This window comes from Oncorhynchus mykiss, chromosome 25 (assembly GCF_057628025.1).
Source record: "Oncorhynchus mykiss isolate SJ-2025 chromosome 25, ASM5762802v1, whole genome shotgun sequence".
In the NCBI taxonomy this organism is placed as follows: domain Eukaryota; kingdom Metazoa; phylum Chordata; class Actinopteri; order Salmoniformes; family Salmonidae; genus Oncorhynchus; species Oncorhynchus mykiss.
The window spans coordinates 16,937,025-17,079,220 of record NC_143046.1 but is presented as its reverse complement, the minus strand read 5'-3'; the positions used below and the strand labels follow the sequence as shown (position 1 = coordinate 17,079,220).

The following is a 142,196-nucleotide window of genomic DNA, read 5'->3' as shown; positions in this document are numbered from 1 at the left end:
TGAGAGAGAGAGAGAGAGAGAGAAAGAGGTGTGTGAGAGAGAGAGAGAAAGGTGAGAGAGAGAGAGAGAGAGAGAGAGAAGGTGTGTGAGAGAGAGAGAGAGAGAGAGAGAGAGAGAGAGAGAGAGAGAGAAAGAGGTGAGAGAGAGAGAAAGAGGTGTGAGAGAGAGAGAAAGGTGAGAGAGAGAGAAAGAAAGAGAGAGAAAGAAAGAGAGAGAGAAAGAAAGAGGTGAGAGAGAGAGAGAAAGGAAGAGGTGAGAGAGAGAGAGAAAGGAAGAGGTGAGAGAAAGAGAAAGAAAGAGGTGAGAGAGAGAGAAAGAAAGAGGTGAGAGAGAGAGAGAGGTGAGAGAGAGAGAGAGAGAGGTGAGAGAGAGGTGAGAGAGAGAGAGAGAGAGAGAAAAAGGTGAGAGAGAGAGAAAGAAAGAGGTGAGAGAGAGAGACAAACATCCAATTGAAGGCCTACATGCAGAATTCTGTCGGAAAATTCTACAAGTCCAGAGAAATACACCAACTAATGCATGTAGGGCAGAATTGGGCCGTTTTCCAGTAATAATGAAAATACAGAAAAGATCATTAAAATGTTGGCTACATCTAAATCCAAATTCGAGTCTGCAATTTAAAGCACTTCAAGCCCAAGAGCTGAGCGCAGAAACGAGCCCTCTCAGTCAGCTGGTGTTGGACCTCACCAACCAAGCTGACGCCAGCACTGCTTCAAAAGAAATAATTCCAATAAGCAAAATCATGAACCAATCAAAGGAATCATATTTACAATACTGGAAAAACGAAACAAAATCCCAAAGCCGACTAAATTGCTATCTGACCCTAAACAGAGAATATGAATTGGCTGATTATCTCTACTCTGTCAGAGATACGAAGCAGAGACAGATCCTTACCAAGTACAGGCTGAGTGACCACCGATTGGCAATAGAAACCGGCAGACATAAAAAGACATGGCTACCCAAAGAGGAGCGTGTATGTGGTCACTGCATGACAGGGGAGGTAGAGACAGAGATGCACTTTCTCCTTTACTGTGATAAATATTCCTCACAAAGAGATTCATTATTCACAGAAATGACTACATATATTCCAAATTTTTACAAATTGAACCCAGAGGAAAAACTAAGAATACTCATGGGCGAAAGAGCAATGGCTCCTCTTGCAGCCAAATATGTATTTTCCTGCCATAGCCTGAGGGACACTGAATAATAAAATCTGCATAGTAAACAGTAACTTACTTATTATTATTATTACTACTATTACTATAATTATTAATGTTTATCATCCCAAATATGGGTGGTAATGGTAGTGATAACAGTTTAGTGATGGTAGTAGTAGTCGTAGTAATGATGATTGTAGTTGTAGTACTGATATAAAGAAGAAGATGACCGTTATTTAGTTATAAGTTAGTTATAGTTTCATTTTCCATAATTTGATTTTATATTTATTACATTTCTACTATTGACTGTTACCATTTTATTGTATTTATTTTTGTATTTAATTTTGTATTATTATTTACTACCATTTTATATTATTATTTGCTATCATTTATAATTTTGTTACAATGTATATTGTATACATTGTTGCTTTGGCAATATTGACACAATGTTTTTCATGCCAATAAAACAGCTTGAATTTGAATTTGAGAGACAGAGTGAAAGAAACCCAGAGACAGAGAGAAAGACAGAGGGATAAAGGATAAGTAAATATTGACAGTTAAAATCCAAAGTGCCCCCAGTAAATCCTTGTCCAGCCCTTCACTTTGTGTGTCCCACTCACTACCACTCACCTCAGCACGTGTTTTCTTGGACAGCACCCGCAGCCAGTTCCCGATCATGGTGAGTATGGAGGCAAAGTAAGCCAGGCCAAACACTATCCAGAGCCACACCAGGGGCTTAAACAGATCTCCATCCCGCCGGTTAGCACCTACGCACAGGGACATTTACGCATTGATGCATGCACGTGCACACACAAACAAAGGACCTTCGATAGGTACCCATGAAATGATTTGTATCTTTCATAGCGTGTATCCTGAAAGGGATGTGTAGAGTATGTACTCTCCAGATTCTATACTGATTCTATAGTGTGTACAGTTCACTTCACACCTGCTACGTAGTCTCCAAAGCCGACCGTGGTGAGGGTGATGACCACAAAGTAGAGCGCCTCCAGAAAGGACCAGTCCTCCACTTCCTTAAACACCAGCGTTGGCACGGCGAGGAAGATCAGACAGCCAATCAGGATGGACAGAACAGCAGACATGATCCTTACATAGGTGGGACTGACCCGCCGCTTCTGAGAGAGGGGCAGAGAGAGAGAGGGACACAAAATAAGGGAAAGAGTGAGGTGGATGGAGAGGGTAAGATCTTCCTCAAGACTCTAATAATGTGCCTTTTCTTTGATAAACAGTAATAAAACATGTTTTATCTGACTTAATGTCAGATTCTATTCTACTTGTGTGTAAACATGTTTCAAGTGCTAGAGTCCAAGACGACGGCCTCTTCTGTTTACAGCACAGTGACATCACTTAAGCAGCCCCTGAGATAGGCAAGTACAATGAGATGACATCCTAAAAATGAAGCAGCCCCGAGACAAGAGTCTCACCAGGAAGATCGTCTCCATCTTCCACACGGCCTTCCTCAGCCCCGTCCCCATGTGGTCCCCGACACCAGCCAGCAGGAAACCAAACATGGGAATCCCTACCAGGGCATAACACACGCAGAACAGCTGGCCCCATTTGGTCCTGGGAGAAAGGTTACCAAACCCTGAGGACAAAGGGAAACCATACACATTCACCTATTTGTTACTCTATATCATTTAAAAAAAAAATCTATTTCACCAGCAACCCACTGGGCACAGACGTCAATTCAACGTCTATTCTATGTTGGCTCAACGTAATTTCATTGAAACAACGTTGATTCAACCAGCGTGTGCTCTTGAGGTTTACTGTATTTTCCAAGATGGGATTATTTATTTTCTGTCAAATTCCAAATGCACATCTGTCTGATTAGGTTGCAAGGGTTTGCAGGAGGGAAAAAATGAACAAAGGCTCACCAATGGTGGTGATGATGGTACCACAGAAGAAGAAGGCGCTGGCCAGGTCCCACCTGCTAGTGAAGTTGGTGGAGCTGTGTTTTACGTCCAGGCCTGCCTCCACCGCCTTCACCACACTCTGACAGTACAGAGACAGAACAGAGGTTGGCTTTATCTACACCTGCTCATTACCAGTCTTAGACTGGGTCTACACCTGCTCATTACCAGTCTTAGGCTGGTTCCATCTACACCTGCTCATTACCGGTCTTAGACTGGGTCTACACCTGCTCATTACCAGTCTTAGGCTGGGTCCACACCTGCTCATTACCAGTCTTAGGCTGGGTCCATCTACATCCGCTCATTACCCGTCTTAGGCTGGGTCTACACCTGCTCATTACCTGTCTTAGGCTGGGTCCACACCTGCTCATTACCCATCTTAGGCTGGGTCCACACCTGCTCATTACCCGTCTTAGGCTGGGTCCATCTACACCTGCTCATTACCCGTCTTAGGCTGGGTCCATCTACACCTGCTCATTACCCGTCTTAGGCTGGGTCCATCTACACCCGCTCATTACCCGTCTTAGGCTGGGTCTACACCTGCTCATTACCCGTCTTAGGCTGGGTCCACACCTGCTCATTACCCGTCTTAGGCTGGGTCCATCTACACCTGCTCATTTCCCATCTTAGGCTGGGTCCATCTACACCTGCTCATTACCCGTCTTAGGCTGGGTCTACACCTGCTCATTACCCGTCTTAGGCTGGGTCCACACCTGCTCATTACCCGTCTTAGGCTGGGTCCACACCTGCTCATTACCCGTCTTAGGCTGGGTCCACACCTGCTCATTACCCGTCTTAGGCTGGGTCCATACCTGCTCATTACCCGTCTTAGGCTGGGTCGATCTACACCCGCTCATTACCCGTCTTAGGCTGGGTCTACACCTGCTCATTACCCGTCTTAGGCTGGGTCCATCTACACCTGCTCATTACCCGTCTTAGGCTGGGTCTACACCTGGGGTGTGTTCTTTTTAGGATTTTAGTTTTTGATCAAAAAAGACTAAAATCACCAGGAAGTCTGCTAAGTATTCAACAAAATAATAACTGACGTGATCGTGTAATGTAATTTTCAAATCCCTTTTGGTGCTTAGTTGTCGTTAATTTACAAATTACCATCCGCGTCGACAAAAGTTGTCCTGCTGCTGAATCTAGTTGCCTACCCCTGGCTACACTTTCTCAGGTGGGGCTCTACACCGATCTTAGTCTGTTTAGATTCTTCTGAATCTAGTTGCCTACCCCTGGCTACACTTTCTCAGGTGGGGCTCTACACCGATCTTAGTCTGTTTAGATTCTTCTCAGATGTGTTTAAACTCATCTTCCCGGTCTGTGAAATGTGTGTGTGCTATGGTGTGGGTATACCTTTATGAGGTCGCTGAGGTTCTGTGCAGTGACACATGAGTGGTTTCCGAGGAAGTCACGTGTGGTGCAGAGCAGCTTCTCATGCTCCTGGCTCTCCTTGGGGCTTTCCATGTTCCGGAACACCAACGCCCCCATCACCAGGTACAGCATGACCCCCGCAAGCAGGGCCAGCAGGGTGGGGCAGCGCATTGCCCCGAACTCACCCCCCACACCACAGGGGTCAAGGGTTAGGGTTCGCCAGAATCTGCTCTACGACCTCTTCCACGATACACACGGTGGCACAGCTAGACACACAGGCACCATTCTTAGAACTGTATGTGTGTATGGGGCTTTTGCTATCAAGGATAGTAAAACAAGGAACATTCAGACGAGTGGGGACATTTCGCCAGTCCCCACAAGGAAATAGGCTATTTTAGGGGTTAGGATTATGGTTAGAATTAGGGTTACGTTTAGGTAAAATAGGATTTTGAATGTGTGTTAGTGCTGAGCGATTAACCGAAATTACCAACATCCGTTCAATTATTTGAATTCCATTTCATCATTTTTTCCCCCTGCAAGCTCGCTCGATATGCAGTTTCTGAAGAGATAAATCAGATCAAGCCTGAACTGTGTAATGTACACTGAACAAAAATATAAACGCAACATGTAGTGTTGGTCACATGTTTCATGAACTGAAATAAAAGATACCAGAAATGTTCCATGTGCACAAAAATGTTATTTATCTCAGATTATGTTCACATTCCTGTTAGTGAGCATTTCTCCTTTGCCAAGATAATCCATTCACTTGACAGGCATATCAAGAAGCTGATTAAACAGCATGACCTTGTACTGGGGACAATAAAAAGGCCACTCAAATGTGCAGTTTTTTTCCCACAACACAATGCCAGAGAAGTCTCAAGTTGAGGGAGCGTGCAATTGGCATACTGACTGCAGGAATGTCCAACAGAGCCGTTGCCAGATAATTTAATGTTAATTTCTCTACCATAAACCGCCTCCAATGTCGTTTTAGAGAATTGGGCAGTACATCCAACCGGTCACACAACCACAGGCCACGTATAACCATGTCAGCCCAGGACCAACACATCCGACTTCTTCACCTGTGGGATCGTCCGAGACCAGCCAACTGGACAGCTGATGAAACTGTGGGTTTGCACAACAAAGAATTTCTGCATACACTGTCAGAAACAGTCTCAGGGAAGGTCATCTGTGTGCTCGTTGTCCTCAGGTCTTGGCCTGACTGCAGTTCGACGTCGGAACCGATTTCAGTGGGAAAATGCTCACCTTCGATGGCCACTGGCATGCTGGGGAAGTGTTTTCTTCACGGAGGAATCCCAGTTTCAACTATACCGGACAGATAGAGTGTATGGTGTTGTGTTGGCGAGTGGTGTGCTGATGTCAACGTTGTGAACAGTGCCCCATGGTGGCGATGGGGTTATGGTATGGGCAGTCATAATCTACGGACAATGAACAATTGCATTTTATCGATGGCAATTTGAATGCACAGAGATACCATGACGACATCGTGAGGCCTGTTGTTGTGCCATTCATCCGCTGTCATTACCTCATGTTTCAGCACGATAATGCACGGCCCCATGTCGCAAGGATCTGTACACAATTCCTGGAAGCTGAAAATGTCCCAGTTCTTCCATGGCCTGCAAACTCTGCATACTCACCAGACACGTCACCCATTGGAACATGTTTGGGATGCTCTGGATCAATGTGTAGCACAGTGTGTTCCAGCCAATAGTCATCAACTTCGCACCGAAATTGAAGAGGAGTGGAACAACATTCCACAGGCCACAATCAACAGCTTAATCAACTCTATGCGACGGAGATGTGTCGTGCTGCATGAGTCAAATGGTGGTCACACCAGATAGTGACTGGTTTTCTGATCCACGCTCCAATCACTACCATCATTGGGCTTGTATTTCTTATTTTATTCAGCGTTATTACAGCATTCAACCCACATTAATGGGTTAGTGCATTGATTGTAAAAACATTTTTTTACAAAACCATGATTCTTTTATTAATAATTTAACCAAAACCGAACAGACCTCAAAAAGCACTAATTGCTCAGCACTAACGTGTGTGTGTATATTCAATGATGATGATCCCTTTATGGAAATTAGATCGCAGCAACAACGTTGATAATGGGGATTATTTACATCAAGGAAACAGCACAGAGCTGGGTCGTTCTCTGGTCATTTTTTGACAGCATCCCTTTTGATTTAATCAACACGTTCCATACGTTTGTCCATGGAAGAAGAGGGCAGAACGGGACTTTTTGGACTGGAATTCACAAACATTCAAGAGATAAAGGTGCTCAAAGTTGACCCATTTTGCATACCCTGCAACAAGTCTTCATTACTGAGAAAGATAAGCAGTTGAGTTTGATATCATTTAAACGCTTACTAACAGGGTTGTCAAACTACTTGATAATTTCTTGGGGGGAAAAAGTTGCATAAAAACAGTTTTTTTCTTCATATTCGCATATGGTGTAGCTCAGACCCTACTCTATATTTGAGATTTTTGTGTCTGCCATCGGTTGAGCAGCAGCCAGCCAGCCAGAGGTTGAGATATAACATGGTGAGTGTCATAGAAATTCATAGAATGGACCTTTCCCTTCAGACCACTGCAAATTAGCTGGTACACCATTGACATTGTTTATTGTATTGACATTTTAACTTCTAATTATTGTAGATTTCAAAAGATACTGCACACAAAACCATGAAAATGAATAAGAGGCCAATATGCAAAACAAATAATGTACTTAATGTAATTCATGCTCAAAAGAACACAAAAAGTGAAAAGACAGCCCATACGTTTCGGCCTTGTCTTCATCAGTACTGTACAAACAAATTAGGAAGACACGTACTTTAAGAGCCAATTTATGCTTGATCTGAAAATGTGATCGGAGACGCCGTATGCATGGTGTGACGCAATTGCGAAGCCTCTGGAGGCACACAGCCAAATTGAGCTCTGTACTACATCGCCATGCGCCTCAGGTTTTGTAACAATGTGGAGGACTCCGTATATCCCCGCATTGACATAATTGGTTAACGGTAGGTGAGGACGGGAGGTCCTGTATAAACAAACTCACTTCCTCGAAAACTCCTTCACAACAGCTCTGCGCTGCTCGGCCATGTATGAATGGCCCGACTTCTGCAGAGGCGATATCACAGTAAATGCTGCACGGCCAATGCAGACATCAGATTGACCATAAAGCGCCTTTGTTAAACATCTGCTGTGCTTAACAGGCGCAAGCAGCTAGTTGATCAGACTGGTGAATAGGGAGTCAATGCATATTATCAAGAAATATGTAGATTTTTTTATTTTTTTATTTGAAATTCAAATGTCGCATTTAATTGAAAATTGAAAACGATCTAGGCTGCGACAGATAGCCTTGCGGTTAGAGCGTTGGGCCAGTAACCGAAAGGTAGCAAGTTCGAATCCCCGAACTGACAAGGTATTAACCCCCTGTTTCTAGGCCGTCATTGTAAATAAGTTGTTCTTAACTGACTTGCCTAGTTAAATAAAGGTTAAAAAATATATAGCAATATCAGAAGCAATAGATATGAAATACATATATGCTAATATGATGAGGATACAATGAGGATGAAGCAGCTGTGCTTAACAAGGGACTTTCCTTTTTCCGACACCGAGACCCAACCCCTTCCAAACCAAGGGAGAACGTTTTTTCATTCAGGAACTAGTCTACCTCAGGTGTGTGGTGCCAATGAGGATAATCGTCGAGGATTCAGATCTAAGAGCATTCTGCCCCCTTGTAAATAACGCAGCGATTGACACTCTTTTGCAAGCTTGTGGCGAGAGATGTTGATAATTTGTTTGTTGGTAATGACAAGAAAATAGCTTCCAATTCTTGCAAAGACACAAAGAGACATGTTTTATTCCATCTAAAAAAAATCAAAACCTTATCTTCAAGACCTGTGATAAGGGAGGTGGATTGGCATGCATGAATATATCTGTCTATGATTTAAATCCATAGACAATTGTCTGACAGACTCCTACTGCAAACTCAAAGGTAACCCTACCTGTGTATAAAACTGAAACGTACTTTTCTCAGCTGAGGCAGTTTACCTGACTGACAAGGAGCGGGGCTACCTCCTCAACAAGCAGCCTACCACAGCCTGTTATGTATATTTTCACCAAAAACGCACAATGATTACCAGAAGTTTCCCCTTGTTTCGACTGGGACAAGTAATGACTAACCGAGTCTTTGTCTAATTTCCATATCAGACCTCTTTACTAAACTACCATCCTAATGAAGAGACACAGGCGACTTCAATTATCTGAACTATGATAGGCCTACCTTTCTTGTAACTATGGACAACTAGTTTGTACACCAACATTCCCCACAACATTGGACTGGAGGCTTTACGTTGCTCTTTAGACTCCAGAGGGGCTCTACTCCTCCAACCCAAATGGCTGAGTTGGTACAAAGAACTGTGTTTTGTTTGGAGAGGATTATCTGTAATCCCGAGGCACTTCGATGGGCCCCTGAGAATGCCAACACGTACGGGCCTCATGATAAATTCCAATTCTAATCATCCTTTTTCTGATAACACTGTTCTACAAAACGCTATATTTATGTTTTTATCACACGAACATGCACCAAAAACGGAACTGGACTCGTTCCATTAGTATACATTTTATAGACAAATGATTTGACAATTCCTTCTACCGTCTGTCAAACCGAAAGCCTTCTTCACGCATCAAGTTAACATCTGACTCTGAGTAGGGGCTTGCCGTACAGCCAATTCTGATTCATCAGACGCTCACTCGCTGCACTAGAAATTTGGATTTTATTATTTAATCAAATTGTACTCAAATTTCCGTCAGGTTACTTCACAGAAAGTTTGGACTCTGCTCTCAATAAAGGCTATGGACAAACGTGACACATTACAAGGCAAACACAACAACAATAAAAAATATTTTTCTGTGGTGTGCTGTACCACACACTCATTACGGACCTGACATTAAAAATATTATTAGCACTGGCATGTATTGCAAACTGTGGGCTCAGATGCGTTTCATGATGTTCCCCTGTTCACTCACTCCACGTCCCGCTGCCTGGGACATGCTGGTTCGCGCAGACACTTGACTGGATGAAGCGGATGATTTCTTCCCCTGCCGCAATTGTGCAGGTATTCTAAAGCGCAACCGTTTAAAATCTTTCGTTACAAATAAAGAATACACCAATATATTCCTTAACTGTGGATCTAGCAATGTAGTGTATCTATGCTCTTGCCCATGTGGCTTGCAATACACTGGCATTACGCGAAGAGAACTACGGTTACGCATCAACGAGCACCGCAGTGCCATCCAAAGAAATGACCCGAAATCACCAGTGGCTAGATATTTCCTGAGGCTAATCATGCTGTGACTGATCTTAAGTTCTGTGCCGTCTCTCTCCCACGGCACTCTGAGCTTTTTAGCATACTTGAGTATTTCATATATATTGCTTCTGATAGTTATGTAGCCTAGACGTTTTATTTTGTCAATTGTGACGTTTTAATTGTTATTGTTTTATATACTTCTACATATTCCTTGCTAATAGGCATGGACTGCATATTCGCCAGTAGGCTATCTAATCAACTATTTGCTTGCGCCTGTTATGGACAGCAGGTGTCTCCTTAAATACGTATCTTCCTAATTTGTTTGTACTGCACTGATGAAGACGAGGCCGAAACATATGCTCCGTTTTATAGCATCTTTCCCTTTTTGTATTATTTTGAGCTTGTATTAAATTAAGTACATTATTTTTAATCTCTGTATCCTTGGCGTATTATTTTTCATGGTTATGAGTGCGAATACCTTTCGAACTCTACATACTTAATAATTATTATGGTAACACACAGCCCAGTCTCATAGACATAACATAATAAATAAATCCGAGACTCAAATTAGCAAGAGGGTGCTTGGTCGGTGAATGGGTGGGCATATAATGAGGATGTCTAGCAACCCAAAGGTTGTGTGTTTGAATCTCATCATGGACAACTGTAGCTAGTTAGCAACTTTTCATCTACATTTTTGCTACTTTAACTTCTTAGCACGTTACCTAACCCTTTTTGCTAACCCTAGCTCCGAACCTTAACCCTTAGCCTAGCTAACATTATAACAAGTTGGAATTCGTAACATACATTTAGCAAATTCACAAACACATTGTACGTTTCACAAATTCATAACATGTCCATCCGTTTCGTATGATATCCACAAATTAATACATACCATACGAAACGTAACATATCATACTAAATGGAGAGTATCAGATTTACAGTGGGGCAAAAACGTATTTAGTCAGCCACCAATTGTGCAAGTTCTCCCACTTAAAAAGATGAGAGAGGCCTGTAATTTTCATCATAGGTACACTTCAACTATGACAGACAAAATGACAGAAAAAAAATCCAGAAAATCACATTGTAGGATTTTTAATGAATTTATTTGCAAATTATGGTGGAAAATAAGTATTTGGTCAATAACAAAAGTTTCTCAATACTTTGTTATATACCCTTTGTTGGCAATGACAGAGGTCAAACGTTTTCTGTAAGTCTTCACAAGGTTTTCACACACTGTTGCTGGTATTTTGGCCCATTCCTCCATGCAGATCTCCTCTAGAGCAGTGATGTTTTGGGGCTGTTGCTGGGCAAAACAGACTTTTTAACTCCCTCCAAAGATTTTCTATGGGGTTGAGATCTGGAGACTGGCTAGGCCACTCCAGGACCTTGAAATGCTTCTTACGAAGCCACTCCTTCGTTGCCCGGGCGGTGTGTTTGGGATCATTGTCATGCTGAAAGACCCAGCCACGTTTCATCTTCAATGCCCTTGCTGATGGAAGGAGGTTTTCACTCAAAATCTCACGATACATGGCCCCATTCATTCTTTCCTTTACACGGATCAGTCGTCCTGGTCCCTTTGCAGAAAAACAGCCCCAAAGCATGATGTTTCCACCCCCATGCTTCACAGTAGGTATGGTGTTCTTTGGATGCAACTCAGCATTCTTTGTCCTCCAAACACGACGAGTTGAGTTTTTACTAAAAAGTTATATTTTGGTTTCATCTGACCATAGGACATTCTCCCAATCTTCTGGATCATCCAAATGCTCTCTAGCAAACTTCAGACGGGCCTGGACATGTACTGGCTTAAGCAGAGGGACACGTCTGGCACTGCAGGATTTGAGTCCCTGGCGGCGTAGTGTGTTACTGATGGTAGGCTTTGTTACTTTGGTCCCAGCTCCCTGCAGGTCATTCACTAGGTCCCCCCATGTGGTTCTGGGATTTTTGCTCACCGTTCTTGTGATCATTTTGACTCCATGGGGTGAGATCTTGCGTGGAGCCCCAGATCGAGGGAGATTATCAGTGGTCTTGTATGTCTTCCATTTCCTAATAATTGCTCCCACAGTTGATTTCTTCAAACCAAGCTGCTTACCTATTGCAGATTCAGTCTTCCCAGCCTGTTGCTGGTCTACAATTGTGTTTCTGGTGTCCTTTGACAGCTCTTTGGTCTTGGCCATAGTGGAGTTTGGAGTGTGACTGAGGTTGTGGACAGGTGTCTTTTATAGTGATAACAAGTTCAAACAGGTGCCATTAATACAGGTAACGAGTGGAGGACAGAGGAGCCTCTTAAAGAAGAAGTTACAGGTCTGTGAGAGCCAGAAATCTTGCTTGTTTGTAGGTGACCAAATACTTATTTTCCACCATAATTTGCAAATCAAATCATTAAAAATCCTACAATGTGATTTTCTGGATTTTTTTCCCTCATTTGGTCTGTCATAGTTGAAGTGTACCTATGATGAAAATTACAGGCCTCTCATCTTTTTAAGTGGGAGAACATGCACAATTGGTGGCTGACTAAATACTTTTTTGCCCCACTGTATGTACAGGATAATATGAAACGGTCAGACTAGGAGTACCATCTCTTGAATGTTTCGGCATTCAGGTCCAAAAAGTCATTTTCGGAGCACTTCTATAGTAGGCAAATATGTATGGAAGGATTTATTCAAATCAAAAGGGCTGCAGTCAAAAAGTGAATTCAAATAGATATACCCATAGAGGAACGTATGACCTTACTACCGTTAAGACATTGTGCTCTAAGCCACCTCACTTGTCCACGTTTTATTCATCCTGAAGATCTGGTGATGGAGAGATCTCTCCTCGATCTCTCTCTCTCCTCTCTACCAGGCCCAGGGCTAAAAGGGGGAATAGTAGGAGGGTTCAGACCAGCGTCCACGTTAGGGCCCGTCATAATAACACATGGAGACACACACCAGACTACCCTGGATATCAGCTGGCTAAAGTTTAAACGATTAACCTCTGCCAACCTGCTAAACATACGTCTCGCTGTTAATCTAAGTATGTTTAGGGTGCTTATCTTTATTTAGTGTAAACGGTTTTCTTTAATTAAATGATATTCACCTCCCATCTACACAGGTACTGTGTCATGAGAGTGCCGGTTCAAAGGCAGCCAATTGGGGAAGAGAACCAGAAGATGGCCATGGTGTTCCAAAGAACTTGTGTCAACGTTCTGATATTTCCCAGAGTTCTCTGTTAGCATTCTGATCTAATGGACTGCATTGGTTTGTATGGACGTTCTCGCCCTCTGCCTTGGCTGAAAATGTATTATTTGTTATCGTTGTCTAAACCGATCTTGACATATTTTGATATTTTTGTAAGACATGACTGACCTAACCCCAAAAAAGCAAACGTGTGTTTGATGTGTTGTGAAATATCCCAGCTCAAACAGTCTGACATATGTTGTAATAAATCATCATGTTTACAAAATATTGCAATTAAAAACAAAAAGGAGTACCGAACTGCCAAGGAGAGACTTGGCTTTGGAACAAGTCTCCACCTAGCTCATAAGAATACTGCAGATATGGCCAAGTTTATATTTGTCTAACAATTCATTTTAAGATACATTTGTCATTAAATAAAATGTGATGTTATGAGTAATTTATACTGAGGTATTAAAGTTAAATCAAAGAATGTTTCCAACATTTCCCTCAGCATTTGATATTGCCCAAATCAATGACTGAAAGCTATGAATCAGTATTTGAGGAGAAAAACACAATCGAGCACGCAGTCAAGCAAGTAAGTAAATAATTCAATGAAACAATAATTCACAAAAACAGATACGGATGACCCCACCAGAACCAACACTTGAGAACAGAAAAACATTTTATCCATACAACGATGCTGGTTAGTTGTCCCTTGCAATCAACACAAACAAGTATATAAATATATTCAGACAGTACTGTATATGACTAAATGGTAAACAAACATCTGAACAAAGTATTTCCAAAGCAAGTAACTTTAAGTCCTACCTGATTTCAGGAGAAACTGAAGTACCGGTATGCGCTTCGCGGTGTCAAGGCTCTTCTCACCATCAAACGCTCTGTGAGTAGGAGTGTGTATGTCCACATGCTCAAAGAGTAGAAGAGTGTGTGTGTCGACTGAGTAAGAGTGTGTGTCCAGTGGTGGGAAGGTGTTTCCCCATGCTCAGGACTCTACAGCACTGTGATGGAGGAGAGGGGGGATTCTAGGAGGAGTGTGTGTGTGCATGTGTATCTTAGGGCCGGGAGTTTTGGGGCACTTTTTAAGCACTGTGGTCTGACACCAGCCTCTCCAAAGCTCGCTGTGGAGTCAGCCAAGCAAGCAGCACTGTGCTTTTACCAGTATTTCCAGCATTGTCCATTAGTTGCTACAGGTAGGAAATTCTAGGAAATATTCTGTAATTGACACAAGCTGTCTCCAATCAATCAATCAATGTCTGGTTGTGCGTGTGTTTAGCAGAGGGAATTGCCTAATCCAGGGGAGGCGTAGCTCTGCGAATCTTAATCGCACAAAACCTATTATTTGGCAAGGAATACTACTTGTAGATTAGTGACTCTACACCTCCATTTGCTCAAGCCTTTCCAACAGACTCAGAAGTTGTAGCTAAAAATAGGTCATACAGTGGCAAGAAAAAGTATGTGAACCCTTTGGAATGACCTGGATTTCTGCATATATTAGTCATAACATTTGATCTGATGTTCATCTAAGTCACAACAATAGACAGACACAGTGTGCTTTAACTAATAACACACACATTATTGTGTTTTCTTCTCTATGTTGAATACATCATTTAAACATTCACAGTTTAGGTTGGGAAAGTATGTGAACCCCTAGGCTAATGACTTCTCCAAAAGCTAATTGGAGTCAGGAGTCAGCTAACCCGGAGTCCAATCAATGAGATGAGATTGGAGATGTTGGTTAGAGCTGCCTTGCCCTATAAGAAACACTCACACATTTTAAGTTTGCTATTCACAAGAAGCATTGCCTCAAACATAAAGAGATCTCAGAAGATCTAAGACTTTTTGACTTGCATAAAGCTGGAAAGGGTTACAAAAGTATCTCTAAAAGCCTTGATGTTCATCGGTCGACGGTAAGACAAATTGTCTATAAATGGAGAAAGTTCAGCACTGTTGCTACTCTCCCTAGGAGTGGCCGTACTGCAAAGATGACTGCAAGAGCACAGCGCAGAATGCTCAATGAGGTTAAGAAGAATCCTAGAGTGTCAGCTAAAGACTTACAGAAATGTCTGGAAGATGCTAACATCTCTGCTGATGAGCCTACAATATGTAAAACACGAAACAATCATGGTGTTCATGGGAGAACACCATGGAAGAAGCCACTGCTGTCCATAAAAACCCATTGCTGCATGTCTGAAGTTCACAAAAGAGCACTTGGATATTCCACAGCACTACTGGCAAAATATTCTGTGGACAGATGAAACTAAAGGTGTGTTGTTTGGAAGGAAAACACAACACTATGTGTGGAGGAAAAAAGGCACAGCACACCAACATCAAAACCTCATCCCAACTGTAAAATATGGTGGAGGGAGCATCATGGTTTGGGGCTGCTTTGCGCCTCAGGGCCTGGACAGCTTGCTATCATCGACGGAAAAATGAATTCCCAAGTTTATCAAGACATTTTGCAGGAGAATGTAAGGCTGTCCGCCAATTGAAACTCAACAGAAGTTAGGTGAGATGCAACAGGACACCAACCCATTAGACAGAAGTAAATCAACAGAATGGCTTGAACAGAAGACAATACACCTTCTGGAGTGGCCCAGTCAGTCCTGATCACCACCTGATTGAGATGCTGTGGCATGACCTCAAGAGAGCGAGTCACATCAGACACCAATAATATTGTGGAACTGACAGTTTTGTAAAGAGGAATGGTCCAACATTCCTCCTGACCGTTGTGCAGGTCTGATCCACAACTACAGAAAACATTTGTTTGAGGTTATTGCTGCCAAAGGAGGGTAAACCTGTTATTAAATCCAAGGGTTCACGTACTTATTTCAACCTGTACTGTGAATGTTTACACTGTGTTCAATAAAGACATGAAACAATTGTTTGTTATTAGTTTAACCAGACTGTCTATTGTGGTGACAGATGAAGATCAGAGAAAATTGTATGATCAACTTACGCAGAAATCCAGGTAATTTTAAAAGTTTCACATACTTTTCCTTCCCACTGTAGGCCTGGACCTCTTGGCGTAATGGTTAAGGTGTTCGCTTGACAGTTGTTGGACCTGGGTTTGAGTCCCAGGTGGGGCTACCCCCAAATTCTTTACAATATACTTCAATGGATGGTTTCATTGACACTGCCCCTAATTAGCCTATTTTTAATTACAACTTCCTAGTCTGAGGATCATCTTGACTTGTAAAATCACTGTTAATTGCAATGTATTCCAGGTGACTACCTCATGAAGCTGGTTGAGAGAATGCCAAATGTGTGCAAAACGAAGGGTGGCTACTTTGAAGAATCTAACATTTATTTAGATTTGTTTAATACTTTTTTGGTTACATGATTCCATGTGTTATTTCATAATTTTGATGTCTTCACTATTATTCTACAATGTAGAAAATAGTAAAAATAAAAACCCTTGAGTAGGTGTGTTTGTGTATATATATTCCGGACTCTGACATTGCTCGTACTGATTTAACTTTTTGTATTGTTAGGTATTACTACACTGTTGGCGCTAGAAACAAGCATTTCAGTGTGACATCTGCAAATCTGTGTACGCGACCAATATCAAATCAACGTTTATTTGGCTTAGGCAATCTCCCCCCCAAATGATTGATTGGACACAGCTTGCATCAATAATAGAACACGTCCTACCTGCAGCAACACTAGTGGATAATGCTGGAAATACAGGTAGAAGCACAGTGCCCCAAAATTCCTGGCCCTATACCGTAGTCATTACTGTGAGCATGAGAAAGCTATGGGCTGGATTAAGAGCATAGCCCCTGTTTGTTTCCTGATGTCCATTTAGAGGGGCTTAGATTTTTAAACCCATACATTCCTAACTACAGTGAGTTTGAATGAGAATACAGACAGAGGGGTCTTGAGCAATGTTAAGTTATCACAATGTAATCCACTCATATTTATCCAGTCATCAAACTCAAGTCTCTCAAGGTGACTGGAAGGTAGACTGTGGTGTAGCAGAAACAGGAGATCTAACTACTACGCTAGGATGAGTACCTGAGACATTGAATTCACTTTCCCAGTCCTTTCATGTTACCCTGTATACCCGTCTGTATGTGCCATCATGCCACTCATTGTCATGCCAACCATGTCTGGCTTGACAATGAGCAAGCGAATTGGCAAGAGCACAAAGAGATCTGGGACCAGGCTACTTTCAAGTAAGCGGTGAATGGAAAAAATTATTTCAGTTGGACTCTGATGTCAGGACTGATGTCTTGCCAGTTACCTTACTGGGTACCCCATTAGTGACCTCTAGACTAGAGGGTACTATTTGGAATGCAACTCCAACCTAGAGAGAGAATAAAGAGAGAGATGGAAAGAAATACAGCTATGTTCCTCTTATAAAATATTAGCTCAAAAGTATTGTGGAGCTCCAAAATATAAACAGTACCAGCAACCAAAATGAATACCAGCACCTATTACATTCTGAGTTAAGCACTGATGGTACTGTAACAGCCCATAGAGTTATGTGTGTTCTAGAACACACGCCAGGCTTCTAGAATCTAAAGACATGGCTGTTGAAAGAGGCTACATGTATTATGTCTGTAGTGACAGAAAGCACGTGTAGCTAACTATGTACAGTGCATTCGGAACGTATTCAGACCCCTCTTGACTTTTTCCACATTTTGTTACGTTACATCCTTATTCTAAAATAGATTAAATATTTTTTTTCCTCATCAATCGACACACAATACCCCATAATGACAAAGCGAAAACAGGTTACATTTCTACTTAACTATTCAGACACTTTGCTATGAGACTCGAAAATTGAGCTCAGGTGCATCCTGTTTCCATTGATTATCCTTGAGATGTTTCTACAACTTGATTGGAGTCCACCTGTGGTAAATTAAATTGATTGGACATGATTTGGAAAGGTACACACCTGTCTATATAAGGTCCCAAAGTTGGCAGTGATTGACAGAGCAAAAACCAAGCCATGAGGTCGAAGGAATTGTCTGTAGAGCTCCGAGACAGGATTGTGTCGAGGCACAGATCTGGGGAAGGGTACCAAAAAATGTCTGCAGCATTCTTAAAATGGAAGAAGTTTGGAACCATCAAGACTCTTCCTGGAGCTAACCGGTCGGCCAAACCGAGCAATAGGGGGAGAAGGGCAACTGTCAGGGAGGTGACCAAGAACCCGACAGAGCTCCAGAGTCCCTCTGTGGAGATGGGAGAACCTTCCAGAACAAAATGTGGAAAAATTAAAGGGGTCTGAATACTTTCCAAATGCAGTGTACATCAAGTTCAAAATGTGAGAGAAATTAAAATAATTCCACAACTAATGAATCTACTTCTATCAGCTCCAATGCCTGTTAATTTATTTAGCTGTGTTAAAAACAAATAGGAGTGGTTTTGAGATTTTTAGATCACAACAAAAACAAATGATCTAAGTAACATTGTAATAAACCTCAGCTCTGAAAGGTGGTTGGAGTATAGTGGATTTGTAATGGAGGAAGGTTTCATTCACACTAAACACTCACATATACAAGTACACACTTGTACATCGAGGGTGGCAGAACCAGAAATACATTTAAGATGTTATAAATTGTTCTGATATACAATCTCTTAACTGAATATTGTTTCAAACCAGGGCAGTTTGTTCCAACTGAAAATCTAGAAGCCTAAGGCACAATAATTAACGTGTGCAAAAATATCTATCAAAAAGTTAAAATATAAAAACATTTTTCTTTTTAAAGACTAAAACTGCACAATTGAAATAAAGCGTATCAACAAAAGAAAATAGCCCTCATAAGTGTCTGGCACTTGCGTAAATGTAAGAACACGGTGTGAGGGTGCGAGTTTTAAAACGTTTCTAAGTGGAAGGAAAGAAAAGGGGAGGAAGAAAGGGAGGGGAAGGGAGGAAGGGGAAGAGAGGGAGCGCTCCCAGTGGATTGCCATACAAGGAGAGGAAACAAGCTCAGGTTAGGTTGAGTCATACACAGGCACACGCTAACATTGAGAAAACATAACGACCCACACATCATCCTACACATGCAGTACGTACTCAGCCTTGTACACACAGTTTTGTACAAACCAACACACACACTCCCTAAAAATGTACACCAACTGCTTATAAAAGCCGATATGAACACACACACTGACACATTCAACAGACTATAAATAAGGCAAATCAAACAAAAATTCATGTTTTTAGTTTTTACCACTGACCATGGCCTAACCCATGAGATAAATCATAACCTTGGCGTCAAGCACTATTTCTAATTAACAGCACATCAAGGAAATCTTTATCAGTAGATTTGTTAAGAACAGTACTGTGGTAGGTGCTGAGAAACCAATGACCCGTGGTTAAACAGATTTGTTAAGAACAGTACTGTGGTAGGTGCTGAGAAACCAATGACCCGTGGTTAAACAGATTTGTTAAGAACAGTACTGTGGTAGGTGCTGAGAAACCAATGACCCGTGGTTAAACAGATTTGTTAAGAACAGTACTTTAATGGGTGTTGAGAAACCAATGAGCTGTGGTTAAACTCAATAAAAGGCCTCTTCTGAAACGTCAGTAGGTGAAAGTTGGTGTCCCTCTTCAGGTCTAGGTGTTTCAGTAGACAGAGATGAAAGGAGTTCTGTTTGATCTCTATGTTCCAGTACCACGGGTCAGTACATCAGGTCAGGAGGTGGTATGCTGTAGGTCCAGTGAAATGGACTCTCTCTGACGGTCTCCCTGTGGATCTGTACAAACACACACACACAACGAATATTAAGAAGAGTGTAAGGTGGAGAGCCATTGTGGACCCCTACGCTCGCAAGGAGGCCAAGAGGATAAAATCAAGTCCTAAAGACGACACAGTCCTTTTGTTCTCCTGAATTGGAACAGAATTTGTATCCACTATCACGTTCAGTAGCTACATAAGTTTACATTATGACTATACAGACTCTGTGATAGACGTGAATGTAATGATGACGCAGCGGTCATGTGTGTGATGACGCAGAGGTCATGTGTGTGATGACGCAGAGGTCATGTGTGTGATGCTGCAGAGGTCATGTGTGTGATGATGCAGAGGTCATGTGTGTGATGATGCAGGGGTCATGTGGGTGATGATGCAGAGATCATGTGTGTGATGATGCAGAGGTCATGTGTGTGATGATGCAGCGGTCATGTGTGTGATGATGCAGCGGTCATGTGTGTAATGATGCAGAGGTCATGTGTGTGATGATGCAGCGGTCATGTGTGTGATGATGCAGGGGTCATGTGTGTGATGATGCAGCGGTCATGTGTGTGATGACGCAGAGGTCATGTGGGTGATGATGCAGCGGTCATGTGTGTGATGATGCAGCGGTCATGTGTGTGATGATGCAGCGGTCATGTGTGTAATGATGCAGAGGTCATGTGTGTGATGATGCAGCGGTCATGTGTGTGATGATGCAGCGGTCATGTGTGTGATGATGCAGAGGTCATGTGTGTGATGATGCAGCGGTCATGTGTGTGATGATGCAGCGGTCATGTGTGTGATGATGCAGAGGTCATGTGTGTGATGACGCAGAGGTCATGTGTGTGATGATGCAGAGGTCATGTGTGTGATGATGCAGAGGTCATGTGTGTGATGATGCAGCGGTTATGTGTGTGATGATGCATTAGAAGACGTCCTAAATGCCTCCCAGTCTTCAGATGTCAACTAAACAGCTAGGCCTAACTTGCACTGGATATGTTAAAATGTCAGTTTCCATTTAACCCATCTAAGCAGTAGGCTACAGTTCAACTGACATGCCATCGGCCTATTTGAAGTCCCGTCTTATGACTGTCAAATTTGTATAGCGCCTCACAATCATCACACCTAAAATAACCGCCACCATTTTCTTTTACCACTTCACCAAATCTTTTCCAAAAATGACTTTTCTTTATCTTCAACTCTCCTTTCGCAGCTTTTGTCATATTGAATTGAACTTTGACAATGTCTGTTTTGCCTCCGTGAATTGACATCAACTTTTTCTGCCCGTTCCTAAAAGCATTATTTGGCGATTCGCTGTGTAGGCTATTTGGCGCTCATACAGTTAAGCCAGAAGCTTAAGCTTATGTGTAATACCAGATAGTCTAAACATAATGAAAGAAAAACCTCAATGTAGCCTTTATAAATGGCCTTTTTTTTAAAGATGTTGCTTCCCTTTATTCAACCCGCCCTTCATCCACACAAACCCGTTATGAGTCAACCCGCGCATCACTAGTGTAGATGTTATGTTCTAAGGGGATAAATGCTTCCTTCACCTGTTGGGGGTTAATCAGGGTCTTCCTGCCCCCCCTCCCTCTGGCCAGGGACCTCTCCAAGGGAGGGGCATAGCATCAGTACCCAGGAGCCCCCTCCTCACGATGTACGGACAGGCTGTACCACTGGAGATGTCAGCAAAACCTGAAGATGGGTGGGGGGGGAAGAAGCTATGTAAACATGTATTACTGTCCATACAGAGCCTACAGAAAGTATTCACACCCCTCAACTTTTTCCACATTTTGTTGAGTTACAGTCTGAATTTAAAATAGATTGAGATGTGTCACTGGCCTACACAAAATACCCCATAATGTCAAAGCAGAATTATGAATTACTAATTAATGAAAAATGAAAAGCTGAAATGTCTTGAGTCAATAAGAATTCAACCCCTTTGCTATGGCAAGCTTAAATAAGTTTAGGAGTAAATAGTTGCTTAACAAGTCCCATAATAAGTTGTATGGACAATAACAGTTTTTAACATTCTTTTTTGAATGTACCCACACATAAGTTCCCTCAGTCGAGCAGTGAATTTCAAACACAGATTCAACTACAAAGACCAGGTAGGTTTTCCAATGCCTCGCAAAGAAGGGCACTTATTGTTAGATGGGTAAAAATAAAAAGCAGACAGTGAAAATCCCTTTGAGCATGGTGAAGTTATTAATTACACTTTGGATGGCGTATCAATACACTTTTTTACACGTTCGATGGTGTATCACCCAGTCACTACAAAGGGACCTTCCTAACTCAGTTTCCGAGAGGAAGAAAACCGCTCAGAGATTTCACCATGAGGCCAATGGTGACTTTAAAACAGTTAGAGTGTAATGGCTGTGATGGGAGAAAACTGAAGATGGATCAACATTGTAGTTACTCCATAATACTAACCTACAGTTGAAGTCGGAAGTTTACATACACCTTAGCCAAATACAGTAGGGTAAAAAAGTATTTAGTCAGCCACCAATTGTGCAAGTTCTCCCACTTAAAAATATGAGAGAGGCCTGTAATTTTCATCATAGGTACACTTCAACTATGGACAGACAAAATTAGGAAAAAAAATCCAGAAAATCACATCGTTGGATTTTTAATGAATTTATTTGCAAATTATGGTGGAAAATAAGTATTTGGTCAATAACAAAAGTGAATACTTTGTTATATACCCTTTGTTGGCAATGACAGAGGTCAAACGTTTTCTGTAAGTCTTCACAAGGTTTTCACACACTGTTGCTGGTATTTTGGCCCATTCCTCCATGCAGATCTCCTCTAGAGCAGTGATGTTTTGGGGCTGTTGCTGGGCAACACGGACTTTCAACACCATCCAAAGATTTTCTATGGGGTTGAGATCTGGAGACTGGCTAGGCCACTCCAGGACCTTGAAATGCTTCTTACGAAGCCACTCCTTCGTTGCCCAGGCGGTGTGTTTGGGATCATTGTCATGCTGAAAGACCCAGCCACGTTTCATCTTCAATGCCCTTGCTGATGGAAGGAGGTTTTCACTCAAAATCTCACGATACATGGCCCCATTTATTCTTTCCTTTACACGTATCAATCGTCCTGGTCCCTTTGCAGAAAAACAGCCCCAAAACATGATGTTTCCACCCCCATGCTTCACAGTAGGTATGGTGTTTTTTGGATGCAACTCAGCATTCTTTGTCCTCCAAACACGACGAGTTGAGTTTTTACCAAAAAGTTATATTTTGGTTTCATCTGACCATATGACATTCTATCAATCTTCTTCTCTAGCAAACTTCAGACAGGCCTGGACATGTACTGGCTTAAGCAGGGGGACACATCTGGCTCTGCAGGATTTGAGTCCCTGGCGGCGCAATGTGTTACTGATGGTAGGCTTTGTTACTTTGGTCCCAGTTCTCTGCAGGTTATTTACTAGGTCCCCCCCGTGTGGTTCTGGGATTTTTGCTCACCGTTCTTGTGATCATTTTGACCCCACGGGGTGAGATCTTGCGTGGAGCCCCAGATCGAGGGAGATTATCAGTGGTCTTGTATGTCTTCCATTTCCTAATAATTGCTCCCACAGTTGATTATTTCAAACCAAGCTGCTTACCTATTGCAGATTCAGTCTTCCCAGCCTGGTGCTGGTCTACAATTTTGTTTCAACAATATGTTGGGTAAATTTTGGCCCTTTCCTCCTGACAGAGCTGGTGTAACGGAGTAAAGGTTTGTAAAGGTTTGTAGGCCTCCTTGCTCGCACACGCTTTTTCAGTTCTGCCAACAAATTGTCTATGGGGTTGAGGTCAGGGCTTTGTGATGGCCACTCCAATACCTTGACTTTGTTGTCCTTAAGCCATTTTGACAACTTTGGAAGTATGCTTGGGGTCATTGTCCATTTGGAAGACCCATTTGCGACCAAGCTTTAACTTCCTGACTGATGTCTTGAGATGTTGCTTCAATATTACCACATCATTTTACTACCTCATGATTCCATCTATTTTGTGAAGTGCACCAGTCCCTCCTGCAGCAAAGCACCCCCACAACATGATGCTGCCACCTGTGCTTCACGTTTGGGATGGTGTTCTTCGGCTTGCAAGCCTCCCCTTTTTTTCCTCCAAACATAACGATGGTCATTATAGCCAAACAGTTCTATTTTTGTTTCATCAGACCAGAGGACATTTCTCCAAAAAGTATGATCTTTGTTCCCATGTGCAGTTGCAAACCATAGTCTGGCTTTTTTATGGCAGTTTTGGAGCAGTGGCTTCTTCCACTCTGAGCGGCCTTTCAGGTTATGTCGACATAGGACTTTTACTGTGGATATAAATACTTTGTACCTGTTTCCTCCAGCATCTTCACAAGGTCCTTTGCTTTTGTTCTGGGTTTGATTTGCACTTTTCGCACCAAAGTATGTTCATCTCTAGGAGACAGAACGCGTCTCCTTCCTGAGCGGTATGACGGCTGCGTGGTCCCATGGTGTTTATACTTGCATACTATTCTTTGTGCAGATGAATGTGGTACCTTGAGGCATTTGATAACTGCTCCCAAGGATGAACTAGACTTGTGGATTTCTAAAAAAAAAATTCTGAGGTCAGAAGCCTCTAAATCCATACAGAACAATACATTTTCAAACATTTCTAAAATCATGTTTCCACTGTTATTCTGGGGTATCGTGTGTAGATGGGTGTGATAATATGTTTTTGAAATACTTTTTGAACTCAGGCTGTAAGAACAAAATGTGGAGTAAGTCAAAGGGTATGGTTACTTTCTGAAGGCACTGTACAATGCTAGTGGGGAGGTGGTATGTTTAATAGTGGTGGTAGGTGGAAGACCTAGGTTGTTACCATCCCGCAGGTTAAGCTCAGATCTGTTATGTCTGTTTTGGTGTCTGTAGGATCTGATGGAGATTTGGTTTGGTTAGAGAGGTTGATGCTTTGAGCGTCTATCATAGCAAGTTTGGGAGTTATTCAAATGGGGTATTAGATCGGTGGTCACTCACCAGCATTTCGACCAGAAATTAGAATTCCCTGAATTGGATCCTTTGTTTGAACTTCACAGGGCAATTCCATTAATCCCGGGGCTGCTCTATGTCACCGTCCCCGTGGAAGAGGAACAAGGAGTGGGCTGTTAGACTCCGGAGGCGTGCATGCCATCCACCGCTTCCAAGAACTTGCGAACTTTGAGTCCCTGGACAATAAAGTAGACAGGCTCAGGGCAGGATCTCCTTCCAAAAAGACATAGGGGCTGTGTAACATACTCTGTTTTACGGGATCATGGTTCTCCGGATATACTGTTGCCGTCCACTCAGCCAGCAGGGTTCTCTGTCCATGGCTTGGACAGGTAGAAGGTGTATGTTTCGTGATTAACTACTCATGGTGTAACTGTGGTAACGTACAGGAACTCAAGTCCTTTTGTTCTCCTGATTTGGAATACCTCATCAAATGCTGACCGCATTACCTCCCGAGATAATTTTCTTCGGTCATTGTCATGGCTGTGTTCACCCCAAGCCAACATCGCAATGGCTTTCAAGGAACTACACTGGACTTGGTGCAAACTGGAAACCGCATATCCTGAGGACACATTTATTGTAGCTCGGGACTTCACTAAAGAAAATCTTAGGAAAACTCAACTGAAGTTTTATCAACACATCTCCTGTGGTACTCGCTCATCGAGCACTCCTGACCATTGCTACTCCCCCTTCTGGGACAGCTACAAGGCCCTCCCCTGCCCTCCCTTCGGCAAATCAGATCACGTCTCTATTTTGTTCCTCCCCCATAAGCAGAAATGTAAATCAGGACACACCCGTGGTAAGGACTGTTCAACGTTGGTCTGACCAATCGGAATCTATGCTTCAAGATTGTTTTGATCAATCACACACACACTGAAATGTTCCGGGCTGCCTCTGAGAATAGTATTGACATATACACTGGCCGTGTCCGAATACACATACTAGTGTACTACATACATAAACACATTTTGCCGTTTGATCGAGTAGAATTCACTCGTCTTCACCGACTCACGTGTTTGACAGCTGATAACAGCATGACAACAGCTGTACCAAAACGAATGGCGGAAGTTAACGCAATCGCGCATTAGATGAGTACTATTTTTGAAACTTCACATACTATAAAACTTTGTTTTTCACATACTGTTTAGTACGCTAGTATGGGTATTCGGCCATTGACTCTGTGACTGAGTTAATCAGTGCATAGAGGATGTTGTTCCCACTGACTATTAGAACCAAAAACCATCTATAGATTGTCGGCATTCACTGACGCCTTGCTCTCGGACAAGCTAAACAACTTCACCCACTGAGGAAAACACAGAGCTGCCAACGTGGGCCACCTCCGCACAAAGACCATGAGCTCTCGTTCTCCATGGCCGACCTGAGTAAGAAATGTAAGGTAAGCATGTTAACACTCACAGGGCTGCTGGCCCAGACGCTATCCCAAGCCGCATCCTCAGAGCATGTGCAGACCAGCTGGACGACACAGCCTACAAGGAGGTGGTCAGGCCCCTGGCTACTGTAAGTCGCTCTGGATAAGAACATCTGCTAAATTACAAAATTCTACAAATAAATAAAACTGAAATGGTCAATCCACACAGACAGTGTAGTGAAGGAGGCGCAACAGCATCTCTTCAACCTCAAAAGGTTAAAGTAATTTGGCTTGGCCCCTAAGACCCTCACCTTCTACAGATGCACCATTGAGAGCATCCTGTCGGGCTGTACCACCGCCTGGTACAGCATTTGCACCGTCCGCAACCACAGAGCTCTACAGAGGGCGGTGCGGTCAGTCAAACGCAACACCGAGGGAACACTGCCTGTCCTCCAAGACATCTACAGCATCTGGTGTCACAGAAAGGCCATGACAATCATCAAGGATTTCAGCCACCTGAGCCACAGCCTCTTCACCCCACTTCCATCTAGAAGGCGGAGACATAACAGGTGCATCAAAACTGCAACTGAAAGACTGAAAAACAGCTTCCATCTCTAGGCCGTCAGACTGTTAAATAGTCAACACTAGCCGGCCTCCGCCAAGTACCCTGCCCTGAACCTTAGTCACAGTTACTAGCCGGCTAACACCCGGTACTCTACCCTGCAACTTAGAGACTGCTGCCCCATGTAAATAGTAATTGAACACCGGTCACTTTAATTATATTTACGTACAGTTTTAACCTCTTCATATGTATATACTGTTTTCTAGTCAAGGCTCATCATATACTGTCCATACACACCATAATATACAGTGCATTAGGAAAGCATTCAGACCCCTTGACTTTTTCCACATTTTGTTCAATTACAGTCTTATTCTAAAATGGATTAAATGAATCTACACACAATACCCCATAATGACAAAGCAAAAACAGTTTGACATTTTGGCAAATTGATAACATTTGATCACATTTGAAATACAGTACCAGTGAAAGGTTTGGACACACCTACTCATTCAAGGGTTTTTCTTTCTATTTTAGATTCTTCAAAGTAGCCACCTTTTGCCTTGACATTTTTGCACACTCTTGGAAGTCTTACAACCAGCTTCACCTAGAATGCTTTTCCAACAGTCTTGAAGGAGCTCCCATATATACTGAGCACTTGTTGGCTGCTTTTCCTTCACTCTGCGGTCCAACTCATCCAAAACCATCTCAATTGGGTTGAGGTCGGGTGATTGCGAAGGCCAGGTCATCTGATACAGCCCTCCATCACTCTCCTTTTTGGTCAAATAGGCCTTACACAGCCTGGAGGTGTGCTTGTTCATTGTCCTGTTGAAAAACAAATGAGTCCCACTAAGCGCAAACTAGATGGGATGGCATATCGCTGCATAATGCTGTGGTAGCCATGCTGGTTAAGTGTGCCTTTGTAACAGTATAAGTTTAAACCGTCCCCTCGCCCATACCCGGGCGCGAACCAGGGACCTTCTGCACACATCAACAACTGACACCTACGAAGCGTCGTTACCCATCGCTCCACAAAAGCCGCGGCCCTTGCAGAGCAAGGGGAACTACTACTTCAAGGTCTCAGAGCAAGTGACGTCACTGATTGAAACGCTATTTAGCGCCCACGCTAACTAAGCTAGCCGTTTCACATCCGTTACACTCACCCCCCTTTTGACCTTCCTCCTTTTTCCGCAGCAACCAGTAATCCGGGTCAACAGCATCAATGTAACAGTACAAGTTTAAACCGTCCCCTCGCCCATCCCCGACACCTTGAATTCTAAATAAATCCCTGACAGTGTCACCAGCAAAGCACCCCCACGCCATTACACCTCCTCCATGCTTCACGGTGGGAACCACACATGCAGAGATCATCCATTCCCCTACTCTGCGTCTCACAAAGACACAAAAATCGCAAGTTTGGACTCATCAGAACAAAGAACAGATTTCTACTGGTCTAATATCCATTGCTCGTGTTTCTTGGCCCAAGAAAGTCTCTTCTTCTTATTGGTGTCCTTTAGTAGTGGTTTCTTTGCAGGAATTTGTCCATGAAGACCTGGTTCATGCAGTCTCCTCTGAACAGTTGATGTTGAAATGTGTCTGTTACTTGAACTTTGTGAAGCACTTATTTGAGCTGCAATCTGAGGTGCAGTTAACTCTAATGAACTTGTCCTCTGCAGCAGAGGTAACTCGGTCTTCCTTTCCTGTGGCAGTTCTCATGAGAGCCAGTTTCATCATTGTGCTTGATGGTTTTTGCGACTGCACTTGAAGAAACTTTCAAAGGTCCTGAAATTTTCCGGACTGACTGACCATCATATCTTAAAGTAATGATGGACTGTTGTTTCTCTTTGCTTATTTGAGCTGTTCTTGCCATAATATGGACTTGGTCTTTTACCAAATGGGGCTATCTTCTGTGTACCACCCCTACCTTGTCACAACACAACTGATGATTGGCTCAAACACATTAAGAAAACAAAATCCGCACATTTACTTTTAACAAGGGACACCTGTTCATTGAAATGCATTCCAGGAAGTAAGGTGTTCCAAGACGATGGCGCAGAGTACATAAATGCCCTTTTACCAAATTCTGTTCGGACATTTGGAACAGTTAGCAGGATAAAGTCCAGCGAACTAAGAGAGTACCCACCATATTTCTGAACAATAAAAATGGCCAAATAAAAAGGTAGTAAACCCAAAATGGCTTTGTAAATAAAAGTATAACAGTGACTGATTCTACAAGTGACTAAAGAAGGCCAGCCAACCCTGGTATACAAAGTACAGTGGTGCGAAAGGGTTTTGCAGTTTAAAATAAATCTCAAAGTGCCATGGTAAAGAGTGTCAATTGAGCTCAAACATTGAGTGGAAGCATTCATATATAAAATATCCCCATAGTCTAGTAAAGGCATAAATGTAGCTGATACTAGCCTCATTCTGACTTCAAAAGAAAAATAGGCCTTATTCCTAAAATAAAATCCCAATTTCAGCTTCAATTTTTTTGTAAGTTGTTGAATATGCAATTTTAAAGAGAGGCCGTCATCAATTAAAATTCCAAGATATTTATATGAGGTTACAACCTCAATCTCCTTGCCCTGACAGGTAGTAATAGGTGAAAGGTTCAGAGGTCTATTTCTTGCATTAGAAAACACCATTAGTTTAGTTTCCTCAGTATTGAGGATAAGCTTCAATTGACACAAGGTATGTTGAACAGTATAAAAAGCAGTTTGCATGTTCTGGAAAGCTTTTGTAAGAGTAAATAACAGTATCATCAGCATAAAAATGAAGTTCTGCATTTTGGACATTTTTGTCTAAATCATTTATATAAATAGTGAATAATAGAGGACCAAGTCCAGAGCCTTGGGGCACACCATTCAAGACAGACAATTTAACAGACATAAGCCATTCAAATTGAGTGCACTGAGTTCTATCAGACAGATAGTTAGCAAACCATGCAACTGCATGCTCCGAAAGACCTACACTCAACAATCTCTGCCTTAGTATAGCATGATCAACCGTATCAAAAGCCTTGGAGAGATCAATAAAAAGTGAGACACAGTGCTGTTTTTTGTCAATGGCTTGAGTGATATCATTTAAAACCTTCATGGCTGCTGTAATTGTGCTTTGCTTCTACCTGAAGCCCGATTGGTACATTGATAAAATGGATTTAGCTGTGACATTCAAATATAGCATCAGTCTACTGTGCCTTATTGTTTAAACACAACATCCCCTCTCTCCTCACCTTTCATGAACACCTCAGGCAGGCCATAGGGTTCGTACTCCGTGTCGTCGTACGCTGCATCTGACACCGGTTACGACGGAAACGCTCCGCAAGGCGGGCCGGGTCGGCTGGGATCGGGAATGAATCGGAAAACAACATCCTGTCCCCCTCTGCCTTCGACATCCAGACTGGTGACACAGGGGGAGATTCTGTGGGTACTTCATCCTCCTCAGTCTGTGTGTATACCTGGTGTGTTTCTGGTGGAGTGGCTGGAGTAGGAGGATGTGTCGGTGTCCAGACTCCAGTTGCTCCCCCCTCTGTCTGAGAGCTGGTGCTCCTAACCTCTAACCCTTGGTCTCCACTATCGTTACCCCCTCGCCACTCTGATGTAGTGGTTGTGGTGGTGACTTTTCTACAGAACGAGCAGTGATTTTTATTTTCAATCCCAGTGGAGATTGGTTGCTCTTGATGGTGACTGGGATGGTTGGTTTCAGAGGACTGTGCTTCGGTGGATTGAGGCTCAGCGAGAGATGGAGTGGGGATCTCTCTGAGGTCATTTAGTTCTATGATGTCTAGATGGTGCCTTGAGATGATTTCTTTGGTCTGGGTCTCATCTGTTGCTCTGGATGTATGGATGGATCTGGTGTATGGATTGGTCTTGTTTTCTGGATCATCTTGGTTAGCGTGCTCTGTTGCCTTGTTCTGGAGCTCTGAGGTTTGGTAAACATCGTTGGTGATGTCTGCTTCTTCATCTCTAAGTTCATTGGTCGGTTTTTCTGTCTCTTGGTGATATGTCGATTTGTTCTTTCTGGGTGAGTTTTGGATACTCTTTGGTTCAAGAGAATTGCAGTGCTGCAGTCTGGACCCCCCCAAAAATGTAAAGAAGTAAATTTTACATTTCAAGATACCAACACATTGTAGATAAGATAAGTACAAACACCCCATTCAGATTGATAGAAATACAGTGCATTCAGAACGTATTCAGACCCTTTTTCCACATTTTCTTACATTACAGCCTTATTCTAAAATTGATTCAATTGTTTTCCCCCCACAATACCCCATAATGACAAAGCAAAATACATTTTTGCAAATGTATTAAAAATAAAAAATGAAAATATTACAAAATATTACATTTACATGCTCTGAAAGCATGTAACTGTATCAGTATTTTACATTAGGCATTCAGTACTTTGTTGAAAAGGGGGATACCTAGTCAGACAATTTAACAGACATAAGCCATTCAAATTGAGTGCACTGAGTTCTATCAGACAGATAGTTAACAAACCATGCAACTGCATGCTCCGAAAGACCTACACTCAACAATCTCTGCCTTAGTATAGCATGATCAACTGTATCAAAAGCCTTAGAGAGACCAATAAAAAGTGAGACACAGTGCAACAATGTATTCAACTGAAATTAACCCAACCCCTCTGAATCAGAGAGGTGCAGGGTGCTGCCTTAATCCACATCCAAGTCTTCGAGGCCCGGTGAATAGTGGGTTAACTGCCTTGCTCAGGGGCAGATCGACAGATTTTTACCTTGTCAGCTCAGGGATTCAATCCAGAAACCTTCCGGTTACTGGCCCAACGCTCTAACCACTAGGCCACCTAGTGGTGACTAGCATCACCACCCTGGATGGTTCCGACCTTGAATATGTGGACATCTATAAGTACCTAGGTGTCTGGCTAGACTGTAAACTCTCCTTCCAGACTCATATCAAACATCTCCAATCGAAAATCAAATCTAGAGTCGGCGTTCTATTCCACAACAAAGCCTCCTTCACTCACGCGGCCAAACTTACCCTAGTAAAACTGACTATCCTACCGATCCTCGACTTTGGCGATGTCATCTACAAAATTGCTTCCAACACTCTACTCAGCAAACTGGATGCAGTTTATCACAGTGCCATCCGTTTTGTCACTAAAGCACCTTATACCACCCACCACTGCGACCTGTATGCTCTAGTCGGCTGGCCCTCGCTACATATTCGTCGCCAGACCCACTGGCTCCAGGTCATCTACAAGTCCATGCTAGGTAAAGCTCCGCCTTATCTCAGCACTGGTCACGATGGCAACACGCCGGTGGTAACACGCGCTCCAGCAGGTGTATCTCACTGATCATCCCTAAAGCCAACACCTCATTTGGCCACCTTTCGTTCCAGTTCTCTGCTGCCTGTGACTGGAACGAATTGCAAAAATCGCTGAAGTTGGAGACTTTTATCTCCCTCACCAACTTCAAACATCTGCTATCTGAGCAGCTAACCGATTGCTGCAGCTGTACATAGTCTATCGATAAATAGCCCACCCATTTTTACCTACCTCATCCCCATACTGTTTTAATTATTTCATTTTCTGCTCTTTTGCACACCATTATCTCTACCTGCACATGACCATCTGATCATTTATCACTCCAGTGTTAATCTGCAAAATTGTAATTATTCGCCTACCTCCTCATGCCTTTTGCACACAATGTATATAGACTCTCCTTTTTTTCTACTGTGTTATTGACTTGTTAATTGTTTACTCCATGTGTAACTCTGTGTTGTCTGTTCACACTGCTATGCTTTATCTTGGCCAGGTCGCAGTTGCAAATGAGAACTTGTTCTCAACTAGCCTACCTGGTTAAATAAAGGTGTTCTCAACTAGCCTACCTGGTTAAATAAAGGTGTTCTCAACTAGCCTACCTGGTTAAATAAAGGTGTTCTCAACTAGCCTACCTGGTTAAATAAAGGTGAAATGAAAAAATAAAAATAAAAAACCTGACGGCAGCAATTACAGCCAAGTCTTCTTGGGTATGACGCTACAGGAAGAGTCTTGGTGGTTCCAAACTTCTTCCATTTAAGAATGATGGAGGCCACTGTGTTCTTGGGGACCTTCAATGCTGCAGAAAATAATTGGTACCCTTCCCCAGATCTGTGCCTCGACACAATCCTGTCTCTATGGACAATTCCTTCGACCTCATGGCTTGGTTTCTGCTCTGACATGCACTATCATCTGTGGGACCTTGTACAGACAGGTATGTGCCTTTCCAAATCATGTCCAATCAATTGAGTTTACCACAGGTGGACTCCAATCAAGTTGTAGAAACATATTAAGGATGATCAATGGAAACAGGATGTACTTGAACTCAATTTCGAGTCTCATAAAGGGTCTGAATACTTATGTAAATAAGACATCGGTTTTTCATTTTTAATACAGTTGCAAAAATGTATAAAAACCTGTTGACTTTGTTATTATGGGGTATTGTGTGTAGATTAATGAGGACCTTTTTATTGAACACATAACAAAATGTGGAAAAAGTGAAGGGGTCTGAATACTTTCCGAATGCACTGTTTATATTTTATATATAAGCACTATATGAAAAGCATTATTGTCACCACATGTTTCCTACAAGTGCTAAATGTACCATTACCTTGAGGCCAGGGTCCTCCCATAGAGTTTATAGGAGGTGCAGGAGAGAAGCAGCTCATCCTCCCTGATCACAGTCACAGTGTTGTGTCCAGGCCTGAGGGGAGCAGTGTTGTGTCCAGGCCTGCAGTGTTGTGTCCAGGCCTGAGGGGAGCAGTGTTGTGTCCAGGCCTGAGGGGAGCAGTGTTGTGTCCAGGCCTGCAGTGTTGTGTCCAGGCCTGAGGGGAGCAGTGTTGTGTCCAGGCCTGAGGGGAGCAGTGTTGTGTCCAGGCCTGAGGGGAGCAGTGTTGTGTCCAGGCCTGAGGGGAGCAGTGTTGTGTCCAGGCCTGAGGGGAGCAGTGTTGTGTCCAGGCCTGAGGGGAGCAGTGTTGTGTCCAGGGCTGAGGGGAGCAGTGTTGTGTCCAGGGCTGAGGGGAGCAGTGTTGTGTCCAGGCCTGAGGGGAGCAGTGTTGTGTCCAGGCCTGAGGGGAGCATTGTTGTGTCCAGGGCTGAGGGGAGCAGTGTTGTGTCCAGGCCAGAGGAGAGCAGTGTTCTGTCCAGGCCTGAGGGGAGCAGTGTTGTGTCCAGGCCTGAGGGGAGCAGTGTTGTGTCCAGGCCTGAGGAGAGCAGTGTTCTGTCCAGGCCTGAGGGGAGCAGTGTTGTGTCCAGGCCTGAGGGGAGCAGTGTTGTGTCCAGGCCTGAGGGGAGCAGTGTTGTGTCCAGACCTGAGGAGAGCAGTGTTGTGTACCGGGCTGAGGAGAGCAGTGTTGTGTCCAGGGCTGAGGGGAGCAGTGTTGTGTCCAGGCCTGAGGGGAGCAGGGCTGAGGGGAGCAGCGATGGGGTCCTCTGGCTCCAGACAGGGGGTCTGGGCCGTCAGCCTCCACACTGCCAGCTCCTCAGCCCGTCTCTGATTCTCCTCAGAGAGAGACTGCAGTTCAGCCTGCAGCGCCACCACCTGGACAGGAGGAGAGAGAGAGCGAGAGAGACAAAATAACATTCAGGATTTATTCAAAATACATTTATTCAAAATAGCTAGCTCGAATAAAGCCTTCTGTAGTAGGGTTTTTGGACAACCACATGCTTAAGATATGGGGGGAAATTGTTCAAGTATGTATGGTAACTTTGATAACTACGTTCACAGTAAGATTTAGAGTATAGAAACCTACCTGCTTCTCTAGGCAGGTGATCTGGAGTGGAGCCAGTGGAGTAGTGTCTAATAGAGTCTCATATCCAGCTCCTCTCTCCCTCTCTACTCCCACGCTCCCATCACCCCTAGCTCCTCTCTCCCCCTCTCCTTCCCCTCTCCTCTCATCCCTAGCTCCTCTCTCCCCCTCTCCTTCCCCTCTCCCCTCATCCCTAGCTCCTCTCTCCCCCTCTCCTTCCCCTCTCCCCTCATCCCTAGCTCCTCTCTTTCCTTCAGACTCTACTTCCCCTCTCTCCTCGTCTTTTGGTTTCCCTCCATCCTGCAGTGTGGCCTCCAGTCCTGAGGTGATGATGTCACTGATTTGCTCTAGCTCTCCAGAGGTGGAGATAACTTCCTGTCCTCCTCTCTGGGTTTTTCTTTTCCTTCTCTTTCCTTTTCTTTCAGCCTGGTCTTCACAGGTGGCTGGTAGTGTTGTGTTACTGACAAAACTAATTTCTCTGTCTGTGGTTGCAACATCTTGAAGTTTGAGTTCCAGTTGTTCGTTCTTCTGTTTTAGAGACCGCAGCTCTTCAGCCAGACTCTCTTCTCGACCCTGTCCACTGGTGTACTGTTGTTTGTTGGTAGGACCGGAAGCTTTCTCCAGCTCTACAGTAAGATGTGTGTTCTCAGTCCTGGTTAGACTCAGGTCTCTCTGGGATAGCTGGAACTCTTCAGTAGCTCTCCTGAAGGCAGGGCTGTACATGGTGTGTCCGTCACTACGGACGTGTTGCTGTTGGAGCCCAGAAACCTCAGGATGTTCCAGCTGCTCCTCAGAACGTGTGACAGTTAAATGGTCAGATTTGAATTTCTCTGTTTTCAACTCTCTCTTCACTCCTGCTTGGCTGAGCAGAAGCCTTAGAATCCACCATCTTCGCTGCCTCATTTTCAACAGAGTGGTAGTGCTGTCGATTACATAATATAATTCTGTGACACAATTTTTCTGTGGAGTGGGCAGCTGACCTCCCTCATCGCAAAGTGCAGAGGAAGCCTGGGTAGTGTTCAGTGGTTTTATTGTTATGTCTGTACTCTCTTCTATCCCAGAGGCAGACTCATTCTGAGTGTTATGGGGGATCTGATGTACATCTGTGTAATGGTCAACCTGCTGAGGGGTTATTGTGACCCTACTTTCCTTGAGCTCCTCCTTCTGTCTCTCTTCCTCCAGTCTCTCCTTCTCCTCTCTGAGCGTGGCCAGTTCTTCTCTACAGTGCTGCAGTTCCTGTCCCTGCCTGACGCCACTGCCCTCCTTCTCCTGCAGCTCTGCCAGCAGCTCCTGGATGTGCCTGCTCTGGTGGTCGAAGGCCAGGGTCAGCTGCTGGGTCTGCCTGGTTACCTGGCTCTGTCGAACCACCAGCTTGGCCTGGGTCTGTCTGGCTCGCCCAGCCTCCTTGGCGCTCTCCCCACCCAGATGCTCCACCTCCTGGGCTAGCTCTGAGGCAGAGAGGCCTCTACTCTGGAGCTCCATGGTGGTTTCAGCCTGGTCTGAGGGAGACACACCCCTCTGGGCCTCCACAATGGTCTCTCCCTCACCAATAGGTCTGGAGAGATCTGGAGCTTTGGTCAGAGTTCCATATTCCTGGATCAGATCAGCTGTTGTTGCTGTTGCCTGGGAGACAACAGTGTTCTGTGGGTTGGGATTCTCACACAGGAGATGGTGCTGGTCTGGAGATGGTAGTAGCTTGTAGTCAGGGACAACGGTGTTGTTGTTGGAGTTAGAGGTGATGTCATGGTGCAGGGTGAGATATGTCAGAGAGGTGTTTTTATCTACCATGTTCTTCACAAGACCTCCACGGTTCTTCAGTTCCTTTAACTCTGCCTGGAGCTCTTCCAGCTTCACAGTAAGTTCAATCATTCCTTCGATCCCTTTGTTTTTCAATCTCTTCCTCTCCTCCTCCTTTTCACTTTATCTCTCCTCCCGTTCTATCAAGAGCTTTGTCTTCAACTCAGCCAGCTTCTTTTTTAGCGGGAGGTTCAGCAGCATGCTTTCAGACTCCCCGTCCTCTCTCTCTCCCTCTCTTTCCTTTCCTCCTTCTCTCTCTCTCTCTCCCCTCTCCCTGTCCACTCCCCCCTCTCCCTGTCCTCTCTCCCCTCTCCCTGTCCTCTCTCCCCTCTCCCTGTCCACTCCCCCCTCTCCCTGTCCTCTCTCTCCCTCTCCTCCTTCTCTCTCTCCCCCCTCTCCCTGTCCTCTCCCCCTCTCCCTGTCCTCTCTCCCCTCTCCCTGTCCTCTCTCCCCTCTCCCTGTCCTCTCCCCCCTGTCCCTGTCCTCTCCCCCCTCTCCCTGTCCTCTCCCCCCTCTCCCTGTCCTCTCTCTCCCTCTCTTTCCTTGCCTCTTTTTCTCTCTCCCTCTCTTTCCTCCTTCTGTCTCTCCCCCGTCTCCCTGTCCTCTCCATGACCTCTCCATGACCTCCTGACCTTTATCTCAAGTTCAGCCAGTGCCTCCTTCAACCTCCCCGTCTCTGCTCTCTCCTCTAACTCCCCCCTCTTCTCCTTCTCTCTGGAGGTCTCAGCCTGGGAGGCGTGTTTGCGGCTGAGCTGCTTGAGCCTGGTCCTGGCCTCGGCCTCCGCTCTGCGCTGGGTCTCCAGATCCTCCAGTCTCCTTTGTAACTCATCCTTAACATCCTGCAACTCTGAACACAGCTCTCTGTTCTCCCTCTGTAGGTCTCCCTCAGCCCTAGTGGTCTGGGCTCAGGGTTTGGAGTGGCTGGACAGGGTCTCGCTCTTGTAGTCTGTGTCTGAGCCAGCGGAGCTGGTGAGGTGGGGACTGTGGTGTGTGTCAGAAAGAGAGCTCTGTGTGCTGAGTGAGTTTTTGTCCTTGGTGGAAGCATCCTTTCCAGGGATGCAGCCATCTACTACCGACTCTACCTCTTCTTGTCTCTCATTCTCTCGTTTCCTCTCCTCCCCTTTCCCCCTTTCTCCTGCCCTCTTTGTTTTGTCAGAGTCTGTGGATCCAAACGGAGTGATGTGCTCCGAGTCAATGCCCTCGCCAGGCTCTCGCTCTGTGGGGTACTTTGCTCTCTGTCCCTCGTTCCCTCTCTCCTCTCGCTCCTCCCTCGCTTGTTCCCCTCTAGCAGGTCTGTTGGTCTGAGCCGAGGGTGTGCGTGGGGTGGTGTGGCCATGTCGTGGTTGTGAGACCGGGGCAAAGCTCTGTCCGGCAGGGCTAAATGGGACTGGAGCCATTGGAGCAGCAGTGGGTTGGACCGTCTTCTGGTCTGGAAAGAGGAATAGGGAAACAAACAAGAGAAAGAAGAAATGATCAACAAAATGACTTATTATCATTCAAACTGCCATGTTAATTCAACAAAATGTTAATCATTTGGATAATCAACCAAATAGCCGGGTGTAATACCGCTGAAAGTCAACAGGTGGCAGCAGTAACAAGAATAACAGCTTGTGCAGCTCAAAGGAAATGAGTGACAACAGTTTGGTGTAGGAATGATGTCACTCTTTTGTTAAGTCAAACACGTCCTGTTCAAATTTCCTAACATTGAACAGACAACAGCACTGTCTATCGTCTCTAGTCATAAAGGATAAACAACCCATTATCAACAACAGTCCCCTTTCCTCCCGCCTCCTCACCTTCTAGTTCTTTGATGCATCTGAGGGCCTCTGCCAGCTCCTCAGCCAGCTTCTTCACCTCCTCCTCCAGTCCTGTCTCTCTCCTCCTGTTCTGCTCCAGTGTTACATTCAGCCCCTGCCTCTCACACAGTGACTCCTATAGGACAGCAACAGGAGAGAAACAGCACATATTCACATGCATGAAGTCAACAACAACAGATAAAATCCCCTACAAATTGATCAACCAATTTGAGGTTAATCAATTTGTGTAATGTCATTGTTGTCGCATGCACTGGTCTTAAAGCAACTATTCCCTGTTAATCTCCATGCTGTGAACACAAAGCCCTGAAGTCACAGACCTTCCAGCTTGGTACGTTTAACTCTCAAAGTGGCCACTTTAAAAGCAACGTGAAAGCATGTTAAAAAGCTTATCAGTAATTAAACATGATGTCAATCTGATTTGAGGCAGCTAGCGAAACCATATGTACTGTAGCTCTATTGTGTTCAGTGTCTATTGGAGAGAAAGGAAGAGAATGGACGCTTCCCAAATGGCATCCTATTCCCCGTCTATGGGTCCTGGTCAAAAATAGTGCACTATAAGGGGAATAGGGTGCCATTTGGGATTAAACCAATGAATGCCTTATCATATTGAACTAGATTAGATACAGTTCATTTGGAAAGTATTCAGACCCCTTCACTTTTCCCACGTTTTTTTTTTTAACTTTACAGCCTTATTCTAAAATGGATTATATATATTTTTTCCCATCATCAATCTACACACAATACCCAAAAATGACACCTCAAAAAATAAAATAAAAATAAAAAGTTATTACATTGGAGCAAATTCATTAAAGAGAAAAAAATGAAATACCACATTTACATAAGCATTCAGACCCTTTACTCAGTACTTTGTTGAAGCACCTTTGGCTGCTTCGAGTCTTGTTGGGTATGACACAACAAGTTTGGCACACCTGTATTTGGAGAGTTTCTCCCATCCTTCTATGCAGATCCTCTCAAGCTCTGTCAGGTTGGTTGGGGAGCGTCGCTGCACAGCTATTTTCAGGTCTCTCCAGAGATGGTCATTCAGAGACTTGTCCCGAAGCCACTCCTGCATTGCCTTGGCTGTGTGCTTAGGGTCGTTGTCTTGTTGGAAGGTGAACCTTCGCCCCAGCAGGTTTTCATCAAGGATCTCTCTATACTTTGCTCCGTTCATCTTTCCCTCAATCCTAACTAGTCTCCCAGTCCCTGCTGCTGAAAAACATGCCCACAGCATGATGCTGCCACCACTACGCTTCAGCGTAGGGATGGTGTCAGGTTTCCTCCAGACATGACACTTGGCATTCATGCCAAATGGTTGAATCTTGGTTTCATCAGACCAGAGAATCTTGTTTCTCATGGTCTGAAGGTCTTTAGATGCCTTTTGGCAAACTCCAAGCTGGCTGTCATGTACCTTTTACTGAGGAATGGCTTCTGTCTGGCCATTCTACCATAAAGGCCTGATTGGTGGAGTGCTGCAGATATGGTTGTCCTTCTGGAAGGTTCTTCCATCTCCACAGAGGAACTCTGGAGCTCTGTCAGAGTGACCACGGGTTCTTGGTCACCTCCCTGACCAAGGCGCTTCTCTCCTGATTGCTCAGTTTGGCTGGGCGGCCAGCTCTAGGAAGAGTCTTGGTGGTTCCAAACTTCTTCCATTTAAGAATGATGGAGGACACTGTGTTCTTGGCGATCTTCAATGCTGCAGAAATGTTTTGGAACTGTGCCTCGACACCATCCTGTCTCGGAGCTCTATAGACAATTCCTTTGACCTCATGGCTTGGTTTTGCTCTGACATGCACTGTCAACTGTGGGACCTTACATAGACAGGTGTGTGCCTTTCCAAATCATGTTCAACCAATTTAATTTACTACAGGTGGAATCCAATCAAGTTGTAGAAACATCTCAAGGATGATCAATGAAAACAGGATGTATCCGATCTCAATTTCAATTCTCATAGCAAAGGGTCTGAATACTTAAGCATTTCTGTTTTTTATTGTTAATACATTTGCTAAACTGTCTAAAAACCTGTTTTTGCTTTGTCATTATGGGGTATTGTGTGTAGATTGATGAGGGAAAACATTTAGAATAAGGCTGTAACATAAAAAAAAAGTGGGAAAGGGGAATAGGTCTGAATACTCTGAATGCACTGTCTTTATTGAAAATATTTGTCTTACTTTTTAAACTCTGCATTGTTGGGAACAGGCTTGTAAGTGCGCATGTAAACAATGTTTTCATTTTACTTGATTTTACACTAGACTTTTTACAGATCACCTTACACACCATCACACCTGGGTGTGTAGCTACATGGGGATATGAGACACCCCCCCCCCCCCCACCCACACCCTTTGGTTGTCCTTCTCCAGATCATCTAACGCACAGTGGAAGGGTGCATGCAACCCTCAGACACACCCACCCCCTCCTCACCCTCTGGTGTTGCTTGTCCAGGTCTCTGGTGCGTTGCTGGTGCTGCAGGCGGCTGCTCTCAGTGTTCTGTCTCTGACACTTCAGTTCCTCCTGCAGCTGCTTCACACGCTGCTCCAACGACTGGGCCTGGAGAGGAGACACACAGTATAACTGAATGTGTGATAGATGTGGCTGTGTCCCTCTGCCTTGCTGTCACACTCGTGTCTGTGTTTGGCAGTCACTCCCGCTGTGTGTTTCATACAGTGTGTGTGCATCCATACCCGATTGCTCCCCTGTGAGATGCGCGTGTGAGCGAGGCTCAGTTCGTCCTTGGCCCTCTGTAGACTCTGTTCTCTGGTGGTCAGGTCTCTCCTGGCGTTGGCTAGAGCATCCTGGGACTGTCTGAACCGCTCACACTCATCTCCTCTTGTAGGCCACGCATACGCCCCTGCAGCTCGGCTACACACCCGGACACTGGGAGAGATGGGGAGAGAGAGAGAGAGAGAGAGAGAGAGAGAGACAGACATACATGTTTAATATCATATTGAGAGAGGGGAGCAGAGATAGGAGAGAACATGTTCCCTGTTTGCTTTGGTAAGTTCTTTCTAAAAGGGTCTTGAATTTAATGACATGTATTTGAGCGAGAGTGTTAATGATTCATGGTAGATACGTTGTGGATGTTGTTATATGTTGAGAATCTAAACAGGGAAGTGACTGATTTATCAGATAGCTTTCAGATTGATTGTCAGAACAACTAACACATTGATTAGCACTGTAGCTGTCTGGTCTATCCAAAATCACAACCAACTGATTACAGCATTACCGCAAAAATGGAGGAGGCAAGTGGAAGAAGATAAAGAACTTGTTTGTCTGTCCTTTATTAAACACCAACATTGTCAACAAAAAAACATTCATCTCAATAAAAAAAATATTTCAGTTTTACTTGAGGGCCAAAATGTTGACCACTGCGCCATACAGGTTGCAAAATAGTTGGGAAGAGATTTGAGATGTGCCGATTCCGTGGCACATGGTTTATGAAATGATACGCAAAACAACGCTTGAATCAAAACTTTTTTTCAATTTAAACCGGGGGCTCCAGTTCGAATCCAGGCAGCAACACATCTGGTCCTGATTGGGAGTCCCATAGGGTGGCGCACAATTGGCCCAGCGTCGTCTGGGTTTGGCCTTCATTGTAAATAAGAATTTGTTCTTAACTGACTTGCCTAGTTAAATAAATAAAAAACTATTGTACAAAAATTCTTGCCACAAACATAATGTTATGTATATGGGGCATATTCAGTACCTTGCAAAAATATTGAAATATTCAAACCCCTTGGTAATGGACATACACAAAATAGTCAAAATTGGTCAAGTGAAATGGAAAAATGTATTTGTTTAAAAAAAATATAAAAAATTAAAAACAGAAAAGTGGTGTGTGCATATGTATGTCACCCTCTTTGCTATGAAGCCCCTAAATAGATCTGGTGCAACCAATTACCTTCAGAAGTCACATAATTAGTTAAATAAAGTCCACCTGTGTGCAATCTAAGTGTCACATGTTCTCAGTAAATATACACCTGTTCTGAAAGGCCGCAGAGTCTGCAACACCACTAATCAAGGGGCACCACCAAGAAAGCGGCACTATGAAGACCAAGGAGCTCTCCAACAGATCAGGGTTGGGTTATAAAACAATAAGGAAATTTGAACATCCGACAGAGTACCATTAAATCCATTTTTTTTTTTTTTAATTGAAAGAATATGGCACCACAACAAACCTGTCAAGAGAGAGCCGCCCACCAAAATTAATGGACCAGTGTCGTGGCATTTTTCTGCTTTACCAAATGAGAGTTACAAACTACACACCAGTCAGAGTTACACTTAAACTACATATTTTTTTAATAAGAGCTTTGCAATAGCCTTTTTGACTTTCAATGATGTGTCATCTCTAATGAACCATTGAAAAGTACCAACAGAAAAGTATAAAGATCTTTAATAGCCAAGATACACCCCTCTCAACTTACACTGACGAACCACAGATCTTAGGAACAGTTCACAAAGGTTACGATTTGTATGAAAGATATCTATAAAACACAGCAGACAGTTAGTGCTGTGTCAACAGCTCTCATTGTAAAGACCAGTGTCTGGCCCCCTCACTTCAAAAGCAAACCGTCTCTCCCTGGTACGGCATAGAACAGAACCATTAGCTCATGTTATCTGGAATGCTCTTTAGGCTTTATTACCCAAAGACAACGTAAATCTCATCTGTCAGTGCTATCTCATAGAGGCCCATCCTCAGTGGAACACACACACATAATAATCTATTATGTCGAATGTAACAACTATTATAATGTAATACAAGGATTAAACATAATCTTGCAATTTTCCACGACACCAGGCAAGGAGGGCATTAATCAGAAAGACAACAAAGAGACCAAAGATAATACTGAAGGAGCTGCAAGGCTTCAGAGCGGAGATTGGAGCATCTGTCCATAGGACCACCTTAAGCCGTATACTCCACAGAGCTGGGCTTTACGGAAGAGTGGCCAGAAAAAAATAAGCAAACATGTTTGGTGTTCGCCAAAAGGCATGTGGGAGACTCCCCAAACATACGGAAGAAGGTACTCTGGTCAGATGAGACTAAAATTGAGCTTTTTGCCCATCAAGGAAAACCCCGTCTGGTGCAAACCCAACACCTCTCATGAACCCGAGAACATCATCTCACAGTGAACACAGTGAAGCATGGTGGTGGCAGCATCATGCTGTGGGGATGTTTTTCATCAGCAGGGACTGGGAAACTGGTCAGAATTGAAGGAACGATGGATGGCGCTAAATACAGGGAAATTCTTAAGGGAAACCTATTTCAGTCTTCCAGAGATTTGAGACTGGGACGGAGGTTCACCTTCCAGCAGGACAATGACCCTAAGCATACTGCTAAAGCAACACTCAAATGGTTTAAGGGGAAACATTTAAATGTCTTGGAATGGCCTAGTCAAAGCCCAGACCTCAATCCAGTTGAGAATCTGTGGTATGACTTACAGATTGCTGTACACCAGCGGAACCCATCCTACTTGAAGGAGCTGGAGCAGTTTTGCCTTGAAGAATGGGCAAAAATCCATGTGGCTAGATGTGCCAAGCTTATAGAGACATACCCCAAGAAACTTGCAGCTGTAATTGCTGCAAAAGGTGGCTCTACAAAGTATTGACTTTGTGGGGGTGAATAGTTATGTATGCTCAAGTTAGTTTTTTTGTCTTATTTCTTGTTTGTTTCACAATCAAAAATATTTTCCATCTTCAAAGTGGTTGGCATGTTGTGTAAATCAAATTATACAAACCCCCCAAAAAATCCATATGAATTCCAGGTTGTAAGGCAACAAAATAGGAAAAATGCCAAGGGGGGTGAATACTTTCACCATCCACTGTAACTATCTCAGCTCTGCAGATGTTCTACCATAGAGACAGCATCAATAGATGACTTATTCTGGTATTGCCCCATGTAGCTTGTTTCTGGTCACAGGTTCAAGAAAAGCAACAAACAAAAAAAACATTTACTTAAAATGAACCCTACAAATAGCAATAGTCAATTGATCAACAATATAATAATACTATTAGTACAAATATTTATCTTTAACTTACAAATTGTAGATACTATGCGATTAGACAAACGGGTTCAGAATTTATGTGAAACAGCACAGTTGGAAAAAAATATGTCCCACGGAAATCAGAAGAGGGCAGGTTTACGGAGATAGGTGGGATGGACAGAGTAGCTGAGGGGTGGGTTTACGGAGATAGGTGGGATGGACTGAGTAGCTGAGGGGTGCATTTACGGAGATAGGTGGGATGGACAGAGTAGCTGAGGGGTGGGTTATGGAGATAGGTGGGATGGACAGAGTAGCTGAGGGGTGGGTTTACGGAGATAGGTGGGATGGACTGAGTAGCTGAGGGGTGCATTTACGGAGATAGGTGGGATGGACAGAGTAGCTGAGGGGTGGGTTATGGAGATAGGTGGGATGGACTGAGTAGCTGAGGGGTGGGTTTACGGAGATAGGTGGGATGGACAGAGTAGCTGAGGGGTGGGTTATGGAGATAGGTGGGATGGACAGAGTAGCTGAGGGGTGGGTTTACGGAGATAGGTGGGATGGACAGAGTAGCTGAGGGGTGGGTTATGGAGATAGGTGGGATGGACAGAGTAGCTGAGGGGTGGGTTATGGAGATAGGTGGGATGGACAGAGTAGCTGAGGGGTGGGTTTACGGAGATAGGTGGGATGGACAGAGTAGCTGAGGGGTGGGTTTACGGAGATAGGTGGGATGGACAGAGTAGCTGAGGGGTGGGTTTACGGAGATAGGTGGGATGGACTGAGTAGCTGAGGGGTGCATTTACGGAGATAGGTGGGATGGACAGAGTAGCTGAGGGGTGGGTTATGGAGATAGGTGGGATGGACAGAGTAGCTGAGGGGTGGGTTTACGGAGATAGGTGGGATGGACAGAGTAGCTGAGGGGTGGGTTATGGAGATAGGTGGGATGGACAGAGTAGCTGAGGGGTGGGTTATGGAGATAGGTGGGATGGACAGAGTAGCTGAGGGGTGGGTTATGGAGATTATTGGAATGGACAGAGTAGCTGAGGGGTGGGTTATGGAGATAGGTGGGATGGACTGAGTAGCTGAGGGGTGCATTTACGGAGATAGGTGGGATGGACTGAGTAGCTGAGGGGTGCGTTTACGGAGATAGGTGGGATGGACAGAGTAGCTGAGGGGTGGGTTATGGAGATAGGTGGGATGGACAGAGTAGCTGAGGGGTGGGTTATGGAGATTATTGGAATGGACAGAGTAGCTGAGGGGTGGGTTATGGAGATAGGTGGGATGGACTGAGTAGCTGAGGGGTGCATTTACGGAGATAGGTGGGATGGACTGAGTAGCTGAGGGGTGCGTTTACGGAGATAGGTGGGATGGACAGAGTAGCTGAGGGGTGGGTTATGGAGATAGATGGGATGGACAGAGTAGCTGAGGGGATGCTTTAAAAGCTCATGTTCTACAATAGTTATGACTGAAAACATAATGTATATCAAAATGTCAAATTACTTTATTCTTGCTGTGTAACTACTGTAAAAAAAAATATATACAAATGAAAGGGCCATGTACATAAAATGTGTGTAGACTGTACATGTAACAACAAAAGAATAAGCTGTAAAAACAATGTTTATTTTGTTCTCTGAACAGTGGTGGTGGATGGGCCAAAAACAACAACACCACTGTAGCTACTGTTGGTGATTGTGAAAGTAAGACAATCCATACAGATGTCCTAAGGGGAGTCAGTCAACTGTCAATGCACTATCAGCTCTGTTTCTCAAATTACTTTGGGGTTTCACAATTCCAATGGATTCCAAGTCATGTGAAATCCATTTTGAGCTAATTTCACAGTACATTTGAGCAGTCTTGTCTCCTCTGTTGAAGAGCGCAGTGTCTGTACTGAAAGGCCAGTAATTCAATGTGTCTGGAGACATACAGGATGACACAAAGCCCATCACTGCAGCCAGCTGTCAGCCGACCAGCAGGGAAGACAAGGCCATCAAGGCTATCTCAAGGCCATCAGGCTAAACACACTCTCTATGACTTTCACCTAAAGCAAACATTGGACTGTGTATCCCTCTGCCCTCCTGCTGTCAAAAGGAAGCTAGCTGTCTTTACTGGTTGAACTTTAACTGCATCCTTCCTGCTCCAAACCAGCCCTCAAAAAACAAATACAACCCATATATTATTGCCCTACTAATGGAAACAAATACAACCCATATATTATTGCCCCACTAATGGAAACAAATACAACCCATATATTATTGCCCTACGAAGGGAAACAAATACGACCCATATTATTGCCCCACTAAGGGAAACAAATACAACCCATATTATTGCCCTACTAATGGAAACAAATACAACCCATATATTATTGCCCTACTAATGGAAACAAATACAACCCATATATTATTGCCCTACTAATGGAAACAAATACAACCCATATATTATTGCCCCACTAATGGAAACAAATACAACCCATATATTATTGCCCCACTAATGGAAACAAATACAACCCATATATTATTGCCCTACTAAGGGAAACAAATACAACCCATATATTATTGCCCTACTAATGGAAACAAATACAACCCATATATTATTGCCCTACTAATGGAAACAAATACAACCCATATATTATTGCCCCACTAATGGAAACAAATACAACCCATATATTATTGCCCCACTAATGGAAACAAATACGACCCATATTATTGCCCCACTAAGGGAAACAAATACAACCCATATTATTGCCCTACTAATGGAAACAAATACAACCCATATATTATTGCCCCACTAATGGAAACAAATACAACCCATATTATTGCCCTACTAATGGAAACAAATACAACCCATATATTATTGCCCCACTAATGGAAACAAATACAACCCATATTATTGCCCTACTAATGGAAACAAATACAACCCATATATTATTGCCCTACTAATGGAAACAAATACAACCCATATATTATTGCCCTACTAATGGAAACAAATACAACCCATATATTATTGCCCTACTAATGGAAACAAATACAACCCATATATTATTGCCCTACTAATGGAAACAAATACAACCCATATTATTGCCCTACTAATGGAAACAAATACAACCCATATATTATTGCCCCACTAAGGGAAACAAATACAACCCATATATTATTGCCCCACTAATGGAAACAAATACAACCCATATTATTGCCCTACTAATGGAAAAAAATACGACCCATATTATTGCCCCACTAAGGGAAACAAATACAACCCATATTATTGCCCTACTAATGGAAACAAATACAACCCATATATTATTGCCCTACTAATGGAAACAAATACAACCCATATATTATTGCCCCACTAATGGAAACAAATACAACCCATATATTATTGCCCCACTAATGGAAACAAATACGACCCATATTATTGCCCTACTAAGGGAAACAAATACGACCCATATTATTGCCCCACTAAGGGAAACAAATACAACCCATATTATTGCCCTACTAATGGAAACAAATACAACCCATATATTATTGCCCTACTAATGGAAACAAATACAACCCATATATTATTGCCCTACTAATGGAAACAAATACAACCCATATATTATTGCCCCACTAATGGAAACAAATACAACCCATATATTATTGCCCCACTAATGGAAACAAATACAACCCATATATTATTGCCCTACTAAGGGAAACAAATACAACCCATATATTATTGCCCTACTAATGGAAACAAATACAACCCATATATTATTGCCCTACTAATGGAAACAAATACAACCCATATATTATTGCCCCACTAATGGAAACAAATACAACCCATATATTATTGCCCCACTAATGGAAACAAATACGACCCATATTATTGCCCCACTAAGGGAAACAAATACAACCCATATTATTGCCCTACTAATGGAAACAAATACAACCCATATATTATTGCCCCACTAATGGAAACAAATACAACCCATATTATTGCCCTACTAATGGAAACAAATACAACCCATATATTATTGCCCCACTAATGGAAACAAATACAACCCATATTATTGCCCTACTAATGGAAACAAATACAACCCATATATTATTGCCCTACTAATGGAAACAAATACAACCCATATATTATTGCCCTACTAATGGAAACAAATACAACCCATATATTATTGCCCTACTAATGGAAACAAATACAACCCATATATTATTGCCCTACTAATGGAAACAAATACAACCCATATTATTGCCCTACTAATGGAAACAAATACAACCCATATATTATTGCCCCACTAAGGGAAACAAATACAACCCATATATTATTGCCCCACTAATGGAAACAAATACAACCCATATTATTGCCCTACTAATGGAAACAAATACAACCCATATATTATTGCCCTACTAAGGGAAACAAATACAACCCATATATTATTGCCCCACTAATGGAAACAAATACAACCCATATATTATTGCCCCACTAAGGGAAACAAATACAACCCATATATTATTGCCCTACTAATGGAAACAAATACAACCCATTTATTATTGCCCTACTAATGGAAACAAATACAACCCATATATTATTGCCCCACTAATGGAAACAAATCCTCAGATCATTGGAAATACTAGAGAGAGATTTGAAGCCAGACATCAGAATGTATCAAATATATGATGTTGGGACATACAGTATATGATGAACCAAGGTGCTTGGAGTGGAGTCTGACATCAGAACACATGAACTGCGTTGCCACTGAACTGGCAATAAGTGATAACAAAGGTGACAAACTGACATGTACTGTCTGTCTCTCTCCCGAGGTCCTCCACCATCCCACAACCCCCAGCATCCTGTCCTCGTCTGATGACATTGCTGGAGGGGAGAGGGGGAGATGGAGGAGGAGCGAGTCGTCCCCTGGTGGAAGGCTTTTGGTCATCCCGTTCCCACGGAAACACAGCCGCGGGAGTGGAGGAGTCTGATTGGTGGGACGGACACCGGTGGGGCGTGCCCTTGGCCTGTTGTTGTGGGAACATGGGCACGGGCGAGACGCCAGGGTCTGAGAACTTGAGCTGTTGCTGAAGGTGGGATGAAAAAGGTGGGATGAGAAAAGAGGAATACAAACAAGTGCAGCTACAACACTGAGTTATAGAACTGGGAACACATATGGTAGGATGACAGAGAATACAGTGTGGTCAGAACATGTGTGGCTGGTTGTACTGAGAAGGCCTCAGTTTAAGGTATTGAATTCACTCTGACGTGTAGTGCTTTATTGTCCCCCTCGCCTTTGTATCCCTCCCTCCCACCTACAGTTATTCTAACATGTTCAAAGTGCATTTCAGAATTCGGTAAAAAGGACAATAATCATTGCATCCTCGACTTGCATGTTCTGTTAACATGAATTACCATATTATAAACCTTATTTCTGTCATTCAGAGCACCGTGGGTGGAAGCCCTAATCAGGTTACTGGACCCAATGCATATGGGTCCAGTAAATTAAAATGTTGCATGTCAAATGTCCAGTAAATTAAAATGTTGCATGTCAAATGTCCAGTAAATTAAAATGTTGCATGTCAAATGTCCAGTAAATTAAAATGTTGCATGTCAAATGTCCAGTAAATTAAAATGTTGCATGTCAAATGCCCAGTAAATTAAAATGTTGCATGTCAAATGTCCAGTAAATTAAAATGCTGCATGTCAAATGTCCAGTAAATTAATAAAATGTTGCATGTCAAATGTCCAGTAAATTAAAATGTTGCATGTCAAATGCCCAGTAAATTAAAATGTTGCATGTCAAATGCCCAGTAAATTAAAATGTTGCATGTAAAATGTCCAGTAAATTAAAATGCTGCATGTCAAATGTCCAGTAAATTAAAATGTTGCATGTCAAATGTCCAGTAAATTAATAAAATGTTGCATGTCAAATGTCCAGTAAATTAAAATGCTGCATGTCAAATGTCCAGTAAATTAAAATGCTGCATGTCAAATGTCCAGTAAATTAAAATGTTGCATGTCAAATGTCCAGTAAATTAATAAAATGTTGCATGTCAAATGTCCAGTAAATTAAAATGCTGCATGTCAAATGTCCAGTAAATTAAAATGCTGCATGTCAAATGTCCAGTAAATTAATAAAATGTTGCATGTCAAATGTCCAGTAAATTAAAATGCTGCATGTCAAATGTCCAGTAAATTAAAATGCTGCATGTCAAATGTCCAGTAAATTAATAAAATGTTGCATGTCAAATGTCCAGTAAATTAAAATGTTGCATGTCAAATGTCCAGTAAATTAAAATGCTGCATGTCAAATGTCCAGTAAATTAAAATGTTGCATGTCAAATGTCCAGTAAATTAATAAAATGTTGCATGTCAAATGTCCAGTAAATTAAAATGCTGCATGTCAAATGTCCAGTAAATTAAAATGTTGCATGTCAAATGTCCAGTAAATTAAAATGTTGCATGTCAAATGTCCAGTAAATTAAAATGTTGCATGTCAAATGTCCAGTAAATTAAAATGTTGCATGTCAAATGTCCAGTAAATTAAAATGTTGCATGTCAAATGTCCAGTAAATTAATAAAATGTTGCATGTCAAATGTCCAGTAAATTAATAAAATGTTGCATGTCAAATGTCCAGTAAATTAAAATGCTGCATGTCAAATGTCCAGTAAATTAAAATGTTGCATGTCAAATGTCCAGTAAATTAAAATGCTGTATGTCAAATGTCCAGTAAATTAAAATGTTGCATGTCAAATGTCCAGTAAATTAATAAAATGTTGCATGTCAAATGTCCAGTAAATTAAAATGCTGCATGTCAAATGTCCAGTAAATCAATAAAATGTTGCATGTCAAATGTCCAGTAAATTAAAATGCTGCATGTCAAATGTCCAGTAAATTAAAATGTTGCATGTCAAATGTCCAGTAAATTAATAAAATGTTGCATGTCAAATGTCCAGTAAATTAAAATGCTGCATGTCAAATGTCCAGTAAATTAAAATGTTGCATGTCAAATGTCCAGTAAATTAATAAAATGTTGCATGTCAAATGTCCAGTAAATTAAAATGCTGCATGTCAAATGTCCAGTAAATTAATAAAATGTTGCATGTCAAATGTCCAGTAAATTAATAAAATGTTGCATGTCAAATGTCCAGTAAATTAAAATGCTGCATGTCAAATGTCCAGTAAATTAAAATGCTGCATGTCAAATGTCCAGTAAATTAAAATGCTGCATGTCAAATGTCCAGTAAATTAAAATGTTGCATGTCAAATGTCCAGTAAATTAATAAAATGTTGCATGTCAAATGTCCAGTAAATTAAAATGCTGCATGTCAAATGTCCAGTAAATTAAAATGTTGCATGTCAAATGTCCAGTAAATTAATAAAATGTTGCATGTCAAATGTCCAGTAAATTAAAATGTTGCATGTCAAATGTCCAGTAAATTAATAAAATGCTGCATGTCAAATGTCCAGTAAATTAAAATGTTGCATGTCAAATGTCCAGTAAATTAATAAAATGTTGCATGTCAAATGTCCAGTAAATTAAAATGCTGCATGTCAAATGTCCAGTAAATTAAAATGTTGCATGTCAAATGTCCAGTAAATTAAAATGTTGCATGTCAAATGTCCAGTAAATTAAAATGCTGCATGTCAAATGTCCAGTAAATTAAAATGCTGCATGTCAAATGTCCAGTAAATTAAAATGCTGCATGTCAAATGTCCAGTAAATTAAAATGTTGCATGTCAAATGTCCAGTAAATTAAAATGCTGCATGTCAAATGTCCAGTAAATTAAAATGCTGCATGTCAAATGTCCAGTAAATTAATAAAATGTTGCATGTCAAATGTCCAGTAAATTAAAATGCTGCATGTCAAATGTCCAGTAAATTAAAATGTTGCATGTCAAATGTCCAGTAAATTAAAATGTTGCATGTCAAATGTCCAGTAAATTAAAATGCTGCATGTCAAATGTCCAGTAAATTAAAATGCTGCATGTCAAATGTCCAGTAAATTAAAATGCTGCATGTCAAATGTCCAGTAAATTAAAATGTTGCATGTCAAATGTCCAGTAAATTAAAATGTTGCATGTCAAATGTCCAGTAAATTAAAATGCTGCATGTCAAATGTCCAGTAAATTAAAATGTTGCATGTGTAACAGTACAAATTTAGACCGTCCCTCGCCCATACCCGGGCGCGAACCAGGGACCTTCTGCACACATCAACAGTCACCCTCGAAGCATCGTTACCCATCGCTCCACAAAAGCCGCGGCCCTTGCAGAGCAAGGGGAACTACTACTTCAAGGTCTCAGAGCAAGTGACGTCACTGATTGAAACGCTATTTAGCGCCCACGCTAACTAAGCTAGCCGTTTCACATCCGTTACACATGTCAAATGTCCAGTAAATTAATAAAATGTTGCATGTCAAATGTCCAGTAAATTAAAATGTTGCATGTCAAATGTCCATAGCTGCTGCTACTCACCTTTTCACCTCCTTTTCGAGGGTGTGTGTGAGGGTGTGAGTCCCTCCAGTGATCACACCTGGGCCTGTTTCACTTGGAGATCCTGAGAGAGACGGTCCCGCACACAGACACCTGGCTGCACCTCCTCACGAGCCCCCTGTAACCCCCTCTGTACACACTGCAGCTCCCTGCGCACCTCCTCATACTGAAGAAGAGAGGAGAGGTAGAGAGCAGATGGGCAGACAGAAGAGGGGAGAGAAGAGGAGAGAGGAGAGGTAAAGGAGACGGGCAGACGGAGAGAGGAGGAGAAAGGAAAGGAGAGATGGAGAGGAGAGAGAGAGGTAAAGGAGACGGGCAGACGGAGAGAGGAGGAGAAAGGAAAGGAGAGATGGAGAGGAGAGAGAGAGGTAAAGGAGACGGGCAGACGGAGAGAGGAGGAGAAAGGAAAGGAGAGATGGAGAGGAGAGAGAGAGGTAAAGGAGTGTGGCAGACGGAGAGAGGAGGAGAAAGGAAAGGAGAGATGGAGAGGAGAGAGAGAGGTAAAGGAGTGTGGCAGACGGAGAGAAGAGGCAAGGGAGAAGAGCAAACAGAGAGAGGGTAGATATCAGCTCAATAATGTCAGGAAACCAGGAAGTAACCATTTAAAGAATACACCAGAAAAACACCACTTCCTGACATAGTAGTAGTACACACTAGTCTAGGTGACAGTCTGTTCTTGCTTTAACCAACTTGGCATGACAACAACATAGCATTTGGCTAAAAGCAACAACAGACAGGTGTTTAGGCTACAGCATGAGAGGAAAAGCATGTTAAGAGTATTAAACCAGCTGAGCAAAGCACTGCATTGTTGTTGTTTTACAGCTCAATATCCTTTCTCTACAGTAATCATCACCTAACTCAGATCACAACTTTGTCTGCCTCGTGAACTGAACACAATACCTTAACTTAACATAGGCCTCGTACCTTGACAGTCTGTTTGTTGAGGGAGGTCTGCGTGCTGTCCAGCTGCAGCTGTTTCTGCTGTCTCTCTCTGTTCAGCCTCTCATGCTGGACCTGCAGCTCCTTGACCTTCTGCAAGGCCCGGCCAGGCAGGCCCACCGTCCAGTCCTCCTCTGCCCAGCTCATCCCCTCCCGATCAGGGTAGATCTCTCAGACACCAGGGTTGGTACACTGGAGAACCAGCCTGGTAAGACCAATATGCCCCAGGAAGTTAAGGCTGGAATAGAAAGAGACAGTGATGTTGAATAAAGTAGAAAAAACAGGACAAAGAAACATCTGAACATGTTTCAATCTATCTCACATCTTGCCTTAGTTTGAACCGCGTAACCAAGCTTGTCAGTTTCCACCAGCACATTAGCACAACACAGACAGCCTTCTTCAGGGACAAGCCACTTTTCAGGAGGCATGCTGGATTCAAATCCAACTTAAATGAGTGTTTAGTCTTATGTTTATTCTTCTACACAACACCGTGTGCATGTTTTCACTTTTGGAGGAGCCTCAGGTTGAGACAGCTCCTCTGGCTTATGTATAGCTGGCATTGCAAAAACTATTGTTTCAGTCTTTCTCTAGTGTGACAACAATCACATTGTGGTTCGAATGAAAGGTATGCCAAGTAACATGCTGCTTTGAAACCTTCCTTCATTCTAGGTAGAGGCCATAGTGCAATTCACAGCTCAAAGATCAAAACTGTTTACAGTATTTAGCTACAACTCATCATAGCAACAAAGTTACTTGGAAATACTGCTTGACAATAAATAATAACGTGTTTAGGAGACAGCAGCGGCAACGTCCCTCAGACGAACAAGACAGGAAAATATTCAGAATCGGTCTAGCCAGGATTGTCACGCTCGTCTTCAACCACCACTTGGATGAAATCAGGACTGTGGAGTAAGACAATATTGTTGTCTGTTTGATTCACTGAAACACACCATGTAACACTCAATGGCATTGTTTTGAATATTCAAATAGTAAGTCAGCTAGCTAGTATCAATGTATCTTTACTTTAGCTAGATATGTAATGACAGTAGAAAGAAAGGAAAAAACGTTAGCCACCTAGACAGTATTGACAATTCTACACTGGGTTATCTTGCCAGCCAGCTAGTTAAAATTAGCCAATCCAGACTAACCATTAGACAGGTAGACATGAGTTACCATTTACAGTGGGGCAAAAAAGTATTTAGTCAGCCATCAATTGTGCAAGTTCTCCCACTTAAAAAGATGAGAGAGGCCTGTAATTTTCATCATAGATACACGTCAACTATGACAGACAAAATGAGAAAAAAAATCCAGAAAATCACATTTGCAAATTATGGTGGAAAATAAGTATTTGGTCACCTACAAACAAGCAAGATTTCTGGCTCTCACAGACCTGTAACTTCTTCTTTAAGAGGCTACTCTGTCCTCCACTCGTTACCTGTATTAATGGCACCTGTTTGAACTTGTTATCACTATAAAAGACACCTGTCCACAACCTCAAACAGTCACACTACAAACTTCACTATGGCCAAGACCAAAGAACTGTCAAAGGACACCAGAAACAAAATTGTAGACCTGCACCAGGCTGGGAAGACTGAATCTGCAATAGGTAGGCAGCTTGGTTTGAAGAAATCAACTGTGGGTGCAATTATTAGGAAATGGAAGACATACAAGACCACTGATAATCTCCCTCGATCTGGGGCTCCACGCAAGATCTCACCCCGTGGGGTCAAAATGATCACAAGAACAGTGAGCAAAAATCTCAGGACCACACGGGGGGACCTAGTGAATGACCTGCAGAGAGCTAGGACCAAAGTAACAAAGCCTACCATCAGTAACACACTACGCCGCCAGGGACTCAAATCCTGCAGTGCCAGACGTGTCCCCCTGCTTAAGCCAGTACATGTCCAGGGCCGTCTGAAGTTTGCTAGAGAGCATTTGGATGATCCAGAAGAAGATTGGGAGAATGTCATATGGTCAGATGAAACCAAAATATAACTTTTTGGTAAAAACTCAACTCGTCGTGTTTGGAGGACAAAGAATGCTGACTTGCATCCAAAGAACACCATACCTACTGTGAAGCATGGAAACATCATGCTTTGGGGCTGTTTTTCTGGAAAGGGACCAGGACGTCTGATCCGTGTAAAGGAAAGAATGAATGGGGCCATGTATCATGAGATTTTGAGTGAAAACCTCCTTCCATCAGCAAGGGCATTGAAGATGAAACGTGGCTGGGTCTTTCAGCATGACAATGATCCCAAACACAATGAAGCAGTGGCTTCGTAAGAAGCATTTCAAGGTCCTGGAGTGGCCTTGCCAGTCTCCAGATCTCAACCCCATAGAAAATCTTTGGAGGGAGTTGAAAGTCCGTGTTGCCCAGCAACAGCCCCAAAACATCACTGCTCTAGAGGAGATCTGCATGGAGGAATGGGCCAAAATACCAGCAACAGTGTGTGAAAACCTTGTGAAGACTTACAGAAAACGTTTGACCTCTGTCATTGCCAATAAAGGGTATATAACAAAGTATTGAGATAAACTTTTGTTATTGACCAAATATTTATTTTCCACCATAATTTGCAAATAAATTCATAAAAAATCCTACAATGTGATTTTGGGGATTTTTTTTCTTCTCATTTTGTCTGTCATCGTTGAAGTGTACCTATGATGAAAATTACAGGCCTCTTTCATCTTTTTAAGTGGGAGAACTTGCACAATTGGTGGCTGACTAAATACTTTTTTGCCCCACTGTATGTCCAGATCCAGTTTATACTGATGTAAAATCCAAATGCTCCATCGCGACTTCAGATCCACTCATATTTGTTCCTTCACAGGTGGCAGCAGAATATAGGTTTAATGGAAGTATTTCTGCAGCAGCGTGACTGGTGATGGCTTCAAAATCTGCTAGCGTTTCAACTCAACTCAAAAAAACGCGAGTCTCGTGCAGCCCAAGCCAACAAAAAACGATTTGACACGAGGCGGCGGTCAGTGACGTGTGGTCAGAATGGAGGAGGAAATTAAAGACCTCTTGGATGACACCTAGCGATGAACGATTGTACTGTATGATGAAACTATAAATAGAGAGAAAGATTTTCAAGAGTGGGTTTTAAGCTTTTCCTTAGTCTTCGACCACAAGTTATTATATTATCAATCATTTCAGACATTATAATCATTGCAGAAAATATTAAGAGATCCTTCATTATCTCTGGATACAGATTCTGTCCATGTTATGTCATATTGTAATATTAGGCCCACTGACTAGTTTGTGAAACAGATACATATTGATAAATTGCCAAGGTCAAGGACAACACATTTTTGAACATTTGATATGAAGACACGAGCATCTGAAAGAAATGTTCAGACTATAACAATCATGTCCCGATTACATAACATGACTGTGTCATCCAGTATATGCAATCTGAGTGATGCTCCCCCCTACCCCCATCCACCCACCAATCCAACTCAGTCTCACTCATTAGTAGGCTACAGCAATCTCATCCACCAGCCGTCACTCTCTCTTCCTCTCTCTGTCCCCCCCTTTTCTCTCTCTCTCTCTCACTCTCCCTCCTTTTCTGCTTCGGTCTCTCTCATATATATATATATATATACAGTGCCTTGCGAAAGTATTCGGCCCCCTTGAACTTTTCGACCTTTTGCCACATTTCAGGCTTCAAACATAAAGATATAAAACTGTATTTTTTGTGAAGAATCAACAACAAGTGAGACACAATCATGAAGTGGAACGACATTTATTGGATATTTCAAACTTTTTTAACAAATCAAAAACTGAAAAATTGGGCGTGCAAAATTATTCAGCCCCCTTAAGTTAATACTTTGTAGCACCACCTTTTGCTGCGATTACAGCTGTAAGTCGCTTGGGGTATGTCTCTATCAGTTTTGCACATTGAGAGACTGAAATTTTTTCCCATTCCTCCTTGCAAAACAGCTCGAACTCAGGGAGGTTGGATGGAGAGCATTTGTGAACAGCAGTTTTCAGTTCTTTCCACAGATTCTCGATTGGATTCAGGTCTGGACTTTGACTTGGCCATTCTAACACCTGGATATGTTTATTTTTGAACCATTCCATTGTAGATTTTGCTTTATGTTTTGGATCATTGTCTTGTTGGAAGACAAATCTCCGTCCCAGTCTCAGGTCTTTTGCAGACTCCATCAGGTTTTCTTCCAGAATGGTCCTGTATTTGGCTCCATCCATCTTCCCATCAATTTTAACCATCTTCCCTGTCCCTGCTGAAGAAAAGCAGGCCCAAACCATGATGCTGCCACCACCATGTTTGACAGTGGGGATGGTGGGGTCAGGGTGATGAGCTGTGTTGCTTTTACGCCAAACATAACGTTTTGCATTGTTGCCAAAAAGTTCAATTTTGGTTTCATCTGACCAGAGCACCTTCTTCCACATGTTTGGTGTGTCTCCCAGGTGGCTTGTGGCAAACTTTAAACTACACTTTTTATGGATATCTTTAAGAAATGGCTTTCTTCTTGCCACTCTTCCATAAAGGCCAGATTTGTGCAATATACGACTGATTGTTGTCCTATGGACAGAGTCTCCCACCTCAGCTGTAGATCTCTGCAGTTCATCCAGAGTGATCATGGGCCTCTTGGCTGCATCTCTGATCAGTCTTCTCCTTGTATGAGCTGAAAGTTTAGAGGGACGGCCAGGTCTTGGTAAATTTGCAGTTGTCTGATACTCCTTCCATTTCAATATTATCGCTTGCATAGTGCTCCTTGGGATGTTTTAAGCTTGGGAAATCTTTTTGTATCCAAATCCGGCTTTAAACTTTTTCACAACAGTATCTCGGACCTGCCTGGTGTGTTCCTTGTTCTTCATGATGCTCTCTGCGCTTTTGACGGACCTCTGAGACTATCACAGTGCAGGTGCATTTATACGGAGCCTTGATTACACACAGGTGGATTGTATTTATCATCATTAGTCATTTAGGTCAACATTGGATCATTCAGAGATCCTCACTGAACTTCTGGAGAGAGTTTGCTGCACTGAAAGTAAAGGGGCTGAATCATTTTGCACGCCCAATTTTTCAGTTTTTGATTTGTTAAAAAAGTTTGAAATATCCAATAAATGTCGTTCCACTTCATGATTGTGTCCCACTTGTTGTTGATTCTTCACAAAAAAATACAGTTTTATATCTTTATGTTTGAAGCCTGAAATGTGGCAAAAGGTCGCAAAGTTCAAGGGGGCCGAATACTTTCGCAAGGCACTGTATATATATATATATATGGGGATGGGGATGTGGATGTGGTTACTTCTCTAACCCCCCTTGGTTTCCACACCACTCAGCATTGAGGCGGCTTTACCTCATGCGCAGACCTAATCTCAGATTACGCTCAAATCCAGACGACGATACCTGGAACTGCATCGGAGTTATTAGGACGATGATCATGATCTAAATATAATAGTTTTTGATGTTACTATTTTGTCACTAATGAGGTAGTTTTCCTATATGTGCCTAGGTCTTCCAGGAAGAGTAGAAATACCTTGCCAATGTCACACTCAGCTCACTGTTGGTCTAGGGGTTCTATAAACATTTATCTGAGGTTTATCATTTCAATGTAATCAAATGCAAGTATCATTGACAAAACCCACACCATTCCTTTACCAACCAGCATCTAAGTAGAGTCATTAATCAGGATTCCTCACTGAAGATATTGCTTGTGTTTTACTGTATATTTAAGGTCTAGTGTCTCTGTTTTGATTCACAGATGACATAACAAAACTGCTGGTACCCCCTGCTGCTATGCTGCTCTAGTTGGCTGACTGGATATGTACAGACTGACACGTCTAGCAACACCTCCATGTGTGCTTATGAGGTTAGTCCTGTTGTGAGGTAAAATACCTGTCAATCACTCTGTATTTTAATACAGGATTACATTCATTGTCAATCCCGAACAAACACACATACCTATCTGCCACGGACCTTCGAGGTAGCAAGGTGGTCAGTTAGCAGTGTGAAAGAGTTTTGATTTTTAGATTTTCTTTTTAACAGTACATTTTTTCCAGTTGCATACCAAAGACAACAGAAACATATTTTTTTATACTGTGAAATTGTGTCATTCTGCATATTGATAAGAAGAGGATTTGTAACAAAGAGACTATTCAATAATTGACTCAGAGAATTTTGTAAAGGTAAGCTATCAAACTTCTGTTTGACTACAGGTAAATGTACTTTTACATGGTGTCTTGAACAGGGCAGGACATCTTAAGACAAAAATACAATGTTGCAGTGATTCTAATTACCTGTAGTTGCAGTTCTCTCAATCAAGTATCCCCAGGTATGTTTCTTTACCGAATGAAGCACTTATCTGATTAAGATTTAAGAACAAATTTAAACAATTAACATGCATAAAACATTTACTTCAAAAATGTTTTGTATTAATATCCTGTATCGTATAGCATGAATTTGCAGCATGAAAACAGTTTCAAGAACTTGTATTGGTCCCATCCCTAGATGTTCCCCTGGTCAGCAGTGTTTTCTCTGGAGCCGAAGGTGCCTGGACAGCGTACGGCAGAAGAACTAGTCACCAACACTCTGATGCTGGAGCTGGGTGCCATGGTGAAGCGCACCGAACGTATCCGCCTGGAGAGGGTGACACAAGAGGGCCGGCGCCGACGCAGCTCCTCCTCTGCTGACTATAGATGGCTGGCCACTGCCCCCACCCACCAACCCTATGAGCTGACCCCCCGAGATCTGATAGAACTGCAGGACCTGTGTGCCAGGGTGCCACCATCTCAGTGTGGCCCTGTCATTGTCAGGTGGGACTTTGTACCTTATTAGTGTCAGAGAGGTATATGTACACTACACATCAAATCAAATTGTATTTGTCACATGCCCCAAATACAACAGTGAAACGCTTACTTACAAGCCCTAAACCAACAATGCAGTTAAGAAAAATAAGTGTTAAGAAAGTATTTAAAATAAACTGAAGTAAAAAAGAAAGAAAGAAAAGAAAGAAAGAAAAATAGAAAATAGCAAATAATTAAGGAGCAACAATAAAATAACAGTAGCGAGGCTATATACAGGTGGTACCGGTACAGAGTCAATGTGCGGGGGGGCATCGGTTAGTCGAGGTAATATGTACATGTAGGTAGAAGTATGAAGAAGTAACTATGCATAGATAATAGAGAGTAGCAGCAGCATAAAAATGGGGGTGGGGGGGTTCAATGCAAATAGTCTGGGTAGCCATTTGATTAGCTGTTCAGGAGTATTATCGCTTGGGGGTAGAAGCTGTTTAGAAGCCTTTTGGACCTAGACTTGGTGCTCCGGTACCACTTGCCGTGCGGCAGCAGAGAGAACCGTCTATTTTTAGGGCCTTCCTCTGACACCGCCTGGTATAGAGGTTCTGGATGGCAGGAAGCTTGGCCCCAGTGATGTACTGGGCTGTACGCACTACCCTATGTACTGCCTTGTGGTCGGAGGCCGAGCAGTTGCCATACCAGGCAGTGATACAACCAGTCTGGATGCATCTGTAGAACTTTTTGAGGATCTGAGGACCAATGCCAAATCTTTTCAGTCTTCTGAGGGGCAATTGGCGTTGTTGTGCCCTCTTCACGACTGTCTTGGTGTGTTAGTTTGTTAGTTTGTTGGTGATGTGGACACCAAGGAACTTGAAGCTCTCAACCTGCTCCACTACAGCCCCATTGATGAGAATGGGGACTTGCTCTGTCCTCCCTTTCCTGTAGTCCACAATCATCTCCATTGTCTTGATCACATTGAAGGAGAGGTGGTTAACCTGGTATCACACTGCCAGGTCTGACCTCCTCCCTATAGGCTGTCTCATCGTTGTCGGTGATCAGGCCTACCACTGTTGCGTCGTCTGCAAACTTGATGGTGTTGGAGTCGTGCTTGGCCATGCAGTCATGGGTGAACATGGAGTTCAGGAGGGGACTGAGCACGCACCCCTGAGGGGCCCCCGTGTTGAGGATCAGCGTGGCGGATGCGTTGTTACCTACCCTTACCACCTGGGGGCGGCCCGTCAGGAAGTCCAGAATCCAGTTGCAGAGGGAGGTGTTTAGTCCGAGGGTCCTTAGCTTAGTGATGAGCTTTGAGGTCACTATGGTGTTGAACACTGAGCTGTAGTCAATGAATAGCATTCTCACATAGGTGTTCCTTTTGTACAGGTGAGAAAGGGCAGTGTGGAGTGCAATAGAGATTGCATCATCTGTGGATCTATTGGGACAGTATGCAAAATGGAGTGGGTCTAGGGTTTCTGGGATAATGGTGTTGATGTGAGCCATGACCAGCCTTTCAAAGCACTTCATGTCTACAGACGTGAGTGCTACTGGTTGGTAGTCATTTAGGCAGGTTACCTTGGTGTTCTTGGGCACAGGGACTATGGTGGTCTGCTTGAAACATGTTGGTATTACAGACTCGGTCAGGAACAGGTTGAAAATGTCAGTGAAGACACTCCAGTTGGTACACGTCCTGGTAATCCGTCTGGCCCTGCGGCCTTGTGAATGTTGACCTGTTTAAAGGTCTTACTAACATCGGCTACGGAGAGCGTGATCACACAGTTGTCCGGAAAAGCTGATGCTCTCATGCATGCTTCAGTGTTGCTTGCCTCGAAGCGAGTATATAAGTTATTTAGCTCATCTGGTAGGCTTGTATCACTGGGCAGCTCATGGCTGTGCTTCCCTTTGTAGTTCGTAATTGTTTGCAAGCCCTGCCACATCCGACGAACATCGGAGTCGGTGTAGTACGATTCAATCTTAGTCCTGTAGACGCTTTGCCTGTTTGATGATTCATCGGAGGGCATAGCGGGATCAATGCCATACTTCTCAATGCCATGGGAAGAATTCCGGAACATATTCCAGTCTGTGCTAGAAAAACAGTCCTGTAGTTTAGCATCTGCGTCATTTGTCCACTTATCCTGAATGTCTCAGGTAGATAATGGAGATGGATTATTCATCATTCTCAACAGGTCCACCTTTATCTCTCTATCAACATCAAACAAACTCCTTTTTTACCTTTGTCCTCTACCCAGGTTCAGGAATCTGGTGACAAAGACCGAGACAGAAGTTTACGAGGTGGCTCGTCTGTTCCGCACTGTTCTACGTGACTGTGTGGAGGGAGAAGAGGAGGACGAGGAGATGAGGATGAGGTCAGCCGGCTGGGACAAACAACGCAGCAAGAGCCTCTCCTTTGTAACCTTCCGCTCCAAGTTCCGCCCCGCACCCTTCAGGGGCGGGGGCCTGGGCGGGTCGCGCGGCAACCTGCAGGAGGAGTCAAGCTGGTACGAGGAAGAGGAGCAGGAGGGAGCAGCGAATGTGGCGAGAGCGGCCAGGAAGGGGAGGAGCATGAGCATGCCTGATATCACCCCCATCGAACAGAGTGCACTTGGCTGAGAGGGAGGGACAACTGCTGATGTAAAAAGGGCTTTATAAAATACATCTGATTGATTGAGGAAGGGAGGAATGGGACAAAGAAAGGAATGTCGAGAAGTCAAATATGTCTCAAGATGAGACATGCAACATTGACAGCTCACACCTCAGCAGATTTCCACTTACTCTTTAGACAAAAAGATGCAGCTGTATCAAACATATACTAGAGTGGAAATGCAAGCTTAGCCAGCAGATGTATGCCATAATATTTCAAACATTGTTTTTATTGTGAATGACATTTTCTGAACGTGTTAAACACTTGAAATGCAAAATTAACTCGACTTTGAATGCATAAAATAAAACCTTAATTTTCAACAGATCCTTGATAATGAGTTATGATTGTTGTGATTGTTACTCTATAAGTTAATTCTATTAACCTTCTATAATACTCTTACTCAGTAAAGAATTGGAGTCCTTTGTACTTCCCCATAGTTATTTTTTAATATGCACTTATTTCCAATATATTAGCACTTTATACACTGTAGAAGTCAAGGCATTTGGCAAAAAAGGGAAGAAATAGGAGTGTTTTCTTATTAACAAAGTTCTGGTCGTTAAATAATGGCCTGTACATAACCGTCTGTCCTCAGAGATAGAGAGGAAGAGGACAGTCTCCAATAAAGCAGTAAGGTCCAAACTGACCAGCTGCAGAGAGGATTGATTGAGAAAGTCACTTCACTAGTGTACATTCAGCCCTTCATACCGAGTCAGAACCATCAACATGTCACCTATTAATAACAGCTGTTATAACCTGTTAATAAGGGTTTCTCTCAAGTGACAATACAAAGTAATGACATATGGTGCCATTTGAGACTCTTCCGATTCCCTATTTAGTGCACTACTTTTGTCCAGGGCCCATAAAGCTCTGATCAAAGTAGTGCACTGTATAGGAAGTGGCATTTGGGACACACAACAGGTAACAGTATTCAAAGTGACCCCAGCTGACTTGCTGGCAGGTAAAGCAGATCATCTAAACTGTTCATTCTGCAATAACAGTGTTATGTAACTTGTTAGAAAGTGTTTGGGTCGGACTCATCACATTGTGTTTATGATTGGATCTATGAAGGGAATGTCCTCTTCAGTTTAAACCACCTTTAACCCTCCTGTACTTCATAAAACAACAGCTCATACCACAGGTGTCTTGTCACATTTCTTTGAAATTGAAAGTACCCATTTGGCAAATAAGGAAGCTTGAAAGCTTGTAAGTCCCCCAACAAAACAAAAAATGTTTTCACTCATGCGTGGTGTGAATGATAGAGCGAGAAGTGCTTAAAGTCCCTCTCTTTAATAAGAGGATAATAATGAGGAACAAAAACTAGCATACATAATTACAATATGAGAAAGAAAACTCCAGTATTTTGTGTGCTCACAGACAGGAAGTTAATGAGTAAGCCCTTCCTGTCTTACCACCAATCAACACTACGAGGCATAAAATAAAATTAACCAAAAACCAAAACTAGTTTGCAGAATCAAACCATTAAATAGCAATTTTTGATTAAATGTTTTATGATGATTTAGTCTCTAAAGTAACAAAGAACAGAATGACAAGAATTCTGGTCATACTGTAAAGTGTTTCGATACCATATCCTTTTCATTACAGGTATTTCCTTAATCTCTGTGGGGGGAGAACTACTATAATTTGTTGGTCTGCTGGACCTCAAGTCCCAAACCATCCAATAACACTCCATTCCCACTGCCCCGGTGCTGTGGCAACCCCTCATCTCAGTCCAAGCTTTCCCATTGTCTTATTTCAGACAGCATGACCCCGCCTGAACTATTGCTCGACTACTGTTTTATAGGAGTGACACAACCTATCAGAAGAGACACTAGGAGTGGCACAACCTCAGACTTTCCCCCCTTCCTTCTCTTCTTCATGATTCCCTTCTTTCTCTGTCGTTTCTCCCTGCTCAGGCGAGGAAAACCACAAAGACGATGAAGAAGACGATGAGGACGAGGAAAATCTTGACCATAAGCCAGCGGTTGGAGGACACAGACTGGAAGTACTTTAGGATCTCTGTGTGAGCCATGTCCACGTTGAGCTGAGTGTCCTCCACGTTAGCATCAATCCTACAGGGGAGGACAGGAACAAACACATAGGGCTTTAGATAAAGATCTGGCAGTGCTCAAGCATCTCAAAGTTCCTCCTCTGTTCCCCCCCACGTCTCTCTCCCTCCCTCACCTCTGTACCGTCTCCTCCTGCTCCTTCACCATGTGCGCCAGCTGCTGGAAGATAGAACCCAGCTCTACGATGGTGCTCTCAATGTTCTGCATGGTGTCTGCACGGCTCTGGATGTATGAGTCCTGCACCACAGAGAAACAGCATTATAGTAACACTGACAGATACAATACAGGTGATAATAAAGTGTTTGTACCTGCTCATCAATGAGCTGGAGCTGTAGAGGGTTAGACTGGTTATCCATGTTGATGGCCACCTCACCCCCCATACTCCTGGACTCATCCTGCATCAACACTGAACTCTCTGGCAGAGGAGATGGTCAGTTGATAGAAAATAAAAGTTTGGTGATTGAAATTCCAAGAGACATTTGTGAAGTTATCTGGTGTAGGAATGAGAGGCTGAAGGTGAGATAAACATGGTGTTCTATCTTACTGAAGTTGTTGGCGAGGAGAGGAGAAGAAGAGGAGACAGGAGGCTGAGAGAACTGTTCTCTCCTGCTCTTCTGCTGCTTCAGGTTCTAGAGACAGCAAGGGTCAGAGTGTCATGTTTACTGTACATTTTTATTGTTTATTATCTACTTCACTTGCTTTGGCAATGTTAACATGTGTTTCCCACGCTAATAAATCCCTTCAATTAAATTGAAAAAGAACGAGAGAGAAAGAACGATAAACTCAACCTAGCATTATTAGAATTATTCAGGTTCAGTGGCAGAAAGTTCCAGGGGCTGGAAGTTCCAGTGAATCTTACCTCTGTTCTTACTTCTAGAACCGACTTGAAGTCATTGGACATGGATGCCAGTTTGGACTGCAACAAAACAAAAACCTGGTTATTAAAGCCTCAGGTTTCATATGGCTACATCCTTTTACTCATCCACATCAGTTACATAATGCAGTAGAGAGGCACTGGCAGTCAGACCTGCAGGGAGACGACGATGGTGTTGGAATGGGTCTGGATGTGTCTGCCGCTGGGAGCTCCACGTGAACGGATCAGATCCTGCAGCTGGGCTATCTGCTTGTTCAGGCTGTTAATGTCCTGAGAGGGGAATAGTGGGAGACATACAGAAGAGAGTCAAACGGGGCACAGAACGGTTACACATAGACTGCGCCCACTAAAACAGACATGTTTGCCTCTTGACTAGAGATTCCACCTGACTGACTGGTCATCATGTTTGCCATTTATAGTTAATGACGAGAGACAGCCGACTGTTTTTATGGTATCTGTGTCGACGCAAAAACAAAACAAAAAAATCTCACCTGCTTGATGATATAGGTTAACTCTTCAATCTCCACTGCCTTGTCATCAAATAGAGATTTTCTTTTAGCCACTAAAAAGGTCAAAACAGTCATATATCCAGAACTTTGACAAAACAAGTTACTCAAAATTGTTATTCATGAGAAATGTTAAAACATAAATATTGCTATATACTTACATATAGTTAGTTTCTCTAGTTTAGCAAACGTATTACTCAAGTCTTTTCCTATTCTCCTGGAGAGATTCAAAACAACAGGAGATTGGCATCAGTCATAGGCCAAAACATGAAAACAGTGAAAGGAATCTGCTAACGCATGTACATAGCTGCATGAAGGTGCAGGTACTTTACCCTGCACCTTAGAGACTTCTGCCCTATGTACATTGTCATGGAACACATACTGTTTTACCCACTTCATATGCATATACTGTATTCTAGTCAAGGCTCATCCGTCCATACACACCATTGTATGCATAAATATATATTTATATTCCGGAATCTGACCTTGGTCGTTCTGATATTTCTTCTTTTTGAGATTTGTGTGTTTTGTATTGTTAGGTATTACTGCACTGTTGGAGCTAGAAACATAAGCATTTCACGGGACCTGCCATAACATCTGCTAAATATGTGTATGCAACCAATACAATTTGATTTGTAAGATAACAGAAAAGAACAGCATTCCAAAGAGATCACACTGAGCTACAAAGTGATCAAAACACCATGGAGAAACTAACAGCAACAACTGGCTATATACTAAACTTCAAACCAGACACACAAGTGTCAGCGACACCTCTGAGAAAATGGGTTGTGCACTGTAAATGAGTTGGCTGGCTCTTTGGGTGATATTGGTGGCAGTGGCACTGGCAGTTGGACTCACTTGGCCATGAGGGTGAAGTCACTGCGTTGCTTGAGAGCACTGAGGGCAGGCTTGGTGGGCTGAACACCATTCTGCAGAACGAGAGAGAAGCATGAAAATAGTGATCATTGTTCCAGATTACATGAGGGAAAATGCATAAGAAACTATCATTTAGCTACTTCAACATCACTGCCCTTGGGTCTCCCATACCTACATACCTGTCTGGTCTGTAGGGATTTGCAAGCGGACTGAAACTCATTGGTGCGATCCCTGCACGTCATCCTGGTGCAGGTATATCACCAGGAAGGGTCTGAATGATCTTGGTAGTGTCCTGGAGACGGTCCGTGCTCCGTGGAAAGTCGCTACACCTCCTGACCTCAACTCCTAACAGCGAGGCGTCGATCCGTGTCCATTGATGTTCACATATACATAATCAATGTACACACATCTGTACTGATAGGAGGAACAGAAACTAATTAAAGTAAAGTGACATTTTGCTAGGTGGTCACCGATGCCCCGCGCTGCCTAAATAACTTAATTATCTAGTTAGATATTTACCAATACTACGTCTCGGTTTTATTTAGCAATTCAGCTTGCCCCCCCACATAATAGCTAGCTAGTAGCAAGTTAGCTAATGTTAGCATAGCCAACATTACCACTGAAACAGAAACAAATGTTACCAGACACTAGCATGACAGTAATACAATATCAAATTATTGCTAAGATTAGCTAGAAAAAAAACTGTTGTCATTTACATGTTCTTAGGCATTGAGCTATTTCGTTACTCCAAGCTAACGTTATTTAAAGAGTCGACTCCATCACAGCTGATGATGTTTTGCTAACCCTAGCGACGTGGCTTGAATGTTTTCTTTGAAGAACGAAAACTTCATCTCATAACCACTCAAATCAAACGAATATATCTAGTTTTACTCGATAAACGTTATAAAATTCAACTTACTATTCGCGAACTTCCACAAGACTTCACAGATATGTCGATGTTTTTAGCAAGCCGAGTCTGATGGAATGAAAGTTTGAATCCGGGTCATTTCCGGATGCTGACGTCATTGCCACGTCCACCACTGCTTGAGCCCCAGCCAAAATACACCACCAGATGTCGCCATATGTTATGTTTTGTAAACAGATATGTCAACTAATGCAGTATTCAAGCCAACTTGCTGTTTGTTATTGTTTCTTCTAGGTTTAAAGGCGGTTGACATACAATACATGTTGCGTTACTGCCACCGACTAGACTGGGGTATAAAATCCCTTATACCTGGCTTGGAAAAGGAAAATAAATAAATCATAAACAAATACCTTACCATCTAACCCACCCAATTCCACTACTTAAACCTATCTACTCCTACCTCAGGCCAAGGGCCTGGAAGAACGGGAAACCACAACTCTACACCCTGTAACTCTTCTGATATGAAATCTCGCACACCCAAATACTTCTCTGCAGGTGCCTCTACAACCTTTATTTTCTGTGACTTACATTTCATCCAATCTTACTGATGCGGCAGGTAGCCTAGTGTTTAGAGCGTTGGGCCAGTAACGAATGGTTGCTGGATCAAATCCCGAGCTGACAAGGTAAAAATCTGTTGTTCTGCCCCTGAACAAGGCAGTTAAAACTTCTTTAGGATCGGTGGGTCCCCCACCGGACGGTTGAGCTAACGCAGGCTAATGCGATTAGCATGAGGTTGTAAGTGTAACAGTAAAGCTTCCATCCCTCTCCTCACCCCAACCTGGGCTCGAACCAGAGACCCTCTCCCTCATGCTAATCCCATATGGGGAGAGGGTCTCTGGTTCGAGCCCAGGTAGGGGCGAGGAGAGGGATGGAAGCTATACTGTTACACTTACAACCTCATGCTAATCGCACGGCCTCCCACGAAGCATCGTTACCCATCGCTCCACAAAAGCCACGGCCCTTGCAGAGCAAGAGGAACAACTACTTCAATGTCTCAGAGCGAGTAACGTCACCGATTGAAATGCTATTAGCACTAGCTAACTAGCTAGCCATTTCACATCGGTTACATAAGTAATAATACAATTTCCCAGGACAGACATATCTGATATTGGCAGAAAGCTTAAATTCTTGTTCATCTAACTGCACAGTCAGATTTGGGTATGTCATTTTAGGTGAAAATTTGAGGGGCAGATCCTCCCCGGTAGGCAGTCATTGTAAATAATACTTTGCTCTTAACTAACTTGCCTAATTAAATAAGATTCCATTTTTTGTTGTTGTTAAATACATCACTAATTTCCCTATCCCTCTACTGGCATAGATCTACTACTCACACAACTCCTCTCAGGATCCCTCCCCTTTGACCCATCTTCCTCTACTTTCTTCAGGGTAGCCTAGTGGTTAGAGCGTTGGACTAGTAACCAGAAGTTTGCAAGTTCAGACCCCCGAGCTGACAAGGTACAAATCTGTCGTTCTGCCCCTGAACAGGCAGTTAACCCACTGTTCCTAGGCCGTCATTGAAAATAAGAATTTGTTCTTAACTCTCTTGCCTGGTTAAATAAAGGTAAAATAAAATAAAAAAAACACAACAAAAAAACTGCCTCAGCATACACTTCTGATCCCCAGCCCCATGGGCACCCCTACAATTAACACATACAGCTTCTTTCCCCAATAGAACACATTCCTTAGTCTCATGCCCTTCTACACACTTCTCACACCTAGGAACCTCCCCCCTACACACTAATGCCACATGCCCAGAAGCTTGACACTTGAAACAACATAGTGGATTCGGTACAAAAGCTCAGAGGATAACTGAAATATCCTAACATCACTTTGTGGGGCAAACACAAACAATTATCACAAGACCTCTTCGGGTTACCTTCACCAATTCCACAGCACCCAACTCCATTTTCACCCGCCTTGTAACCACATACAGTGCATTTGGAAAGTATTCAGACCCCTTGACTTCTTCCACATTTTGTTACGTTACAGCATTATTCTAAAATGTATTACATTATTTATTTTTCCTCACCAATCAACACACGGACAACGCAAGAACAGGTTTTTAGATTTTTTTACAAATGCATTAAATATTAAAAACCAAAATACATTATTTACGTAACTATTCAGACCCTTGCTATGAGACTCAAAATTGAGCTAAGGTACATCCTGTTTCCATTGATCATCCTTGAGATATTTCTACAACTTTGAGTCAGTCTGTGGTAAATTCAATTGATTGGACATGATTTGGAAAGGCACACACCTGTCTATATAAAGGTCCCACAGTTGACAGTGCATGTCAGAGCAAAAACAAAGCCAAAGAGCTCCCAGACAGGATTGTGTTGAGGCACAGAACTGGGAAAGGGTACCAAAAACTGTCTGCAGCATTGAAGGTCCTCAAGAACACAGTGGCCTCCATCATTCTTAAATGGAAGAAGTTTGGAACCACCAAAACACTTCCTAGAGCTGGCTGCCTGGCCAAACTGATCAATCGGGGGAGAAGGGCCATGGTCATGGAGGTGACCAAGAACCCGATTATCAGTCTGTGGAGATGGGAGAACCTTCCAGAAGGACAACCATCTCTGTAGCATTCCACCAATTAGGCCTTTATGATAGAGAGGCCAGACAGAAGCCACTCCTCAGTAAAAGGCATGACAGCCCACTTTGAGTTTGCCAAAAGGCATCTAAAGGAGAAACAAGATTCTCTGGTCTGATGAAACCAAGATTGAACTCCTTGGCCTGAATACCAAGCATCACATCTGGAGGAAACCTGACACCATCCCTACGGTAAAGCATGGTGTTGGCAGCATCATGCTGTGGAGATGTTTTTCAGAGGGTGGGACTGGGAGACCAGTCAGGATCGAGGAAAAGATGAATGGAGCAATGTACAGGGAGATCCTTGATGAAAACCTGCTGAAGATTGCCAACGACCTCAGACTGGGGCGAATGTTCACCTTCCAACATGACAACAACCCTAGGCACACAGCCAAGACAATGCAGGAGTGGCTTCAAGACAAGTCTCTGAATGTCCTTGAGTGGCCGAGCCAGAACCCGGACTTGAACCCATTCGAACATCTCTGGAGAGACCTGACAATAGCTGTGCAGTGACGCTCCCCATCCAACCTGACAGAGCTTTAGAGGATCTGCAGAGGAGAATGGGAGAAACTCCCCAAACACAGGTGTGCCAAGCTTGTAGTGTCATACCCATGAGGACTCAAGGCTGTAATCACTGCCAAAGGTGCTTCAACAAAGTACTGAGTAAAAGGGTCTGAAAACTTATGTAAATGTGATACCATTTTTAATTTTTTATAAATTAGCAAACATTTCTAAAAACCTGTTTTTGCTTTGTCATTATGGGTTATTGTGTGTAGATTGAGGGAAAACAACTATTTAATCCATTTTTGAATAAGCCTGTAACGAAACAAAATGTGGAATAAGTCAAGGGGTCTGAATACATACCAAATGTGCTGTATGGATCAGCCAAAAGGCAGGGATCCACTTTCTCAAACTCTCACTCCTACCATCACAGACTCATCTTTATCCTGACCATCTGTGCAAGCCTCGGACTTCGGGAACTTCAACACTCCTACCATCACAGACTCATCTTTATCCTGACCATCTGTGCAAGCCTCGGGCTTCGGGAACTTCAACACTCCTACCATCACAGACTCATCTTTATCCTGACCATCTGTGCAAGCCTCGGGCTTCGGGAACTTCAACACTCCTACCATCACAGACTCATCTTTATCCTGACCATCTGTGCAAGCCTCGGGCTTCGGGAACTTCAACACTCCTACCATCAGAGACTCATCTTTATCCTGACCATCTGTGCAAGCCTCGGGCTTCGGGAACTTCAACACTCCTACCATCACAGACTTATCTTTATCCTGACCATCTGTGCAAGCCTCGGGCTTCGGGAACTTCAACACTCCTACCATCACAGACTCATCTTTATCCTGACCATCTGTGCAAGCCTCGGGCTTCGGGAACTTCAACACTCCTACCATCACAGACTCATCTTTATCCTGACCATCTGTGCAAGCCTCGGGCTTTGGGAACTTCCACACACCTGCCATCTTGGATAATTCACTTCGAGAACTTCAGTACACCTGCCATCTTGGATAATTCACTTCGAGAACTTCAGTACACCTGCCACCTTGGATAATTCACCCTCATTCACTTCTGTTTCTCCTCCAGATGTAGATCCGGCGTATGGCTTGCTCTGCTTACACTTTCCTCCATTCTTCTTCGACAAACCATCTCCCTTTTCCCACCATCTTCAACCAACTCAAGCTCACCTTCTACCTCCCTCACTCTCTCCCTCTTTGACTCTTTTTCCCCTCCATTCCTCCTCCGTTTTCCAAGTATGTCTCTTTATGATAATATTGCACTTTTACTAACATATCTCCTTCTTGCCCTCAAGGGACTAGGCTGTATTCATTTGAAACCTGCTTCATACAGGAAAACATTTCAGTAATTGAAAATGAAATGTTATGAACAAGTTAAATGTAACACTAAGGTGAAAGGAAAGATATGAAGATAGTGTGGCCCTTACAGAGTATAGTGAAGATAACAGTGAATACCAAACTCCAGAATGTGAGAGGGGAAGGGAGGGAGACAAACAGAGGGAAGGCGATATAGCTACACAGATGAATACAGGTAGGGAGATAACATACAGGACTTGCTCAGATCTCATTCTATACCTACTGGCTCCCACATCTTTACCTCAACAAGAACTGGCATGTTCAGACCACAACTATGTCCTCACCTATCTTCTCCCCTGCACCTCTCCTATACCCTCTCCTCTCCTCTCTTTCCCTATAACCTAGACTCTCCGCACACCTCAACCCTTTCTGTGATAAAAGCCTATGTTCTCTGATAATGTAGGGGAAAAAACAAAACAATATCTGTGCATTTGAGTACATTAATATTGTAAATACATTTTACAATATCACCCTACTAGAATCTGTAATTCATCTTCTATTGGCTTCTATTGGCTTTTATGTTCTCTAAAATGATTTTTTTTTTTAAATGAGTCAAAGCAGCACAGCGATGCATGTTTCCGTAACAGATAACACTGATTGTATTTTCTTTTGTTCACCAAAGTCACAGGGGTCTTAAAACATCATTCATCTTCCTGTCAGAGAGACATGGTTGGCCATAGTCAACACACAGAACATACACACATTGTAGGCCTACAATGACATGCACTCTCTCTCCCTCTCCCACACACAGATACCATCTAACAACACACACAGTTCAGATACCGTCAACTACCTGCTTCAACACAGCTGCTGCTACAAAAGCAGAGGAAAACAAGCCTGAAGTTTATCATTAGAAAAATATAGCACTACTCCACACAGAGAAAATGGGAAAAATACAGGAAACCACTTTCACAGAGAGAGACAAAGAAAGAGACAAAGAGAGAGGGGGGTGAAATAGGGAGTGAAGGATAGAGAGAGAGAGAGAGAGAAAGAGAAAGAGAGAGAGAGAGGAGAGAGAGTGAGAGAAGACAGAGAGAGAGGGGGGTAGTGAAGGATAGAGAGAGAGAGCAAAAGTAATGTCTTCTCATTATTTGTTGATTTCAAAAAAGCTTTTGACTCAATTTGGTATGAGAGTCTGCTATACAAATTGATGGAAAGCGGTGTTGAGGGAGAAATATACAACATTATACATCACATACATTTCTTTCCACAGGGCCATGGGGTGAGACAGGGATGCAGCTTAAGCCCCACCCTCTTCAACATATATATCAACAAATTGGCGAGAGCACTAAAACAGTCTGCAGCACCCAGCCTCACCCTACTAGAATCTGAAGTCAAATGACTACTGTTTGCTGATGATCTGGTGCTTCTGTCCCCAACCGAGAGCCTACAGCAGCACCTAGATCTTTTGCACAGATTCTGTCAGACCTGGGCCCTGACAGCAAACCTCAGTAAGACAAAAATAATGGTGTTCCAAAAATGGTCCAGTTACCAGGACCACAAATAAAAATTCCATCTAGACACCATTGCCCTAGAGAACAAAAAACACTATACATATCTGGGCCTAAACAGGTAACTTCCAAAAAGCTCTGAACGATCTGATAGACAAGGCGAGAAAAGTCCCCTAAGCAAGCCCCACAGAGCCCCAGGACAGCAACAAAATTAGACCCAACCAAATCATGAGAAAAAGAAAATGACTTAACACTGTCATGACGTTGCCCTCTTTGGGTACAGCAAGCCCCATCCTCCTCTCCCTGCCTCCCCCTTTCCTCCTTCAACTAGGCTGCTGTGGTCAGAGAGAGGTCGTAAATTCCTGAGGATCTCCTCATGGCCACACACTATGGAGATAGAGTAAAGTTTCATAGAGAACAAAGGAATTTCTTTCACCTCACAGATCTTGAGGTCCGAACAACATTTACGTTCCGGAGAAGGTATAAATTATCGGTGAAGAATCCAGCTATGAACTGGTCCGTTTGTTACAACTTGGGGAAGCTCATGGGAGACGGTGTGGCCACATTACCATAACGCTGTTTATATAATAGCCTCAGATATGAGGTTTACATCTAATTGTTGTATAAGATGAATGAGTGAGTATGATACTGTTTGTACAATTGTGTAATATGATTTTGGACTGTTTAATGAAGGAAACTCCAATTCCCTTTTGAGTTGAACTAAATCAGAGGACCGCCCATGAGCCCAGTTAGGGTCAGGCATCCTGGGACAGCCCCTTTTCTGCAATTCCGAATAAAAACCCAATCTTGAGAATTCCTCAACCAGACCATGTTTCTCTCAATCAAGGGAGTACAAAGGTTGCAGACCATTGCTGAATCTTTTAACCATACCACATGGTTGAACTCTTAGACTATCGATACCGACAGAATAAGAACAAGTCTTTGATATTAATTACTAGTCTGCAGCTAGGAATTCGGTATCATTGAACGCGAAGAACGACAACCGCTGAAACATCCATTCTATAACGAAACTAATTCATGTTACTCTGAACGATCTAGCCTAAGCACGGAGAGAGAGAGAGAGGACAAAAACTGTCCAACAGAAACAAACTTTTCAACAGCGATCAAGACGACACACTGAGTGTAAATATATATATTGATTGCAATTGTTCCCGAATGAGTGAGCGTTCATGTGCAAAGGATTAGCATTTCAATTGTTATAATTATCACTCTGTAGTGACTTTAGTCAACCCCCACTTCCCCTTTTGTCTAACAAGCCGCCATGCCGGTTTAGCCCACTAGGGCACATTCCCCTATCATTTCTTGTAACCATATTTACTTTGTTGTTTTGTTTATGCAATTCTGTGAATTACTTAGTTAGTAATAAATAAGTGATTTAAGACAATTGATGTATGGATGACTCATAATGAAGACTGGGTTTGTGCAGATAACCAACAATTTAGGACGTTTGGAATGAGACTAACGTGAGGTAAAGTAAATAATTCATTAATCAGAAGACTCTGGATCAGATATGAAAATATTTATTTTAGGAAATGCTAACTTCGTAATCTGAATATTTTCCTTGGTGCCCCGACTTCCTAGTTAATTACAGTTACATGATTAATCAGTAATACTAATTACAGAGAATCTTTGATAAAACTAAGTCTTCAATTTAATGATAGTAAAGACACGACAACACACTGGTAGGAACTTACAAAAAAACAGAACAAACTGGAATGCTATTTGGCCCTAAACAGAGAGTACACAGTGGCAGAATACCTGACCACTGTGACTGACCCAAAGTTAAGGAAAGCTTTGACTATGTACAAACTCAGTGAGCATAGCCTTGCTATTGAGAAAGTCCGCCATAGGCAGACCTGGCTCTCAAGTAAGTCAGGCTTTGTGCACACTGCCCACAAAATGAGGTGAAAACTGAGCTGCACTTCATTACCTCCTACCAAATGTATGACCATATTAAAGACACATATTTCCCTCAGATTATACAGACCCAACAAATCCAATTTGGATAAACTATCTATTGGGTGAAATACAACAGTGTGCCATAACAGCAGCAAGATGTGTGACCTGTTGCCACAAGAAAAGGGCAACCAGTGAAGAACAAACACCCTTGTAAATACAACCCATATTTATGTTTATTTTCCCTTTTGTAACTTAACTATTTGTACATTGTTACAACACTGTATATAGTCATAATTAGACATTTGAAATGTCTCTATTGCTTTGGAAACATATGTCCCATGCCAATAAAGCCATTTGAATTGAATTGAAAGAGAGAAAGAGAGGGGAGCGAGCAAGAATGAAAGATAGGGAGTGAAGGAGGGAGTGAAGGAGGGAGTGAAGGAGAGAGAGAGAGAGAGAGAGAGAGAGAGAGAGAGAGATAGAGAGGAGGATGAGGAGTTTCAGGGACACATCACAACAAGTCATTGGTTATCAGGGGCATCACCATCGTAGCAGACACAGTAAGTTCCAATATTACTCTTCACCAACATGGCAAGGTTCTGGGGCATTTTCAGAGAGTAGACGTTATTACAAAAAAAAAGAGATGAATCCTTGTCTCCTGATGGATGAGTCACTCTCTCTTCCTCTGTTCCCCTAATCTTGTGCAGGCGTCTATATTTAGTCACTGGCAGGATGCCCTTCGAGACAGGTAGGCCAGGCAGCATCGGCCTTGAGCTCACTCTCACTGGAGCCCACTCTGTCTTTCTCTCAGTGTGGGCCCCAAAAGATGAACTGCATCACTGAGAGAGATAGAAGATGAAAGAGAGAGAGAGCGAGAGAGAGAGAGACAGACAGAAAGAGCTGCCTATCTCAGGGTGTGGAGGACCCCAAAAGATGAACTGCATCACTGAGAGAGATAGAAGAGGAAGAGAGAGAGAGAGAGAGAGAGAGAGAGAGAGAGAGAGAGAGAGAGAGAGAGAGAGAGAGAGAGAGAGAGAGAGAGATCATCTGCTAATGGAAATTGCACTGTCACTGCCTCACAACCTCTGACATGAAAAGTCCATATGAGGACGATTGAGTATATTCCCATAAAATCACATTATCATCACTCGTTTGAAGATTAAAATAATTTCCACTCAGCAGTACACACACAGACAGTGACGTAGACCCCCCACTCCCCCCCCCCCACACACACGTGTGGCTGATTCAGCACAGTTCATGTGAGGAGGAGAGGCAATATTATTTCTCATATCACGTCACTCACACACTCTATATCCCTCCGTCCTTCACTCCCAGGGTGTCACTCTAATCCTCAGCCTGTTTATCTTTCATTATTGTTCAGGGAGATGAAAGGGAAGAGAGGAATGAAGAAAAGGGAGGAGGGAGGATGGCAAAAGAGGGATGACGTCAAAGTGTTTACGGGAAGGACATTGGAGAGACTACCAATAACAATACCTTTTACGAAAAATAAGACGTTTCATTTAATCATATCTGGAACATTGTATCATGGTTGTTTTGAACATTTCCTGGTAGTATTAACATCTTCAATAGGACAGTATGCTTTGTTTACATAGACATCGAGTTGATTAGTCAGACATAATATAGGCCTACTCTGCATGGTACAGACAGTTGCACACTTACATCAGATTGGGCACAAAAGGTGTAGCAGCATAAATAGTATCAGTGATATACACATCACAACGCATTTGTACAGTCTAACATGGGAGTATAGTCGGAATGAATTACAAGACATTCTAAAGTATGCTCTACATCATACACAAGATGGTGGTTGGATATAAGACATAAGATAGTATTATGTATGTTTAGTCAGGGTCTGCCTGCTATAGCTGAGTATAAGATCATGGGGGCTAGAATAGGTCTACCTGGACAGTCTACAGTAGATAGGGTATCTGCCAGACTCGCGTTGTCCAACTCGTGGGTCTACAACAAGGTGGTTGAGGGAAGACTAGGTGCGTGCAGACAAGAGGAGCAACCAGCACATTCATTTAGACTATGTCATGGACATGGGTAGTATACTACTGCTTGAATAGAGCATTTAGTCCCTTCTAGAAGTGTCTTTCTGTAACTGGCAAGTTTCCTGTGGACCAACACACAGCTAGACAATGATGCTTTGCGAAATATACCTCGGGGGTTTTGGGTTGGCATTCATTGGCCACCATTCAGAGGAGATGAGCTCACAGATGCTTCCAGCTATAGGGAGGGGAGGCACAGTCTGGTCTGACTGCCCTCACAGGACCAACCTCAGAGCCTGAATTCAAACACACGTCACATACAGCTCACAAATCCCTCAGCTATATATCTGTTAACAGGCAGAGTTCAGAGGAATAGCTGATATGTTGTCAGAGTTTTATCTCATATTTTGGAGAGGAATCTGCTACAACTTCAGCTAAAATACTCATATGATCATCTCAGTCTCTGAATCAGAGACCATACTTATTGCTTAGTGAAAAGAGACTTTTCAGACTGAGTTTGAAATAAAAGGACAATATAAAAAGGAATGTCAGTGGAATAACATTTGGAATGTGACACAGGCTCAGGAATTACATTAGTGGGGTTCCAGCACTGCTAAGAAGAGGAACAGATTGGAAGCTTGAACAATGTTAAGTAGAAATGAACTATTTTCAGTGTTGAATGGGGTTCTAACCAATATTGTAGCTGTATCCTAACCCCACAGCTCTACATATCCCACACAGACAGAGAACTAAATGGTGTATTTTCACTGCAGTGGGAATGTGTATTTGCTAGACATCATTTTTCTGGTCATTATTTTAGTTACCCATTAGAATGTATATTGTGTCCTATTTTGTGGCCATTGAGAACTCTCTCAATATGTTTAAATGCCTGACGTCTACCTAGTGGTCTTTGTCGGCCACCCAGAGGGACTCTTTATGTACACGGATTATGGACAAATAAAAACGAAACAAAGAAACATTCCACAATATACAACATCTAATAAGTCAACTGGACAAAATTATGCCAAAATATAACAAATTCTACAAAGAAAATTAAACAGAAACAAACATTTGGACTTATTTAGACTCTTATATTGCATTCATTTCTAATCAGAAGTGTGTGTGTGAACCCTTGGACCATAGCCAAGCCTCATCATTGTCATTCCCCTCACTGCCCTGTCGGCGTGAACAGCTCATTCACTCCAGAGCGGAGAGATGGAGACAAAAACCAAATCAAACAGATGACAGAACACCCCTCAATGATACAGCCTGTAAAACCCCTCAGTGATCCAGCCTGTAAAACCCCTCAATGATCCAGCCTGTAAAACCCCTCAGTGATCCAGCCTGTAAAACCCCTCAATGATCCAGCCTGTAAAACCCCTCAGTGATCCAGCCTGTAAAACCCCTCAATGATACAGCCTGTAAAACCCCTCAATGATACAGCCTGTAAAACCCCTCAATGATACAGCCTGTAAAACCCCTCAGTGATCCAGCCTGTAAAACCCCTCAGTGATCCAGCCTGTAAAACCCCTCAATGATACAGCCTGTAAAACCCCTCAATGATACAGCCTGTAAAACCCCTCAATGATCCAGCCTGTAAAACCCCTCAATGATCCAGCCTGTAAAACCCCTCAATGATCCAGCCTGTAAAACCCCTCAGTGATACAGCCTGTAAAACCCCTCAATGATCCAGCCTGTAAAACCCCTCAGTGATCCAGCCTGTAAAACCCCTCAGTGATCCAGCCTGTGAAACCCCTCAGTGATCCAGCCTGTAAAACCCCTCAGTGATACAGCCTGTAAAACCCCTCAATGATCCAGCCTGTAAAACCCCTCAGTGATCCAGCCTGTAAAACCCCTCAATGATCCAGCCTGTAAAACCCCTCAGTGATCCAGCCTGTAAAACCCCTCAATGATCCAGCCTGTAAAACCCCTCAGTGATCCAGCCTGTGAAACCCCTCAGTGATCCAGCCTGCAAAACCCCTCAATGATACAGCCTGTAAAACCCCTCAATGATACAGCCTGTAAAACCCCTCAATGATACAGCCTGTAAAACCCCTCAATGATACAGCCTGTAAAACCCCTCAGTGATCCAGCCTGTAAAACCCCTCAGTGATCCAGCCTGTAAAACCCCTCAGTGATCCAGCCTGTAAAACCCCTCAGTGATCCAGCCTGTAAAACCCCTCAGTGATACAGCCTGTAAAACCCCTCAATGATCCAGCCTGTAAAACCCCTCAGTGATACAGCCTGTAAAACCCCTCAATGATCCAGCCTGTAAAACCCCTCAATGATCCAGCCTGTAAAACCCCTCAATGATCCAGCCTGTAAAACCCCACAATGATCCAGCCTGTAAAACCCCTCAATGATCCAGCCTGTAAAACCCCTCAATGATCCAGCCTGTAAAACCCCTCAGTGATCCAGCCTGTAAAACCCCTCAGTGATCCAGCCTGTGAAACCCCTCAGTGATCCAGCCTGCAAAACCCCTCAATGATACAGCCTGTAAAACCCCTCAATGATCCAGCCTGTAAAACCCCTCAGTGATCCAGCCTGTAAAACCCCTCAGTGATCCAGCCTGTAAAACCCCTCAGTGATCCAGCCTGTAAAACCCCTCAGTGATCCAGCCTGTAAAACCCCTCAGTGATCCAGCCTGTAAAACCCCTCAGTGATCCAGCCTGTGAAACCCCTCAGTGATCCAGCCTGTAAAACCCCTCAATGATACAGCCTGTAAAACCCCTCAATGATCCAGCCTGTAAAACCCCTCAGTGATCCAGCCTGTAAAACCCCTCAGTGATCCAGCCTGTAAAACCCCTCAGTGATCCAGCCTGTAAAACCCCTCAGTGATCCAGCCTGTAAAACCCCTCAGTGATCCAGCCTGTAAAACCCCTCAGTGATCCAGCCTGTAAAACCCCTCAGTGATCCAGCCTGTGACCATATGCTGTGAATGAGAGAGACTAACTGTGGCATGTTAACCCATCTGTGCCATTCAGTGTGTAGACCACACAGATACAGTCTTTGCAGCTATTCAACTCACTTAGCTATAGGTCCATGGGGTATCCCTGACGGCTTTATACACACAACAAATAGCTGGTACGTGTGTGCATGTGTGTGTGTGTACATGTGTGCATGTATGTTCATTCACTATTCTATATCCTTACTGCACTTTAATGACTTGACCCTCCTATTGGGGGTCTCCCTGTACACAAAATATAACACACGTATCAATATCAGGATCATTATGTCTGTTGCCATTGTCTTTCTGCAAAACAGTCCAATAGCAGTTCATGGGCAAAACTGACCCATGGTGTCTATGAAGACAACAAAACTCAACATGAACACGTCTGTTAAATCTGATCTGTGATCAGTCTTTAAATCCTCTTCATGTCCAAAGTTCCAATGTCCCATACAGCATTGGAGGTGTGAGTGTTGAATTCTGTCTGGTCCACAACTTACGTCCTGGCGACTCACTACCTCACATCGCCCTCATGTTACCAGACATCTAAACTCTTTACATTTGGTCCCATCATTTACTCTTGTGAAGGAGAGTGTTACATACATGTTGACTGGACGATAGCAGCTAAGCGCCTGAAGAAGCTGTGTGATGAGACTGACTACACATATACAGCTCTACACACAGGTACATATATTTATGTTGTAATACTGCACTGACTTGGTGGTTCTGGAGGGCAAGGAAGAGGAGAGTTAGGGGTACATCCTCCATTCCTCTTTGTTGCCCAGACTTCTGCTTAGCATGGATGAGAGTGGATGAGCATGGATGAGAGTGAGTCTGGAACCATCGGAGAGAAAGAGCATCACCGCCTCCTGGCCTCACATCTAAAACAAAAAATGAAACAAGAGAGAGAGTTTAGATCAGATTGATTAAATACGTAATGTTGGGATGTTGTTTAGCCAGGTTTGAATGTGGTTGATGCATGGTCACAGTTGATACTACATCTCTGTTAATGGTTCAAGCTCTCCTTCTATGGCTCTGGTTTTGAAGGTGGTTTGCTGTCACTGGACACTGACCTGCAGAGGTGCTGGTTGAGCCTCCTCCCTTTCTGACTGCAGCTCTCTGTGGTCACGTTGCAGCGACACCGACACAAATGCAAATCGAGTGTCCACTTCCTCCCAGGACAGGGGGTACATCGAGGGCCTGGCAAGGGAGACGGGGTGGTCGGGGGAGGAGAGGGCGTAGTGGGGGGAGAGGAGGGTCTGTGGCGGTAAGAAGAATAGAACAAATACTGCAACTTTAAAACAGACACCAGTGGCTTTCAAACCTGATGTTCCACATAGGATTCAAGAGGAATAAAGCTGTCCCTGTGCCCATTGCAGTAGACATCCTCTTGTCTGAGAGACCCTTTAATGTGCCATTGGCTGGGATTCCCATTAGGGAGTTAACCTCAGTCTGTCTAAGTGAGTCCATCCATGACTGAGTTAACTCACCCTGGCCTGTCTGGGAGGCTAATGGACTTCTTCAATGAAGTGATTTAATTAATGAAGCAGCTACAGAGAGGCCATCTTTGTGTGGGCCTGGCTGAGTGGTCATGGCTGGGTTGCCACAGAGAGAGCAGGAGGAGGTGGTGGCTGTGCTGCCACAGAGAGAGAGGGAGGACATGGTGGCTGGGTTGCCACAGAGAGAGAGGGAGGAGGTGGTGGCTGTGCTGCCATAGAGAGAGAGGGAGGAGGTGGTGGCTGGGTTGCCACAGAGAGAGAGGGAGGAGGAGGTGGAGGCTGGGTTGCCACAGAGAGAGAGGGAGGGAGGGAGGGAGGAGGTGGAGGCTGGGCTGGCACAGAGAGAGAGGAGGTGGTGGCTGGGTTGCCACAGAGAGAGCGGGAGGAGGTGGTGGCTGTGCTGCCACAGAGAGAGAGGGAGAATGTGGTGGCTGGGTTGCCACAGAGAGAGAGGGAGGATGTGGTGGCTGGGCTGCCACAGAGAGAGAGGAGGTGGTGGCTGGGTTGCCACAGAGAGAGAGGGAGGATGTGGTGGCTGGGTTGCCACAGAGAGAGCGGGAGGATCTGGTGGCTGGGTTGCCACAGAGAGAGCGGGAGGTGGTGGTGGCTGGTTTGCTACAGAGAGGGGGAGGAGGTGGTGTCTGGGCTGGCACCGAGAGGAGGGAGGAGGTGGTGGCTGGGCTGGGCTGCCACAGAGAGAGAGGGAGGAGGTGGTGGCTGGGTTGCTACAGAGAGAGAGAGGAGGTGGTGGTGGCTGGTTTGTCAGAGAGGGAGGGAGGAGGTGGTGGCTGAGTTGCCACAGAGAGGAAGGGAGGAGGTGGTGGCTGGGTTGCCACAGAGAGGGAGGGAGGAGGTGGTGGCTGGGCTGGCACAGAGAGAGAGGGAGGGAGGGAGGAGGTGGAGGCTGGGCTGGCACAGAGAGAGAGGGAGGAGGTGGTGGCTGGGCTGGCACAGAGAGGGAGGGAGGAGGTGGTGGCTGGGTTGCCACAGAGAGAGAGGGAGGAGGTGGAGGCTGGGTTGCCACAGAGAGAGAGGGAGGGAGGGAGGAGGTGGAGGCTGGGCTGGCACAGAGAGAGGGAGGAGGTGGTGGCTGGGCTGGCCCCGAGAGGGAGGGAGGTTGTGGCTGGGTTGCCACAGAGAGAGAGGGAGGAGGTGGAGGCTGGGTTGCCACAGAGAGAGAGGGAGGGAGGGAGGAGGTGGAGGCTGGGCTGGCACAGAGAAAGGGAGGAGGTGGTGGCTGGGCTGGCCCCGAGAGGGAGGGAGGTTGTGGCTGGGTTGCCACAGAGAAAATGAGTCACCAAATTAGGCAGATTACACACCTGCCAGTAACTCAATGGGATCTGATCTGAGTGATGGATGGGCCTGAGAGACACTGAGTGAACTCTGACCCCTATAAGAGGACATAGCTGACAGCAGCATGATGGGTGGAGAATTGAAGAAGAAAGGCTGAATTCACTTTCTGCTGTGTGTGGAGTGATATTCTTGGAATTACTTGTGCGTACCCACAGAGAAACAGATAGTTGCTTAGGCTTGTTCATAAATAAAGAAGCAACAACTCAGGAGTTAATTTAGCATGTTTAGTTGAACTTACATAGTTCCACTTTTCTTTCGTTTGGATTTTCCTCTCTCCCTTTTCCTGCCTTTCCTCAGAGGCTTCGCAGGCCTATTAGTCAGAGACATACATCTGTGTCAAACAACAATACATCACAATAGCAGATCAAAATCTAAATAGATACATTATAGACTGAGTTAAATGCCTCTAATTCCATTTTTTGTGGGATACCCTTAAAGTCCAACAGCTTTATTAGAAAAGAAAATGTCTGCCTCAGTCTCCCTTTCAAGCTTTCACTCTTGGGCCAGTAACTGAAAGGTTGCTAGATCGAATCCCCGAGCTGACATGGTAAAATTCTGTCATTCTGCCCCTGAACAAGGCAGTTAACCCACTGTTCCTAGGCTGTCATTGTAAAATAAGAATGTGTTCTTAACTGACTTACCTAGTTAAATAAAGGTTAAATAATAAATACATTTAAAAAAACTATTTTTACTCTCTCTCTATCCCTCTGTTTTCACTCTTTCCCTAACTTTCCCTCTTTGTGGGCCTTGACCTCTGTCCAGCTCTGTTGGTCTAACGCCAGCTAGTCACTCTGCCACTAGGTCAGGGGTGGGCTGGGGCTTCCAAACATGTGACAGAGCAAAAGTAGCCTTGCCTTAGCGTCTTCTCAGAAATACTATAAAATAACATGGTGTAATAATAATGTTGTGTAGAAATAGAAACTTCGATCTGCTTTGGTAATTGCTCTCAGAGCACTCACTCAGCACAAAGGGTAAGGTATCTCTATGGAGACAGTGGCAGGTGAACTGTCCCATGGGATATTAGGCTAGCGCTCGAGCATCACAAAGACGCTAACTCACTAAGCTAGAAGAACACAGAAACAGATACCCAAACACACACTAAGAGACACACACACAGACAAAACACAAATGTACACAGACAGCCACATACATACAGTACTGTACCTGGTAGGGGCCGATTGAAGATTCTCTTTTAGTCTACAGGGAAAGAGAGCGGGTTATTTGAGGACACACACAGAGAATGCAGTCATGCATAGACCGCGTGCGTGTGTGTGTGTGTGTGTGTGTGTGTGTGTGTGTGCTCACCTGCACTCACACTGGCTGTGCTCAACGAAGTCCAGCTCAATGAGCTCATGCTTCATGAAGGAGGTCTTCATTAGCTGCAGAGTACAAAGACACAAACTACGGTTACAAATCATTCTGTGTGTGAGAGTGTGTACCTCCAATGCGATAGAGTGTGTGAGTGTGTACCTCCATGGTGATAGAGTGTGTGAGTGAGGGCACACACTCCAGTGCCTCGTCGGAGCAGCACCCACCACAGCGGCGGACCGACACACAGGAAGGCACGAAGAGGTGATGCGTCTCTCCCGGGAACTCCCGCCACACCTCCACCAGGGTATCCCTGGGCTCACAACCACTCCGAGAGTACACCTCCAACCACCGACGCACTGGAGGGAGGGAGAGACAGAAATGTCAGATGAATAGGTTTGACAAGGTCACTAACACATCACAAATCTAGTCATAATGTATTCATTCTCACTTTATGAATCTCCACTCTGTTATTCATACACACACAGTTACTCATCATCAGCCTGTTCATATATGCTGGTGTGATTATCACGGGGGGGGGGGTACCTTCTCTCGATTTGGGGGTGGTGTCCACAGGTCTCCAGTGGGCTAGCTGGAAGAGCAGAGGCAGAAGAAGAGGTGTGTCAGGTGGTAAATCCCTGCATGTTTTTAACCTTATATACAGAGACGACCCCTAGTACCCCACAGCCCCTCGTACCCCACAGCCCCTCGTACCCCACAGCCCCTCGTACCCCACAGCCCCTCGTACCCCACAGCCCCACGTACCCCACAGCCCCTCGTACCCCACAGCCCCTCGTATCCCACAGCCCCTCGTATCCCACAGCCCCTCGTACGCTCTCATGCTCTACACTGATACCGAATACCTTAGCCAGGTGAGTAACACACAACAAAAAAACATACTATGTAGTTTACACACACACAAAACACAAGCACACACAGACGCACGCACGCAAACACATCACACCCACCCACCGTCATTATTAGATCTGAGTGGACCAGGGCCACTGCTGAGAGAATGTAGACTTCGCCCAACCGCCCAACCCTGCCCCTGTGCTCTCTTTACAGTTTCTGGTTTGGCCCCATTTCATTTGGAGTTCACCGATGTGTGTGTGGCCATTTTGTGAACACATACTGTAGTGTCTGAGCAACAAGAAACATGTCAGATCACATGGGTGTTTCATTCAAATCACAAATCAATCAGCGCAAAACATCCCCAGGAGTAGGGCGGGCTATAGCTCCACAGGCCAGCCCCTGGGAGAAGTAGGGTGGGCAATAGCTCCACAGACTGGCCCCTAGGAGGAGTAGGGTGGGCAATAGCTCCACAGACTGGCCCCTAGGAGGAGTAGGGTGGGCAATAGCTCCACAGACTGGCCCCTAGGAGGAGTAGGGTGGGCAATAGCTCCACAGACTGGCCCCTAGGAGGAGTAGGGTGGGCAATAGCTCCACAGACTGGTCCCTAGGAGGAGTAGGGTAGGCAATAGCTCCACAGACTGGCCCCTAGGAGAAGTAGGGCGGGCTATAGCTCCACAGACTGGCCCCTGTGGAGGAGTTGATACTGTCACCCCAAGTGTGTGTTCGTTGTACTGCTCCCAGAGAAGACTATTCCCCTCCAGGCTGGTTGCATTTCTTCCTGGCTGACACTGGCACAGTCTCACTCTCTCTGTGTCTCCCTCTCTGACACACACACAAGTAATGTAAACAGTGCCAGCCAAGCTCTTGCAGCAGCCCACAGTGCCAGCTGCAGCATCAGTCTTAGACCTTCTAACTGCCAAAATTAACCCAGCTTTCCCCCAGGGGGACGAGTAGAAAAAGCCGTTGTGACCACTGTGTGTGTGTGTGTGTGTGTCAGAGAGAGAGAGAGAGAGATGTGGGCCCCAATACAACATGATTCCCAGGACCTCCAACCTGATATATCCCACGGCTACGCAGCTCAATCAGGGCAGCTTCGGGTCACTACATGTTCTTGATATAAAACCAATCTGCCATGTGAAGAGTTGTGTGTCTGAGAGTCTATTATGTTGGCTAATTATTATCCATCCCCATATGTCGCTCATGTACAGTACATGAGTGTTGTACATTGTGTTACAAAGAACATGTCAGTCATTCTGACAGAGTTGTGCCACATTGTGCCTATCCATACATGGTACATGAGTCTACCATTAGTCAACATGGTACATGCTCTAGGAGAGTGAGAGGTGCACCACAGAATTCTGTAAACCTTCATAAGCTCAGAGCGTCAATGACCGTGGGGGTAAGCTCCAAACACACAAGGATCAGTTCGAAACAAAGACGCTATACTGCTCCTAAAGTCACTGTATTCCCATCTTTATTTTCTCTTCAAATATACCACATGTTTTGTTGCATAATTCAGGCAAAGGAATAAAAAAATCTAAACTCCTGAGATTTCCATGCAAACAACTGTCTACCAGAGTGTAGTATGTCAGATAACTAACCTTAGCATGGGACGTGGGTATTCTGGAGAGCAAGAGGAACTGAAACATTCCTAGAATAACTTGAAGCATAATCCCCATTGTGCAGAACTCCAAAAAGCCTAATTTTCCGTAAATTAATTGATGATTTTCTTTTGTCTTTTCACTCCACTCAATCAATATTCAATCTGCAGTCCTTAGGTTCCATGTTATGGATTGACAGACCGGGTGGCATTCCCTTTCCGTTGGTTAAGAACGTGAAATATATTAATGTATACATACAAGTAATTATGAATCCGTCTATGGCAAATGAGTAGGCTAACACTCAAATGAGTGGCTTGAGATTGTAACTTAATTCATCAACAATTGCACCATGTATTTGGCTACAATATAACAATTTATAATCGAATGCCATCAATCGGCCAAATCATTCTTGGCAATCAAGCGCACACATGCATTTTGCATATTGACAAATAGCCTGCATATTGACAAATAGCCTAGTTTAATAAATCTCAGTCGTTCACGTTCAATTCAATACAGTTTGGTTGCATCTATTTTACTGAGAGTTGTGTGAACTTTGAATGATGGCCCCCAATATTCCAAAGCCAGAGGTTCGGGTATGTAAACCGGTTACATTCGCCCATTGTTGGCCAGAAACCCATGAAACGGTCCGTGGTTGAGCGTCAGTAGTAGCGTGACTACAGGTCCATTTATAGTCCCGATAAGATATTTTGCGATATTGTATCCTTGTCTCTAAAAACGTTTAAAAATGACAAAAAGCACTTATTTACGATCCAACACTAATGTCTTGAATCACAGAGGCTACGGTGCCGAACGCACATCTCATGACACTGCGCAGCCTATCCACAGCGGTGTCTCGGAGAAATAGCCTAGATGACGTTTCGTTGAAGACGCATGTGCCGCGGCGACTTATCCTTTTATCCTCTTTGATAATAACACATAGAAGTTAATGGTGCCAGAGCAGTTCACAAAGAGAAGGGTCCTTGACAGCGTCTCTTGGTCTGTTATGATTGGTTGCTAATGTCCTTTGCCCTTCAGATCACAATTAAAAGGCGCACTCCACTCGACGCACTCCGAATTCCGCGTAACCTTTGCACTGCCAACTTTTTCAAAATGACATGGACGCACCCGCGCACTGGACACAGGTGAACGTCGCCCTTCAATTCGTCATTCAGCAGGTCAATCAATAATTTACCACTCCACTTTCTCAGCCACATAATACATTTTATAATAACGATACATTAAAGGGGGTAATTTTATTGCACTAAGATCTCTTTATATCATTCACCCAAATCCACATCCAAGCTCTCACAGACAGACACATAAAACACACAGACCACTAACTGATCGCCCCCAGTGAATTGATATTAATCATTTATTTGGTTGGAATAATACAACTACTTTAGGTCACAGTCAGAGGCTTACAAAACCTTGATCAGCAGCACTAGGTCACAGTCAGAGGCTTACAAAACCTTGATCAGCAGCACTAGGTCACAGTCAGAGGCTTACAAAACCTTGATCAGCAGCCCAGACCGTACAGTGAACCCTGTCTCCCATCAGTTTGTCTTTAAGTCGACAGAAGAGTCTCTGTCAGTTTGGTGTGTTTTGGTTATGAGGGGGCACTTGTGCACTACATAGGGGATGTCGGTATGCGGGGACCTGTTATCTCCTGTGGTTTCAGCTAAGGGCTTGAGAAACAACACAAGGCCATAGAGTCATTAACACACACTGCACCACTCGCTCACTCCCAAACCTGACAGGACATGCGAGCGTGGAATCAGGTGAGAAACAAATTCAAAATGAAACATTGGAGGTTGTTGGTTGAGATCAGAGGAACAGTGTTTACTAATTTATTCATCATTGCATGACTCCACGACACCGTGACGAGTTAAGGCTGTCATTAAACATCACTAAAACACAATCTGTGACTTATGGTAAGTGTCGGTTGGCCGTCACCACAGCAATAAATGAAATACATTTCTAATCTCAATAAATCTGCCTGCGTGGCACTTCAGTACTTTCCATAGTATAATTACCATTCCTAAAATGAATTCTTCAACATCAGAGAAGTGTACCATTAAATACCATTTTAAAAAGTCCTAATATGACTTCATTTTCAAAATGTCTCTTGATTCCATGTCATTTCAATGGGAAAGTATATAGAATATCTAAGGACAGTTGTTCCTCATCACATAACCAGGAAAAAGCAGAAGGCCCTAATTATGCATGTAGGTAACATTGTTAGGAAAAACTCCTGTCCCGAACAGTATATTTTTATGACTATTTGGGTCCACCATGGGCCCAGTAGCAGAGTCAAGAGATCCATGATATCATTGACACACAGAGCAATGACTGAATCCCAGTGGTTCAAGGGCAGCTGTGCAGAGCACCCCCTTTCTGTCATTAAGGGATTCTACCTGTGATTAAAGTCTTTACATTACGGAACCATAGGCTTACATTACGGAACCATAGACTTACATTACGGAACCATAGACTTACATTACGGAACCATAGACTTACATTACGGAACCATAGACTTACATTACGGAACCATAGACTTACATTACGGAACCATAGACTTACATTACGGAACCATAGACTTACATTACGGAACCATAGACTTACATTACGGAACCATAGACTTACATTACGGAACCATAGACTTACATTACGGAACCATAGACTTACATTACGGAACCATAGACTTACATTACGGAACACTGAAGTTTACAATATCTGGAATGCCCCATCTCAAGTGGGCAAATTCACACAGTCCCATGAATCTTGTTGAGACTGCCTCTGAACGGTCGTGGGGGAAACAGCATGTCACGGGTATGCAAACCAATTAGCAACTGGCTAACAGGAGTCTTGGTTCCATCCAATAGCGGAAGAGATGTGCTGCTAATGACCTACTGCTGTTAGTCTTGTGATACCAGACCAAACCTCCACAACGTATTCTCCGCCTGGAGAAACCTAGAATGGCTGTGGGGCGAGGCTTTACTGTGACAAAGACATGTACCCCATTAATGTTTCCGTTTCACCCAGGTATTACACACTTGTTTTTTAACTCCTTGGCTTAGTATCCAAGGTCCAAGCAAACGAGAGATGTGCACATCATCAACGTCTGCCACAAACCACTGAAAAAGTTAACTACTCCTAACTCAATCAACCGTTCACTCCCCTTCCTGAATGACTCCATTCCTCTTCCGATGTGTTCGGCCAAATCAATCCCCCTTGTTTTACCATGTGCTCGTATTCTACTAAACTCCTACTTGTTGCAAGTGATTTTGTATTTCTCCTGAGAATTCTGTCTGAGGAATCTCTGTCTGCTTCTTAAACCCGTTCACTCTGTGAATCAAAATGAAGAAATATATAAATCAGTTCCAGCCTCAGGTATTTCACACCAACAAATCATATTAATACATATTCCATGCAATGTTGATTATTACTACTACCCTAACTAGAACAGTGTAATAAGTTATAATACATGCAATATGTTTATAACTTCTTTCACACACCTTGCCCTCATTGTAGATCTGCTTGATGGCCTGTTCTTCTCGTCCGTGAAGTTGTTATGGACAGACTCCTACTGTCTGTGTGACCGGAAGAGAGAGACACCTGTCAGACATCACAGACATACGCACAGCACACAGAGGAATATCGTTGGCAGTTGAATTGGCATTTTGATTATTATTCATGTTTTATTATTCTGTGCTAGTACAAATGTAAGTCATATACCAGGAAAAGTTTAATCTCTACAATCAACACAAGTGCTGCCAAGTCAACGTGCAAAAACACAGATTACCAGATCTATGACAGCATAACCTGGGTCTGAGCCAGGGGCACCTGTGCCTACAGACAGACAGTTATCTGAGTTTACAGGCTATTTAGTCTAGACTATGAATGAGTAACAAAATAGTAATAGCAGTAATAGGCAATTGTGACATTTTGGCACAGATGTTTGTCATAATTCAGAAATTCTTTAGGTTTAGGAGTGACAGATTACGTTCCTAGAATGTGACAAAATTACTGAATTTCTTATTTAACTATGAGAGTGTACATACATACAGAATCAATGTCCAATCATCAATTTCACTCTGATCTTTCCCCATGATGTTACCTGAAGAGAAGCTCAGTCACATGATGAGCATACAGTAGCTAATTATTCTAAAGTTCATCTTCCTCCCCCACTCCTCAGGTTGACAGGGTTTGAACTGATCCTAGTAGCGCATACTCTCCTGAGAGAGAGAGAGACAGAGACAGAGAGACAGAGACAGAGAGACAGAGACAGAGAGAGGGAGAGCCAGAGAGAGGGAGACAGAGGGAGGGAGAGATACAGAGAGGGAGACAGAGAGAGGGGGAGACAGAGAGACAGAGAGAGGGAGGGAGAGAGCCAGAGAGAGGGAGACAGAGGGAGAGAGGGGGAGACAGAGAGGGAGACAGAGGGAGAGAGGGGGAGACAGAGAGAGAGAGGGGGAGACAGAGAGAGAAGAGTGAGAGAAACAGAGAGAGAGGGACAGAGAAATAAATAAAAGGTAAATAAAACTATTTTTAAAAGTGTGTATGAACTCTGGAGGGCTGTGTGTGTGTGTGGTTACATACCTGGGGTTGTGTGGAGGTGGGTCTGAAGGCCTGTCCCCCGGTAAAAGGGTGCTGTAGCCGCAGGTCGTACTCTCTCCGGGACACCTCCTTACTCAGCACCCTGTAGGCCTCGTTCAGCTCCACAAACTGGCCATGCAGCCCCGGGTTAGACAGGGCACTGTCTGGGTGCATTTGGTAGAGAGACAAGAAGCAGTGAGGATTACTGATGAAAAAAAAACAATAGACACCAGCACACTGTTGACTGCTCCCGCTGTTTCAGTCAGTGCTAGATGGATGTGTGCACACTACTTTCGAGGATTAGGACAAATCAGGGTTACTACAGAACCCAAGGTGTAAGCTAAGGTTGCAAATGGTTGAATTTCTAAGACCAAAACATGCCGGGGGACGGTGGTGTGTGAAGTGGTTTAAACTACAACTCTACCAAAGGACAAGACTATACCACGTGGAGCATTGGCTACACGGCTGGAAATGGTTAAACTTGAGACTATCGGTCCCTACAGAATAAGAACAAATCTTAGACGTATAATTACTAATCTGACACTAAAAATGACGTAAACCTAGGGCGAGAATAGACTACCGCCGAAGCACCTATTCTATGAGAACATTTCTGAATGGTACTTTGAAGTATCCATTCTAACCAGGAAAGACTGTGACTTCAATGAAAGTTAACCAGAGACTCTGATGAACCCTACAGCACGATCAAGTATTCCAACAGAGAAGACAATAACAACATACGGGCGTAAATATATATACACATTACATTTATTCTCGAATGAGTGGCCGTTCATGTGCAAAGGATTAGCATTTCAATTAATATAATTATAGACTGTGTGTAGTGAATCCATGTTGCCTTTCCCGCTCTTTCTCAGTCCACACCCCCTTCCCTTTGTCTACCAAGCCGTCATATTGGCTTAGCCCACTAGGGACTTTTCCATCATGGTTAGTAACCAATACCTACTATTTGTTTTTATGTATTTCTGTGATTATTTAGTTAGTTAGTAAAAAAATAATCAAGCAAATTTGTATATTGGTGATTCATAATTTATGCTAGGGTTTGTGGAGATAATCAATCATTTTTACGACGTTCAGATGAGACTGATAGAAGGTAAAGAATAATTAATGATTGACCGCTATTGATATAAAAGATCTTCAGATCTTTAAGAGTGGATTCGGAAGATAGCCACTCTATATAATCTAATGCTTCCGTGGTGCCCCGGATTCCTAATGAGTTAGTTATTGCCTGATTAATTTAATCAAATAATTCAAAGTTAGGTAATCGATTTGAAAATAGCATGTTATTTAATTTAATCACTGTAAAGACACGACAAATGTCTTGCTCGAGCTGTGTACACAACTGGTTCACCTAGAAATTACGTAAACCCAGGACGAGAACAGATTACCGCCGAAGCATCTATCCTATGAGAACATTTCTGAATGGTACTTTGAAGTATCCATTCTAACCACTCTGTCTATATGCTATGTCTTGCTTGTCCTATGTTGCTCTGCGTGTGCTCACTGCTCAATGATTGTCTATATTGTAATTGTTTTTAATAACCTGCCCAGGGACTGTGGTGTGCACTGTCCCTGTAAAAATAAAATAAACTCAAACTCAAACCTCTGCTGTGATGCTCACAGGCAATGTGTATTGGAAGAGATTTCTGAATGTTCTTCGCCCAGCATACACCCCTCCAACCAGACATGCTTTATCTACTCATTTGCTGGATACAGAGTTCAACAGAGTTCAAGGGGTCAAGCAAATCATAGAGAAAGCAGACTGTATTGCAATCATCTCTGATGGGTGGTCAACTGTTCGTGGGCAAGGAATAATTAACTACATCATCTCCACTCCTCAACCAGTATTCTACAAGAGCACAGACAAGGGACAACAGACACACCGGTCTCTACATTGCAGATGAGCTGAAGGCAGTCATCAATGACCTTGGGCCACAGAAGGTATTGCACAGGTGACAGACAATGTTGTGAAAATGAAGGCTGCTTGGTCTAAAGTGGAGGAGTCCTACCATCACATCACACCCATTGGCTGTGCTGCTCATACATTGAATCTGCTCCTCAAGGACACAATGGCACTGAAAACAATGGATACACTCTACAAGAGAGCCATGGAAATGGTTAGGTATGTGAAGGGTCATCAAGTTATAGCAGCAATCTACCTCACCAAACAAAGTGAGAAGAATAAGAGCACCACACTGAAGCTGCCCAGTAGCACCCGTTGGGGTGGCGTTGTCATCATGTTTGACAGTCTCCTGGAGGGGAAGGAGTCTCTCCAAGTAATGGCCATATCACAGTCTGCCGATATGGACAGCCCCATCAAGAGGATCCTCCTGGATTATGTATTTTGGGAGAGTGGTAAGCAGCCTGAAACTCCTAAAATCTATAGCAGTAGGCAATGCACGGACTGAGGGAGACGATGCCATCCTGTCTGATGTTCAGACTCTTGCAGATGTAAAAGAATAATTCTGTACTGCCCTGCCCACTTCACTGTTGCTCCAAGCAGAGGAAACTGCAGTTCTGAAATACATCAAAAAGCGTGAGGACTTCTGCCTGAAGCCCATCCATGCCACAGTGTACATGTTGGACCCCAAGTAATGCTGGCAAGAGCATCCTGTCTGGTGCACAGATCAACAAGGCCTATGGTGTCATCACTTCCGTGTCTCTACACTTCCGTGTCTACACTTCCAAGAAAGGGCTTTGGGATGGAGATGCACTATGGCAGTTGTGCCAACATATCTCATCAGCCACCTGGTGGAAGGGACTTTGTGGATCTGAGGCTCTTTCCCCTGTTGCATCCATCATCCACCAAATCCCACCAACATCAGCCACCTCAGAGCACAACTGGTCCTTGTTTGGGAACGGGAACACACACGGGAACACACACGGGCACACACACACACGGGAACACACGGGAACACACACACGGGAACACACGGGAACACACACACACGGGAACACACACACACGGGAACACACACACATGGGAACATACGGGAACACACACACGGGAACACACACGAACACACGGGAACACACACACACACGGGAACACACACACACGGGAACACACACACACACGGGAACACACACACACGGGAACACACACACACGGGAACACACACACACGGGAACACACACACAGGAACACACACACACAGGAACACACACACACGGGAACACACACACACACGGGAACACACACAAACACGGGAACACAAGGGCACACACGGGAACACACACACACACACACACGGGAACACACACACACACACACACACGGGAACACACACACACGGGAACACACACGGGAACACACACACACGGGAACACACACACACACACACACACGGGAACACACACACACACGGGAACACACACACACACGGGAACACACACACACAGGAACACACACGGGCACACACACACACGGGCACACACACACACGGGCACACACACACACACGGGCACACCAGGCTGACTAATACAAGGGTTGAAAAATTGGTGGGCATCTGGGCAAAATTGAGGCTTTTTGAGCCTGACAATGAGCCATCCTCAACAAGGTTGAAAAGTGACAGTGAAGATGAGGCCTCAGAGTCTGATGTTCAAGAGGTGGACATTAAGGGGGTTCAGGGAGAAGACAAGGAAGCCTGAGAGGAAGACAACCAAAGCTTTAGTTTCAAGACTATCATTTTACAGATGTATTTTTAAAAGGTTTTTGGGAGATGCGATGGATCATTGAGGATCATTCAGTATTCCCATTATTTTGTTGTTCAGTGAAATCATCCCATGTGAAGAGTCCACTCATTTAATTAAAGTTAAATTCTTAACAAATGTTTTATATATTTTTTCTATTGGAAGGATTTAATCATTTGCAATTATATTTACTTAAGGTAAAAGGTTTGTTTGTCTCCATATGATATGGTAAATATATCCAATAGAAAAAATATCTACATTTAAAATGGTATTAATATTCATTTGCATATATTCCTGTTAATTCCCACGGAAAGTTTCCACCTCGGACTATTCCCCAAAATGTGCAACCCTACTGGGGGTGCTTTGCTGGTGACACGGAGGGTGATTTATTTAAAATTCAAGGCACACTTACCCAGTATGGCTACCACAGCATTCTGCAGCGATACGCCATCCCATCTGGTTTGCGCTTAGTGGGACTGTCATTTGTTTTTCAACAGGACAAAGACCCAACACACCTCTAGGCTGTGTAAGGGCGATTTGACCAAGAAGGAGAGTGATGGAGTGCTGCATCAGATGACCTGGCCTCCACAATCACCCAACCTCAATCCAATTGAGATGATTTGGGATGAGTTGGACCGCAGAGTGAAGGAAAAGCAACCAACAAGTGCTCAGCATATATGGGAAGTCCTTCAAGACTGTTGGAAAAGCATCGCAGGTGAAGCTAGTTGTGAGAATACCAAGAGTGTGCAAAGCTGTCATCAAGGCAAAGGGTGTCTACTTTGAAGAATCTGAAATATATTTTGTTTAACACTTTTTGGGCTACTACATGATTCCATGTGTGTTATTTCATCGTTTTGATGTCTTCACTATTACTGTACAATGTAGAAAATAGTCAACATAAAGAAAAACCCTTAATTGAGTAGGTGTGTACAAACTTTTGACTGGTGCTGTATATTAACAGTTGAAGTCAGAAGTTTACATAAACTAGTTTTAATGACTCCAACCTAAGTGTTTCAACCATTCCATAAATGTCTTGTTAACAAACTATAGTTTTGGCAAATCGGTTAGGACATCTACTTTGTGCATGACACAAGTCATTTTTACAACCATTTACAGACCGATTATTTCACTTAATCACAATTCCGGTGGCTCAGAAGTTTACATACACTAAATTGACTGTTCCTTTAAACAGCTTGGAAAATTCCAGAAAATTATGTCATGGCTTTAGAAGCTTCTGATAGGCTAATTGACATCATTGGAGTCAATTAGAGGTGTACCTGTGGCTGTATTTCAAGGCCTACCTTCAAACTCAGTGACACTTTGCTTGACATCATGATAAAATCAAATCAAAAGAAAACCACCAAGACCTCAGTAAAGAAATTGTAGACCTCCACAAGTCTGGTTCATTCTTGGGAGCAATTTCCAAACGCCTGAAGGTACCACGTTAATCAATACAAACAATAGTACGCAAGTATAAACACCATGGGACCACGCAGCGGTCATACCGCTCAGGAAGGAGACGCATTCTGTCTCCTAGAGATGAACGTACTTTGGTGCGAAAAGTGCAAATCAATCCCAGAACAACAGCAAAGGAACTTGTGAAGATGCTGGAGGAAACAGGTACAAAATTATCTATATCCACAGGAAAACAAGTTCTATATCGACATAACCTGAAAGGCCGATCAGCAAAGAAGAAGCCACTTCTCCAAAACCGCCATAAAAAAGCCAGACTACGGTTTGCAACTGCACATGGGGACAAAAATCGTACTTTTTGGAGAAATGTCCTCTAGTCTGATGAAACAAAAATATAACTTTTTGGCCATAATGACCATCGTTATGTTTGGAGGAAAAAGGGGGAAGCTTGCAAGCCGAGGAACACCATCCCAACCATGAAGCATGGGGGTGGCAGAATCATGTTGTGGGGGTGCTTTGCTGCAGGAGGTTCTAGTGCACTTCACAAAATAGATGGCATCATGAGAAAAAAAATACATGGCTATATTGAAGCAACATCTCAAGACATCAATCAGGAAGTTAAAGTTTGGTCGCAAATGGGTCTTCCAAATGGACAATGACCCCAAGCATACTTCCAAAGTTGTGGCAAAATGGCTTAAGGACAACAAAGTCAAGGTATTGGAGTGGCCATCACAAAGCCCTGACCTCAATCCCATAGAACACTTGTGGGCAGAACTGAAAAAGCATGTGCGGGCAAGGAGGCCTACAAACCTGACTCCGTTACACCAGCTCTGTCAGGAGGAATGGGCCAAAACTCACCCAACTTATTGTGGGAAGCTTGTGGAAGGCTACCCGAAACGTTTGACTCAAGTTAAAGAATTTAAAGGCAATGCTACCAAATACTAATTTAGTGTATGTAAACTTCTGACCCACTGGGAATGAGATTAAAGAAATAAAAGCTGAAATAAATCATTCTCTCTAGTATTATGCTGACATTTCACATAGTTAAAATAAAGTAGTGATCCTAACTGACCTAAAATGGAATTTCTACTCGGATTAAATGTCAGGAATTGTGGAAAAACTGAGTTTAAATGTATTTGGCTGTAGGTGTATGTAAACTTCCGACTTCAACTGCAGATATTTATTTTTGCATGTTAATTTGGCTTTAATACGTGTCACATTTCAGTTTGCAAACAAGGTAAAAAAAAAGTTTATAAATCACTGAGTTAATAAAGCCGCACACAAACATGGTCGCTCTTTTGCTTTCTTAAGGCAGCTCGAACATGCAGGTGTTCCAGCCTAGCTCAGTGCTTTCTGTGGTGGTGGGACAGCCCGCGGAAAATACGGAGCGTAGGGGTTGGTAATGTTTTTTAGTTGCGCTGTGATTGGCTCAGTGTTCTGTCACTCATGGGGACACCACGTCACTGCAAAATCTACGGGAGAGCTCAAAAATTCAAGCCCCTTGGGTGCTTCCATAGAGTTACATTAGAATTGCCCATCCAAGAAGGCTCAAGGTCATTGGCCACAGATTAAATGACATAAAATCATTTATATCTACCGTAGCTTTGATTGGACTGATCAAACTTAGCTAGCAAGCTAGCAGTCATTATCATGAATCAAATTGACAATCTACCGGCAAATCACTTTCAAACCTTGTCATATGAAGATAAAACACAATACAGATACAAATGTTTCGGTGTTCATAAATATTACACAACAAGTTGGAAATCGCAAATACAACAATGAGTGGTTTGGAAGGAATCAGTGGCTAACTGCAAGCGTTGCAAAGCAATCACTAGCCTGCTATTCAGTGGAGTGGGTGTGTGGTCCAAGTCTGGGCTTAAGGGTCTCTTTTCCAAGCTTAAAATAATAAACATTCAACACCGGTCATAATGTCAATCCAGCATGACTTCTGTCGTGTTCAAAACAACTGGAAACTCAAAAATCTCAGACTTCAGTGAACTCAAGACAACTGTGAACTTAAATGGTCATCCAACTCAGAATGACCTCTTTTTAGAGCTCCGACCTGAAGATTCCTGATTCGACCTTGTTTTTTTCAGTTCCCGGTTTTCTTGAAAGCGCCATAAATCCAGAGAATGCCAGACTTTGATGCAAAAATTTGCACTTAAGGACCGCCGTGCCACCTTCCTGTTCAAGTGAGCACAGCACAACAAGGTGAGTCCAAAAAAGTATTGTATGCTGCTGCATAAATTACGTAATATGCCAGGGATATATGTATGCTGTAGCTAAGAAAGTAATACTAAGTGTATGGTGTGTAGTAAGCGGTTAGTAGCCTTACCCTAATCATTTGGTCCCTTTTTCCCTCCTAACTTAGCCTACTGTTCTGACTTGGTGGTGCACATGTAGCCTGTAGCCAATGTTTTAGAGAAATGTCATCATTGAATATTGTAAGAGCTTTTATTGTCTGCTTATATGCCCCCTTTATTTATCCTACAGTTCTGACTTGGTGTACAGGGAGAATACTGTAAGAACGGCCCATGTTCTGAATTCTGTTGCTGTACATTTCAAAAGTGCTGAACCAATAGTTATATTGACTACGTCCGTCCTAGCTCGCTCATTAATGTCTTAATCAAAATGACGGATTGCCTCTTATCCGCTCGTCGTCCCTTATGCCATAATTTGTACATCTTAACTGTCAGTATAAACCACATTTGTTCAAGCAAGTCAGCCATATCAGCAGTTTTTTTTTAAAGGCAGTAAATGTTTAAAAGGCTGAATTAACCGTTGTCGCTGCCAGACAAGGCTCCGCTGATAGCCTGGTGTAGCCGTGGTAAGGATTCACTCCATGGTGCTGAAAATAAATATCTGCTGTTGGGACAGCTTTCTGTAGGCCCTAACAGTTTGTGGGCACCGTTTGTCACTGTTATAGTGCAATTAATATATTGTTTAGTGTTGTGTCCTGTAGTGCCTTTGCTGGCACGCATCGAAGAAAAAATGCAGAGTTTTCCCCACCAAAACTTACATGCTAAAACTGCCACTGCTCATATATATACTGGTAAACATACTGTACAGCCCTGTTAACATAGAGATCCGCACAACACCAAAATATAATATACATGAACACCGTGGGAATGCCATGTTGGAAGAAGGTAGAAAAATACTGTGCAAGAGTGCACTCGTGTGGTTGGACAGAGATGCTGCAATATAAACCATCATGCAGCAAACCCTAAATCTGTGCTGCTTGAACTGTGCCTTTCCTACATTTACTAAGTATATGAAGCTTTTAAATGGCAGACTAGGAGATTGTCGTACCTTTTTTGATTTGTCAAAAAATGCATTCTTTATTTGCTCCAGTGAGGCATCAGGTTTTACACCAAGAAGGTTGTAATAATTTACTGCCACTAATTAAACAGAATGACCACAAAGTGCTGGGATCACAGGCCTGGACTGGCAAGCTTTTAACAACTGAGGAATCATTGTGTAAGACAAATCAGAAAGGCTAAATCAGATTATTATGTAACCGCTTATTCTGATTGTAATGGGAACCTGGCAAAATTGTAATGGCAAAATTCTGGAAAACTGTCAAATCTCTTAAGGGTTCTACTTCCTCCTCTCTGCCACAACAAATTAATTCAGACACTGGCCTCATTACGGGGAAAAAATTACATCATTGATGCATTTTATCACCATTTTATTTCAGCGGGCTATCTCTTTGAAAGAACTTCTAAGCCTATTCACAATGATATTGGGCTGGATGCTGATAGTGTAAACTTTCTGCACGATCACAGAAATTATAGTTGGTACAGCTTTTCTTTTAGGCTATTTACAGAAAAAGGAGACCTGGATGCTTTGTGGGCAATAGACAACAAGAGATCCACAGAGGCTAACCAATTGAATCCAGGTCTGCCTATCATTGTTGGCTCAATAACTCACATTTTTTATTTAACATTGTTATCAGGAAATATTCCAAAAGTATGGAAATCAGCTCTTGTGCAGCCACTCCATATGGACGGGGATAGTAGTGATCTTCATCATTATCACCCCATTTCAAGGATTCCTTGTCTAGCTAAGATTCTTGAAACCTTGGTAAATGTACAACTTTGCTAATTATTATCTGAATTTTTTAAATTTGGAATGTAAACCAATCAGGGTTTAGGCCTGGACATACCACTATTACATCAACCACTTTAGTTGTTCATGATCTTGTCAATTGCTTTAGACACTAAAATGAAATGTGCTGCTTTGTTTGTGGACCTGTCAAAGGCTTTTGATACTGTTGAGCATGCTATTTTACTGAATAAGTTGTCCTCAATAGGCCTGAGCTCTGACGCCTGTTCTTGGTTTCATGATTATCTTAATGACAGAACTCAGACCATCGTGATTGATGGGGTTAAGTCTAAACTTCTTGAAGTACATGAAGATGTACCACAGAGGTCGATTTTGGGACCTTTTCTCTTCCCTATTTATATAAACACCATTGGTCAATCTGTTAAAAATTGTGAACTTAATCTTTATGCGGATGATACTATTATGTATGCTACTTCCCCAACTGTTGATCTGGCTGTGCTAAAACTACAGTCAGATTTTATAGCTATGCAGAAATCCCTTGCTGGTTTAAAACTTGTGCTTAATACGGGCAAAGCGAAATACATGTTGTTTTCAAACTCTCATAAGAATGTTTCAGATGAACTACATGTTCACTCATTAGATGGTTCTCCAATCGAAAGTGTTCCCACATATAAATACTGAGGCATTTGGATTGATGTGTATTTGACATTTAAAAAAACATATATAGTGAACAAAAATATAAACACAACATGTAAAGTGTTGGTCACATGTTTCATGAGCTGAAATAAAAGATGTTCCATAGGCACAAACACGTATTTCTCTAAAATGTTGTGCACAAATTTGTTTACATCCCTGTTAGTCAGAATTTCTCCTATACCAAGATAATCCATTCACCTGACAGGTGTGGAATATCAAGAAGCTTATAAAACAGCATGATCATTACACAGATGCACCTTGTGCTGGAGTCAATAAATTACAACTACAAAATGTGTAGTTGTCATACAACGCCACAGATGTCTCAAATTGAGGGAGCTGCAATTAGCATGCTGACTGCAGGAATGTCCACCAGAGCGGTTGGCAGAGAATTTCATGTTAATTTCTGTAACATAAGCTGCCTCCAAATTCGTTTTAGGGAATTTGGCAGTACATCCAACCAGCCTCCCAACCGTGTATTAGATCCTGTGGGCGAGCGGTTTGCCGATGTCAACATTGTAAACAGAGTGCCATTTTGAATGCACACAAATACCGAGACGAGATCCAGAGGCCCATTGTGAGATGCATATCTGTATTCCCAGTCATGAGAAATCCATCGATTAGGGCCTAATGAATGTATTTCAATTTCCTCATTAAATTGTTGCATGTTAAGTTTATATTTTTGTTCAGTATTAGCGGTGGCTATAAGCTTGCTAGCTAACTCGACTAAAGACACTGGGCTAAGCTTGTGACCTATGATGTCACGTGGCAAAACAAGTATTTGAACAACAAAAAAGCAATGGTGAATTGCAAGGGTAGAGAAGCATAGACGTACCGAAATGTTGTACTTTCTTCGCATCATAACAAATATACTGGGGATTGTGCTGGGGTGTAATCATTATACCGATTCTGTTGCGTTTACGCCAAACGCAAACTATAGTTTATATTGAACAAATTCAGGTAAGTCCCTCCCCATTTCGTTCCGTTTGCAACTGAAAACAAAATATATGTTCTTAGTGGACACATTCAGAACGTTAGCGCAGTTTCACTCCTTTTCAGATCGTTTATTCCATACTGAACACGACCACACACTACTGCACGTTTTGGGGTTAACCCTTCCTTGTCTTTCTATTCTCTACAAGATAATGCCTCATTGTTTCTCTTCTGGCTAATAACAACAAATACGCACATTTAATGCATTTCACACACTTTTGAGTTTTTCTTCAACACCCCAAAATAGTATTTTACTCATCAATGCATTCACAGCAGTTTACTTCATGTACTCACCAACCTCATGCCTCCTCCAATCAGCTGTAGAAGTGGGCGGTGCTGACCTGATTGTTATCACTCGTCCACTAAATCACTTCCTGGACTTTTAAGACCACATATTTTGTCAGATACTAGTATCTTTGTATTTATGTCTCTCAGCGACCAATTTTTAAATATGTTTCCAACTTTACCAAACGCTCGAGGCTTTGGTTCAGTCAGAGTCCATTCCATAAAAGTAATCTATATGTTCGTTAGGGCTTGACTTGTTTATGCTATAGCAGTGGAAAGAAGCTATTGGTAAGGATCAATCTTTCAAACTATAGCCGTGTTTGTGTCATTGATAAATTAGCTTGTCAGAACAAGGTGCTGGGTTCAAACGGTCAAACTAACTTTAGCGAGAAGCTGATTGAACTAGCTAGCTACTAGCCCAAGATGTACTCTTACGGAGCCTAACGTTACTCCTTGGGTGCCAGAGCCAGTATACCTCTGAAAATAACCTAGAAGGTCCTTGGACTTAAGAAGTAACGTTAGGCTCCGTAAGAGTACATCTTTGGCTAGTAGCTAGCTAGTTCAATCAGTTTCTCGCTAAAGTTAGTTTGACCGTTTGGTCCCGGCACTTTGTTAGTGACAAGCTAATTTATCAATGACTTATGTTGCTAGAAATGTACCATTATTGGGAATTCACGTTTAGATGGAGTATTTGGCTGTTTTGACTTTGAGAGCCACTTCGCCCTTTAAACAGAACATGTAAGGTCCTTGGACTGTAAGGAGTAACGTTAGACTCCTTTAGTCCAATATTGGGCTAGGTAAAACTATCCTTCCTCAATTTGAAAATTATCTTCATTTATTCTACACAAACATGAGAGCTGATTTATATGATTCCGATTTGATCAGGCTTAATCAGAATGGATCCTGAGGTCTCTGTGCTGTTGAACTGCACTGCCTGGGGAGGACTCCTGGAACCACAAGTGCAGGTGGAGCTTTCTGCCAGGTAAATTCAGAATTCATTACTTTCAATCGATAGTTGGTTGTTCGACTACTTCTAACTATAAAACCAGTTATCAAACACAATGAATCTATTGTCCTCTCACTCCATCTCTCTCTCTCTCAAGGTTTAACCGTCAGACAGAGCCAGCACTGGAGAGTCACATAGAGGAGGTGTGGACAGAGAGGGTGACCATGGAGCCATGGCTTTTCAATGGGGCCAAATTCAGGCTGCACTCTTTCAGTCTGGCCTCACCCCAGCCCTCCTGTCCACCTACACCCCAGCCTCCCTGCATGAATGGAGAAGGAGACAGAGATGGAAGGCAATGTAGCATTCAGGAGGAAGAGGGCCAACACGAGACAAAGGGGAACGCGGATTCTGAAAGAGCAGAGGTGCTCAGGCACCAAATAGACAGAGTCATAGGCGAACGACAGCATAATGATAAGGATTTGAGTAGCTATAAGCAGAGGGAAGGGAACCTCAGAGACACGCAAACCTCCACCCCAGGGTGCAGAGACCAACATCCTGCTGTGGGAAGCAGTGCAGCAGAAGCTCAACCCTTCCCACAGAGTGATGTGGGTGGGAAGGGTGAGGGGGCCACTCCCATCCTGACCCTGAGGTTGGGCCTGACCTGCTATAGGGACTTCCTGGGCACCAACTGGTCTCAGAGAGCAAGGAAGCTACGCCAGCGTGCGGAGGTGGAGTATGGGGATCCTCTGGCGCTATTGGCCCAGCCGCTGGGGGTGGGTGGGGTCTTGTGTACGGCTGACAGACAGGTGGTGCTGATCAGGAGGAGCCAGCAAGTGGCGGAGGCAAGGGGGCTGCTGGACATCCCTGGGGGGCACCCAGAACCAAAGGTGAGACGGGAGAAAGAGGTTGAAAGTTAAACCAATACTGTATGAAATGTGGTATTGTATCCTCCATACTTGTGAGGTTGGTTGGATTAAGTTTTGACACTTATTCAAAACGACTGTTGAACTGCAATCTATTTCCAGTGTTTGCCATACTTATGGCAACTTACTTATGGTATCTAATTACCTTTGCTGCCTCCTCCCCCTTTCCCCCAGGCTGTGTTTGAAGGCCTCGATGAGGAGGACAGGATCAGGGTGGAGATGCTGCAGTGGAGGGAGGAGGCTGTGGTCAGAGAGCTGTTCTCTTCTGTGTGCGCTGAGATCAGAGACGAGGTGAGACAAAGAAACATAGCTGCTGGCCATGAGACTGAGTGGTCAAGGACAGTCTGTTTGTTTATCCCCTTTCTTTCTCTCACCATCTATCATTTTCTTTCTCCATCTCTTTCATTAAGTTCGTCTTCATTCCTCTCATTACGACCCCACTGTCTGTCTGCAGGTAAATGTTCCTCTGTGTTCTCTGGGTGAGCCGGTACTGATGGGCATCGCTCTGAATCACACCAGTGCAGGCAGACCCAGTGCAGAGTTCTACATCAGGTACTCAAAGGAAATGACATCATAGAAAATAGCCCTTCATTATCAGGCCCATGTTTGATAACTGACCACAAAATGATAAGACATTCAGTATTATACCGTTCCTATGTTGTGTTGTCTGTCCCCAGTTGTTCACTGACTTCCACAGAAGTTCGAGAGCTTTACTGGCAGGGGGGCATTGAGGCCCAGGAGTCTACAGATATCGTGTTCTTGAGCCAAACAGTAAGGAGCTCCACAACAGTTACTGTTATCTGTGAAACTAATCTGTGCATAAAGAAAATGTAATGTCTAAGAACAGAGCAAAGCATATGGAAAGTTCATCATTGAAACATAGATATTGAACAATGTCATACAAATAGTTTATAAAGTTTATTACACATTAACATCTTATGTGTAATGAATCTCTGAATGTTTGTCTTGTGATTTGAAGGAGGTGCTACGGCTAGACCAGAGCACCCCCCTGTGGTCGGAGTTGTGTCCTTCAGCCAAGGGTGCTGTGCTGCTCTATCAACTAGTGCTGCCTGACCGAGAAGACAAAAGCGATTGATCAAACTCCAGCTACTGCACCGGATAAAATTTCCAGATGATGAAATTAATACAATAGACATTTTCTTCAATGAAAAAGCAGCGATTTAATGTTGTTGCTTTAAGAGACAATACTGTTGTAGAAAGTTAAGCCCCCCGCTATGAAAATGTCTGAGGAAACATTCCCTGAATATAAAGTTCCAGCAGTATTTCAGAAAAAGATAACTCCATACAAACGTTGCTTGATGTTTGACACTTAGGCACCTGGTGGAGGCACAATATTTCCCAACTTTGCATAAAAATGCTGTAAGATAATGTAAGATATAACCTGTATAATAAATCTTTATAAAACCACCTGCAGAATTTGCTGATCTCTTTAGATGTTTAACAGTAACCCTGGTAACGGTAACTATCGTAAGCGTAGTTCCTGTTACCATAGTAGTCCTGGTCTTGGTAAACCTGATTCTCGTTGCCGTAATAGTCCTGATCTTGGTAACTGTGATTCCACTGAACAGAGAGGGGGGGAGAGAGAGAGAATAGAATACATCATTCATACCTTAACAGAAACATTGACTGTGAGACTTTTAACATGTGAGACTGTCTAACGTGCTGCAAAATCGGTACAGGTACAGTGCCTTGCGAAAGTATTCGGCCCCCTTGAACTTTGCGACCTTTTGCCACATTTCAGGCTTCAAACATAAAGATATAAAACTGTATTTTTTTGTGAAGAATCAACAACAAGTGGGACACAATCATGAAGTGGAACGACATTTATTGGATATTTCAAACTTTTTTAACAAATCAAAAACTGAAAAATTGGGCGTGCAAAATTATTCAGCCCCTTTACTTTCAGTGCAGCAAACTCTCTCCAGAAGTTTAGTGAGGATCTCTGAATGAACCAATGTTGACCTAAATGACTAATGATGATAAATACAATCCACCTGTGTGTAATCAAGTCTCCGTATAAATGCACCTGCACTGTGATAGTCTCAGAGGTCCGTTAAAAGCGCAGAGAGCATCATGAAGAGCAAGGAACACACCAGGCAGGTCCGAGATACTGTTGTGAAGAAGTTTAAAGCCGGATTTGGATACAAAAAGATTTCCCAAGCTTTAAACATCCCAAGGAGCACTGTGCAAGCGATAATATTGAAATTGAAGGAGTATCAGACCACTGCAAATCTACCAAGACCTGGCCGTCCCTCTAAACTTTCAGCTCATACAAGGAGAAGACTGATCAGAGATGCAGCCAAGAGGCCCATGATCACTCTGGATGAACTGCAGAGATCTACAGCTGAGGTGGGAGACTCTGTCCATAGGACAACAATCAGTCGTATATTGCACAAATCTGGCCTTTATGGAAGAGTGGCAAGAAGAAAGCCATTTCTTAAAGATATCCATAAAAAGTGTTGTTTAAAGTTTGCCACAAGCCACCTGGGAGACACACCAAACATGTGGAAGAAGGTGCTCTGGTCAGATGAAACCAAAATTGAACTTTTTGGCAACAATGCAAAATGTTATGTTTGGCGTAAAAGCAACACAGCTCATCACACTGAACACACCATCCCCACTGTCAAACATGGTGGTGGCAGCATCATGGTTTGGGCCTGCTTTTCTTCAGCAGGGACCGGGAAGATGGTTAAAATTGATGGGAAGATGGATGGAGCCAAATACAGGACCATTCTGGAAGAAAACCTGATGGAGTCTGCAAAAGACCTGAGACTGGGACGGAGATTTGTCTTCCAACAAGACAATGATCCAAAACATAAAGCAAAATCTACAATGGAATGGTTCAAAAATAAACATATCCAGGTGTTAGAATGGCCAAGTCAAAGTCCAGACCTGAATCCAATCGAGAATCTGTGGAAAGAACTGAAAACTGCTGTTCACAAATGCTCTCCATCCAACGTCACTGAGCTCGAGCTGTTTTGCAAGGAGGAATGGGAAAAAATTTCAGTCTCTCGATGTGCAAAACTGATACAGTTTTATATCTTTATGTTTGAAGCCTGAAATGTGGCAAAAGGTCGCAAAGTTCAAGGGGGCCGAATACTTTCACAAGGCACTGTATGCTCTATCCTACCCTGTCTATAGCATTGACCTGTTTTGCACCCACACACCGGTACCAGGGTCTCAGAAAAATGTGGAGCAGGACATTTGATTATGGTAATTCATTTTAACAGAACATGAAACTCGGATGCAATGTGCTCCTTACCGAATTCCGATGCAGAATTTAAAGATGTTAGAATAACTGTTCACATTTACTTTTCCTCAGTAGACCAGTAAGGAACAGCAACATCACTAGCCTATGTCAATCTACTATCCCCCAGAGTAGAAACGTTAACCTATTCTATTGGTCAGCTAGTCATTCTGTGCGAGAAAGAAATAGCCTATTCCAAACACTCTGGGACAGTTGTGGGTCGACAGACCCGAAATGCATACAACCAGTAGGCCTAGGATGCATCCAAAACAACATTAAAAAGCAAGGAGTCTGATGCAACAGATAACGATTAGCTTAAAATGTTGATCAACTATTATTTCAAGGCAGTAGGCGACGCGTGAATGTTCGTACCAAACTGCAATTTAGCGGGAAAAAAACGTTAAAAGCCACTGCACATGAGAGCGTTTTCATGAGACCGGGATGAAATTACCGTATCTATTAGAAATGTAGTTAGAGTTGAGATAAAGATGCAACAACTAGCATGGGTTGCTAATATGACTAGGATTGGGCCTTTGGCTAACTCGACAATGAAATACATTTGAAAAACAACAGCTAAATAGGCTACTGTTTTCAATGGCATATGGAAGTCTTTATAGTTTGATTGGGTTTTGGCTAAGCTACTTTGAAGCAAGGTAAGACATGCCTCAGTGTAAAATGTTCAGGTTTCAAACAGTTAAGTATATGTTTTCAAAATACATACTGCCTCCAGCTCATTGCAAAGTGGTGTGAAGCCTGCCAAATTGCCTATGCACTTGAATGGAGAATGGGAAGCACACTTCAATTACCCGTTGAGAAATAAAAATAGTAGCTCTTTTTAATCTTTGCCATCAAAACAGCTCTCAACATGCAATTGCATTTAGAATTGTTGCACAATGATTGGGCTTATTATAAAAGCACTTTTCACTCCAGCAGCAATTAACAAGCTGTTTGATGAGCTGTAGCAGCAACTCTCATGTTACATTGACAGGTATTTCAATCAATAGGCTAAAATACATTTTCGCAATGGGATTTGTTTTCTTCTCCTGGACAATTGGCCGGGGACATTTTTATTTATCGGCTTTTTAAAAATTACTCTTCTTGTTGCCAAAAGCCGGCTATTACCGCTAATGGAAACCCTGACAGATACCCAATGTGCATGCCTGTTTGTGTGCGTGTGTACCACTACCTGTCTGTAGCATGCTTCCTGTCTGTAGCATTCTAGCTGTTTGTTGTAGTTTAGCTGTCTATTGTACTCCCTGCATGCTTCATGATTAAAGTCATGGCTGCGGTACTGGTAGTTCGCTCCATTGAACGGTTCATCCTGCCAGATAAATATCACAGAAATGTGTCACCTAGGCTCTAGATCCTATAGCCCTGCCCCTAGGTCCTATAGCCCTGCCCCTAGGTCCTATAGCCCTGCCCCTAGATCCTATAGCCCTGCCCCTAGGTCCTATAGCCCTGCCCCTAGGTCCTATAGCCCTGCCCCTAGGTCCTATAGCCCTGCCTCTAGATCCTACAGCCCTGCCTCTAGATCCTACAGCCCTGCCTCTAGATCCTATAGCCCTGCCCCTAGGTCCTATAGCCCTGCCCCTAGGTCCTATAGCCCTGCCCCTAGGTCCTATAGCCCTGCCTCTATATTATCCTGTAGATTATATACCCTTGCCTCTAGATTATGTACCCCTGCTTCTAGGTTATATACCACTGTCTCTAGATCATATACACCTGCCTCTAGATTATCCTCTAGATTATGTACCCCTGCTTCTAGGTTATATACCACTGTCTCTAGATCATATACCCCTGCTTCTAGATCATATACCCCTGCAGCATGGTTTCCAATCTGCTATATCAGCAACTCTCTACTATATCATTCCAGTCTTTTTCTGTCCTATCCAATAAACTAATCATTTTAAATCAATAAAAAATCCCCAAAATGTATGAATTAATAAGGCGGAATATAAGGAAACTATGTAAAGGTGAAGTATGTTCATCAGAGGTTGATTGGATAGACGAGGACTCACATATCTGAGCTGCTGTGGTGTCCAGTACTGCTGATGACCATATGGGTATGGCTGCTCCTGGTTGAACCATGTGCGGTCCCAACCTACAGATAAAAAATGTTATTACTATAACCAGAAGAACCCCAAGGCGTGACATATTACCAGACCAAACACATTAAGGAATAATTACACAGTAATAGCGCCACTCAAGTTTTTCCCCCCATCAATCATTCTCCCTGACCTCTCAAGTCACCAGCCGCCACTGGATTGTACCCCCTGTCCATCCGGCCCCTGATGAGGGGTTTAGGGGGGTTATAGTCTTGCGTGGCCATCCTTCCAAATCTGGTCTTGTTAAGGTGATAAGACTGAAGTCCGAGGCTATGGGGGTTATTGTATCGGACGCGGGGTTTCTTCCGTTGTTTGGGGGCGGAGGGGACAGGGGGGAGCAGGCTTTTTGACTCTTTTTTGTACCCCTCCAAGAGAGCCTGTGCTTCCTCTCTGGCTAGCTCCACAAACAGCACCTTCTCCAGCAGGTCTCCCTGCTCTGGCAGAGTGCAGCTCACTGGGGAGGAGAGGACATCAACACAGCATCAAAAGCAACCATACCTTCAGTTAGGTTTTCCTTTCACTGTATAGGCTTGCACAGTATGTTACTCCATTAAACTGAATCTGTGTGAAAATGATGCAAATCAGAACAACTCAAAGACTGATATGCTGCGACTCTATAAACGTTTTTGAATTGTGTGAATGCTTACGAAATTATACTTAAAAAAGTCACTGCTGATTGGTTATCTTCTGTATTGTATTTCCCTCACCTTTGACCTTGTGGAGATCTGTTTCAGGGATCTTGTCCCCCTCCTCCTCCTGTTGCTCCTGCAGACGCCTCTTCCACTCCTCTTTAGATGGGAACACCACCACTGCCCTCCGCCTGAAACCCGCGAACCACAGCAGCCTCTGGCGCTGAGCTGAGGGGTGGACGTTGGGCTGGGGACGAACAACAATACATTATTGTCCAATTGTCTTTACAGAGAACTCGAATTCATATTTTTTGCTTGGTGGTATGCAGGAGGAGGAGAGGAAACAAAGAGAGGAGTGGCAGGAGAGAAATATTGTCTAAACTATCACCTTTAATTATGAACAGATTTGATTCCTAACCTATCAGTTAATATACCCTCACTCTTTCAGGAATCTAGCCAATCAGCAGACACTGCCTCCCCTTGCTGTCCTATCAAATAGCTACCTACCTGGTCCAGGATGTAGTTGCGTGGAGTTTGAGCCGCCACCTTGATCAGCTCACTGAGACACTGAGAGGCCTGCTGCAGCCTGCTCTCTCTACGACCCTGCCCCTGTGGAGAGGAACACACAGGTTTTTTAAATTTGATTTCACCTTTATTTAACCAGGTAGGCAAGTTGAGAACAAGTTCTCATTTACAATTGCGACCTGGCCAAGATAAAGCAAAGCAGTTCGACACATACAACAACACAGAGTTACACATGGAGTAAAACAAACATACAGTCAATAATACAGTAGAAAAATAAGTCTATATACTATGTGAGCAAATGAGGTGAGATAAGGGAGGTAAAGGCAAAAAAGGCCATGGTGGCAAAGTAAATACAATACAGCAAGTAAAACACTGGAATGGTTGATTTGCAGTGGAAGAATGTGCAAAGTAGAGATAGAAATAATAAGCAAAGGCAAAGGAGCAAAATAAATATATAAATACAGTAGGGAAAAGGTACAGCTAACAACATACAGACACACACCTTTGGAATTGATATAATCAATAGATGAATAAACCTATGAAGTGTTAGTGTTATAATGGTGTTATAGTGTTATAATGTGTTATAATGGTGTTGTGTTATAATGGTGTTATAGTGTTATAATGGTGTTATAATGGTGTTATAATGTGTTATAATGGTGTTGTGTTATAATGGTGTTATAGTGTTATGTGTTAAAGTGTTATAATGGTGTTAGTGTTATAATGGTGTTATAGTGGTATGTGTTAGTGTTATAATGGTGTTATGTGTTATAGTGTTATAGTGTTATGTGCTATAGTGTTATGTGTTATAGTGTTATAATGGTGTTATAGTGTTATAATGTGTTATAATGGTGTTATGTGTTATAGTGGTGCTATGGTGTTAGTGTTATAATGGCGTTATAGTGTTGTGTTATAATGTGTTATAATGGTGTTATGTGTTATAGTGTTATAATGTGTTATAATGGTGTTAGTGTTATAATGGTGTTATAGTGTTATGTGTTATAGTGGTGTTATGGTGGTGTACAAAAACACCCTGTGGCGTACTGCACTAGCATCGAATAGTCCCTGCAATTTGCAACTTTTCAGGGAAATCAGGAACCAATACACACAGTCAGTTTGGAAAGCAAAGGCTAGCTTTTTCAAAGAGAAATTTGAATCCTGCCGCACTAATTCCAAAAGGTTTTGGGACACTGTAAAGTCCATGGAGAATAAGATAACTTCCTCCCAGCTGCCCACTGCACTGAGACTAGGAAACACTGTCACCACCGATAAATCCACAATAACCAAGAATTTCAATAAGCATTTCTCTACGGCTGTTCAAACCGCCATCAATACAAGACAATACTGTGCAGCCGTGTCCCACCGTACCTTCTCCGCTATGCAATCTGGTTTCCGAGCTGGTCATGTGTGCACCTCAGCCACGCTCAAAGTCCTAAACGATATCATAACCGTCATCAATACAAGACAATACTGTGCAGCCGTGTTCATCGACCTGGCCAAGGCTTTCAACTCTGTCAATCACGTATTCTTATCGGCAGACTCAACAGCCTTGGTTTCTCTAATGACTGCTCGCCTGGTTCACTAACTACTTCTCAGGTAGAGTTCAGTGTGTCAAATCGGAGTGCCTGTTGTCCGGACCTCTAGCTAGCGGTCTCTATGGGGGTGCCACAGGGTTCAATTCTCGGGCCGACTCTTTTCTCTGTATACATCAATGACGTCGCTCTTGCTGCTGGTGATTCTCTGATCCACCTCTATGCAGACGACACCATTCTGTATACATCTGGCCCTTTTTTGACACTTGTGTTAACAAACCTCCAAACGAGCTTCAACGCCATACAACACTCCTCCCGTGGCCTCAAACTGCCCTTAAATGCTAGTAAAAAACAAAATGCATGCTCTTCAACTGATGGCTGCCCGCCCCCGCCCGCCCGTCCAGCATCACTACTCTAGACAGTTATGACTTAGAATATGTGGACAACTACAAATACATAGGTGTCTGGCTAGACTGTAAACTCTCCTTCCAGACTCACATTAAGCATGTCCAATACAAAGTTAAATCTAGAATCGTCTTCCTATTTCGCAACAAAGCCTCCTTCACTCATGCTGCCAACATACCCTCATAAAACTGACCATCCTACCGATCCTTGACTTCGGGCGATGTCATTTACAAAATAGCCTCCAACACTCTACTCAGCAAACTGGATGCAGTCTATCACAGTGCCATCCGTTTTGTCACCAAAGCCCCATATACTACCCACCATATACTACCCACCCTGCGACCTGTGTGCTCTCGTTGGCTGGTCCTCACTACATATCCGTCGCCAAACCCACTGGCTCCAGGTCATCTATAAGTCTTTGCTAGGTAAAGCCCCCCCTTATCTCAGCTCACTGGTCACCATAGCAACACCCACCCGTAGCACGCTCTCCAGCAGGTATATTGCACTGGTCACCCCCAAAGCCAACATCTCCTTTGGCCGCCTTTCCTTCCAGTTCTCTGCTGCCAATGACTGGAACGAATTGCAAAAATCACTGAAGTTGGAGACTTATATCTCCCTCACTAACTAAGCGTCAGCTGTCAGAGCAGCTTACCGATCGCTGCAGCTGTACACACCCATCCATCCAACCAACTACCTACCTCATCCCCATATGTTTTTGTTTTTCTGCTCTTTTGCACACCAGTATTTCTACTTGCACATCATCATCTGCACATCTATCACTCCCGTGTTAATTTGCTAAATTATAATTACTTCGCTACTATGGCCTATTTATTGCTTTACCTCCTTACTACATTTGCACACACTGTATACAGATTTTTCTATTGTGTTATTGACTGTATGTTTGTTTATCCCATGTGTAGCTCTGTGTTGTTGTTTTTGTCGCACTGCTTGCTTTATCTTGGCCAGGTCGCAGTTGTAAATGAGAACTTGTTCTCAACTGGCATGCCTGGTTAAAGAAAGGTGAAATAAAAAATAATAATAATAGTGTTATAATAATGTTATGGTGATATAATGGTGTTATAATAGTGTTATAATATTACTATGGTGATATAATGGTGTTATAATAATGTTATGGTGTTATAATGGTGTTATAATAGTGTTATAATGGTGTTATAATAGTGGGAAGTTGTGTGTCTGGTGGTCTGACCTTCATGCAGGGTAGGAGGCCTGCGGTGCCCAGCAGGGTGTATCTCTTCTCTGGGTATTGCTTCATGTGAGCCCTGGCCCAGTGGGTCTTACCTGCCCCTGGCAGACCCACCATCATCAACACCTGAAAATGAGAGAGGAGGCAGAGGGGTAGAGTGAGGAGGGAGAGGGGTAGAGCGAAGAGGGAGAGGGGTAGAGCGAAGAGGGAGAGGGGTAGAGCGAAGAGGGAGAGGGGTAGAGAGGGGAGGGATAGGGTGAGGAGGGAGAGGGTAGAACAAGGAGGGAGAGGGGTAGAACAAGGAGGGAGATGGGTAGAGAGGGGAGGGGTAGAGTGAGGAGGGAGAGGGGTAGAACAAGGAGGGAGAGGGGTAGAGAGGGGAGAGGTAGAGTGAGGAGGGAGAGGGTAGAACAAGGAGGGAGAGGGGTAGAACAAGGAGGGAGAGGGGTAGAACGAGGAGGGAGAGGGGTAGAACGAGGAGGGAGAGGGATAGAACAAGGAGGGAGAGGGGTAGAGAGGGGAGGGGTAGAGTGCGGAGGGAGAGGGGTAGAGCAGGGAGGGAGAGGGGTAGAGCAAAGAGGGAGATGGTAGCGTGAAGAGGGAGAGGGGTAGAGCGAGGAGGGAGAGGGTTAGAGAGAAGAGGGGTAGAGAGAAGAGGGAGAGGGTTAGCGAGAAAAGGGGTAGAGGGGAGAAGGAGAGGGTTAGAGAGAAGAGGGGTAGAGGGGAGACAGAAGAGGGAGAGGGGTAGAGAGAAGAGGGAGAGGGGTAAAGAAAAGAGGGAGAGGGGTAGAGAGAAGAGGGAGAGGGTGGAGAGAAGAGAGAGAGGGGTATAGCATGAATAAAGTGCACACAGGCCAGCGAATAGAGTTCATGTTAGTGCTGGCAGCCATTGCTCTGCTCTCTCACCTCACACTGCAGTTTGGAGGTTGGTGGGGTTGGGGCACTGAGCCTTTGTCCAGCAGGTAGGGATGAGATGGGGGTGTACCCTGCAGGGCTGGGGTACCAGGGGGGAGACGTGGGGTCCAGGTTGAGGGTGATAGAGGTGTTTTTGCAGAGGACGTGGGGGTACAGCACAGAACCGCAGAGAGCAGCCGGACTCAGGTGGAACGCCATTCCCATAAGGCGACCGTTCTTATGGAAGGAGAGCTCAACTCCTTCCTCCTTAGAGAAAGACTATGGGTGGAAAGATGCAGGGAGACAGAAACAAACCCATAAACACAAAGCGAGGCAGGGATTACTTCAATAGTAAGGTTTGTATTTTTTAGATTCGGATTGTTATTATTAAAATGGCATTTCAACATGTCCTGCATTCAAGAAAGTGAGGGATGGGTAAAAAAACAAAAAAAAAATAGTGTCACTCACAGCATAACAGCCAATGACATCGCCCTCTGAAAAGGGCTCTCCAAACTCCTCCTCTTTCCCAGCCGTCACTTTTCTGCCTCTAGCGTCGTAACCGTAAGACAAGTCCTCGTCACCTGAATGAGGGGAATGAGAGAGAAATCAGCACAAATCATACAGAAACATTTCATTCATAAGACTCAATGAAGTACCTCTGCTAAACCATGGGACATTAATAACCAGAACATATCCACATAATTGGCACATTTTTTTGTTGGGAAAAAAGTTTGGTTCTTACCGAGCATCAAGTTGGAGTTCCAACGCTCCACTGACCAGCCCAGTCTCAGACCATGGTGCTCAGGGTCCTCAGAGTCCAGTGATGGAGACACCAGCTTTTTCTCAAACATAGCCTCGAAGCCCACCCTCCCCTGGTGAGTTCCGTGTGTCAGTCTGCATCCAGACCACAGGAGAGGGCAACGCTCCCAGAACCTTGGCTGGCCGCTGCAGCCGTCCCGGCCCACCTCAAAGTGCAGGTCACCGCCGTCTGTGGAGATTAGAGAGGATGACCAACTGACCATTAACACCACACTGGTCAACCAGGGCAATGAGAGAGAGGTGATCCCTCATAATTAAACTCACAGGAGTCTAGTCTGACCCGCCCTCCGTCTTCCTCGGCATCAACACCATTACTCTCAGGCTGAGGAGGTGGGGATTTGGCCCTGTGTGGAGAGAGTTTGGTCATGTTTAAAGACACTGTCTGGTGGGTAGAGGATCATTTGCCCAGGCTCACTCGGAAAACCCTGCAGAGCTTGAGTCATGGAGGAAAGGTACCTGTTGTACTGGATCTCCTCCTTGAATTCGTAGTAGGCCCTGCCTCTGGTTCTCTCACCCTGAGCAGGCCTCTTTACCCCACGCTTCTCCCCTCCACCTCCAGCCCTATTTTCCTCATCTTTGTCCATGTGAAACACTGCAACGAGAGTGGGGGAGGAGGGGATTCTGATTGATTGATTACTCTAAAAGTGTAGGCCAATGTAAAAGATGGGTTATAAACCTGTAACATATGGATACCAGGGTTGGGGTCAACTCCATTTCAATTCAGGAAGTACACTAAAATTACAATTCTCTTCAGTGCTTTTCAATTAGGATTTGTTTTTAATTGGAGTTTGCTTCACTTTTAGAATTGACTGTAAATAAAATGGAGTTGACCCCAACCCTGAAGGATAACAATAAAAAGAATCATGACATTATTCAGTGTGTGTCATATCATATCTACCGGTGTCCAGGCTGGTCTGGTCACTGGCCACAGATCCCAGGCTGAGGCTGGATGCAGTGCAGCTTCCTCTCTGGGCCACCATGGAAACACTGTCCTCCTCCTCAACTCTGTTCTCCACGGCTGATCCTGCATGATCTTCTTTAGACTGCCCAACAACCAACATACTGGTGTCTTGATACACGATGTCTATCCGTGATATCTGTGATGTATTAAATGTGTTTTGAATGGGCCTGGTGCTCATGCTTGTTGTGTTTAGCTGGTTTGGTGTCGTTTTATCCTCCTCTGCTTCCTGTGTGGCAGTCCGTTTGGAGACTCCGCGTGCATGTTCTCCTTCACCCTGTTGTTCTTGAGCGCTCTCTTCTTGGGTGACATGTTGCTGTTGCTCTACTTGGTGATTTAACGAGGTCTGCTCCATCAACCCTTCTTTGTCTGCCGTGTTTTTTGCACACGGGCTCATGGTAAAAGTGCTGATTACACACACGTCTTCCAACTGGCTTGTTGACGTGTTATCAAGTTTGGCTGCTGATATTGCATGTGCCTCCGTGTCTGCACCCATAGGAGGACAATCCGCTCTAGGTCTCACCATCATCTCTGAACTTGCGGCGCATGCAACGTCTCCATCGTGTCCAGTGGCTTTCGCCTCCTCGCCCGGTAGAGGGACTTCTCTCTCCATCGCTAACACTGTGGATGCTCTGGGTGAATCGTCATCTTGTGGCTTCGGCTCTTCTCCAAGACCAGGGACTCCCTTGTCTTGTCCAAGATCGCTTGATTCTGGAGCTTGCAATTCAGCTTCGAAAGCGGACATCAACCGCCCAACGAGTTCTGCCTTCAGTCCTTTGATGTCCAGTGCTCGCTCTTTGAGCATGACTCGTAGTTTGGCCACTTTTAGTTTTTTGACTTCTGACAGTTTCATTTTCCACTGAAATGTGCGTTGCTTTTATCAAGTTAAAAACGTTACTTTACCTCATGAGCTTCCAAATGATTGTTCTGCAGTAAAAAAAATATAAAAAGCAAAAGAAAGCAACTGCTCGAAACAAAACACACCCAGAGACTGCTGTCCTGTAAAGTTCAATATACGATTCTACTCTCTGATTGGTCCATAGGGAAAATAACCCCGCCTTGATATCCAAGCCCTACCAGCTATTGGTGTAAATTGGGTCCGCCCATAGACACGTTTCATTCCGATGGACTGGGTTGACCAATCACGCTTCCTTTATTCACCAAATAAGCACAGATCTAGGATCAGCCGACGTTGCTCAACCAATTCAAATGTTTGTCTACGAATGATCTAGAAACAAACAAAACTGATCTAAAATCAGCACTGCAGGCCAACTTCTAGTTCCATGCCCAGCGCAATGTCAACAAGTTATTAACATAGTAACTCCCCAAAATAAAACGCTTTTTTTTATTCATAGGAAGATATTTTTTGATTTACACAAACAGGATGCTAAATAAAAACATTAACATAAATAACCAGTATAAAATATCATCAATATTGCCAGTAATACTCCAAAATGCAATAGATTATAGACAGTCTATCTCTCTTCCGGTTTATTTTTCCGCTATATGTGTGTCACCGCGACTACTGAGGCCAGAGTTCAGAGTTTGAAGGTCAAGACAATTTGGAATACGTGTTTTTCCGAGTGTATTCTGTCTCTATCCTATACCTCCCTAAACCTTCTTGGCTCAGCCTAGTTCACACATATACTTGTTCTGATACTACTATCATCAAAGCTATATATTTGTGAAAAATCTGGAGGCTTCAAATGCCTTGAAAGGAGCTGCATCTACACAAATAGCATCATACGACAACCTTCACTAGAGGAAGAGAGTGATTCTGTGACACAATAAAACATTAATGTGTCTTTCTCACACAGTGATCCTATTTGAATATAGTGTCTCTCTTTCAAAAAATACTATATGCTTCTTGCTTCTCAATGAAAGCGCCTCAGTACAAATGTTCATTTACTCAAACAATGAATTACTTTTGCCTTGGGATCTATTGCACACAACATGCAAATGGTACATTTGCCAATTTTGGAACTGTTGGATATAACAGACATACATATTGAACAAACACTTTTAGGTCATGTTTTGTTGAAACAGACAACCCTGTAAAATAATAACTTAGTATTTATATGTAACTAATTTGGCACAGGTCAGTCAGTCAGCTACCTTGTTATGAAGTTAGTGAGCTATGCACTGATGAATGTCACTAATATCATACTGATTGTGATCACATATTAAACCGTATGTCTAAGACTCTAAGATGAGACGGTACTAGTTAAACATCTAATTAATAAATGCAATAACATTACTTCATTTATTCCTTTTTTGGTTACCGTACGTTCAATGAATCCCCTTTGGTCTGAAAAATAATTGGTAGATGACGATTTGTGGTTGGAGGTTGAACCCTGTTAAATAAGAGGCTACAGTAAGTGGTGAATGGTGGTGGTGATGAGATTTAGCAGAACAAAGGTCTTGGGGTTCAATAAAAACACTGGGTGTTGGTAATGAAGGGTTATGAGGGATGGAACTCATAAAAATTCAAATGGGTTTAAACAAGGGTTCAATCAAACTACAAACTGTAGTCCAGTCTCTTGAATCAATACATTCTTAGCTTCTTTGTTTCATATAGATTTCCACCCCTCATAATGTGTAGCTGCGTGGAGTTCCATTGGCATTAGGGGTTTAGACAAAGATGATGCTGGGTGCTGTTGATAGGGGTTGTGCGGGTGAGGGTGAGCCCCGGTCTGATCCTGATGAGCCTGAGGAGGAGGAAGAGTGACCGAGGAGATGCTCCTTCTCCCTGGGCAGGCAGGGCCCGCTGATGTGCTCGCTGTGGGAGTGGTAGAGACGCATGAAAGACAGGATGGAGTGGGTCAGCCACAATGCTGTCACACTCCACAGAGCAACCTGGAGAGAGAGAGAGAAAGATTATTATCAGTTAAAATATATATTATAAGTATTATTGAATAGAGAAACAAAAAGAGAAAGATAATAATAATAAGAAGAAGAACACTAATAATAATAATAATAACAACAATGATCATAATAACAATAATAATAACAGCAACAATAATAATAACAAGAAGAAGAAGAAGAAGAGGGTGTAAGGGGAAATAGAGAGCACAGAGGGAGAAAAAAACTGAAACTAAATCACAAGTACACTGACTCACTCATGTTAATGCAAAGCAGACAATTTCTATTTTGAGCAGGGAAAGCCCACTGGCATGAGATATGGGCTATGGGGGACTACATACCTCTGCCAGAGTGAGCTCAGTGTAGAAGGAGGACGTCTCTACATCCAGGTACATGGGGACGGACTGGGATTCTGCACAGCTGCACGCAAACAGACAGAGACAAGAAACTGTCAATATTTAACAAGGCAACAGTCAAACCCCTGCAGCTTGACCCTCACACTCACTGCAATGTATGCAACACACCGGTCGATGCACAGAGATTTTCCTGACCAAATGACCTGGCCTGGAAGACCCTAAAGTACGACCTGTTGATATATATGTCTCAGTATATGAACATTACCTGTAGGGTCTGGTGTTGTCGTCTGTGACAGTGTTGCACCAGGAGGCCAGCCCCAGGGAGAGGGTGACACTAGCCCCTCCAGATAGGAACAACACACACAGGCTCAGGATCAGGGTCAGGAAGGCAGAGAACAAGGTGCTGGAAAATAAACATAGTAATAACATTGGTGACTGTGAACTACTGAAAACATTGTAATTTGACGTAAACTGTTATAACTATGTAATAGCAGTTACCGATGACACATATGACTAACAATGCATTGCACTATTTGATATTTCATAATGGTCATTATTATTATTATGAGGCTAGTTATGTCATTTATGTTTCCATTTGTATCGTTGTTTTTTAAATATTTATATATATATATATATATATTTAACACACAAAAAAACTGTATATATATATATAGGCCTACTTTATGTACTATTGTACTATTGATTAACTATTTCAAAGCCTATGGAAAGCCTACTCACTCGTCAAGCCGTCCGTGGAGATAGAAGATGCTTCGCCAGCCCTGCGCAGCACCATACAGCACCGTGAAAACACCGACAAAAGTTGCGAACTGGCATGCAGACGGTGGACCCCATTGCTGTACCACCAAGTGTGAAATCTCACCCTGTTCCACAGAAATGTCGGTTCGATTGTCCGTTCTCCAAGAACCAGTGGTGAAAAGCGCACAACGCCCTTTGAAAGCTGAGCCGTTTAGCGCCAGCGGGACAACCACCATCAACCCGGCCAGTACTGACAGGGTGTGGGCTGCGCAGTGAGCCACCAACAGTCGCCGATCAAGCTCCATATCCTAAATCCAAAAGATTCGATCAAAACGAACTAAATACAGGATATCTTCAGGCAGTACCGTCCCGTTTATTCGGTATTATCTTGAATTATTAAACTACCATGTGTCATATTTCTGAAAGAAAACAGGATATTTAAAGAACAGACTGCACGCAAACTAGCATTACAACACTCCCTTCCCCTTACAAATGTGCCAGTGACGCACTTGCATACGACACATACTGGAGCGTTGGACACATTTCCTAGAGATGCAGTGAATGCTGTCAAAACGTTATCATTTTGCAAATGTATTATTTGACTCAATCAACTGAGTGGTACTTTTTAATCGTGGTACTTTTTAATCATGATACTTTTTAATCAATCATTATCCATAATAGCGACAAATATGTGTTTTTTTTTTTTAGTTATGTAAGATGCATGGGACAGAATGTACGCCAGGTTCGAAAGGGGGGTACAAAGCCGACCCCCACCTCTTGTCATTTAAAGTCGGTCAGTAGGACAACATTAATCCGATCAACCTTCCTAACAATGGACCATTGCAAAAGTCTGTCCTATAAATCATTTATAGGATTATGTCATATAAATAAGACATACTGCATGCAGCCTAGGTCATCTACAATTTATGAATTATTTTATTTGTTCCAAACAAACTTCTACAAACTTCTAGGACTCTTCATTAATTCACCAAAGACATAAACATTACACCATTTTACTTTACAGTATTGATGAACGCTCTTTCATTGATGGATGCATCACATAGTCATGTCCATGTTACTACAGCAGGTGGCGCTAAAAAACTATAAAATCAGTTCCGTTGCAGTCAACTAGGTTGGGTACTCTCACCACAGAAGAAGAAAAAGCAGGAAGTGCTTGTCTGAACACCAATGTTGTGATTGTTTGGATGTGCTCTAGCTAGGTGGACAAGTTCAAGTATTTTATTTGTCTTTTGTGTAAAGATCAATAGACTGTAAGGTGAGTCGCTATTACAATTTTTTATAACGGTCAACATATGACCATGTCAATTGGAAGTTACTTTGCATCTTGTTCACTCACATGCGTGTCTATCGCGCAAGCTAGCATAAAAAAACACGTTTTTTCTTGTTAGCTCGTACAGGACCTAGGTAGGACACTCCATATAACGTCTTAGTGAATAAGTTGAAATGACTAGCTAGTTTTTCTTTTCCAATATATTGTGTTTAACATCAAGGGAAGGTTTCAGATTTCAGGGCAATAGCACCTCCAGTTCTTTACTCATAAGAAATTACACGTTTTATTGGTCACATACACATATTTAGCAGATGATATTGCGGGTGTACCGAAATACTTGTGGCCCTAGCTCCAACAGCGCAGGAACGTTAGTATCTAACAGTTCACAAAAGTACACAAATCTCAAAGTAAACGATAGAATTAAGAAATATATAAATATTAGGACGAGCAATTTCGGAGTGGCAGTGAGTAGAATACAGTATATACATATGAAGTGAGTAAAACATTATGTAAACATTATTAAAGTGAACAATGTTCCATGTCTATGTACATAGGGCAGCAGCCTCTAAGGTGCAGGGTTGAGTAACTGGGTGGTAGCCGGCTAGTGACATTGGCTAAGTTTTGTCTTAAGATTTAGTGTTGGTGTGTACCACCCAAGTAACACAACAATGTGTCTAGTCATCTAATATCATGTCTTCTCGTGTACTTATGTTCCCATCTCCACTGGCCATCAAGTACCATGGCGAGTCCAGAGCCACCAGGTGGTGAGATTATGGAGCTGGGGGCCGGGGCTGCAGTGGCAAGCTGTTCAGGCTCTTCTTCTACCAGTCCTGGCCCCTCAGGTGCCAAAGTAGACTCCCAGCTCCAAGATGCTATCCACCTAAAAATGGAGGGGAACAAATTCTACAAAGAGAAAAACCTTCGTTCTGCCATTGGACGTTACCACCGTTCGTTGCTCGTTCTGCGTAGTTTAGACTCTGATGTCACTGCGGCAGTGAAGGGGTTTGGTCCTGAGGCTCCTGTACTCACCGCAGGACAGGAAGAACTACTTAGGAACACACAGGTGGACTGCTACAACAATTTAGCAGGTATTACAGGCCTCGATACGTGGCATGCAGTGAATAACCCTTTTAAAGTCATGTATAATCCTGAACACAATGAACAATCCCCCCTCTTTCTTGACTGACTTTTCTCCCTTTTCTGTCTCACCCCCTTTCTTAGCCTGTCTGTTGCAGAGAGAATGTGTAGACTACACGCGTGTCCAGGAGTACAGCTTGCGGGTGTTGCAGTGGCGTCCGGGTGACATCAAGGCCCTGTACAGAGCAGGAGTGGCCTCTCTGCAGCTGGGAAACGCACAGAGTGCCAAGCAATACCTCACTCAGGCCAGCAAAGGACAACCCAATGGTAGCTCAGCTTTTTGACCGCTCTCCCTACCACAGCCTTTGAGTAAAACAAAAACGTTTATTGATGAGTTGTGAGGGCGTGTTATAGGCATACTATTCTATTCCCCAACAGAATGAAGTAGATCACAATATATTGTTTTATTTTTGTGTCTATGCTATTCCCATTCCCCTAATGTTGACTGAAATTTGAATAACTTTATTTGTCACTGTGTCTCTTTAACAGACACTAATGTGAGGAGGCACCTGCAGCAAGCGGAGGATAGGCTGAGCACAGAGTACCAGAAGGAGAAGGCTCTGTACCGAGGCATGTTCTCCTCCAGTCAGAGAGCAGGGGAGGGGGCCAGCGGAGGAGTCACCCAGAAATAAGTTCCCATCAGGAGGGATGTTCTGTTGTTTTGACCCTGAGGATTGAGAAGAGCACTGGAGAAGAAAGAGGAAACAAACCTAGACTGGACACCTAAGAAGAGCTACAGCATGTTAGAGGGAATCGGCCTAAGTAAGGCCGGTTGGCTAATATTGATCACATAATATATTGATCACATAATGAGTAGATATTTGCCTGATGACCAACAGGAAGCTATGTCGTTGGAGGCTCAAAAGGGTTGAAGGTCAAAGTGAGGGTACTAAAAGAGACTGTTTTGTGCACTGTTCAAACTCAAAGTCCTATTATGCCTTCTGAATGTGGTTGTTTCTGGTCTAATGATCAGTTGTGTTACTTTTTGTGTACAAAATGTTTTGATTCAACTTAATAAATATTTTTTGAAATGACAGCGGTACACTGGCGTTACTACTGCTGCGGTACACTGGCGTTACTACTGCTGCGGTACACTGGCGTTACTACTGCTGCGGTACACTGGCGTTACTACTGCTGCAGTACTCTGGTGTTACTACTGCTGCGGTACACTGGCGTTACTACTGCTGCGGTACACTGGCGTTACTACTGCTGCGGTACACTGGCGTTACTACTGCTGCGGTACACTGTACACTTTTTGTGTACAAAATGTTTTGATTCAACTTAATAAATATTTTTTGAAATGACAGCGGTACACTGGCGTTACTACTGCTGCGGTACACTGGCGTTACTGCTGCGGTACACTGGCGTTACTACTGCTGCGGTACACTGGCGTTACTACTGCTGCGGTACACTGGCGTTACTACTGCTGCGGTACACTGGCGTTACTACTGCTGCGGTACACTGGCGTTACTACTGCTGCGGTACACTGGCGTTACTGGTGCGGTGCACTGGCGTTACTACTGCGGTGCACTGGCGTTGCTGGTGCGGTACACTGGCGTTACTGGTGCGGTACACTGGCGTAACTACTGTGGTACACTGGCGTAACTACTGTGGTACACTGGCGTAACTACTGTGGTACACTGGCGTAACTACTGTGGTACATTGGCGTAACTACTGTGGTACACTGGCGCTACTACTGCGGCGGCGCACTGGCGTTACTACTGCTGCGGTACACTGGCGTTACTGGTGCGGTACACTGGCGTTACTGGTGCGGTACACTGGCGTTACTGGTGCGGTACACTGGCGTAACTACTGTGGTACACTGGCGTAACTACTGTGGTACACTGGCGTAACTACTGTGGTACATTGGCGTAACTACTGTGGTACACTGGCGCTACTACTGCGGCGGCGCACTGGCGTTACTACTGCGGCGGTGCACTGGCGTTACTACTGCTGCGGTGCACTGGCGTTACTACTGTGGTACATTGGCGTAACTACTGTGGTACATTGGCGTAACTACTGTGGTGCACTGGCGTTACTGCAGCGGTATACTGGCGTTACTGCTGCGGTGCACTGGCGTTACTGCAGCGGTATACTGGCGTTACTGCTGCGGTGCACTGGCGTTACTGCAGCGGTATACTGGCGTTACTACTGCTGCGGTGCACTGGCGTTACTACTGCTGCGGTGCACTGGCGTTACTACTGCGGCGGTGCACTGGCGTTACTGCAGCGGTACACTGGCGTTACTGCAGCGGTACACTGGCGTTACTGCTGCGGTGCACTGGCGTTACTGCAGCGGTACACTGGCGTTACTGCAGCGGTACACTGGCGTTACTGCAGCGGTACACTGGCGTTACTGCAGCGGTGCACTGGCGTTACTGCAGCGGTACACTGGCGTTACTGCAGCGGTACACTGGCGTTACTGCAGCGGTACACTGGCGTTACTGCTGCGGTACACTGGCGTTACTGCAGCGGTACACTGGCGTTACTGCAGCGGTACACTGGCGTTACTGCAGCGGTACACTGGCGTTACTGCAGCGGTACACTGGCGTTACTGCAGCGGTACACTGGCGTTACTGCAGCGGTGCACTGGCGTTACTGCTGCGGTGCACTGGCGTTACTGCTGCGGTGCACTGGCGTTACTGCTGCGGTGCACTGGCGTTACTGCAGCGGTACACTGGCGTTACTGCAGCGGTGCACTGGCGTTACTGCTGCGGTGCACTGGCGTTACTGCAGCGGTGCACTGGCGTTACTGCTGCGGTGCACTGGCGTTACTGCTGCGGTGCACTGGCGTTACTGCAGCGGTACACTGGCGTTACTGCAGCGGTGCACTGGCGTTACTGCTGCGGTGCACTGGCGTTACTGCAGCGGTACACTGGCGTTACTGCAGCGGTACACTGGCGTTACTGCAGCGGTACACTGGCGTTACTGCAGCGGTACACTGGCGTTACTGCAGCGGTACACTGGCGTTACTGCAGCGGTACACTGGCGTTACTGCAGCGGTACACTGGCGTTACTGCAGCGGTGCACTGGCGTTACTGCTGCGGTACACTGGCGTTACTGCAGCGGTACACTGGCGTTACTGCAGCGGTACACTGGCGTTACTGCAGCGGTACACTGGCGTTACTGCAGCGGTACACTGGCGTTACTGCAGCGGTACACTGGCGTTACTGCAGCGGTACACTGGCGTTACTGCAGCGGTGCACTGGCGTTACTGCTGCGGTACACTGGCGTTACTGCAGCGGTACACTGGCGTTACTGCAGCGGTACACTGGCGTTACTGCAGCGGTACACTGGCGTTACTGCAGCGGTACACTGGCGTTACTGCAGCGGTACACTGGCGTTACTGCTGCGGTGCACTGGCGTTACTGCAGCGGTACACTGGCGTTACTGCTGCGGTGCACTGGCGTTACTGCAGCGGTACACTGGCGTTACTGCTGCGGTGCACTGGCGTTACTGCAGCGAGGTGGATGGAAGTATTCAGAGTCAAATAAGTTGTATTAGTTGCCTTTTATTAATAATAATCCAAGATACACATTTGTTTCAAATAACATTTTATTCTTAATGATTACTTTACTGATATCCATTTCAAAATCCTGAGCACAATATTCATTTATACAACATTTTGTTTGCTGATTTTGGTCTTTATAGCCAATATGATTGTACTTCAAAGGCAACATACAGTGTGTAAACTTCTATTTGATATACACTCCGAGAGGAGAACAAGCTCAGACTACCGATAGCTGTGACCGTCCACAGAGATGTCACAGAGCTGCATGCAAAGGGGACCACTCACACAGACACACACAGTCACACATAGTACTACTGAGAGTCAAGTTCAACAGAATCAAGTTTAGAAAGGGAAAACATTGGCACCCCCTTATCAGCCAAAATACAACTGCCTGAATATTGACTGTAACTTAGTGGCAAAAACACTTTCTGTGATTTTCTCACTTCCTTGACGTCTTGTGTTTCAAACTGAGAGACCTCACTGAGCTAAACACCCTTTTACTCAGGTCCCTCAGCGAGCGTGAGCGTGTGAGGGGTGCCCTACTTGGAGGGGATGGAGAGAACGATGGGGAGGAGAGAGGAGGAGAGAGGGAGGGACAGCTATCCTCTAGGCTCTGAGAGCTAGAGAGGTGGAAGAGGCTGGCAGTAGAGGACAAGCGCTTTTCTTCTTCTGCTCTTCCTCCAAACACCAACGGACGAACCCCCTCCACACTGAGCTCCATGCCTCTGCCGATGTCCAGGGAGGAGGTCCACTGTGCCCCCCTCAGATGCTCCTCTTTTAGGGCTCGAGGATCCAGCACTTCCCCCTGGGACTCACTGCGGAACAGAGCCTGTCTGGACAGCCTCAGGCTGGAGCTACGCTTGTCCCAGCCACCACCACCACCCTTCCCTTTGCGTTTTGAGGCACTGCTCTCTTTCTGTCGCCTCTCTGTCTCTTTGTTGCCCTGCTGCTTTTCCTTTTGGTAATTGTCCTTCTTTCTCCTGATCCCCTCTCTCTTCCACCTCTCCTTGTTCTCCTCCTCAGCTTCTTTCCCCCATGAATGCCCTTCGAAGTCCCTCCAGAGTTTGTCTGCCCCCTTCTTTGGCGTCTGGGCCGTGTCGTGACTGCCTTCCTCTCCCCAGTTGCTGCTGTAGCACCTCCCTTTCCTGTGGAAGCTGCTTACCGTCGATGCCCTCACCAACTCCCTGGACACATGCTTCCCCTGGTAGAGCCCCTCCCCATCCACCCTCTTCCATCCTTCTCCCTCCCCATCTACCCTCCATCTACCCACTCCACCCCCTGCACACTGCCGAAGCGACCCCCCTCTGGGCCGGATGCCGCCCCCTTGTGGTGAGCTGCTGTCCCTGACACGAGGCAGGGAGCACTGGAATGGGTCATCCCGCCGGAACACAGAGAATGGAGTAGTGGCGAGGGGGGAGGGCTGGAGAGGGCGGGGTGGGGAGCGTACCCTGGGGTGGTCACGAGACGAGGGGGAGGAGGCAGTAGAGGAGGAGGGGTCGGATGGGGAAGGGGTTTGTTGGCAGTGGAAGGTATGTGTGTGGTGGTGGGTGACATGATGATGGGTAGATGGATGGTTTGAGGTGGACTGGTAAGGGTGATTGGGGCTACTGGAATGGGAACTGGAGGAGTTGGTGACACTGAGGGACAGATGGATCGGCCTCTGGGGGTCGAGGTCAGTCTCGTTACTGGCGTGGAGGTGGCGGACACTGGAATAATCATGATGATGAGACTGGTGGTCATTCCGGGCTGTCTGGCGAGAGGAAGGGGAGGAGCTTTGGCCTTTAAACTCTGACCCCTGACCTTTTCTCTCGGTGTCGCTCTGGAAGCAGTCAACATCCAGCTCCACACCCTGCTCCATCAGCCCCACCACCACAGCCCGGGGCAGGCCAGAGAGACGGGAGATCTCCCCCACCATCGCTGAGTCCTCGCTGAGCATACTCGGGCTGGCGTCCGGGGCATTGACGCTGGGTTGACTCATTGTCACTTTCCCTGGTGAAGAATCCAATCTACTCCAGTCCAGTGATCGGGAGATTCCTAGACCTGACCCAGCCCCTGACCCGGTGACCTCCAGAGAGCTCCGGTGATTGAGGTTGGAGGGACAGGTTGAGATGCGTGGCCTCACCCTCAGGGCAGGGGTGGGAGTGGCGGCACTGGAGAGGGAGGAGGTGGAAGGAGAGGGGGAGGCAGTGGGGGTAGCATGGTCACTCCTTAATACACCACTAGTGCTAATACCTTCCTTGGAGTTTGAGTCTAAACCCAGGTTTTTGTTCAGATTGGGGCTGAGGTTGAGACTGAGGTTGAGATGGAGGTTGATTTTGAGATCTTCTCCTGTCACTGAGGGCAGGTGGCCCAGGTTTATGGAGTTCCTACTGGCCTTCTTACTGATACTGCTGAGGCTGACCCGTGCAGAGTTACCCAGAAAAGACTTGCAGGGCGTCACACTGCCCCCTGTCAGGTTGGAGGGGGTACTGCGGCTCTCAAAGGCCGACAGCGACTGAGTGGAGCCGTGGCCAGGGGTTCTGGGGCCCCTGTGGGAGCCTTGCCTGGGGATGGCGGTAAGGGTGGTGTCAGGGGGGGCAATCCGGCTTCGGTACTGGTGAGCCAGCCTAGTGATGTACTGCTCCAGCTGGGTGAAGGTGGAGGGCTGAGGAGGCTGGGGGGGCCGGAAGAGGGGAGTGGACTGAGATTCTTCAGCCTGGGTAAAGGAGTCCGGACTGGGCGAGAGGCGAGGGGAGGGAGAGGGGTCCTGACTGTAGGTGAAGAGGGGGCTCTGGAGGGCCACGGCATGGAGGGGGCTGGGGTACGGGTACACCTCCTTGGTTCTCCGGGACACCAGGTCAGAACAGAACCTGGGGTCGAGTTGGGGTCGGAGGTCAGGGAGCGGGAGGAGGGAGCCGGCATGGGGGTCGCCCAGGCTGGCGCACAGGTCAGACAGGAAGAAAAGGCTGTTCATTTCCAGGTCAACTGGGATCAAAGGACGAGAGACAGAAAGTTGATGAATGTCAGTCAGCTTGTGAAGAAGCAAAAGCATTTATCTAGGACTATGGTCCCAGGACTCTCTGGAAAGCAGTGACATTTATCTAGGACTATGTTTCCAGGACTCTCTGGAAAGCAGTGACATTTATCTAGGACTATGGTCCCAGGACTCCCTGGAAAACAGTGACATTTATCTAGGACTATGTTCACAGGACTCTGGAAAACAGTGACATTTATCTAGGACTATGGTCCCAGGACTCTGTAAAACAGTAACATTTATCTAGGACTATGGTCCCAGGACTCCCTGGAAAACAGTGACATTTATCTAGGACTATGGTCCCAGGACTCTCTGGAAAGCAGTGACATTTATCTAGGACTATGGTCCCAGGACTCTCTGGAAAACAGTGACATTTATCTAGGACTATGTTCACAGGACTCTGGAAAACAGTGACATTTATCTAGGACTATGGTCCCAGGACTCTGTAAAACAGTAACATTTATCTAGGACCATGGTCCCAGGACTCCCTGTAAAACAGTAACATTTATCTAGGACCATGGTCCCAGGACTCTGGAAAACAGTAACATTTATCTAGGACCATGGTCCCAGGACTCCCTGTAAAACAGTAACATTTATCTAGGACCATGGTCCCAGGACTCCCTGTAAAACAGTAACATTTATCTAGGACCATGGTCCCAGGACTCCCTGTAAAACAGTAACATTTATCTAGGACCATGGTCCCAGGACTCCCTGTAAAACAGTAACATTTATCTAGGACCATGGTCCCAGGACTCCCTGTAAAACAGTAACATTTATCTAGGACCATGGTCACAGGACTCCCTGTAAAATAGTGATAATTATGTCTGAATGGTCTCTACTGGTTAAATACAGATGAACTGTACTGAAGAGTGAGTGCATTTATATTTATCTGACCCGTAGACACTGGTCTCCTATCAGTGATCTCTGTGGTCTCCTCAATGCTCTGAGTCCTTGGCTGCTGCGTGGCCTCCGGCCACTGGGTGTCTCTGTGGTCTGCAGAGAGAGCCCGCTGCTCCCACAGCCTGAAGGCTCCCCCTGAGGGTGGTCCTGGTCCAGCCCGGACTAGCCCACCTTTTACTGGACCCCCCTGGGCCAGGGATGCCTCACTGGACACAGAGTAGCAGGAGTCTGATAGGGAGCTGCCACTGACTGAATAAAAACCTACAGAAGGATGGAGGGTGGGAGAAATAAAGAGGGAGGAAGAGAGATTGGGAGCAAGAAAGGGAGAGAGAGTGTAGGCCCAGAGAGAGAGTGAGAAGGTGGTCACCACAAAGAGTGATTAAGTGGTGTTAAGAAGATAACAAGAGAGGGGTAAATAAAGGAACAGGGAGAGGAGAGGGTTAATATTTAATATGGCTTTTCAACATGGTGTCTCACAAAGTAAACAAAACTGTGTTATTGGCCAAAGCCAGGCCCAGGTTACAGAATGGGCATGCAGGGCTCGAGGTCAGGGCCCCTCCAAATAACATATGAACACATCACAAGCCCCCTGGAGGTACTGTAGGTACCCCGGGGCCCCAGAATTGGTAGTCCAGCCCTGGCCAAAGCCCTATGGGTGTCACAGACCACCCCCAAATTACGCCCCCATGGTACGATCACACAACCACACAGCCCATTACCTGAGCTGGGCCTGGAGTAATAGTCCAGCTGGACTGCACCATCAAGTTCTGGGGGTAAGAGCAGGTCAGATGGAGCATCCCAAGAGAGGGTGGAGCAGCGTGAGTTATCCCCACCATCCCCATCAACTCTGGAACGAACCTGCCCATCTCCTCCAGAGTTCCCCCCACTGTCCTTGTCCAACGTGCTGGTGTGGCATGGTAACACTGTTTCTGAAGGAGAAGAGGGAACCTGAAAGACAGAAAACAGGGGTATTCAAGTCACAACTTGCCTTTAAAGAGATGACAATTAGAGAGTGGTGTAGAATGGATCTATAATGTTCTTATTTACTAAACACTGATGTCATCAGCCTTACTGGAAGTTCTAGAACACTCGTGAACATGATGTGTTCTTTCTCCTCAAAAGCCAATACATGACTTTCTTCTTACTTAGATGAATGTGATGACCCTTGACCCCTGCGGTGATGCCCTATATTAGCTGGATAGGGTTATGGGGTGGAGGGGACAACAGGGGGCATTGTTCACAGTCAGGCCTGATCAATCCACCGTTACTACGGAGATAAACAGGAGACAAAACAGGTGACTCATACTGCCTAACTGAGAGGAGAAGACAGGGATGTGTCCCAAATGGTACCCTATTCCCTATGGGGCCCATAGGGCAATGGTCAAAAGTAGTGCACTACATAGGGAATAGGGTGCCATTTAGGGTGCACGCTCCCTCAGAGGGGAGAGAAGGGGACTTTAAGGAATAATAGGGGAAGACAGATGACTTAACAAAGAGTAGTGGGGGCAGGAGGAGAGGGGGATAAGGGAGGATGACTGGGGGGGTGGGGTCAGGAGGAGAGGGGGATAAGGGAGGATGACAGGGGGGTGGGGTCAGGAGGAGAGGGGGATAAGGGAGGATGACTGGGGGGTGGGGTCAGGAGGAGAGGGGGATAAGGGAGGATGACAGGGGGGTGGGGTCAGGAGGAGAGGGGGATAAGGGAGGATGACAGGGGGGTGGGGGCAGGAGGAGAGGGGGATAAGGGAGGATGACAGGGGGTGGGGTCAGGAGGAGAGGGGGATAAGGGAGGATGACTGGGGGGGTGGGGTCAGGAGGAGAGGGGGATAAGGGAGGATGACAGGGGGGTGGGGGCAGGAGGAGAGGGGGATAAGGGAGGATGATGGGGGGGTGGGGTCAGGAGGAGAGGGGGATAAGGGAGGATGACTGGGGGGTGGGGTCAGGAGGAGAGGGGGATAAGGGAGGATGACGGGGGGTGGGGTCAGGAGGAGAGGGGGATAAGGGAGGATGACAGAGGGGTGGGGGCAGGAGGAGAGGGGGATAAGGGAGGATGACAGGGGGGTGGGGGCAGGAGGAGAGGGGGATAAGGGAGGATGATGGGGGGGTGGGGTCAGGAGGAGAGGGGGATAAGGGAGGATGACTGGGGGGTGGGGTCAGGAGGAGAGGGGGATAAGGGAGGATGACGGGGGGTGGGGTCAGGAGGAGAGGGGGATAAGGGAGGATGACAGAGGGGTGGGGGCAGGAGGAGAGGGGGATAAGGGAGGATGACTGGGGGGGTGGGGGCAGGAGGAGAGGGGGATAAGGGAGGATGACGGGGGGGTGGGGGCAGGAGGAGAGGGGGATAAGGGAGGATGACTGGGGGGGTGGGGTCAGGAGGAGAGGGGGATAAGGGAGGATGACAGAGGGGTGGGGTCAGGAGGAGAGGGGGATAAGGGAGGATGACTGGGGGGTGGGGTCAGGAGGAGAGGGGGATAAGGGAGGATGACAGGGGGGTGGGGTCAGGAGGAGAGGGGGATAAGGGAGGATGATGGGGGGGTGGGGTCAGGAGGAGAGGGGGATAAGGGAGGATGACGGGGTGGGGTCAGGAGGAGAGGGAGATAAGGGAGGATGACAGGGGGGTGGGGTCAGGAGGAGAGGGGGATAAGGGAGGATGACGGGGGGTGGGGACAGGAGGAGAGGGGGATAAGGGAGGATGACAGGGGGTGGGGGCAGGAGGAGAGGGGGATAAGGGAGGATGACTGGGGGGTGGGGTCAGGAGGAGAGGGGGATAAGGGAGGATGACAGGGGGGTGGGGTCAGGAGGAGAGGGGGATAAGGGAGGATGACAGAGGGGTGGGGTCAGGAGGAGAGGGGGATAAGGGAGGATGACAGGGGGGTGGGGTCAGGAGGAGAGGGGGATAAGGGAGGATGATGGGGTGGGGTCAGGAGGAGAGGGGGATAAGGGAGGATGACGGGGTGGGGTCAGGAGGAGAGGGAGATAAGGGAGGATGACAGGGGGTGGGGACAGGAGGAGAGGGGGATAAGGGAGGATGACGGGGGGTGGGGGCAGGAAAAAAACTGATCCTGCTTATCTCTTCTTCTTCAGCTTACAAGCTTTGCTTCGTTTTCTCTCTCTCTCTCTGTCTCCTCTCTCTGTCTCCTTCTCTCTCTCTCTGTCTCCTTCTCTCTCTCTGTCTCCTTCTCTCTCTCTCTGTCTCCTTCTCTCTCTCTCTGTCTCTTATCTCTCTCTGTCTCCTTCTCTCTCTTCTGCTACTTTTAGTTAGAAAAGTCATTCTCTAAGGGGAAGTGAGTGGGTTCTTGAAAGTGGGGGAGCTAAGGGGAAGTGAGTGGGTGCTTGAGAGTGGGGGAGCTAAGGGGAAGTGAGTGGGTGCTTGAGAGTGGGAGAGCTAAGGGTGAGCAAAAAGAGGAGAGTGAAAGAGTGAGTGAGTCAGGGAGAGAACAAGTGTGATGAATATCCCGCTCAACCCCCATAATATCTTAAAGCTACCAAGCTCACCATAGCTACAGCTGCTCTCAATTCAATTGAAAGGGCTTTATTGTCATGGGAAACACATGTTTACATTGTCAAAGCAAGTGTAATAGATAATATTACAAAAGTGAAATAAACAGTAAAAAATAAACAGTTAACATTACACTCACAAAAGTTCTATAGGAAATGAGACATTTCAAATGTCATATTATGTCTATATACAATGTTGTAACGATGTGCAAATGCTCCGGTTCCTGCTCACTCTCCACCCACACAACAGACCTAGCAGAAGAACATTCAACTCATCCAGAGCCTGCCTGCCTGCCTGCCACACTCTAAAACACAAATAGCAAATGCCCTAAGATTCGCTCGCACACTAGCGTGCACATGCACACAAACACACACATAGAAAGCGAGCTCATACACACAGTTGCGCAAGTGTGCACGCATACACACACTCTGGGAACCGTCAGGGCCATGTACAAACACACGTATACCCCCACTCTTCCATGGACATGAAGTTACCACAGTGTAAACTTCTAGTATGAGATGAGGAAGAGAGAGAGAGGCAGGTGGGGGCCCCTCAGTTCTAACACTACTGTAATATGATGATGATGTCCTTCTATGTGAGACAGAGACTCAGTCATTTTCCCTAAAGGTACAATATGTCCACACAATGCAAAGACAAATGACAGAAAATACTCCATTAAGAACGACGGACCACATAATGTGAACGTATAACATACTTTTGTGACGTACTTTCATGAAGCATCTATGTAGGGCTCACGAACACTTTATGAATACTCTATAAAGCCTTTATAAGTTGTTTTCAAAATGGGAAGCATCTTTTTTGAGACGTTGGGAAAGATAGGCTACATTATTAACAGCACTTGCAGGCAGATATTGGTTATACACCTGCATACTATGCATTATTAATGAATTCTGTTGACTGTAACTGAAGAAGCAGAGGAGACGTATCAACCGAAGATAATGCCCTCTGATGTCATGTTTCTCTGTGTGGGCTGGGGGTTGATATAGGGCCAGCAATACATGTAATGGTGCAAATGTACATAGAAGAATGCTGGTGAGGGTGATCACAGTGTGGGCTTTGGCAGCAAATCAAGTGTTGATGGGGTGCAACCGTACTGTACTACTGTTACCCCACTGTGATAGTTCAAATAGCCACAGAGAGAGCGAGAGAGAGAGACATATTGGAGAAAGAGAGTGACTAACTGCAGTCTGTATATCCAGTCACATTTCCCCTCTATCCTTTTCCCTCTCTCCTCTTCCCTCTCCTCGCTCCTCTTCCTCTCTCCTCTTCCCTCTCCTCTTCCCTCTCCTCTTCCCTCTCTGCTCCCCCTCTCCTCTTCTCTCTCTCTTCTCCCCTCTCTCCTCTCCTCTTCCCTCTCTCCTCTCCTCTTCCCTCTCTCCTCTCCCCTCTCCTCTCCTCTTCCCACTCTCCTCTTCCCTCTCTCCTCTCCCCTCTCTTCTCTTCCCTCTCTCCTCTTCCCTCCTCCTCTCCTCTACCCTCTCCCCTCTCCTCTTCCCTCTCGCCTCTCCCCTCTCCTCTTCCCTCTCTCCTCTCCCCTTTCCTCTTCCCTCTCTCCTCTTCCCTCTCTCCTCTCCCCTGTGGGCAGAATTGGAGAAGTGATAACGTGTCATGTTGAAAATAACAACAGCAGAAGTAACTTGTCTCTTCATTTGTTGTTTAATATGCAAATCAGGTCTGCGTTGGCGGATGGAAAGGCAGCTACAGCGCTAGTCTCTATGGTGTGGGTGATGACTAATACCATTTAACATAGCTTAGGATGGATGCTGCTGAAAGCCACAGGGAACCTAGAGAATAAATCGATGCAGGGTTTCTGAGAAGGAAAAGGCAGTAAGTAGAATGCTGTGCTGATTCATTCCCTCGGGATATGATGACCATGCTCTATTTGATTAATAAAAAGGGAATGACTTGAGTTGTCCCTATTACTGGAGCTAAGTGACTGTTCACCAAACACTGTAACAACAAAGCAGCATGTTAGCCTAACCTACATGAGGTCAGGGGGTTCACAGACTATCAGGTTCAACTTCAGACTTCAAACTCAGGCTATGTGTAGGGCTATGTGACCTTCTGTATTCTATTCTTAGTATTGTACCAACTATGCAAGTGATAAACTTTATTCAATAGGTCTACAACTTACACTTGCACCAAGTTGTTTTACTATGGGGCTTTCCCAATCAAATAATCTTATCTCCCACAAAAATATCAACCTATTCCCATACTACAGTAGCCTACTTACAAAGAAGACGTTTGTTCTATGCAGAATATAGAACTGTAGAAATCTACAGAATGACCTGACCTATGAGTAGAATTGTGTCTATAGGGTGTGTACGACAGTGCACATTCTTTACACAGATACATTTCTATGAGATGTCCTTGGGGAAAACTGGAATGTGAAATAGATGTGGGCATTGACACTCATCATATGAGATCCAGAAGGGGACAGAACCATAACACCCGTTGTCTTCTTAACCTTGACTGATACAAGACGGAATTAGAAGCAGTAGAGGCGGATGGATTGCTGTCAATTCTATTAGAATTATTTACACCTTTGTGTAATCAATGTCGCTCCGTGCTTATGACTCCATCGCATCCAACCAGTGGAGAAGCGCAGCGCAGCAGTCTGTTTGATGGAACGGGATGGGAATGCCTTACTTGCAGATCAGCATGCATTCATATTTAATAACAACCAATCTTGTCAAGAGATCTGGGTCTACACACACACTGACTGACCTGTTGCCTGCGGGATGTCGCAGAGCCATCCGAGGCTGCGCTCTCAAGGTTTTCCTCCTGTTTATCAGTGATGACAGTCACCGTGGTATCGGTGCTGCTGGTGTCTTTGAGGTCTAGTTCCGCATCGATCATGTCTAAATGTTGTCCCCGGAGCAGGTCCAGCTCTAGGATTCCGGCCAGGGTCGCTTTCAGCCGTTCGCCAATCCGAACCCGCTCGGTGCCCGACCAGAGCGAATTCACACAGCTGCGGCGGCCAGCCATTGTGGCGGCTGAATCGGCGGTGCTTGAAGAGCTTGGTGAGCTCATGAGCTTGGTCTCAATCACAATGGGCTATGGTCCAGCACAAGTCAGTGCAACATATGTTCTGACAATCAACAATAGCAACATTGTATCCTCCCGCCCAGCTCAACCAATGATTTGTTGGCAAAATTGCCGAGCCTACTTAACTATATCTCACCCATAAGACTATAGGCTACATTGAAGCATGCTGACTAAAGATTCACATGTATAACACTAAGGAGATTATCAAATCATATTCCATCTTAATCCTCGATATTGGTTTCATATTATGATCACCCAACTGTAACGACCAACAGGGAGGATGTCAGAAACCTGGTAGTGTGGTGCTGGGAGAACAACCTCTCCCCCAATGTCAGCAAGACCAAGGAGCTGATTGGGGACTTCAAGAAACAGGGGCTGCAGTGGAGAGGGTCAAGAGTTTCAAGTTCCTCAGTGTCCACATCACTGAGGACTTAACATGGCCCTCTCACACCAGCACAGTCATGAAGAAAGCATGGTAGTGCCTCTTCTCCCTCAGAAGGCTGATACGATTTGGCATGGCCCCTCAGATCCTTAGGAACTTTTACAGCTGCACCATCGAGAGCATGGTTGTTGTATCACCGTCTGGTATGGCACCTGCACCTGTAAGGTGACCTGTAAGGCCCTACAGAGGGTGGTTCGGACGGCCCAGAGCGTCACTGGAAGTGAGCTCCCAGCCATCCAGGACCTTCATGCCAGACGGTGTCTGAGAAAGGCCTGTTCTCCATGCTTTTGCCAGAAGATTGTTAAAAGACTAACAACTACTGCCCCCCCCCCCCCCCCCCTGCGCTTCTGCTAAAATGATTATTGATTAGATTTATGATTACCACTACGCTGCTGTTCATTGATTATTGATTAGATTTATGATTACCGCTACGCTGCTGTTCATTGATTATTGATTAGATTTATGATTACCGCTACGCTGCTGTTCATTGATTATTGATTAGATTTATGATTACCGCTACGCTGCTGTTCATTGATTATTGATTAGATTTATGATTACCGCTACGCTGCTGTTCATTGATTATTGATTAGATTTATGATTACCGCTACGCTGCTGTTCATTGATTATTGATTAGATTTATGATTACCGCTACGCTGCTGTTCATTGATTATTGATTAGATTTATGATTACCACTACGCTGCTGTTCATTGATTATTGATTAGATTTATGATTACCGCTACGCTGCTGTTCATTGATTATTGATTAGATTTATGATTACCGCTACGCTGCTGTTCATTGATTATTGATTAGATTTATGATTACCGCTACGCTGCTGTTCATTGATTATTGATTGCCATTACTTTTAGTATCTTTCTATTTCATCTTGCTACTGGTCACTATTACTTCAGTTTACATGTACACTATAAATTACCACAAGTATGTTACCACTAGAAATTACCACTAGTATATTACAGCTAGTATATTACAACTAGTATATTACCACTAGTATATTGTCACTAGTATAGTACCACTAGTATATTACCACAATATATCAACACTAGTATATTACCACTAGTATATTACCACTAGTATATTACCACTAGTATACTACAACTAGTATATTACAAGCTAGCATATTACCACTAGTATATTACCACTAGTATATTACCACTAGTATATTACCACTAGTATATTACAACTAGTATATTACCACAGTATATTACCATTAGTATATTACCACTAGTATATTACAGCTAGTATATTACAACTAGTATATTACAACTAGTATATTACCACAGTATATTACCATTAGTATATTACCACTAGTATATTACAGCTAGTATATTATATCTAGTATATTACAGCTAGTATATTACCACTAGTATATTATATATAGTATATTACCACTAGTATATTTCCACTAGTATTTACCAGCTGGTATATTACCACTAGTATATTACAAGCTAGCATATTACCACAGTATATTACCACTAGTATATTACCACTAGTATATTACAGCTAGTATATTACCACTAGTATATTACCACTAGTATATTACAGCTAGTATATTACCACTAGTATATTACCACTAGTATATTACAACTAGTATATTACCACTAGTATATTGCCACTAGTATATTACCACTAGTATATTACAGCTAGTATATTATAGCTAGTATATTACCACTAGTATATTACCATAACTATTTATACACTGAGTATACCAAACGTTTAGAACACCTTCCTAATATTGAGTTGCACTTGCACACCCCATTTTCACTCAGAACAGCCTCAATTCGATGGGCTCTACAGGGTGTCGAAAGCATTCCACAGGGATGCTGGCCCATGTTTACTCCAACCACTCCCACAGTTGTGTCAAGTTGGCTGGATGTCCTTAGGGTGGACCATTCTTGATACACATGGGAAACTGTTTAGGGTGAAAAATACAAATCACTGCACATCTCCACAGCTGCGTCTGGCACCTACCTACTACCATACCCTGTTGAAAGGCACTTAAATATTTTGTCTTGGGCATTCACCCTCTGAATGGCACACACAAAATCCACATCTCAATTGTCTCAAGGCTTACAAATCCTTCTTTAACCTGTCTCCTCCCATTCATCTACACTGATTGAAGTGGATTTAACAGGTGACATCAATAAGGGAATGTAGCTTTCACCTGGTCAGTCCATGTCATGGAAAGAGCAGGTGTTCTTAATATTTTGTACACTTGGTGTATAGTCCTGCAACCAGTCACTTTTCAGCCCTGTTTACATATATCTGCGTATCACGCCTACACGGACACTCTGGCACACACACTCACCACCACTTATGCTGCTGCCATACTGTTTACAATTATTATTCTTATTGTTTATCCTGCTACCAGTGACTTTCTCCTAATCTCCCACCTACATGTAGATTTCTACCTCAATACTCCAGTATCCCTGCACATTGTACATGTGGTATTGGCACTGACCCTGTATACAGCTTCCTCTCTTATGTCTCATGTTTTCTTTATTACACAGTGCCTCTGGAAAGTATTCACACCCCTGGACTTTTTCCATGTTTAAATCATCAATCTACACACAATACCCCATAATGACAAAGTGAAAACAGGTTTTTAGAAATGTTTGCAATTTTATTAAAAATTTAACACAGAAATAAATTATTTACATAAGTATTCATACTCTTTGATATGAGAATCGAAATTGAGCTCAGGTGCATCCTATTTCCAATGATTATCCCTGAGATGCTTCTACAACTTGATTGGAGTACACCTGTGGTATATTCAATTGATTGGACATGATTTGGAAAGGCACACACCTGTCTATATCAGGTCCCACAGTTGACAGTCCAACTGAGCAATCGGGGGACAAGGGCCTTGGTCGGGGAGGTGACCAGGAACCCGATCGTCACTGCCAGAGCTTTAGAGTTCCTCGGTGGAGATGGGAGAACCTTCCAGAAGGACAACCATCTATTCAGCACTCCACCAATCAGGCCTTTATGGTAGAGTGGCCAGACTGAAGCCACTGCTCCATAAAAGGCACATGACAGCCTGCTTGGAGTTTGCTAAAAAACACCTAAAGACTCTCAGACCATGAGAAGCAAGATTCTCTGGTCTGATGAAACCAAGATTGAACTATTTTCCTGAATGCCAAGCTTCACATCTGGATGAAACCTGGCTCCATCCCTACGGTGAAGCATGGTGGTGGCAGCATCATGCTGTGGGGATGTTTTCAGGGACTGGGATACTAGTCAGGATCAAGGGAAAGATGAACGGAGCAAAGTATAGAGAGATCCTTGATGAAAACCTGCTCCAGAGCGCTCAGGACCTCAGACTGGGGCGAAGGTTCCCTTCCAACCAGACAACGACCCTAAGCACACAGTCAAGATAACTCAGGAGTGGCTTCGGGACAAGTCTCTGATTATCCTTGAGTGGCCCAGCCAGAGCCCGGACTTGAACCTGATCGAACATCTCTGGAGAGACTTGAAAATAGCTGGGCAGCGACGCTCCCCATCCAAACTGAATGAGCTTGAGAGGATCTGCAGAGAAGAATGGGAGAAACTCCCCAAATAAAGGGTTTGCCAAGCTTGTAGCGTCCTACCCAAGAAGACTCGAGGCCGTAATTGCTGCCAAAGGTGCTTCAACAAAGTACTGAGTAAAGGGTCCGAATGCTTATGTAAATGTGATATTTCAGCTGTTGTGTTTTTATACATTTGCAAAAATTTCTATAAACGTGTTTTTGCTTTTTCATTATGGGGTATTGTGTGTATATTGATGAGGGAAAATGTTGTTTTAATACATTTTAGAATGAGGCTGTAAAGTAACAAATCGTGGAAAAAGTCAAGGGGTCTGAATACTTTCCAAATGCACTGTATCTGTGACCAGCAGATGCATATCTGTATTCCCAGTCATGTGAAATATATAGATTAGGGCACAATTAATTTATTTCAATTCACTGATTTCCTTTTATGAACTGCAACTCAGTAAAATATT

At 44.1% G+C, this 142,196-nt stretch overlaps 11 protein-coding genes and 1 pseudogene across 27 annotated transcripts in view; 3 read left to right on the top strand and 9 right to left on the bottom strand.

Annotated features, from left to right (window-relative positions):
* The window catches only part of LOC110504391 (potassium channel subfamily K member 10), a 12,110-nt gene extending 7,392 nt beyond the window's left edge, over positions 1–4,718 (bottom strand). The window contains exons 1-5 of the mRNA XM_021583157.3: positions 4,439–4,718; positions 3,047–3,164; positions 2,597–2,757; positions 2,101–2,287; positions 1,785–1,921 (exon numbers count right to left, since the gene is read on the bottom strand). Of these exons, the coding sequence (XP_021438832.3) occupies positions 1,785–1,921; positions 2,101–2,287; positions 2,597–2,757; positions 3,047–3,164; positions 4,439–4,627 (792 nt within the window). The 5' untranslated portion in view covers positions 4,628–4,718. The remainder of the gene's footprint in view (positions 1–1,784; positions 1,922–2,100; positions 2,288–2,596; positions 2,758–3,046; positions 3,165–4,438) is intronic.
* A 25,098-nt stretch (positions 4,719–29,816) lies between these two features.
* Positions 29,817–34,063, bottom strand: LOC149971550 (uncharacterized). Its single transcript, XM_090220259.1, has 2 exons — positions 33,204–34,063; positions 29,817–30,651 (listed from the first exon to the last, which is right to left on the bottom strand). Exons 1-2 carry the CDS (start codon positions 33,671–33,673, stop codon positions 29,817–29,819), a joined length of 1,305 nt encoding a protein of 434 aa, XP_090076385.1. The 5' UTR covers positions 33,674–34,063.
* Positions 34,064–34,281: 218 nt separating this feature from the next.
* Positions 34,282–36,351, bottom strand: LOC149971549 (uncharacterized). Its single transcript, XM_090221547.1, has 2 exons — positions 34,582–36,351; positions 34,282–34,365 (listed from the first exon to the last, which is right to left on the bottom strand). Exons 1-2 carry the CDS (start codon positions 36,208–36,210, stop codon positions 34,282–34,284), a joined length of 1,713 nt encoding a protein of 570 aa, XP_090077673.1. The 5' UTR covers positions 36,211–36,351.
* Positions 36,262–37,656, bottom strand: LOC149971548 (uncharacterized; annotated as a pseudogene).
* Positions 37,657–59,136: 21,480 nt separating this feature from the next.
* On the top strand, positions 59,137–63,870 carry LOC110504678 (protein RD3). The gene is made up of 3 exons (XM_090220258.1): positions 59,137–59,488; positions 59,811–60,115; positions 62,344–63,870. The coding sequence occupies exons 2-3, from the start codon at positions 59,811–59,813 to the stop codon at positions 62,702–62,704; spliced, it is 666 nt and encodes a 221-aa protein (XP_090076384.1). The 5' UTR covers positions 59,137–59,488; the 3' UTR covers positions 62,705–63,870.
* On the bottom strand, positions 63,156–68,118 carry LOC110504670 (syntaxin-5). 2 transcript variants are annotated; one of them, XR_016491804.1, is made up of 11 exons: positions 67,977–68,090; positions 67,237–67,471; positions 67,040–67,110; positions 66,343–66,398; positions 66,167–66,237; positions 65,829–65,945; positions 65,661–65,717; positions 65,346–65,430; positions 65,114–65,216; positions 64,917–65,038; positions 63,156–64,804 (listed from the first exon to the last, which is right to left on the bottom strand). XR_016491804.1 is itself a non-coding variant. In XM_021583441.3 (11 exons), the coding sequence occupies exons 2-11, from the start codon at positions 67,297–67,299 to the stop codon at positions 64,645–64,647; spliced, it is 909 nt and encodes a 302-aa protein (XP_021439116.1). In that variant the 5' UTR covers positions 67,300–67,471; positions 67,977–68,118; the 3' UTR covers positions 63,156–64,644. The 2 variants fall into 2 exon arrangements, 1 of the variants encoding a protein (XP_021439116.1); XM_021583441.3 differs by having other exon boundaries at positions 65,110–65,216; positions 67,977–68,118.
* A 12,873-nt stretch (positions 68,119–80,991) lies between these two features.
* Positions 80,992–103,249, bottom strand: LOC110504679 (vascular endothelial growth factor A-A). 16 transcript variants are annotated; one of them, XR_016491802.1, is made up of 12 exons: positions 102,720–102,849; positions 92,006–92,166; positions 91,524–91,641; positions 90,922–91,021; positions 90,676–90,751; positions 85,500–85,545; positions 85,116–85,312; positions 84,961–85,024; positions 84,810–84,842; positions 83,884–83,955; positions 81,867–82,052; positions 80,992–81,674 (listed from the first exon to the last, which is right to left on the bottom strand). XR_016491802.1 is itself a non-coding variant. In XM_090220252.1 (12 exons), the coding sequence occupies exons 5-12, from the start codon at positions 87,482–87,484 to the stop codon at positions 81,653–81,655; spliced, it is 708 nt and encodes a 235-aa protein (XP_090076378.1). In that variant the 5' UTR covers positions 87,485–90,751; positions 90,922–91,021; positions 91,524–91,641; positions 92,006–92,166; positions 103,172–103,249; the 3' UTR covers positions 80,992–81,652. The 16 variants fall into 16 exon arrangements, 13 of the variants coding, with proteins under 13 accessions (XP_090076378.1, XP_090076376.1, XP_090076377.1 ...); XR_016491803.1 differs by having other exon boundaries at positions 87,407–90,751; positions 90,922–90,996; XR_016491801.1 differs by having other exon boundaries at positions 90,922–90,996.
* nudt22 (nudix (nucleoside diphosphate linked moiety X)-type motif 22) lies at positions 103,247–106,459 on the top strand. The gene is made up of 7 exons (XM_021583437.3): positions 103,247–103,450; positions 104,048–104,144; positions 104,266–104,995; positions 105,206–105,322; positions 105,486–105,583; positions 105,709–105,802; positions 106,011–106,459. The coding sequence occupies exons 2-7, from the start codon at positions 104,059–104,061 to the stop codon at positions 106,125–106,127; spliced, it is 1,242 nt and encodes a 413-aa protein (XP_021439112.3). The 5' UTR covers positions 103,247–103,450; positions 104,048–104,058; the 3' UTR covers positions 106,128–106,459.
* si:ch211-107m4.1 (uncharacterized) lies at positions 106,188–118,401 on the bottom strand. Its single transcript, XM_021583423.3, has 12 exons — positions 117,308–118,401; positions 116,866–117,001; positions 116,674–116,753; positions 116,333–116,578; positions 116,059–116,171; positions 115,603–115,869; positions 114,700–114,822; positions 111,541–111,642; positions 111,112–111,280; positions 110,538–110,858; positions 110,318–110,400; positions 106,188–106,612 (listed from the first exon to the last, which is right to left on the bottom strand). Exons 1-12 carry the CDS (start codon positions 118,218–118,220, stop codon positions 106,490–106,492), a joined length of 2,676 nt encoding a protein of 891 aa, XP_021439098.2. The 5' UTR covers positions 118,221–118,401; the 3' UTR covers positions 106,188–106,489.
* Positions 118,402–118,698: 297 nt separating this feature from the next.
* Positions 118,699–121,889, bottom strand: LOC110504674 (transmembrane protein 179). Its single transcript, XM_021583447.3, has 4 exons — positions 121,324–121,889; positions 120,851–120,988; positions 120,571–120,649; positions 118,699–120,223 (listed from the first exon to the last, which is right to left on the bottom strand). Exons 1-4 carry the CDS (start codon positions 121,644–121,646, stop codon positions 119,999–120,001), a joined length of 765 nt encoding a protein of 254 aa, XP_021439122.1. The 5' UTR covers positions 121,647–121,889; the 3' UTR covers positions 118,699–119,998.
* On the top strand, positions 121,858–124,803 carry LOC110504676 (tetratricopeptide repeat protein 9C). The gene is made up of 4 exons (XM_021583449.3): positions 121,858–122,617; positions 123,368–123,720; positions 123,854–124,036; positions 124,259–124,803. The coding sequence occupies exons 2-4, from the start codon at positions 123,372–123,374 to the stop codon at positions 124,399–124,401; spliced, it is 675 nt and encodes a 224-aa protein (XP_021439124.2). The 5' UTR covers positions 121,858–122,617; positions 123,368–123,371; the 3' UTR covers positions 124,402–124,803.
* Positions 124,804–127,305: 2,502 nt separating this feature from the next.
* Positions 127,306–138,058, bottom strand: LOC110504654 (uncharacterized). Its single transcript, XM_021583418.3, has 4 exons — positions 137,437–138,058; positions 131,912–132,140; positions 131,187–131,453; positions 127,306–130,243 (listed from the first exon to the last, which is right to left on the bottom strand). Exons 1-4 carry the CDS (start codon positions 137,740–137,742, stop codon positions 127,719–127,721), a joined length of 3,327 nt encoding a protein of 1,108 aa, XP_021439093.3. The 5' UTR covers positions 137,743–138,058; the 3' UTR covers positions 127,306–127,718.
* Between the last annotated feature and the right edge of the window lie 4,138 nt (positions 138,059–142,196).

Excerpts from the sequence above, each read along its gene's own strand:
- LOC149971550 (XM_090220259.1), bottom strand. The coding sequence starts at position 33,673 with ATGCTCCCCTCAGGCCTGGACACAACACTGCTCCCCTCAGGCCTGGAC. Across the intron at positions 30,652-33,203 it reads GGGAGGACCCTGGCCTCAAG|ACTGCAGCACTGCAATTCTC; the intron begins GTAATGGTACAT and ends GGGGGGGTCCAG.
- LOC149971549 (XM_090221547.1), bottom strand. The coding sequence starts at position 36,210 with ATGATTGAACTTACTGTGAAGCTGGAAGAGCTCCAGGCAGAGTTAAAG. Across the intron at positions 34,366-34,581 it reads AGTCTGAAGGAAAGAGAGGA|ATCACCTGCCTAGAGAAGCA; the intron begins GCTAGGGATGAG and ends GCTCCACTCCAG.
- LOC110504678 (XM_090220258.1), top strand. The coding sequence starts at position 59,811 with ATGTTCCCCTGGTCAGCAGTGTTTTCTCTGGAGCCGAAGGTGCCTGGA. Across the intron at positions 60,116-62,343 it reads TGTGGCCCTGTCATTGTCAG|GTTCAGGAATCTGGTGACAA; the intron begins GTGGGACTTTGT and ends TCCTCTACCCAG.
- LOC110504670 (XM_021583441.3), bottom strand. The coding sequence starts at position 67,299 with ATGACGTGCAGGGATCGCACCAATGAGTTTCAGTCCGCTTGCAAATCC. Across the intron at positions 65,217-65,345 it reads TCTCCTCGCCAACAACTTCA|AGAGTTCAGTGTTGATGCAG; the intron begins GTAAGATAGAAC and ends CTCCTCTGCCAG. Across the intron at positions 64,805-64,916 it reads CAGGAGGAGACGGTACAGAG|GATTGATGCTAACGTGGAGG; the intron begins GTGAGGGAGGGA and ends CCTCCCCTGTAG.
- LOC110504679 (XM_090220250.1), bottom strand. Across the intron at positions 85,313-85,499 it reads CACCCCCAAATCGAGAGAAG|TGCGTCGGTGGTTGGAGGTG; the intron begins GTACCCCCCCCC and ends CCCTCCCTCCAG. Across the intron at positions 81,675-81,866 it reads CTCAACCAGCACCTCTGCAG|ATGTGAGGCCAGGAGGCGGT; the intron begins GTCAGTGTCCAG and ends TTTTTGTTTTAG.
- nudt22 (XM_021583437.3), top strand. The coding sequence starts at position 104,059 with ATGGATCCTGAGGTCTCTGTGCTGTTGAACTGCACTGCCTGGGGAGGA. Across the intron at positions 105,323-105,485 it reads GCGCTGAGATCAGAGACGAG|GTAAATGTTCCTCTGTGTTC; the intron begins GTGAGACAAAGA and ends GTCTGTCTGCAG. Across the intron at positions 105,584-105,708 it reads AGTGCAGAGTTCTACATCAG|TTGTTCACTGACTTCCACAG; the intron begins GTACTCAAAGGA and ends GTCTGTCCCCAG.
- si:ch211-107m4.1 (XM_021583423.3), bottom strand. The coding sequence starts at position 118,220 with ATGAAACTGTCAGAAGTCAAAAAACTAAAAGTGGCCAAACTACGAGTC. Across the intron at positions 116,172-116,332 it reads GAACTCCAACTTGATGCTCG|GTGACGAGGACTTGTCTTAC; the intron begins GTAAGAACCAAA and ends CCCCTCATTCAG. Across the intron at positions 111,281-111,540 it reads GCAACTACATCCTGGACCAG|CCCAACGTCCACCCCTCAGC; the intron begins GTAGGTAGCTAT and ends GTTCGTCCCCAG.
- LOC110504674 (XM_021583447.3), bottom strand. The coding sequence starts at position 121,646 with ATGGAGCTTGATCGGCGACTGTTGGTGGCTCACTGCGCAGCCCACACC. Across the intron at positions 120,989-121,323 it reads CTCCACGGACGGCTTGACGA|CACCTTGTTCTCTGCCTTCC; the intron begins GTGAGTAGGCTT and ends TTTATTTTCCAG. Across the intron at positions 120,650-120,850 it reads GACAACACCAGACCCTACAG|CTGTGCAGAATCCCAGTCCG; the intron begins GTAATGTTCATA and ends GTTTGCGTGCAG.
- LOC110504676 (XM_021583449.3), top strand. The coding sequence starts at position 123,372 with ATGGCGAGTCCAGAGCCACCAGGTGGTGAGATTATGGAGCTGGGGGCC. Across the intron at positions 123,721-123,853 it reads CTGCTACAACAATTTAGCAG|CCTGTCTGTTGCAGAGAGAA; the intron begins GTATTACAGGCC and ends CCCCTTTCTTAG. Across the intron at positions 124,037-124,258 it reads CAGCAAAGGACAACCCAATG|ACACTAATGTGAGGAGGCAC; the intron begins GTAGCTCAGCTT and ends TCTCTTTAACAG.
- LOC110504654 (XM_021583418.3), bottom strand. The coding sequence starts at position 137,742 with ATGAGCTCACCAAGCTCTTCAAGCACCGCCGATTCAGCCGCCACAATG. Across the intron at positions 132,141-137,436 it reads CGACATCCCGCAGGCAACAG|GTTCCCTCTTCTCCTTCAGA; the intron begins GTCAGTCAGTGT and ends TCTGTCTTTCAG. Across the intron at positions 131,454-131,911 it reads TTACTCCAGGCCCAGCTCAG|GTTTTTATTCAGTCAGTGGC; the intron begins GTAATGGGCTGT and ends ATCCTTCTGTAG.